The sequence below is a fragment of the Bufo bufo genome, chromosome 9, assembly GCF_905171765.1.
Source record: "Bufo bufo chromosome 9, aBufBuf1.1, whole genome shotgun sequence".
In the NCBI taxonomy this organism is placed as follows: Eukaryota; Metazoa; Chordata; class Amphibia; order Anura; family Bufonidae; genus Bufo; species Bufo bufo.
The window spans coordinates 63228617-63350407 of NC_053397.1; the positions used below are offsets into that span (position 1 = coordinate 63228617).

The following is a 121791-nucleotide window of genomic DNA, read 5'->3' on the forward strand; positions in this document are numbered from 1 at the left end:
ACAATACGGCCCCCAGACCATGTAGGCTTCCATCAGTATACAGCACGAATGGGGTATCAAACTAGGATCGGGGCATTGGTCAGCGCCTCTTTCACCGCTTCAAAGGCCTCTTGTTGCCGGGGCCCCCAGTTGACGGGGAGTTTCTTCAGGCCCCCAGCAGTGCTTCTTAGCAACTCGTTTACCGAGCCCACCAGATGAGCGAATTTGGGTATAAACCTCCTGTAGTAGCCGGCCAGTCCCACGAACGCCCGTACCTCCCGTAGCGTACTTGGCCGGGGCCACTTCTGAACGGCCTCCACCTTGCTGGGGGGCGGTTTTACCCCCTCCTGGGTGACCACATGTCCTAAGTTCTCTATCTGCTGTCGGAACAGCTGGCATTTTTTTGGCTTGATCTTGAGCCCATGGTCTCGTAGGCGTCCCAAGACTTGTTGCAGCTTTTGGAGGTGATCTTCAAATAAAGCCCCGAACACTACTATGTCATCCAGGTTTATCAATACTGATTCGAAGTTGAGGTCCCCCAGACAGTGTTCCATCAATCGCTGGAATGTCCCCGGAGCATTGGAGAGGCCGAAGGGCATCCGGTTGAACTCGTAGAGTCCTATAGGTAGAATGAAGGCCGTCTCGGCTTTGTCCTTCTTGGCCACCAGCACCTGCCAATACCCACTAGCCAGGTCAAGAGTTGAGAAGAACTTTGCTTGGCTTAGGGCTGATAATGACTCCTCAATCCGTGGAAGGGGGTAGGCATCCCGGACGGTCTGAGCATTCAGCTTCCGATAATCCACGCAGAACCGGTGACTCCCGTCTTTCTTCCGCACCAAGACTACCGGAGCAGCCCACGGACTTTGACTCTCCTGGATCACCCGGTTCTCCAACATACTGGCCACCATATCTTTCACCTCCTGATACATCTTAGGTGGGATCTGCCGGTAGCGTTCCCTGATCGGCGCAGCATCGCCGGTTGGGATTTCATGTTCGATGGCAGTAGCACACCCAAAGTCCTCATCATGTCTTGAGAAGGCCTCCTGAAATTCCCAGAGGGTGTCTTCCAGCAGCTTTTGTTGCCCCGGGGTCAGGGTTCTGCAGTCCACTCCCATACGGGCCATGATCACTCGACCATTCCACTCCGCTGTCGGGGTTTCCCTTGAATGGATCGCCACAGCATAGGTCCAGGCTGATCTCCTATTCGGCTGCAGCATGAAGCCCCTTCGTCGAGCGATACCCCCTTCGGACACATAAACTTTGGCCAGCAGGGTGTTTGCGGGGACGGTTAACTCGCAATCCTCAACATTACAGCAGCGTATAGGCACACATACATCCTTCAGAAGGGCGAGGGCCCGGGCAACCAGTGGGCGAACCTGCGTTTCTTCTTGATAAGCAGGTTCAATTAGGACCTCCAGTCCATTCAATCGTCGTCCAGACCCCACTGGCAGCATCAATATTCGCTCTTGTCGAGGTGGGATCTTCAGCGGGGTCCTCCGGAGCACCCTCACATCTCCAATGGCCCGACCGGACAGGTTACTCTTTTGCAGGCTACAGCTCCTCACCATCTGTTGTAAGACCTTCTGGGTAGGCCGGTGTGCGGTGGCCCGTTGCCAGTACTTCGGCCCTTCCTTGGCATAGAGTTGATGGTCTAGGTCTCTCAGTATATTCATGCCCAGGGTCACGTCCATTCCTTTCCGGGACGAATGGTCCACCAGCACGACCCCTTTCTTGCCGATGTCTTGCCCAAACAATTGGACCTGCATCCAGACTATCCCTCGGACATCCACCTCTCTATTATCGTCAGCCGTCAGCCTGATGACGCTCCCGTCCCCGGGTTCCATCATATGCTCGAAGTGCCTCTTGAAGAACTCCAGAGGCATTAGGGTACACTCTGACCCTGTATCAACTAGGCAACAGACCTTTCGGCCTTCCAACTCAGCTTCTAATACGTGGCTGCTGGCATACAAGTCACGTTCTTCACACAGAGGACTTAACTTCTGGTGCACCGCCGCAGGACCCCCGGCTACTGCAGCGGTCGGAAGTTTAACGTCGGCTCAGACGCTACCTGTTCTGGGCACTCTCTGGCCATATGGCCGTACTTTCGGCAAACCCAACAGAGGGGCCCCCTTCTGCCCGGCCCCCTCACCGCGGTTGTTCTGGGTGGAGTGGCACGAGGTGCGGGGACAGGTTCCGCCGGGACGGTTCTGCCTTCATCTGGGACACTTCCAGCCGAAGCTCTTTCAATTCCGCCCGCAGGGCCTGGACCACATCCTTTAAAGGGAACCTGCCACCAGTTTTATGGTGCCCTAACTAAGGGCAACATAAATAAGTGATTGATTCTCTTAGCACAATGCTGCGTCACTTTCTTTAATTGACCCAGTCAATCTGCCAACATCTTGTGTTGAAAAGCTCCAGCTGATAATGATGAGTCATAAATATTCATGAGCTCCTGACTCTCCCCGCCCACCTGCTGCTGAATGACAGTTTGTTTCCATATGAACCAGCAGCAGGTGGGCAGGGGAGTGGCTATAGCTCTGAATTAAATATACGCAGGACTCAATGACATCACGCTGGACTCCAATCAGCTCATTAGCATGCGGCATCTTTGTGTGTATATTATGAGATAACCATCTGTCACACCAGTAAGTGAATACATCTAAGGTACTTTTTAGTAGTTAATGATTGTATATAATTAGTTAGATTATAATCAAATATCCACATGACAGGTTCCCTTTAAGGACTCTGATTCTTCAGATCCCGACCGGTCCCTTGTCACATGCGTGCTATTCACCAGTCTCGCTGCCGTAGGTATGGGCTCTTCCTCTCTCTCTACGGCGGCTAAGTAAACGCTGTAGAATGTCATATCGGCCATTGTTCGGGTCATCTCTTGTAATTTATCTTGTAGGAATTTATTGGAGAGCCCCACTATGAACTGATCTCGTAGAAGCCGGTCCACCTCCCGGAAGGCGCCCATAGCCTCAGGGTCTCGTCGTTGTATCTCATTCAGTGTCTCCTGTGGAGCATTGGAATATTGCATCAGGGTCTCGCCCTCTCGCTGGGGTCGGTTAAAGAAGTGACTCCGTAACTGTACCACTTTGGCCCGCCCCCCTTGGGCTCTCTCTAGCAGGGAGAATATCTTCTCTAGGGTATCTCTCTCAGAGTCAGGTCTTACCATCACTGTCCGCCTGACGTCACCCTCTAGGGCTCCCAATGCAACTTCGGCCCGCAGTTCAGGGGTCAGGTTACACATTTTAACCGCACTTCGCACCCTTTCAGTCCAGTCCTGCAATGTCATGTTGTTGCCGTCATACTTTGGCAGATGACGCAGCAGTGCTGTGCTGGGATGTATCCTACTGGGGTAGCCATATTGTTGAGGGGAAACATGCCTAGAAAAACGCTATATCCCGGACCCACAGTCAATGTCCCTGCCCACTGGACAGGCCTAGCCGATGGCGGACACAGCAGAGCCTGCAAGTCGTGCTGTGCCGCTACAGAGGACTGACCTAGCCGATGGCGGACACAGCAGAGCCTGCAACGTCAATACTGCGCCGCAGAACAGTCCCGAACAACCTGGCAATAACACAACCCTAACTAGCTATCTATTTTCAGGCCTAGGCTTAGTCTCTGTTTTTCAGGCGCCACTTGTGTAAAGCATGGAGTAAACGGGTGTACTGACTTTCGTCCGTTCTGGGCCCTAGGATGCCGCTTACCAGGGATGGCCACCAAGCTCTCAGCAACCGTGCGGCCTTGCTTGATGATGAGGCTTTTTGTACACACACTGAAACTGGTCTTCCTGGGACAACCTCTCTTTTAAAGAGCTGGATTCAGTAAGGAGACGACAGCTACTCTCCTTCCTTTGAGTGTCCATTCACTGCCGGACATCTGCAAGCCAGGATGGAATCGGATTCAGTCCCTCACAGCACAATCCTTCCACCAAGTCAGATCAACACTTCCTGGTTCACTCACAAGCAGCATGAGTCATCACCTACTTTACATATGCAAATCCCAGAGCGTGCTGGTTGTAGCTGCAAAGCAGTGGCCTCTAGTGCCCGGAATGCCAAATGACAGTTTAAGTACACTTTAAACTTAAACATTATACAGGCAGAGCTTAGGCCTCTTTCACACTTGCGTTGTCCGGATCCGGCGTGTACTCCACTTGCCGGAATTACACTCCGGATCCGGAAAAACGCAAGTGTACTGAAAGCATTTGAAGACGGAACCGTCTTCCAAATGCTTTCAGTGTTACTATGGCACCCAGGACGCTATTAAAGTCCTGGTTGCCATAGTAGGAGCGGGGAGCGGGGGAGCGGTATACTTACAGTCCGTGCGGCTCCCGGGGCGCTCCAGAATGACGTCAGAGCGCCCCATGCGCATGGATGACGTGATCCATGCGATCACGTGATCCATGCGCTTGGGGCGCCCTGACGTCACTCTGGAGCGCCCGGGGAGCCGCACGGACGGTAAGTACACTGCTCCCCCGCTCCCCGCTACACTTACCATGGCTGTCAGGACTTTAGCGTCCCGGCAGCCATGGTAACCACTCTGAAAAAGCTAAATGTCGGCTCCGGCAATGCGCCGAAACGACGTTTAGCTTAAGGCCGGATCCGGATCAATGCCTTCCAATGGGCATTAATTCCGGATCCGGCCTTGCGGCAAGTGTTCCGGATTTTTGGCCGGAGCAAAAAGCGCAGCATGCTGCGGTATTTTCTCCGGCCAACAAACGTTCCGTACCGGAACTGAAGACATCCTGATGCATCCTGAACGGATTACTCTCCATTCAGAATGCATTAGGATAATCCTGATCAGGATTCTTCCGGCATAGAGCCCCGACGACGGAACTCTATGCCGGAAGACAATAACGCAGGTGTGAAAGAGCCCTAATTCACAATCTCACATATGTGTATTAGACAGAAGGTAAGGATATGTATCTTGTGTAGTTTGGGTATTAGGGAGAGTAAGGGGTATATATCTAGTGCTGATACACGTGTAGGTGAAGAGCGGCTCTGTATCAGCACTAGATATATACCCCTACTCTCCCTAATACCCAAACTACACAAGATACATATCCCTACCTTCTGTCTAATACACATACACACCCCACAATATGTACTTTCACCTTCTTGTGTTACAGACCCCTGTACAATTTAACAATCTTCTGTAATACACAGACATTTAGATTCATACATTGGCACAAATGCGCTGCCAGTGACCAACTGTCTGTGCTCAGTCCTACGCGTAACCGTCGCAAGTGCATGAGGAGCTGCTGATGTGGCGGCGAGGTCCGAGAGGTATGTGGGGGTGGGAGATCCGGGGGGGTCACATAATTATTTTTTGCTATGGGGCCCAGTCATTTCTAGCTACGCCCCTGGCTCATATATTAGTAATGTGTCAATATCAACCAGTGGGAGGGGTGCCTCTACATCATGAACCCCACTATAGACTATCTAGATAATTTGTTTCACTATTCAAGGACTATTACCCACCCAAAGACAGGAAGAGGAGCATGGATCCAAGGAAACAAGAGAACACTTCATAGCGGGTTTCGCTGTGATCAGCTGCGTCGGGTCAGTTTTAAGTTAATGACATCCATCAGGGATTTACCAACAGAAGCCATGACACTAATCTGAACAGAACCTCCCATGTAAAGTGATGATTAACATCAATATGCATGTCCAGACTTCATAAATTAGTCGTAGTTACAGTTTTATTCAACTTATTTATACAGAGGGGCATAGAATATAAATCTAACTTTTTGTGTTCTGGTTACTACCTTAACCACTTCATTACTAAATGTTTCCCCCCTTTCTTAGGCCCCGTTCACATTTCCATTTTTCGCTGAAGTGTACTGTCCACATTTTCCGCGGACAGCACGCTACCCATTGATTTAAATGTGTCTGTTCACACTTCAGTATCTTTTTACTGACATTGGGTCAGTAAAAAAAATCACAGGGAAATGCACTACTTTGATCCGTGATGCGGACCAAGCACACCCATTGAAGTCTATGGGTCTGCAAAAAATCACTGACACAACACGATGGCATCCGTGTTGTGTCTATGTTCCGTCCGTTTTTCAGTGAAGACTAATAGGTGATTCTTTGGAAATTAATTTTCAGCTGAGCAACTTCAGTGAATTACAGATGGTAAAAATGAGCACGGACCAACCACGGATCCTTCATAGACATCTTCACGGATTAAACACTTTTTTTCCAGGACGTGACACTGACACGGAAATGTGAACAAGGCCTTACCAAGCTAACTTTTCAAATGCAAATAACTATTTAATTTCTGAGCCAACCTACATATTATTTTTCACAGGACACAGACCTTTATTTTGTGCCATTAGATGACAGATATAATATTAAAAAAAAATTTAAGGAAAAACTGTGAAAATTATGATAAAATGTATATCTTAGCATTTTATTTTTAATAATATGGACTCTTTTTTTAAATGCCCAACAAAAACAAACAATCTAACTCAAACAATACTAAACCTGCACTTAACAAAACCAAAATGGAGAATTCTGATTTACGTGAGCTATTTGGACACCACCACCAATCACAAATTGGATCATCGTTAGTACAATGAGTGGATGATTGAGTAGTAGTAGACGTGTATCCCGCTGTTGTGGCAGTTGGTATTTCAGGTATGATAAAGGATGCCTGCGCTATGTTGGATGTATCTGATGCCTGAGAGGCTTCATCTATTGCTATTATGGCAAAGTACAGGATTGTGCCATTCTCTATCACAATATTTTCTGGAATGAAGGTAAATGTTTCTGTGGATCCGAATGGCTGAGGTGTCATGCTGGAAATATTCACTGAAGTAGAGGTGTTAAAGCTGTCCAGGAGAGCTCTGGGATCTTTACTCATTCTCAGGTCATATCTTGAGGCTGCAAACCAAATAAGAAAGCACATAATAAAAATCCTGTCCAGGTAAATGAAATCTACTGAGCTATTGTAAGGCCCCTTTCACATGAGTGAGTTTTCCGCATGGGTGCGATGCGTGAAGTGAACTCATAGCACCCGCACTGAATCTTGACCCATTCATTTCAATAGGTCTGTGTACATGAGTGTTTTTTTCCATGCATCGGTTCTTCTTTGCTTGTGTTCTATATTCTGCGTTTTTCACGCAGCCCTAGCCCCATAGAAATGAAAAACACAACTCATCCGGGTGTATTCAGGGTGCAATGCGTTTTTCACTGATGGTTGATAGGAGATGTTGTTTGTAAACCTTCCGTTTTTCTTCACACGCTTGAAAAACGCATCAAAGCTGATTGCACCAGCGTGGAAACACTGAAAACAAATGTAGACAAAACTGACTGAACTTGCTTGCGAAATGGCGCGAGTTTCACTGAACGCACCCTGAACGCACCCTGACACAATCTGTATCGTTCGTCTGAAATGTCTCATCAGTACAGAGCAGTCCATACTCATCTGTAGGCATTACTGTTTCGGGGCCATTGTCCTTCATCAGTACAGAGCAAGCTACTGGTTAGCTGTATGAGATGCTTTAGATGCAGATGAGGGAGATGCTACTATTTCTCACTAAGCAGTCAAATAAATGTATGGAGACATTTTTCAGGTAATGGTCCATGGGGAAATGGTCCATGGGGAAAAAGTATGTGAATTAAATCATACCAGCCTGTGATGGTGGCTTTTTTCACCCAAAGACTACTAAAAATAGTAGTATGCCACACAAAAGATTGCACCAGGATGAGATCTATTGCAGGCCCTACTCAAAAGGAGAAGGGTGTCCACAAACCTTCCCGATCCCTCCGACCAAGAATGCCCTGCAAGCTATAGCGATCTATGGCCTCTCTTAGCAGAACCTGTTTTGCTCATGGTTTCCATCTGGGCTACAACCAGGACCCAAAGTCTATGTCTGTCTCTAGTGCCTCACCAGCATAAGGCAAGGTACTTGTTGGCTGGTTGGTTGGTTTGTTAGATAAGATGCCTGAGATCCATCTCAGGGCGGGTACTGTTCCTCATTGAAAAAATGCAGATATACTGTATAAAAGATTTTAGAAAAAGTGATATGAATCTAGTTGTACAAAACATTGTATAACACTGGTGTCTTCATAGGGTATAGTCACATGGTCAGGTTTCCTGATGCCGTTTTGGAAGCCAAAATGAGGAATGGATCATAAATGGTGATAAAGCATTAAAAACAAATATGACATCTCTTCTTTTTGAAATTCAGTCATGGTTCTGACTTCCAAAACTGCATCAGGAAACCTGACAATGTGGCTGTACCGTTATGTGACAATGGAGTCTTTAGGCCTCCTCAGGCACCAGGGTCAGGTGAAATTGCCCTAGTTCAGTACCTCTGCACACCCCCCCAAAATAGCAACCCTTGATAGTAGAAAATATCTTACCATTTCCCTGGTCCATATCGTCTCCAGTAGCTGTCCAGGATATTATCACGGTATCATTATTTATGCTAGCTTCCAAGTCAGTTATCTTTGCAGGTTTAAAGACATCTTGGTTGATAACTGCAGGGATGTCAGATACCACAAAAGAACCACCTGAAGATACCCTGCTAAAGTCTCCTACATTAACCTGAATAGTAATATTCTCCATTGGATTGGGAGGATTCATGATAATTGTATCTATAATAAAAAAAAAATATATCACACAAAATAAGAAGTAAATACAAAAATAGTGTAATCAGTATTATTTGCTATAGGATTCTTGGAGCCTATCTTGTAAGTCTAGATATGTCGTTTTATCATTTATGTAGATGCTGCTAGTCATAGGTTTAATTTTGTTTTTCTACACAAATCTGGATCAGTTTCTAGAACCTATGCAGACAGGCAAAGAAAGGTGCCCAATATAAACATTCATAAAGAAATAATTTGTGATTATTGCAAGAATTCCATCACTGCTCAACCCTACCCAGATAAGGGACATTAGAGATCAACATATTAATCCATGTTACCAGCATATGTGACAATCTACACAAGTCTTCAAGTTTGGTGAACCTATGCTTTTTCATTAGAAATATGAATTGACCTTCATTCCTTCATATTGGATATTTCTATTCTCAGAACCTCTCCCTGTAGGAGTAGAATGACACCTGATAATAGACTATAATCCATTCTGTCATGCATTGAGCATATCATTTATTATTAGCAATGCCTGCACTCACCATTCTCCACATAACCAGGAACATATAGTGCGCGATTTAAACGGAGAGTCGAGAGACTGCTGTCTTTCCCGGCTACACGCACACTTAAGCTGTATCTTCCATTTTGAGTGTAAGCAGTGAAAAACCTTGAGTAGACGCCATCATTTTTAACAACATCAGCGCCTAATAGTAAAAGATATTAACACTTAAAAGACTGGAAATTTTAGCAGGTCAGCTTAACAATAAACATAAACAATAGTATGACTATTGGTATCAAATGAATGGTATAGAGACACATCTGTGAATGTCTTTGAGTGGCCAAGCAAGAGCCTTGTCTTGACCCTAATCGAACATCACTGGAGAGACCTGAAAATGGCTGTACACCGATGGTGCAGAGCTTGAGAGGATCTGCAGTGAAGAATGATCCCCAAATCTGTGCAAACCTTGTGGCAACATACCCATGAAGACGGGAATCTGTAATCACTGCTAAAGGTGTGTCAAGAAAGTAAAAGGTCTGAATCCTTATGTCAGCGCAAGATATTAGTTTTTACCTTTCTAAAATTGGAAAAGATGTCATTATGCAGTATTTGAGTGCAGAATGGTAGGGAATTTTTTTTATTTTTTTTATTTTAGGCCACAGCATAGCAAAGTGTGAAAAAATGTAAAGGGTCTGAAAACTTTCTGAATGCATGATATATTAAAATGATATATTAATATATTTTACTTGCCCCCTTCGAACCCGTTTAAGCTCTGCTATAGCTTTCCTGTGCTCTGCTGCCCAAAACTCTGCACATGAAAAACAAAAATGGTTTTCATAAAAGCACACCCCACAGAAAGCTACTGCTGTCAAAAAAGAAAAACACTGCAGCCTGTCTCAATTTTGTCAGAGACCTCCTAGGTGTTCCATTTTGCTTCTGGGAAAATGTTCTATGGACAGGTCAGACAAACGTGGAATCTTTTAGCACAAATGCAAAATGCTATGCTTGGAGGAAAAAGAAAACAACACACAAACACCAAGACCCCATCCCAACTGGAACGTGGAAGATAGAGCATCACGGTTTGGTGCTGCTTTGCTGCCTCGGGGTCTGGACATCTTGTGATCATTGAGGGAACAATGAATTCTACGCTGTATAAAAACATTTTACAGGAGAATGGGAGGACAGGAGAAGATGATGTCAGGTGACAATGACCCAAGGAACAAAAATAAAATCAACAAAAAAACCTGGGCCCTATCGAGATTATGTGCCATGACATGAAGAGAATTGTGCACACAAGACATCCCAGAAATAATAATGAACTGAAACACATTTACAGGAAGGAATCATCCAACATTCCCCCACAACACTGTACAGATTTTATTTGCAGCTTCAGGAAATGTTTGGTGGAGGGGATTGCTACTAAAGGGAGATCTGCGTGTTATTAAATTCAAGGGTTCACTTATGTTTTCCCCCTGCATTGTGGATGTTTCGTAAATGTGCTCTATAAAAAGACACAGATGGTATAACTGTTTGTATGTTAATAGTTTAGTTATATTGTGTTTGTCTACAATTGTCACTGAGACAACAATCACACCACATGTTATTGGTAATTCATGCAGAACTCCTGGTAATTCAAGTGTTAGATATAGGATGAGGAACCATGGTGTTAGCAGGTAGAGGAAGATGCATAAAGAAAGTAAGCACAACAACCTGCCTCTCTAGCTCTAGAAGGGAGAGTTGTGGCTTGCTGTTGAGTCAACCTGAGCTCAGAGCAGCCATTACAACCATTTATTATACAGAGGGAGCAGGTGGCAATAAGAAATGAAATTCAATGATCAGAGAGAGACCTTTATCAGTGTTCTGCCTGATCATTAAAGAATCAGTCCAGAAGGTCTACAGCTACCAGGCGCTACTAACTTTGGACTATTAAACACGACAACTATTTAGCAAGATATTTTTGTTGTGAAAATTTTCATCTTCTAACATTAAAATTACTGTAATTACTCGTTTGTGAACAGAGCCTTACAAAGTTTGGCAAAAACAGTCATACAGCCTTCAGTAGATGCTGATATGTCATCTTCTTCCCCCACATGACATGTAAATCTACACTTTCTATAGATTTCAAAGACAATATTTCGTAGAAGTGAATCTGATAACTTTTAGAATAATAGATTACAAATGTTGTCCAAGGAATCGTCCTATGGTGTACACAAATCTCAAAGGGCCTCATAGCAAAATGTAGTATGGGCCCTCTTCCCTCTGCCCCCTCCCCCAGTTTCCCAGTACGTGTGCGTCAAACATTCCCATGCACTGCAGAATGCAAAGCGCAATGTCTCTGATTTCTGACTAATTTACTTTTTGTTCTTTATTGAGCAGATGAAATTCTAATTTAAAAAATGTGAAATAAAAGGAAGTTAACATTAGTTTCATCCACTTTATCTGACTTCTATGTTGGAAAAAAGAGTGGAACAGGTGCTTCAAAAATATGGTGTTCATTCCAAACAGCATGTTTATCAATGTATTTAAAACAGACAACTGTCACACATACAGTACAGACCAAAAGTTTGGACACACCTTCTCATTCAAAGAGTTTTCTTTATTTTCATGACGATGAAGGCATCAATACTATGAATTAACACGTGTGGAATTATATACATAACAAACAAGTGTGAAACAACTGAAAATATGTCATATTCTAGGTTCTTCAAAGTAGCTACCTTTTGCTTTGATTACTGCTTTGCACACTCTTGGCATTCTCTTGATGAGCTTCAAGAGGTAGTCCCCTGAAATGGTTTTCACTTCACAAGTGTGCCCTGTCAGGTTTAATAAGTAGGATTTCTTGCCTTATAAATGGGGTTGGGACCATCAGTTGCGTTGAGGAGAAGTCAGGTGGATACACAGCTGATAGTCCTACTGAATAGACTGTTAGAATTTGTATTATGGCAAGAAAAAAGCAGCTAAGTAAAGAAAAACGAGTGGCCATCATTACTTTAAGAAATGAAGGTCAGTCAGTCAGCCGAAAAATTGGGAAAACTTTGAAAGTAAGGGCTATTTGACCATGAAGGAGAGTGATGGGGTGCTGCACCAGATGACCTGGCCTCCACAGTCACTGGACCTGAACCCAATCGAGATGGTTTGGGGTGAGCTGGACCGCAGAGTGAAGGCAAAAGGGCCAACAAGTGCTAAGCATCTCTGGGAACTCCTTCAGGACTGTTGGAAGACCATTTCAGGGGACTACCTCTTGAAGCTCATCAAGAGAATGCCAAGAGTGTGCAAAGCAGTAATCAAAGCAAAAGGTGGCTACTTTGAAGAACCTAGAATATGACATATTTTCAGTTGTTTCACTTGTTACACTTGTTATGTATATAATTTTACATGTGTTAATACATAGTTTTGATGCCTTCATAGTCATGAAAATAAAGAAAACTCTTTGAATGAGAAGGTGTGTCCAAACTTTTGGTCTGTACTGTACATTGATAAATCTCCACCATACAGTTCTAAATTACTGCTTCTGTTTTCATATTATAATATTACAAAGCTGTCTGCTTGTAGCCCCCACTAGAGGGAGCTCAGTGCATATAAATGTATACAGTTACTGTAATAATGTCTTTTCACTAGTGGCAGCTGCATAAGAATGCTATGCTTTCATGTTGGGAAGAGAAGAAGTTCAGCACATGACCCCTTTCCCCCCTGGGTCCTGTAGTAGTTGCGCGGTCTGCCTCCATTGAAGGCCCTGGTTGTTAGTCATTTTAACTCTCTATGACATGGGTAGCATTTAAGGATGCAGTTTAACAACCGGTAGACAATGTTTAGCGATTGATAATGTGGACCCTGATCAGGGTCAAAATCGCTGGCCCACCACTTGACCAATCTTACACAGTTTAGCTTTTTCGTGGATACGATAGATAATCTGCCGATTGTGTAAAATAAAGTGCATATATATCTAAAAGTCAAGATCTGATGCTATAAACCTTAAAGCCTCGCTATTCTTTACTGCCATCCCATACGCTCATCGCGTTGAAATTATGACATTAAACCAATTTCATAAAAAAATATGTAACTTAAGTACCTGAACCATTGTCCAAAAGCTCTAAAGCCGTTGTCTGTCCATTCTTATCTTCAATAATAGCTGTAACACTGGCCCCCGTCACAGGTAATAGCCCTTGACTAACCGATGCATATATGACCATTGGACTGGGGTATTTGCCTTGTCCACTATTCATATGAGCCTCAACAGTAACTGGCGGTATACTATTTTCTGCTGCCTTAGAGTTTACGACAATTGCTATTGCTTGAGCTGCTATATTCAAATTACAAATCCTGTACTGCCAAGGTCCATTCTGAAAATAAACATCCAGAAACATTAATATACACATCATCAAAAAGAGATACAAAACATGCAATATTAGCCCTCATACAGTAATTCTTTGTTAAAATGTTATTCCCAGTGCAGACATTTATAGCACATCTACAGGACATGCCATAAATGTATGATAGATGCAGTATGTTTTCATGGTGAAAACCACAACCACGTCATTCCATGACTGGATGCAGCAATGAGCGGCAGTGGCGGGACTAAGTCGTCTGTTCCCCATGTAGGTGTGAGATCCACAGGGGGTATCCAAACCTATTATACATTTATGGCACATCCTATCAGTATAAAATAAATGGGGTTGTCTGACTTATTTCCCCGGTGTTACCAGTACTGCGGCTTTGGTCTGTGCTTACACTTCTGCCGTGGAGATGTAGCTATACACCCCATGTCACTACTACAGCAAATCACTGGCCTCAGCAGTCTTGTGCAGTATACTGCTGAGGCCAGTGAATGGCTGCAGGATTGGTTACATCTTTTTCATATAAAGTATACTACAGTGTATATACAGCAGGGGTTCACAACCTTTTCTGGTTGGGCGCCACATTGTCAGACTGAAGGAATCCCAAGGGCCAAAAATAAAAGTATAAGGGATATTACCAATACTGTATTTATGGCGTATTGTACATACAGTATTTACTATAAATGTCTGGTTACACCTCCAGGATTCCCATCTAATGGGAGAATACATGAAAAATGCATGATAGCAGCCACAAGACATAGACATACATGTCTGTCACCAGATGGTTTGGGGCTGCACAGAATGATATCGAGGGCCGCATGTGGCCCCTGGTATGCATGTTGTGCACCCCTGATATACAATATTATACTGATACTGGTATCTTATAACCTTAACTGGTTACCTGGCAGGATGTTAATATTTGTTGGGCTACTCCATTATCGTCCTCATATTCCATGACCAGGAATAATGTGGCAAAAGCACAAAAGGTAAGACACACAAACCAAATGCCAATTTCAGTAACTGGTAATCAGTTCCAATTATCTTAATTCCATACCTGACATCTGCCGTAATAGTACGGTGGATGTCAGGTCTCTAAAGATGACACCCACTACGGTGCAGAGTGAACGCCACAGCAACTGGGTGCCTGCTGTTTCTCACAGCTGACACCCGTGGCTAATGTCCGCAATTGGCAGTAATGCCAATCGCAGACATTTAACCCCTCTGACCACAGCATCTGAGAGGCTTAAAACCCAGAACCACACGTTTGCCTGGCAGGTATCAATAAGAACTACAGATGGTCCCACAAAAAATTAAACACAAATATGGTATTGCAGTAATCGTACTGACCTGGAGAAAAAAGAACACAAGTCAATTTTAATGCATAGTGAACACTTTAAAAACAAAACCCCTAAAACTGTGGCAGAATTGGATTTTTTTTCCAATTCAACCACATTTGGATTTTCTTTCCAGCTTTCCATTACATCCTATGCAATATTAAATGGTGCCATTAGAAAGTACAATTTGTTCCACAAAAAAGAAGCCCTCATACGGCTATGTGAGTGGAAAAATATTAATGTTATGGCTTCGGGAAGGCAGGCAGTGGAAAAAGAAAACACAAAAATGAAAAATCGCTCCATCAGGGAGAGGTTAAAGGGGTTGTCTGGTTTCAAGAGATAAACCTGGAACAAGGAACTGATAACTACTTACCTGACAGCGTCCACACCACCACTCTGATTCTCCTGGCTGGGCTCTACCTATCCGGCTGCAGTGTTGATATCAACACTTGCTGAAGTCAATCTGTGGCCTCAGTAGTGCACCCAGACAACCCCTTAATGAGTTTGTTTTAGATGCAAGCAGGCCCCATTCAGGCAAATAGTGCAGAAATCTCTGTAACAAATCTACATGTGTGAATTTACTGCAGCAGTCAAGAGAAGACCATACCCACCCTATGGGCTCTTTACCAGTTGGAAGTGTGGCATCAGTCAGTATGATCAGTAAGTCATTTGCATGAGACCAAGGGAGTAACGTCTCTCTCTAATGCACTAAAAGTGAGGATGGACACGTAAGGGACAGTCTCACACCCTTCTTATTTTTAGTAGTACCCCTTTAAAATTATAATAATGAAGGTTACTTTTTATAATAAAGTAACTACTATAATGCCTAGTTTTAAATACAGACATGAAATCAGTTATACAGGGAAGATTTAGCAAGTAAAATGACTCTATGACAAGAAAAAGGAGGAAACATCTCAGCGCCATCCTCTCCCCCTGGCCCAAAAGCAGTTGCGCGGTCTTTCTCCATGGTGGGTACACCACTGGTTTCACCGATGCAGCCATACATATTTTAGTCCACATTGGCTATTATAGTCAGGCAAACTGGCCATACATGCTTAATAACTCCTGGCTAAGGACCAAAGCGTGTAAAAAAAAGATATTTCATCTGACTAGAGGATTGAAATGTAGCTGCCCTTTTTCTAGACAATGATGGTTTGTCATCAGCTAAAACAGTTGTTCATCTTTACATTCTACCTGACAAATGTTCATTATGGTTGAAATCATCTATTTTCATCAGTTGTCTAATATGTATGGGTATTCACAATACACAAATATACAAAGAACTCAAATATTTACTAAACACAATTAAAATCATATTCTTTGTACAAGAATACAAGGAGGAAAGCCATAACAAGCAGTGATGAGCGGCAGGGGCAATATTCGAATTCGCAATATTTCGCGAATATTTGGGCGAATATTCGTCATATATTCGCGAATTCGAGAATTCGTGATCTCCAGTCATTATTTTTTTGATTGCGAAAATCGCCAATTGGAAAACTTGCGATCAACACTACTCCTAAAGTCAAAGATATTGCAGCCTTCTCATTGGCCCACAAGCAAGAAGCAGTGAGGGATCATGGGTACTGATGAAAAAAAATCTAGAATATTCGCTATTACGAAGATATAGCACTATATTCTAGATATTCGCGAATTCTCAAAGTGCCAATATTCGTGATAAAAATTAGCGATTAGAATATTCGAGATCTACACTAATAATAAGTCTCAGCCTCCAAACTTCTTATGAAAAGGCAGTTAGTTGAATGCAAAGATACTGTATGAGAAAGACAAGCCAATGCCAAAGAAAGATATGCTATTGATAATGTAAAATACCCAACTATGATATCACCTAGGAGGAAGGGGAGAAAAAAAAACCACACTTATTGCCAACTATCATTGATGAACCCCCGATGAAGCCAAGATACTAGGCAATACATGTGTGTGTGTGTGGGGGGGGGGGGGTTCTCATCCCCTCCTACTACCTGAGGCTTCTGTTATTTGGTGACAGGGGCGTAGCTATACGGGGCGCAGAGGTAGCAGTCGCTACTGGCCCTGGAGCCTGAGCGAGCCCAAAGACCATTGTGCCACATAAGAAGACACTGGTATTATAGAAAGTGCATTCTGGTCAAGTTACACCTCTTGCTGGAAGGAAGGGGTTAGGTCAAGAATTTGGCATGGGGAGGGGCTTTAAAATTTTTGCCTCAGGCAGCATGGAGGCCCCTGGCTGCAAAGCACTGAGAGAAGGGGGCCCAAGCTGAACTCTTGAACCACCAGGGCCCATGAGCCTTTAGCTACGCCCCTGTTTGGTGGTATATTTTTTGGGGTTACTTTCCATTATAACTTGCGTACCTTTGTTTGGTGGCTGTAACTGACATTGTCTTGATTTTTTCATATCATGCATTCATCAGATATATATATATATTATTTTTTATAAAATTTTGTGCCTATAGCTACTTATTTTTCACACCCTGAGGTTCAGTATTCGCAGGGAGTTTGGGGGGTTTTGATGTTGAGGCTTACTAAGGTCTTCCTTCTTTTATACATGAGCTAATTGAATACATGAACTAATGTGATTTTAATTGTTTTAGTCTGTCCACTCTTTATGTTCTTTGTATAATTTTATATATTTTTTAAAGTAAAGAGCATTTATTATTTCTTTCTTTTTTTTTGCTCACTGCTTGTTTCCATACTGTTTATTTCTTTTCTGCTGCCATGTGTGCTCATTGTCTTTGTGTGGTGGTTTGGTAACTTACTATATAGGCAACAGTGACTGCCCCTATGATTGTGTTTCATCTGTAAAAATGACTAAATACTGTAAGTAATAGAAACTTACCTCAGCTTTTCCTGGGATCTCAAAGCTTGATAACTTGGAAACGGTGTTATTCGAGAAGTTTGTAGCACTGTACACAATCCCATTAGGTCCTTGTATATTAATTCTTGGTACTACATTTTGCCATGTTACAGTAAAGACTGTTTGAAAACCCACAGTGCTGTCAATAACAATGGTGCCATTCATACAGGTATATGGTGCAAGGGAAGATGCAGAACTCTCCAGCTGATAAAGAAAAATGAATCATATAGTAATCCTGAAAGATGCTGTATTTTTTTTTACCGTACATTCATAAACTGTGCATCCTATACTTAACATCATTCATTTTATAAATAAGACTATAATTTGCAGTATGCGTGATGGCATGAGGAGATGTTCAGTAGATCATCAGTATTATCAGTATGTATGATGAGGGGACTTGTAGATCATTTAGTATTTGTAGTATGTATGAAGATGCTGGCAGGATGTATGATGTGGGGGGTAGACAGTATAGGTAGTATATATAATAAAAAATGAATAATAGAGAGGGCTCACCTACTAATAAAGAACGGTATGGGTGTACCTACAAGGAAGATTCACCCAATCTTCTAAAAATTGCTAGTCAAGAATAAAAAGATAGTAGGGCACACCTTCACTCAGTTGCACATGGAGAGTTGGAAATATAATATGTTTATTCAAGTAATACACTGCTTATTTAAAATATATACTCTATAATGCACATAATTTTTTTTCTTATAGACAATAAAAAACATAAAAACATAATACGGTTTAATACTGAGGTTTCCCTATAATTAATCAAATCTATATAAATAATATTATCCCTCCGGTGGGTTATCCAACCCAGCTGATGTCCCGGTCAGCAGTATTTAAATAGTATAGAACAGTCTGGTACTCAGAAAAAATCCTCGGTACAGTCATTTGTGTTAACTGAGTAATAAATGCTTTATGCATTGAATATAATGCCATTAAATATCGCTGCCTGCTAATATAGTAGGTCGGTGCTTCTTTACTCACTGTTTTAGTTGAGTTGCACCGGTTTTAATTGCATCACTCGTGGCGTCATCTACAAAATATTGTTTACTGCCTTTGTCTATCAAACTTGTAGATGACAATGGTCACCCTTCATGATATCTACTATACAGTGCATCTAGTTTATATAGACCTATTCAAGCTTTATAAGTAATATGGAAACATATGTTTTTAATCAAAGACGGCATAAAGCAATCATATAAGCAAATTATAGTACATAGATAATCGTTCTAATACCTGGATAAGAGCAATTACATGAAAAACGCAGTGAGACCCAAAAACCGCAGGATTACCGCAAAGCGGAATGTGCGTTTTTGCTCCAAACAATTGGGATTGGTATTATCAAATATAAACATCCACATAATGAAATATAATAGTCTGCATTATATTCATAATGATAATGTTGAATTATGCCGTCTTTTGCAGTTTTATTTCATTTTATTGTATTGTATTTTAATCTATCCTATTTATTGCAAAATTGATGCATTTTAGAAAAAGATTATTAATAAATATATATCTATACGATGATTTAATATACTGTTTTAGATTTGAGAACATCATTTTACGGTTGAAATACTTTGGTTTATAAATTCTAAATACAGTATGTCCCTCTATATCACGGTGAAATTCCAAGGAATCCATGTCACTTTTTCAAGACAATCGAATCCAATTAACTCAGACCACACCTGGTCAGGTGTATAAAAACCGACCATTTTCATGGGAAAAATCAGCCACTGAGGAAGGAGTCTTAGTTCACTCCGAAACGCGTATGGTGATCAGCAGCCCCATAAAACAAAGTACGGGACCGGAGGACTGAAGGGCTTCAAGCCAAGCAAGAGGAGAGGGATCGGTAAATAAATTCGTAAAGGAAAAGCCGAAAAACTTACATTTTCTAGTGAGACCCGGCCTTGCGTGAAATCAACTATCTGCGCAGGAATCACATCGAAGTAACCACTAGTACGGCACACCTATAGACGATTACCGAGGATCCCAAATCTCATATACAAGCCTCCGACAAGTCGTTTGGAAAACAGATTGGAACCAGATCACTGCCTGCAACAACTCCATTGCACGTGGGACGCCACGAGTGATGCAATTAAAACCGGTGCAACTCAACTAAAACAGTGATTAAAGAAGCACTGACTTAACTATGTTAGCAGGCAGCGATATTTAATGGCATTATATTGAATGCATAAAGCGATTATTACTCAGTTAACACAAGTGACTATATTGAGGATTTTATCTGAGTACCAGACTGATCTATACTACTCAAATACCGCTGACCGGGACACCAGCTGGGTTGGTTAACCCACCGGTGAGCAAAGCAGCACCGACATACTATATTAGCAGGCAGCGATATTTAATGGCATATATTGAATGCATAAAGCGATTATTACTCAGTTAACACAAGTGACTATACCGAGGATTTTTTCTGAGTACCAGACTGTTCTATACTATTTAAATACTGCTGACCGGGACATCAGCTGGGTTGGATAACCCACCGGAGGGATAATATTATTTATATAGACTCAAAGCTTTTATTTATTATAGGGAAACCTCAGTATTAAACCGTATTATGTTTTTTATGTTTTTTATTGTCTATAAGAAATAATTTTATGTGCATTATATGTATGTATTTTAAATAAGCAGTGTATTACTTGAATAAATATATTATATTTCCAACTCTCCATGTGCAACTGAGTGAAGGTGTGCCCTACTATCTTTTTATTCTTGACTAGTATATATAATAAAACAGCTGTAGGCCATTTAGTATAAGCAGCAGGTATGATGTGAGGACTTGCAGATAATTTATTCTTGGAAGTACACATATATAGTAAATTCTATTACATAGTGTATCAGAATATTTAGAGTAAGTTTTACAGTGGTGTTTTAAAGTTTGTAAATCCTTCAGAATAGTTTATATTTCTGCATAAATTTGACCTAAAACTAAATTAGTCTAAAAGTACGGTAGATAAAGATAACTAAATCAAACAAATAAGTCAAAAATATTAGACGTGGTCAGTTATTTATTTCAGAAAATAATGCAATATCACATGTCTGTGAGTGGCGAATGTATGTGAACCTTTAGAATCAGCAGATAATTTAAAGGTGAAATTAGAGTCAAAATACAAAAAACTTAAGTTTAAATAATCACATATGTCAGTCATGCAAAAATCTAAGTTTTTTTTACAGAAAGCAAAAACCAATTAAAACATAACTTTTAATATATATAATATAAAAAAAAGCCTAATTAGGGCTATCAATGTATATCTCAACGTAGCACTGCTATACCAATAATCAGTGAATCTTGGCATCAGGAGCAAATAAGGGCTACATAGCGGGAAATCTGACCCTGTCAAAACGCTAGATAGTGGCTCTGCCCAGAGGCACACACTGATGGTGGATGCCCTCTGTCCTCGTGCCTAAGCCTAATATGCCCCTAGAGGCTATATGTCACTGTGTATTCCTTTCCCAATAGATATACGTATATACCGTATTTATCGGCGTATAACACGCACTTTTTCCCCCTGAAAATAGGGGGCAAATCATGTATGCGTGTTATACGCCGATATTCACTGCGCTGTATGAGCCGGGAGAGAGGAGGGGCTGGAGTCCGTAACTAGGGGCGGGGCCCGGTGCAGTCACTGTACTCTTACACCGGGCCCCGCCGCTCACCAAAGTATTTATAAACGTGAATCCTTATCCTGTTATTAAGCTGCCCTCTCCCATGTTCCCATGTCCCCCCTGTATCCCCACAGCACTTACTTAAGCTTCAATAGCAGGCAGAGCAGAGGGCAGCAGTAACGTCACTCACTGACGTCGAGCGCCTGCTCCGCCCCCTTTATGAATGAAGCAGGCGGAGCAGACGCGCGACGTCAGTGAGTGACGTTACTGGTGCCGTCCGCTCTGCCTGCTATGGAAGCGTGTGAATCGTAAGTGCTGTGGGGATACAGGGGGGACATGGGAGAGGGCAGCCTAATAACAGGATAAGGATTCACGTTTATAAATACTTCGGTGAGCGGCGGGGCCCGGTGTATTGGGGGACACTGTTATGAGGGGGATCTGTGGATGACATATAGCAGTGTCATCCACAGATCCCCCCCATAACAGTTCCATCCACAGATCCCCCCACCCCATAGCAGTACAATTTGAAATGGACACTGTTATGAGGGGGATCTGTGGATGACATATAGCAGTGTCATCCACAGATCCCCCCCATAACAGTTCCATCCACAGATCCCCCCACCCCATAGCAGTACAATTTGAAATGGACACTGTTATGAGGGGGATCTGTGGATGACATATAGCAGTGTCATCCACAGATCCCCCCCATAACAGTTCCATCCACAGATCCCCCCACCCCATAGCAGTACAATTTGAAATTTTTTTTTTTTTCCTGAAATTTCCCTTAAAATGAAGGGTGCGTGTTATACGCCAGTGCGTGTTATACGCCGATAAATACGGTATATATATATATATATATATATATATATATTTATATAAATATATAAAGGTAAACAGCAACAATGATGATGACAGGAGTAGTCTCTGAGCTCCTTCTAAAAAATCTGCAAGAGGATCAAAGGCATGCAAGACTCTCAAAAATATGTTAGTTGTCCCAGACTACAAACCATACACACACACACACATAACAAGAAAGTGTGGTAGGCACCAGAGACTACAAACTATCCATATGCATAAAGTCTCACAATCAGCTGTGCAACTCTTGGGCTGAGGGGCGCAGATCGTCAAACGGTCGGCCAATCTATTTAATAAGTGTGAAAGGTGCCATAAACTGTTGATCCTTCCATAAGTAGAAAAGTCTATAGCCATAAACAAGCAAATACCTTGACAACCAGCATGGCCTTGTGATACTTGAAGTCTCTAAATATATTTTCTCTTTTCTTCTAGGATGCAGAAATTATGTTTGCCTGAAGATATTGTCTCACAAGCAGAGCTCAGCCAGAACTAGCATCTGCCCTAAGTGGCAGGCAGAGTTAGACTAAAGTGGCTGATGCAATCTAATTAACTAGCTTCTCCCTCAGAGTGAGAGACCTAGTTTTCTTCTGATGAGTCATGGCTTATTAATTGAACAGGGACACCTGCAGACAGCTTTTGGGAACACTTACAAAGCAGAATACAAAGCATGAATCATTTTAGTTATGTACCAATTTAACACTTTGCAAGACCCCTGTTCTGGGGTCAATTTTATAGTAGTTGAAGAAACACAGTGTTAGCAGTCTTTAGGTGTATGTAGGCTAAGTGCGTGTGTTGATCGCTGACATCAGCCCTAAAACCTAAAATGAGAGGCTCAGGATGTTCGGTGCTCATCACAATAGAAGTAGCTACAGGGACAGACTAAAGGCAGGAGCCAAACTTAGAATGAGGAAAGGCAAATAAAAACTTGTGATCAAATCAAGGGAATCTGGTGCACTTGGGAAACAACACCATTGGAGCAGGTTTATTACATATTCTAGACAACTACCTTATAATGTTACCATGATAACTTACCTGAATGACTTTCTGAGTGACATTTCCACTTCCAGACTGTAGTCCACTGAAGGCATTAATCAAACCATTGGCATCTACCGTGTCTGTTGCTGTATAAACTATTCCACCTGTAAAATTATCTCTATTAATTACTTAAACAACTTTTATTTTATTATAACCTTGCTCATTTAGAGATGATTACATTTGTTACCCTCTTTGCACGTTCAGAGGTTTTATGATACAGAGCTCATTTTACTTGAAAAAGGGATACATTGGAAACAAGGTAAGTACATATTAAAGCAGATATATATCAGGAGTGATGAAAGGGCCTCGAAAAATGTCAATAAAAATTAGATAATTAAAAGAAAGAAAAAACTTGCTATTTGACTTGCAAGGTAAATGCTGTTAAATTTTTTTTTTTAAGTCAGAGTAGCTCTTTATTTGTTCATTCCATCTCTCAAAAACAGGAATTAAAAGAGTAATCAACAAGCCCCGCTACCCCATAATCGTACCAACAAGGCCTCACATAGCTCTGCTGATGGAAAAACTGAAAGTTATGGGTCTTGAAATACAGAAACAGAAAAAAAATACTGTATAAAGTACTAAAACATAACAAAATTTAAATTTACTATTTCATAATTACGAAGACCCACAGATAGCTTATAGTTTGAGCTGCATGGTGAACCATAAAAATAAATCCCGAAAAAATATAGCATCGTTGCCCTTTTTTCCACCCCCCCCCATTCATAGTAACGTTTAATCGATGCATTAAATGTATCCTACAATAATGCAATTTAAAATTACAATGCAGTCTGCAATTAAAAAATAAAATAGTAAGCACTACATCAAGCCCCAAATGAGGCAAAGTAATTAAAGGTTATGGACGCCATTGTAGGCATCTTTTTTTATTATTGTATTCAACTTATCTTGGTCTAAAATAATGAGTGGCATATGTATGAAGCACCTGTTCTACTTCCATTCATGTCTGAGACCAGTTGTACGTGGCAGCCAGTGGTAGCAGCTAGAGTTGAGCGGACACCTGGATGTTCGGGTTCGGCAGGTTCGACCGAACTTGAAAAAAAAGTTTGGGTTCGGGACCCGAACTTGACCCTGAACCCAAACCCCATTGAAGTCAATGGGGACCCGAACTTTTGGCCACTAAAATGGCTCTAAAATACTCCTTGAAAGGGCTAGAGGGCTGCAAAAGGCATCAAAATATGCTTAAGGGCATGGCAATTGTTCTGCAAACAAATGTGGATAGGGAAATGACTTAAAATAACATAAAATACAGAAAAATTAAAAATAAAGATCTGGATCTAGGAGAAAAAGTTGAGGAGGCGGTGGATGGGTGGATGTGGCGGTGCAGGTTGACGTGGCGGTGTAGGTGGAAGCGGCGGTGAAGGAGAAATAGGTAGCCAACACTGATTTGTGTTATTTTTTATTTTTAAATTGGGACATATAACAAAATAAAACAAAGAATAAGTGCACTTGAGTACAAGAATGGATGGTTGAGGCTGGTATAAATGTCTATTCTGCACAAGGTACGGACAAGTTCTGTGGGATCCATGCCTGGTTCATTTTAATAAACGTAAGCTTGTTCACAGCAAAAAGGGGTTCATGTCACCCAGCAATAGAACAGAGGATTTTGAGAGAACGAGGCCCCTGTCACCCAGGCACAGCAGAGGTTTATTCACGGCAAAAGGGGGTTTATGTCACCCAGCAATAGAACAGACAATTTTGAGAGATTTAGGCCCCTGTCACCCAGGCATAGCAGGGGTTCATTCACGGCAAAAGGGGGTTCATGTCACCCAGCAATAGAACAGACGATTTTGAGAGATTTAGGCCCCTGTCAACCAGGCACAGCAGGGGTTCATTCATGGGAATAGGGGGTTCATGTCACCCAGCAATAGAACAGGTGATTTTGATAGATTTAGGCCCATGTCAACCAGGCACAGCAGGGGTTCATTCATGGCAAAAGGGGGTTCATGTCACCCAGCAATAGAACAGACGATTTTGAGAGATTTAGGCCCCTGTCAACCAGGCACAGCAGGGGTTCATTCACGGGAAAAGGGGGTTCATGTCACCCAGCAATAGAACAGACAATTTTGATAGATTTAGGCCCATGTCAACCAGGCACAGAAGGGTTTCATTCACGGCAAAAGGGGGTTCATGTTACCGAGCAGTGGCTCCACCAACACCACCACCGCGACCATGACCGCGTCCCTTATTAGATGTTTGCCTAAAAGTTAGCGTTCACAAAGCAAAGTAAAAATTGGTTAAGTATGTTAAAAATGATTAACCGCCAATATAAACCTTGATGTAGGGTATTGCACTCAAATTTTTTTTTAACTCTATATGACAGCGGTATTCGTGGCCTAAATGTGACAGTCACCGGTGCACGTGTAATTAAAGATGACCAGTATATGAACAAGTTTTTTTTTTAACCGCAGTAACCTAATGGCCGTATTTATGGCCTAAATGTGACTGTAATCAATGTACGTTTAATCAAAGATGACCAGGATATTAACAAACTTTTTTTTAAACCGCAGTAACCAAATGGCCGTATTTGTGGCCTAAATGTGACTGTAATCAATGCACGTTTAATCAAAAATGACCAGTATATGAACAAACGTTTTTTTTAAACCGCATTAACCAAATGGCCGTATTTGTGGCCTAAATGTGACTGTAATCAATGCACGTTTAATAAAAGATGACCAGTATATTAACAGACGGTTTTTTAAAACCGCAGTAACCAAACGGCCGTACTTGTTGCCTAAATGTGACTGTCACCTATGCACGTGTAATCAAAGATGACCAGTATATGAACAAACGTTTTTTTTAAACCGCAGTAACCAAATAGCCGTATTTGTGGCCTAAATGTGACTGTAATCAATGCACTTTTAATCAAAAATGACCAGTATATTAACAAAGTTTTTTTTAAACCACAGTAACCAAATGGCCGTATTTGTGGCCTAAATGTGACTGTAATCAATGCACGTTAAATAAAAAATGACCAGTATATGAACAAACGTTTTTTTTTAACCGCAGTAACCAAATGTCCGTATTTGTGGCCTAAATGTGACTGTGATCAATGCACGTTTAATCAAAAATGACCAGTATATGAACAAACTTTTTTTTAAACCGCAGTAACCAAATTGCTGTATTTGTGGCCTAAATGTGACTGTAATCAATGCACGTTTAATCAAAAATGACCAGTATATGTACAAACGTTTTTTTTAAACCGCAGTAATCAAATGGCCGTATTTGTGGCCTAAATGTGACTGTAATCAATGTACGTTTAATCAAAAGCGACCAGTATATGATCAAACAGTTTTTTTAAACCGCAGTAACCTAATGGCCATATTTGTGGCCTAAATGTGACTGTCACCTATGCACGTGTAATCAAAGATGACCAGTATATGAAAAAAAGGTGTTTTTTTAACCGCAGTAACCTAATGGCCGTATTTGTGGCCTAAATGTGACTGTCACCTATGCACGTGTAATCAAAGATGACCAGTATATGAACAAACTTTTTTTAAACCGCAGTAACCAAATGGCCGTATTTGTAGCCTAAATGTGACTGTAATCAATGCACGTTTAATCAAAAATGACCAGTATATGAACAAACGTTTTTTTTAAACTGCAGTAACCAAATGGCGATTTTGTGGCCTAAATGTGACTGTAATCAATGCACGTTTAATCAAAAATGACCAGTATATGAACAAACTTTTTTTTAACCGCAGTAACCTAATGGCCGTATTTGTGGCCAAAATGTGACTGTAATCAATGCACGTTTAACCACCTCCCGACCGCCTAACGCACGGATGTGTCCGGAAGGTGGTTGATTCATTCCTCCTGGACGCATCCCTGCGTCATCTCGCGAGACGCGAGATTTCGGTCAGAGCCGGCCCGCGCATGCGCATCGCGGGCCGGCAAAAGTTAAAGAACAAGTTCGTCACCAGCCTGCCAGCAACGATCATTGGCTGGCAGGCTGGCGATTTTCAAAAAATCCAATCACAAGCCATATAACAGATCATATTAGTAAATATGATCTGTTATATGGCTTGTCTGCTCCTCTGCTGGTCCTTTTCGTCGGTTGGATCCAGCAGAGGAGCAGACTGAACTGTGAGTAGCACCAAACACTTCACTGTAGCCCCAGATCACCCCCCTACACCCCAATTAACCCTTTGATCACCCCTTTGATCGCCCCTGTCAATCACTAGTGAAAGGAAAAAAAGTGATCAGTGTAAACTGTCACTTTTTTTTTTTCACTGGTATTGACTGTTAGGTTTTAGGGATAGTTTAGGCCCCTTGGTTAGGTAGTTTAGCGTGAGTTAGCGCCCAGCCCACCGCACCGCAGTCACTTATTCGCTATTTAGCGTATCGCTAATCAGCATTTGTACTTTTATAGTATCTGTAAGTGATCAAAACTGATCACGGTCAGATCTATAATAGTATTAGTGTCACCTTAGCTCGCCCTCCACCCAAAACGCAGTGTTTGCCCGATCAGGCCTGATCGGTCGCCCACACGTGCGTTCACCCACGCCCGCCCCGCCGCGCCGCAGTGACAAAAAATATATATTTTTTGATCACTGCACATTCACTTTACAAGCACTGCGGCGATAAAAAAAATCAGTTTTGATATTTTTTATCTATCGCAGCGGCCTCCGGTACTTCGCTAGCCTCCCCTTTGTAAGACAGGTTTGCTTTTTTTCTTGGGTAGTCTCAGGGAATACCCCTAAATTTAGTAGTCCAAAATGTCAAACAGGGGGTATTCTTCTGAAGAGGCCTACAGGATTCTGACCCAGTCGGATGAGGAGTGGGAACCCTCATCTGATGAATCTAGCGGGTCAGAATATGAACCTGTAGAAAGCAGTGGCTCTCTGACCCAAAGTTCGGACGAGGAGGTTGAGGTCCCTGACAGCACCAGGCGTACCCGGCCCCGTGTCGCTAGACCACAGGTTACGCAGGATCCGCTTCAAGAGCAGCAGAGTGGGGCTGTCGCTGCCGGATCACGTGGTGAGGCATACACCAGCAGCGCAGCCCTTCCTGGACCTAGTACCAGCACTGCCGTACAACATGGTGAAGTAGCGAGCACCAGAAGGGCAGTTGAAGCTGGTACGGTGGCACGTGCAGTAGTTACCCCGTCGCAGCCACCGCACAGACAGGCCCGTAGAGCCCTAGAATCCCTGAGGTGCTGGCAAACCCTGACTGGCAGTCACCAACTTCAGCCGCACCATTAGTTCCCCCTTTCACCGCCCAGTCTGGAGTTCGGGTTGAGACGGCTCATATCAGTTCGGCCCTGGGATTTTTTGAGCTGTTCTTGACTGCGGAGCTCTTAGACTTAGTTGTGGCAGAAACAAACCGGTATGCCACACAATTTATAACCGCAAACCCGGGAAGCTTTTATGCCCAGCCTTTCCGGTGGAAACCAGTCCAAGTTTCCGAAATTAAAATTTTTCTGGGCCTTCTCCTCAACATGGGTCTAACTAAAAAGCATGAATTGCGGTCATATTGGTCCACAAACCCAATTCATCACATGCCCATGTTCTCTGCTGCTATGTCCAGGACACGATTTGAGACCATCCTGCGTTTCCTGCATTTTAGCGACAACACCACCTCCCGTCCCAGAGGCCACCCAGCTTTTGACCGGCTCCACAAAATTCGGCCCCTCATAGACCATTTCAACCAGAAATTTGCAGATTTGTATACCCCCGAGCAAAACATCTGCATAGACGAGTCCCTTATACATTTTACCGGGCGCCTTGGCTTCAAACAATACATCCCAAGCAAGCATGCCCGGTATGGGGTCAAATTGTATAAGCTCTGTGAAAGGGCCACAGGCTATACCCACAAATTTCATGTCTATGAGGGAAAAGATCAGACCCTGGAGCCGGTCGGTTGCCCTGACTACCTGGGGAGCAGTGGGAAGACAGTCTGGGACTTGGTGTGACCCTTATTCGGCAAGGGGTACCATCTTTATGTAGACAATTTCTACACAAGTGTGGCCCTCTTTAGGCATTTGTTTCTAGAACGGATTGGCGCCTGTGGCACCGTGCGACCTAGTCGCCGGGGCTTCCCCCATCGGCTCGTTACCACCCGTCTTGCAAGGGGGGAGAGGGCTGCCTTGTGTAACGAAAAACTGCTCGCGGTGAAGTGGAGAGACAAGCGTGACGTTTACATGCTCTCCTCCATTCACGCAGACACGACAATCCAAATTGAGCGAGCAACCCGTGTCATTGAAAAGCCCCTCTCAGTCCACGACTATAATTTGCTCATGGGAGGGGTGGACTTCAATGACCAGATGTTGTCTCCGTATTTATTTTCCCGCAGAACAAGACGCTGGTATAAGAAGGTGTCTGTATATTTGATTCAATTGGCGCTGTATAATAGTTTTGTTCTCTACAGTAAGGCTGGGAGAACACGATCTTTCCTCAAATTCCAGGAAGAGATCATCGAGAACCTCCTATATCCAGAAGGTTCCGTGGCCCCATCCACCAGTGTAGTTAGCCGTCTACACGAGCGACATTTCCCCAATGTCGTTGCTGGTACCTCAACCCAACCGTCACCCCGAAAAAGATGTCGTGTCTGTAGCAGGAGTGGAATAAGGCGTGACACCCGGTATTTCTGTCCTGACTGTCCTGACCACCCTGCCCTATGCTTAAGAGAGTGTTTCCGGAAGTACCACACACAGGTACACCTAGCATAGGGATCACATCTCACCAGGACAGGCACACAGGGCTATTAGGGCCCATTCACTCACAGCTGCTGCAAACGTCTCCTTTCACATGGGACAAAGTGCATAACGTACTTTGCCACATCTTTGGGCGATTTGCGCTTTGCACATTGACCCATGGGGAAGGAGAGGTTTGTTCTATAAAGGTAAAAAAAAAAAAAAAAAACACCAGTAAGCAAAAAGGTTAATGTTCAGTTCAAAAAGTTAAAGTTTATATGTTCTCTTCCAAAGTTAATAAAATTATTGTGTTGCGGCCTGGTTTTTTCTTTTTTTACCTTCCAGGTGGACCAACCGATCGACTAGCTGCAGCACTGATGTGCATTCTGACAGAAGCATTGCGCTGCTGTCAGATTACACGCAAGTCGGTGTATGCGGCGCTGCAAGACGAGATTTCTCCTCTGCAGTAAAAGATACGTTTGCCGAGGCATATGAGCTGAGGAGGTGGCGGTGTTCCTATGCTTTGGCAAACACTTTGTATATAAAAAAAAATAAAAAAATCCCGGCAATGATTTATTCATCCACATCGATTGATGTGAATGGAGAAATCTGGTTTGCCAGGGCATACGAGCTAAGTGGGTATGGATGTTGGGCGGAGCTCCTATGTCCTGGCAGACGCCTTTCCCCTCCTTTTTTTTTTGGCAGAGATTTTTTCATCCACATTGATCGATGCGAATGAAGAAATCTGTGCCGTTCATTTTTTTCTTTCAGCCCAGAGGCTGAACGGAAAAAAAAAATCTCATTACCCGTATGCTCAATATAAGGAGAATAGCAGAAACTCCTAATGCTGGCCATACATGTAATGATTGCGGAGACCCTCAAATGCCAGGGCAGTACAAACACCCCACAAATAACACCATTTTGGAAAGAAGACACCCCAAGGTATTCGCTGAGGGGCATATTGAGTCCATGAAAGATTAAAATTTTTGTCCCAAGTTAGCGGAAAGGGAGACTTTGTGAGAAAAAAATCAAAAAAATCTATTTCCGCTAACTTGTGCCAAAATCTTTTTTTTTCTATGAACTCGCCATGCCCCTCATTAAATACCTTGGGGTGTCTTCTTTCCAAAATGGGGTCACATGTGGGGTATTTATACTGCCCTGGCATTTTAGGGGCCCCAAAGCGTGAGAAGAAGTCTGGTATCCAAATGTCTAAAAATGCCCTCCTAAAAGGAATTTGGGCCCCTTTGCCCACCTAGGCTGCAAAAAAGTGTCACACATGTGGTATCTCCGTATTCAGGAGAAGTTGGGGAATGTGTTTTGGGGTGTCATTTTACATATACCCATGCTGGGTGACATAAATATCTTGGTCAAATGCCAACTTTGTATAAAAAAATGGGAAAAGTTGTCTTTTGCCAAGATATTTCTCTCACCCAGCATGGGTATATGTAAAATGACACCCCAAAACACATTCCCCAACTTCTCCTGAATACGGAGATACCACATGTGTGACACTTTTTTGCAGCCTAGGTGGGCAAAGGGGCCCACATTCCAAAGAGCACCTTTCGGATTTCACAGGTCATTTACCTACTTACCACACATTTGGGCCCCTAGAATGCCAGGGCAGTATAACTACCCCACAAGTGACCCCATTTTGGAAAGAAGACACCCCAAGGTATTCCGTGAGGGGCATGGCGAGTTCCTAGAATTTTTTATTTTTTGTCACAAGTTAGTGGAAAATGATGATTTTTATTTATTTATTTATTTATTTTTTCTTACAAAGTCTCATATTCCACTAACTTGTGACAAAAAATAAAAACTTCCATGAACTCACTATGCCCATCAGCGAATACCTTGGGGTGTCTTCTTTCCAAAATGGGGTCACTTGTGGGGTAGTTATACTGCCCTGGCATTCTAGGGGCCCAAATGTGTGGTAAGGAGTTTGAAATCAAATTCTGTAAAAAATGACCAGTGAAATCCGAAAGGTGCTCTTTGGAATATGGGCCCCTTTGCCCACCTAGGCTGCAAAAAAGTGTCACACATGTGGTATCTCCGTATTCAGGAGAAGTTGGGGAATGTGTTTTGGGGTGTCATTTTACATATACCCATGCTGGGTGAGAGAAATATCTTGGCAAAAGTCAACTTTTCCCATTTTTTTATACAAAGTTGGCATTTGACCAAGATATTTATCTCACCCAGCATGGGTATATGTAAAATGACACCCCAAAACACATTCCCCAACTTCTCCTGAATACGGAGATACCACATGTGTGACACTTTTTTGCAGCCTAGGTGGGCAAAGGGGCCCACATTCCAACGAGCACCTTTCGGATTTCACTGGCCATTTTTTACAGAATTTGATTTCAAACTCCTTACCACACATTTGGGCCCCTAGAATGCCAGGGCAGTATAACTACCCCACAAGTGACCCCATTTTGGAAAGAAGACACCCCAAGGTATTCCGTGAGGGGCATGGCGAGTTCCTAGAATTTTTTATTTTTTGTCACAAGTTAGTGGAAACTGAGACTTTGTAAGAAAAAAATAAATAAAAAATCATCATTTTCCGCTAACTTGTGACAAAAAATAAAAAGTTCTATGAACTCACTATGCCCATCAGCGAATACCTTAGGGTGTCTACTTTCCGAAATGGGGTCATTTGTGGGGTGTTTGTACTGTCTGGCCATTGTAGAACCTCAGGAAACATGACAGGTGCTCAGAAAGTCAGAGCTGCTTCAAAAAGCGGAAATTCACATTTTTGTACCATAGTTTGTAAACGCTATAACTTTTACCCAAACCATTTTTTTTTTACCCAAACATTTTTTTTTTTCAAAGGCATGTAGAACAATAAATTTAGAGCAAAATTTATATATGGATCTCGTTTTTTTTGCAAAATTTTACAACTGAAAGTGGAAAATGTCCTTTTTTTGCAAAAAAATCGTTAAATTTCGATTAATAACAAAAAAAGTAAAAATGTCAGCAGCAATGAAATACCACCAAATGAAAGCTATATTAGTGAGAAGAAAAGGAGGTAAAATTCATTTGGCTGGTAAGTTGCATGAGCGAGCAATAAACGGTGAAAGTAGGGTAGGTCAGAAGTGTAAAAAGTGGCCTGGTCTTTCAGGGTGTTTAAGCCATAGGGCCTGAGGTGGTTAATCAAAAATGACCAGTATATGAACAAAGTTTTTTTTTTAACCGCAGTAACCTAATGGCCCTTTTTTTGGCCTAAATGTGACTGTCACCTATGCACATGTAATCAAAGATGACCAGTATATGAACAAACGGTTTTTTTAAACCACAGTAACCAAATGGCCGTATTTGTGGCCTAAATGTGACTGTAATTAATGCACATTTAATCAAAAATGACAAGTATATGAACAAACAGTTTTTTTAAACCGCAGTAACCTAATGGCCATATTTGTGGCCTAAATGTGACTGTCACCTATGCACGTGTAATCAAAGATGACCAGTATATGAACAAACAGTCTTTTTTAACCGCAGTAACCTAATGGCCGTATTTGTGGCCGAAATGTGACTGTAATCAATGCACGTTTAATCAAAAATGACCAGTATATGAACAAACGTTTTTTTTTTAACCGCAGTAACCTAATGGCCGTTTTTGTGGCCTAAATGTGACTGTCACCTATGCACGTGTAATCAAAGATGACCAGTATATGAACAAAAAGTTTTTTGAAGCACAGTCAGCAAAAAAGCTGTATTTCTGGACTAGCAGACATGCAGATACATAGTGCTGGTGCACTATTGTTGCATAAAATTGCTGCCGATTAGGTATTGATAGTGACAAACTGAGGTAAAAAAAAGTTTGTTTTCAGCAGAAGTTGGCTCAGTGCAGGCTTAAAAAAATTGTGCACTGCTCCCACAAAACACATTGGATTTAGATCGCTGAGCAAAAAGGCAGTTCTTCTTAATATTTCTCCCTGATCTCTCCCTGACAGCAGCTGCAGCCTCTCCCTTCACTAATCAGAGCAGAATGACGGGCGGCACTACGTGACTCCAGCTTAAATAGAAGCTGGGTCACATGCTGCAGTTTGCCAATCACAGCCATGCCAATAGTAGGCATGGCTGTGATGGCTTCTAAGGGCACACAGTTAAACGCTTGTTGATTGGCTGCTGTGCACAGCCTTTCAAAAAGCGCTAAGAAAGCGCCGAACACCGAACCCAAACTTTTACGTAAATGTTCGGGTTCGAGTCCGGGTCCCGAAAAAGCTAAAGTTCGGTACGAACCCGAACTTTACAGTTCGGGTTCGCTCAACTCTAGTAGCAGCACATTGTTCTTTCCAAAAATACCATAGTGAATTGGAGCTACATACAGTAACAGCATAAGTACAACTCTCTTGCTAGTTTCCATTACCCCAGACACCTCTGGCCACTGCATACGAGGGGTATGATCTCAGCCATGAGCGGGTATAATTCTATTGGTGACATCAATGGGAGCTATGGAAACCTACGCAGTGGTGGCTGCAGGTACTATAGCTAAAATGTTGTCATTAAACTCTGGTAATCTCTATAACTATAAAGGGAAACAGGGGATTTGGATCCCAGTTATAGAAAAATGGAGATCTTCATTAACATCAGTGATGGCCAGTTCACCATGTTCGCCTGCGAACACACGTGGGCTGCCATCTTAACTCACAAGTCCGGCGAGGCACAGGTAAGCACTTATCTGTGCCTGTACCGCGAGCCGGTCTGAAACAAATAAGGTTAGCGGGAGCAGGCAGTTCCGAGAACAGCCGCCGGGGGCCTTCATCGGGCTGTTCTCGGAACTGCCTGCTCCTGCTGACCGCATTTGTTTCAGACCGGCTCGCGGCACAGGCAAAGGTAAGGGCTTACCTGTGCCTCGCCGGACTTGTGAGTTAAGATGGCAGCCCGCATGTGTTCACGGGTGAACACGGTGAACTGGCCATCACTGATTAACATATGTTGCAATAAATCAGTATAAATTAATACATATGGGTTGAGTAGTTTTATAGGTCCTAGAAACATAATATCTTATAATTTGCGGGTTTTGACTTTAATGTTTATACTAACCTGTAATATTAGAAATATCTTCAAGAGCTTTTGATGCAGAGGGTCCTAGAGCTATGGAATGGACAATAACTCCACTGTTTATAATACTCTGAAAGCAAATCTTAGTATCAAATGATGAATCTTCTCCATCTGTGAGTAACAAAATTTCTGTTCCATAAGACGATCTATCACCTTTTTTGTTTACCTAAACATAAATAATTGGGTTATATGTGAAGGTATTATTCCTATTATGACTAAGATGCCTAAATCTTTATATCAAAATTTTCTAATACCCCAGAATGGTATTACCATTCTTACATCCTGCTACTGTCTCTAATGGGCTAACCATAATGTCATCTGTGTATTTATTCCAGGTCCTCCTACACTGTGCATTAATTGTTCTGCTATGTAACTGTTATTTGTTGTATTACATGTTATATGCCTGGTTCACCAGCAGGTGGCAACATATATGGCAGTGAGATTGTCAGATAGAATGGAACTTACAATTCCATTCTCCCCCTTTTGTGCAGAAGTGGGCCAGTCCCGTTTGCTACCAAGGGAGGGGCTGCAGGAAGATTTCAGTCAGTCTTAGTCTAGTCTAGAGTTGGAAGGAGATGAGAATCCCCCTGACTCCTTACATATTAACCCAGTGTCCCGAGGAGGTAAACACTCCATAGGTACCAGAACAGCCCTAAAGTCCAGCGACCAGACTAAAGCTGAGTTTAGCACAGCAGAGAGATAAAGCAGAATATTTAAGTTTGCCTGCCAGTTTATGCCAACCCCTTTAAGGTACATTTACGTGGCGGTTTCTGCAGCGGTTGTTTACTTCAGATGCTGTGGACCCGATGACTCCAATGAACTGGACAGCCACCGCAGCTACAAGCAGCGTCTGTCTGCCCACTGCGCCAAGAAGGAACACGTCCCTTTTTGTTGAGGTCCCAGCTTTTAACTGCCAGGCCACCATTGAAAACAATGGGAGGCAGAAAACACGTGGCCTGCGGCGGAATTTTGGCCAACTATTTCTGCCGTGTGAACAGCCCCTTAGCCTTATACATCAGATATAATGAATTTTACTTCATTATTTCTTTCCACTGCTTAAAACAATGAATCCATAATAAATATACTTAAATGACTCCAGATATAGGATTTTTAGGGGGTCATTTATCAAACTGGTATAAAGTAGAACTCTCTTAGTTGCAACCAATCAGTTTCCACCTTTCATTTTGGACAGCTCCTTTGGGAAATGAAAGGAGGAATCTGATTGGTTGCTATGGGCAACTAAACCAGTTCTACTTTACACCAGTTTAATAAATGACCCCCTTATAGTTCCTATGATAGGAGTTTATCAGATGTTTTTTCCTTCACATATATGCTGTACTGCTGATGCCTGTAGTTCCACAGGGGCAGTTCACTGAAGCTCCCAACTTCCGCAGATCGCTCCCTCTTGGTCTCTATAATTCCACAGAAGACAATTCACTAAAGCTCCCTCCCTCCTGCATACTATAAATATTAAAAACAGCTGCACATAGTGTAATATCTCAGAGAGCAGCAAGGAATCCACTTTATTGCACTTACAAAAGCAAAAACAAAGCAGAATCGGGGAACGCCGATCGCGTCACACCCGCCATCATTGAACCCATTAGATGCCACGTTAATCTCTGATTGCGGCATCTGACAATAATAGTGAGGGCTTTCAGATGTTAATCCGGAAAAAAAGAAAAAAATATAATAATGCCTTATCCATTGATCGCCAAAGAGGCCACCACGGCCATCTTGATTGAAGACACCGCTCGAAATCTCACGTGGTACGTGATGACGTTATTAAGCTGGCCACGTCGTGACGTCACACGTCACCACGCATGAGATTTCGCACAGGATCTTCAATCAAGATGGCCGCGGCGACTTCTTCACGCTCAAATGGATCAGTTGAGTATGTTTTGGGTTCTTTCACCGCCATTTCAGGGAAAACTGATTTGTTACCATGAAGCACAAGGAAATTTGACTTCACAGCGTATCAAATTTTTCTTGAAGGTTTGGAGCTTCGATGAATTTTTCCCTGTGGAACTACAGGCATCAGCAGAACGGCCCATATGGGATGGAATAAACATCAAATAAGCATCTATCGCAGGACCTATAAACATCTGGATAAGGTCGCACAAAGCTTTTCATTCTAAAGTCACTGGAGAGATTTATCAAAATGGGTGTTCAGGCAAACTGGCTTAGTTGCCCCCCATAGCAACCAATCAGATGCCATCTTATATTTTCCAAAGGAGCTCTGAAAAATGAAAGGTGGAATATGATTGGTTGCTATGTGTAATAACTAAGCCAGTTTTCCTGTATACCAGTTTTGATAAATCTCTCCCATTGTTTTGAGCAGTGGAAAAGATTAGTGTATTATAACAGAAAAAGTAACTCCTTTTTTCTCGTTTCCACTGGCTCTGGATATTATTGTTATATTTTTTATTATTATATTTATTATTATAATTTTTTTATTATTATTATTTCTAATGATGTTGCTTCACCTCAATCCCTGTCAGTGTTCCTTTGCAAATGTCAGTTCCTCCAATAGTTGTGGTTGGAAGAAGGGATTGTAGACTCTTGCGTTGTGTATTATTTTCTATTTTGACCAACTCTGAAAGGATGTATGCATCTGTCGAGAAGGAAACAATTCCAACAGAAGATCCTGTTTCAACGATCTGCAGTAAGAATATGGAAGCCGCTTGATTAAGTCGTCCAATGCGGTTATACTGTAAGGAAAAAGAACAGCATCTTATAAATTGTTCTTAGTCGGGGGTAACACACTTAGACCTCATGCACATGACCATATGTATTTTGCGATCCGCAAAAACGGATCCGCAAAAATACTGATGACGTCCGTGTGCATTCCGTATTTTGCAGAAAGGAACAGCTGTCCCCTAATATAACAGTCCTATTCTTGTCTGTAATTCAGAAAATAATAGGACATATTCTATTTTTTTGCGGAACAGAAATACGGACATACGGAAATGGAATGCACACGGAGTAACTTCAGTTTTTTTTGCGGACCCATTGAAATGAATGGTTCCACATACAGTCTGCAAAAAAAAACGGAACTAACACGAAAAGAAAATATGTTCGTGTGCATGAGCCCTTAATATGAGTACACTGGCCTATTGACTCACTGTTGACTTGGCGCAAAATGTCACATCTCGTGCTTAAGGCTACTTTCACATCTGCGTTGAGCTGTGCGATTTTGAGATCCAGCACCAGATCTCGAAACCGCAGTACAAAGCACCAGTTTTGTCCCCATTCATTGTCAATGGGGACAAAACGGAACAAACCGGAATGTATTAGTTTCCGGTTTGTTGCGTTCCCATGCCGGACACAAAACCACAGCAAGTTGCGTTCTTGTGTGCGGCATGGGAAGTCAATGGGCGCCGGATACAGTTTTTCTGTGTCTGAAAAATAAACGGATCCAGCACCATTGACTTGGTTTTTGGTGCAGGATCCGTTTTTTTTTAGATACGAAAAAAACAGATCCGATGCCCATTGTTTTCTTTATTTTCAATATAATACAACCAGATCCATTCAGAACAGATGCAGGCGGTTGTATTATAATAACGGAAGCGGTTTTGAGATCCCATGCCTGATCTCAACACCAGGCAGCAAAAGCGCAGATGTGAAAATAACCTTAGAAAGTTTTTTTGCACCACATTTGAAAAAAGGTAGTGTGGCTTAGCAGGGAAGTGTGAAGTAGCCGGAAATTCTTTTTGCACAAAAATGATGAAAAAGTTCCATAATAAGAATCTGGCACAAATGTAAGAAAACTAAAAGCTGCCTTAAAGGGAAGGCTCCATCATAAAATAATCTATTGTTTAAATCTAGTTAGGGTCCATTCACACGTCCGTTGTTTCTTTCCTGATCTGTTCCGTTTTTTGCGGAACAGATCTGGACCAGATCTGGACCCATTCATTTTCAGTGGGTCCTGAAAAAAATCGGAAAGCTCAATGTCTGATTTTTTTTCAGGACCCATTGAAAATTAATGGGTCCAGATCTGTTCCGCAAAAAATGGAACAGATCAGGAAAGAAACAACGGACGTGTGAATGGACCCTTAATGTGATGTAGAATTTTGGGTGATTTTATTTAAAATTTTAACATGTCTAATCCTGAAAACATGACATTTTCACACTGGTCACTAGGCTTAAAATATGTCAAGACTTCATGTTCTTCAACAGCAGCTACATGGGCCATAGACACAATGAACAGGAGGGGACCCAATTGACCTCTATGGGAGAGTTTCCTAGGCATGCTCTGTGACCTGTGCAGAGGTGAGGAGGGACGAGATCAGCTGTGATATCACCTATTGTGAATCATGAATCCTGTATCATCTATACAGGTGATATGTGTCATTATAACTCTACTTTTAATGATAATGTGATAGCTATTGAAAAGTTACCTGTACAGAACAGGAAGTCTTAAAATATAATTAGGCCTAGTAGCCCCTAGCCAGATATTTTTTAAACATACTATACTGTAGCTAGTGACATGGAAATTTAAAACAAAAATCACCAAAAATTCTAAAAAAAAAAAAGTTTAACATAAAAAAACATGATTTAATCAGGCAGGGGTAGACCGGCCATAGACCCTACATGGAAATTTCCTAGTGGTTAGGGGGTCGCCTAAGACCTCTTTTCTGCCATTGGTCGGGTACATAATGAGCTCTTGGCAGTAATTAACGCTGTGAGAATCAGGTATGTACTCATGTACCTGTCACGGCCATGGCTATGACCGTGACTCCTGAACCGCATGCGGTTGTCAGCGGTTCTCTTTGGTGTTCAATCACAGGTGAGGGCTGTGGTATTTGCCTCACCTGTGGTTGCCGCTGGCAACAGTGTGTATGGGCAGTGTAGCAGTCGGAGCTGTGCCATTGCAGCTTGCTACGTTGTGCATGCGGTTTTGTGTGATGTGTGTATGTGTGCACTTGCTTTTTATGTTATTGTGTGCACGTCTCCTTTAAGTTGATGTCTTCCCTTCCCTGGTGCTGGAAGGGTTAACTCCCTTCCCAGTGTGTGTGATGTCACTGGGTGTGTCTGACTGTTGGGTGGGGCCTCTTAGGCCTATATAGCCTTGGTGTTTGGCAGGGCTCAGTAGGTTGCTCCAGCATGCTTGCTGATAGCAACCTCCTGTGTTCACCAACTGCCTGTGAGAGCCACCCTTGTGGTTCATAAACCATATGTCACATTTTAGTTTTGTTAAGTTTATGTGTGATGTCTATTTGATGTTTTCCTGTTCTATCTTGTGTTAGTGCAGCTTATGGATCTGGATTCCTGTCTGCTCAGGGATCCAGTCAGCAGGGCTGTGGCAGGTAGGTGGAACTCGGATAGTTCACCTGCCATATCCGTAAGTTTGTTTGTGTTCCCCTTTTTCCTGCAGCTTGGCCAGTGAGACCCCTGTTCCTCCGTGTTCAGTAGGAACAGGCCGTCTTACCTTGACTCCTAGTCCAGGGACCGGTCGGAGGGTGAGTTAGGGATCCGAGGTTCCGGAGCATGGGTCCTCCTACCTTCAAGGTCGGCCCATGCAGCTAGGAGTTAGGGTCAGGTTAGGGACGCTTTAGGAGGTGACCTGCTCCCTAATCCTGTTGTCCTGGCCGAGCAGCCAAAACATCAACTGGCATCGCACGGCTGAGGATTTCCCCCATCCTCAGCCGTGACAGTACCTGGCCAGCATCTGCACATGCTCTCCTGAATTCAAGTGTTGTGGCCCGCATCTCACCTCCTAAGCCCCTGCTTCATATCTTAATCAGAGACAACTGGAGGAGGAGGACAGAAGATGGTAGCTATTGATGGCCACCACAAAGGGACTGCTTTTGGGGCAATATATTGTGCTGCACTGTAGTATATGGTTCTGAGATGGCATTTTTGCACTATGGTATTGCTGACCTCGCCTATTTTTGTTGCCCCGCCTTCTGTCAGATTGGACCGGCCTACAACATGGGTCCACTTTTAGTTTTTCTATTTTGCCAGGGCCTTTTTAGGTTCCCATTAAGGCCCTGATAATAGTTCATTTTCTGATAACACATGCCCTTTAAAGGAGTATTCTGGTTGTTACAAGTTATCTCCTATCTACAGGATAGGGAATATAGTCATTTTAGATCAGTGGAGTTCCTACTGTTGGGGAACACATACCCCTTGGAGCCCTTCAAAATGAATGGAGTGGCAGGATGGGCATGCAATCTGCCGCTCCATTCATCTCTATGAGCGTTCCCGAAATAGCCTAGTGCTGTGATGGCTAACCTCCAGCACTTCAGCTGTGGTAAAACTACAACTCCCAAAATGCACACTTGCTTGGCTGTTCTCAGAACTTCCATAGAAATTAATGGAGCATGCTGGGAATCGTAGTTTCACCACAGCTGGAGTGCCGGAGGTTAGCCATCACTGGCCTAGTGCTATACTAGACTCCCGTAGAGATGAAGGGAGCAGCAGTGTGCATGCTTGACATACCATCCATTCATTTTGAAGGGTTTCAAGGGGTTTGGGCTCTCCATTTTTGTGATCAGTGGGAGTCCCATCAGTAAGGCCTCCACTGATATAATAGTTATCCCTTATCCTGTCGATAGTGGATAATTTACTATATAACAACCAGAATACCCTTTTAAACTTTTAGACAGGCAGTCTATAGATGAAGCAGATTTATCATAAAACATGAGACACTGTGATAATTCTGGTACCTTTAAAGGCCACCTTTCTAGATATCTACCTTGTGTGAAGGCCCCCACACATATTAGTGTATTGTCACACAAACCTGCAGAGAACAATGGGTTCGGCAACAGTCTTATGTATGTACGGATCTCCCAACTCTCCCATGACAGAAGATACTGGGGGAGAGAAGGATCGGAGGAAACTAATATTTTTGCCTGATTCTTTTGTTCTCCTGGGAGATAGGCTGCCTCCAGAAGTGTCTGGCAGCAGCTTTCTCCTCTCCCCACTGAATACACATATATTTTTGGCTGATCTGAACATGCATCTGAATTGTGTTTGTAATCCTATGTAGTTTGCATGTTATTGGTAGCACATGTTCTGTAGGGCAATATGCTATTCAGAAATTACAATTTTAGATGCTGCATCAAAGATTTGCTCATTTATCGGGTGATTGGGGACACCTGTCAATGGGCAAATTATCAGGAACCAGCTTTGGTAGGAAGTAAACGTTCATGCCCAATAATTGGCCCGATCCTCAGTCTGTGTAAAAGGGCCTTAAAGGTCGGGGCTGACTATGCATGATTGCCTTGTATCTGTACAGTGAACACTATTATCTGGTATATGATTTAGGGGTATCTGAGCTTTCAAAAAAAGTTTGCATAATGGCTGTGCTTTTTTGTACAATCATAAATGTGAAGGAACAGTTAGGTTTGGGCTTCCCTACGGAAAGTTCCCTTTCAGCCATACTATTCCCTCTTTCACCTGCACAGCTAGATGCATTTCTCTCAGAAACAGGAGGTGTCTCCCTTCTACCAGCACTGTATGCAGTGAGCTCATTTCTCTTACTTCCCACAATGTTATCTTCTAGGGAGCTCAGAAAGCTGATAAGGAGGGATAAATCACACTTACAGAAAAGCAGGAAGCTCCTGTGATGTTGGAAAGCAGTGTAGAAGCTCAAGGCTCAAGATCTCAGCTAGTTCGGACACACCCCCACATCCTCTCAGCCATCTTCTGAGTCTCTGTTACCAGGGATGGATCTTGCCTTACAACCGACAGCGGACTGCAACTTAGCTGCAAGTGAGACCCCTAGTGGTCTTTATAGCTTTTTTTTTTTTTTTTACAGGTCTTTTAGAAATATTCTAGTTGCACTATTATCTATTAAATGAAATGAAATTGACTAATCGCAGTCAATCATAAGGTGTATGTTTGTGCAGGTACAGTATGTACTGTATGTATTATGCATGTGTGTATGAAGTGAGTATGCATATACTGTATGTGCTTCTATGTACACAGCTTATGTGTGCATATATCTCCATGCCTGCATGTAATTAGAGTGTGTATGTGTGCATACCTACAGGAAGTGATTATGTATATGTGTACGTACATGCATGTTGTGACATGGCTGTATTGGGGTGCATCCACACAATGCAGATTATGCATGGTTTTTCTGTGCAGATTTCCGTGCGGAAAAACCACAGTGTTATACAGTAGCAGTAAAATGTATGAAAATAGACAAATCTCATGTACACTTTGCTGATTTTTTTCTGCTCAGAAATTGATCTGCCATGAGGATTTCAGCATATCAATTATGTTTGCCATTTTAACTGCAGATTTCACCCTTTTCAAATGATGAGATCAGGCAAAACCACATCAAATCTGCACCAAAACCTCTGTTAGAAATTGGGGGGTTTTATGTGGTTTGGGTGCAGAAACGCCCAGAAATCTGCATGTAAATGTAGATCTCCTGCACCCTCACCCAACATGTGTGCAGGTACCCTTAGGGTACGACCACACAGTCATGCATGCAGTTTTGGAAGCCAAAATCAGTGGATCATATAAGGGGAGAAAGTTTGTAGGATAGATACGACTTCTCCTATTTTTTTTTTATTCATTTTGGTTTTGGCTCCCAAAACTGCATCAGGAAACCTGACCATGTCACCATACCCTTACTGAGCACTGCGTGATAGAATTACTTGGGCTTTGTTAGGAGTAGAGATGGCCTTGCGGGTCGCCCGGCGGTCGTTTCGCGGCGAACATATGGCGATGTCCGCCGGTGCCATATTCTTTTACATTGTGAAGAACTTTGACCCATGACACATCCATCAGGTGTTACAGGACAGCCAATTGAGACGTTTCAGCACATGGACATACCCCCTACCCTATAAATAAACCTTATCTGGCCGCCATTTTTACATTAAGTCTTTTGCCAGTGTGGGGAGAGGTTGCTGTGTGGAGCAGGGACAGACTGATAGGGACACTAAACGCTAGCTAATAGGGACACAAAAGTTATTTTAAGGACTGGTATAGGTGTACTATCGATAGGTGTGACATACTGAGGAGGGGTGTTATACACCAATAATATACGCTCTATATAGTGCATTTAGGTAGTGCAGCATTTGTTTGCGGTTTTGCTGTGTTACCGCAGCTACACAGAGTGACAAACACTATTGGAACAAATAATTTCAACTGGTGTGATATACCAGTTGACCCCAAAAGAAAAAGATTGAGGTAGGGGTGTGATATACTAATAATATACTTTCTATATAGTGCATTTGGGTAGTAAAATTGATATCCATTGACCGTGTAATATACCTCCAACCACATAATCACTTGATCTTTTCTGTCCTGTGAATGCCTAATGTTTGGGGCCTGTAGTCCAGTGGCCTGCAGTAAAATCTATATCTATTGACTGCATAATGTACCTCGAGCCACATAATCAGAATTTACTCCTATGGCCTAAAATAAAAAATTTCTAGGCTCCAACAGGGCACATTTTAGAGAATTTTCCTTTAAGATGCATAAAAATGGCCCCTGATTAAGATACATATTTTTTGTTGGAATTTTTGTCATTGATCCCCCTCTAGTATGTCACTGTCCATGTTGTGGGACTATTTGTACACTTCTACTAAGTATTTGGTGGCTGCAAATATGAGCTGAAGGTTTGTTAGGTTCGCCTGCCATTAAAGTGAATGCGGTTCGCGAACATTTGATCACGTTCGCGTTCGCGAACCGTCCCGGCCGATGTTCGTCCATCACTAGTTGGGAAGTACTGTATTATTTAAGAACATTTTGGGATGGTTATTCAGCTATTTATTATGAACATATAGTGGTACATTTTGTGTGGGCCATATGGCAGCTTTTATTAATTGTTCATTATGGTACCTTTGTTTATATGTGCAGTCTGGTGGCATTGCGTTGAACACTATAGCCGCGCTCTTCATTTGCACTGTAAGGCAGCATTGCTTACAATAATTTTTAATATAACAGCATTGTTTAGGAGTATAGTATAGTGGTATTGTCCATGTGTTAGTTTACTAAAGGGCCTTTTACACCAGCTGAGAATCCACCAGATAATCACTAACGAGCGTTCCATGGAACATCAAGTGGATTTCAAGTTAATGGAAACTTACGTTATCCATACTTCCTGAAACATCAAGTACAAGAGTCACAGTCCTTTGTTTAGGTTGAAGCAACGTGAAGCTGGTGTCAGGAATACTGGTGTTAGACCTTGGTGGCGTAGAGCTTATGTCAGTGGATTTCTGGATGACATCCCATGTACTTCTGGAGTTACACATTTTGTTTTGCAGGTTTGAAGCTTCAATGTTATGATTAGTGGAATCACAAAAATCTGTTATCTAAAAGAAAAAAAAAGAAAAATATAAGCATATCTGGAGATACATAGATCTTGATTATGCCATTATGTCACTTAAAGAGGTTGTCCCATGATCTATGTTCAAACACTAAGGGGGTCATTTACCAAAAGATATACACCACTTCTGTTTCCTGGAAACATTTGTTCCCGATAATTGCACCAATTTTTGGCCCTGCAAATGAACCATAACTAAATGATATCCTTGTACCCTTCAATGAGGCAGAAAGGGTGAATTTTTATTCATACATGTGACCCTCGCTATCACTGTTTCCTTTTGAAAACCAGGTGGCGCTATTACAAACAGGTAAAAAACATATTTCTGAAAGGAATAAACCTTTTTTAATCACCATGATTTACAAGGTTGCTGTAAATTGTATTTTAGGTATATGTATTACCATTTTCTGGTATTCACTTTACAGGTAATAGTAATTTAAAATGTATTTTAACAAATGCCAGAAGTCTAGCTAGCAAAATGGGGGAGCCGGAGGCTATGGTACTAGAATAACACATAAATGTAGCTGGTGTGGCTGAGACATGGTTGGATTCTTCACATGACTGGACTGTTAATATTGAGGGTTTTACACTATTTAGGAAAGACAGGGAGAGCAGATAGAAACACAACTATATAACCAAATAGAGCAGGCGGCACAGGCAGGTACAGTGGTCATAATGGGAGATTTTCACTTCCCAGACATTGACTGGGGTCATGGTTCTGCCTCAACTGCAAAGGGGAGAAAATTCCTCAACTTGCTGCAGGACGACTTTATGGGCCAGTTTGTAGAAGCTCCCACTAGGGACAATGCTCTGTTGGATCTGGCAATCTCTAATGATGCAGAGCTTGTTGGAAATGTAACTGTTCGAGAAACACTAGGTATTAGTGACCACAATATAATTATATTCCCCCTAAACTATAAGAAGCAAACTCTGTCAGGCAGAACAAAGACACTGAATTTTAAAAAGGCTAATTTCCCTGAGTTTAGGGCAGCATTTCAGGGCGTAGACTGGGAGCAGCTACTGTCACATATTAATACTGAGGATAAATGGGAGAGCTTTAACCCCTTAAGGACTCAGCCCTATTTCACTTTAAGGACTTGGCCATTTTTTGCAAATCTGACCAGTGTCACTTTAAGTGCTGATAACTTTAAAACGCTTTGACTTATCCAGGCCGTTCTGAGATTGTTTTTTTCGTCACATATTGTACTTCATGACACTGGTAAAATGAAGTAAAAAAAAAATCATTTTTATTTATAAAAAAATACCAAATTTACCCAAAATGAAGTAAAAAATTGCAAATTTCCAAGTTTCAATTTCTCTACTTCTATAATACATAGTAATACCTCCAAATATAGTTATTACTTTACATTCCACATATGTCTAATTCATGTTTGGATCATTTTAAGAATGATATTTTATTTTTTTGGGGATGTTACAAGGCTTAGAAGTTTGAAAGCAAATCTTGAAATTTTTCAGAAATTTTCAAAAAGCCAATTTTTAGGGACCAGTTCAGGTCTGAAGTCACTTTGCGAGGCTTACATAATAGAAACCACCCAAAAATGACCCTATTCTATAAACTACACCCCTTAAGGTATTCAAAACTGATTTTACAAACTTTGTTAAACCTTTAGGTGTTCCACAAGAATTTATGGAAAATAGAGATACAATTTCAAAATTTCATATTTATGGCAGATTTTCCATTTTAATAATTTCTTTCCAGTTACAAAGCAAGGGTTAACAGCCAAACCAAACTCAAAATTTATGACCCTGATTCTGTAGTTTACAGAAACACCCCATATGTGGTCGTAAACCGCTGTACGGGCACATATTTTTATAGACCAGGTTGTCACGGATGCGGCGATACCTAATATGTATACTTTTTTTTATTTGCGTAAGTTTTACACAATGATTTCTTTTTTGAAACAAAGTGTTTCCATAGTCTGAGAGCCATAATTTTTTCAGTTTTTGGGCGATTACCTTGGGTAGGGTATGATTTTTGCGGGATGAGATGACGGTTTTATTGGCACTATTTTGGGGTGCGTGTGACTTTTTGATCGCTTGCCATTACACTTTTTGTGATGTAAGGTGCCAATTTTTTTTAATTTAGCACAGTTTTTAATTTTTTATTTTTTACGGTGTTCATCTCAGGGGTTAGGTCATGTGATATTTTTATAGAGCCGGTCGATACGAATGCGGCGAAACCAAATATGTATACTTTTTTTTTTATTTATGGAAGTTTTACACAATAACAGCTTTTTTAAAACAAAAAAAATGATGTTTTACTGTCTCCATATTCTGAGCCATAGTTTTTAAATTTTTTGGGCGATTGTCTCATTGGCTCATTTTTTGCGGGATAAGGTGACGGTTAGATTGGCACTATTTTGGTGGGCAAACGCCTTTTTGATCGCTAGCTGTTGCACTTTTTGTGTTGTAAGGTGACAAAAAAATGGTTTATTTAGCACAGTTTTTATTTTTTACGGTGTTCGGTCATGTGATATGTTTATAGAGCCGGTCGATAAGGACGCGGCGATATCTAATATGTATACTTTTTTTCCCCCCTATTTTTTACCAATTTTTTTTAACTTTATTTGGGGAAAATGACGTTTTTGTTTATTTTTACTTGAAACTTTTAAATTTTTTGGGGGAAAACTTTATTTTTTCAACTTTTTTTTCACTTTATTTTTTGTCCCACTTTGGGACTTGAACTTTTGGGGGTCTAATCCTTTACAATGCATTCCAATACTTCTGTATTGGAATGCATTGGCTGTATGAGTAATACTGTGTGTATTACTCATACAGCTTCCGGCCTGTGAGATCCAGGGGGCTGGATCTCACAGGCTCTTCACCGGAAGGCAGCGTGATGCCTTCCTTATCCATCGCGCTGCCTTCCATGCCATCGGGTCCCCCCCACAGCCCCATGGGGACCCGATAGCACCACCGCCGCCGCAACTTAGAAAAGCCGCAAACCGCAGGTCTGAATTGACCTGAGGTTATCGGCGATCGCTGACACTCAATGATTTGAGCAGGCACCTTGTTCCGATCACCGCCCGCCGGGCGGCGGTGATCGGAACAACACATAACGTACCGGTACATCATGGGTCTATGGGGTTACCTATGGGGTTAAATCCACATTGAGTAATTGCACTAAAAAAATTATTCCTTTAGGTAACAAGTATAAATGGCTAAAATTAAACCCCCCATGGCTTACAGCTACTGTAAAAAGCAATAAAAGAAAAAAAAAGGGCAATTAAAAAATACAAATCTGAGGGGTCAGCTGTAGCGTTTGAAGATTACAAAGGGCTTAATAAAATCTGTAAAAAGGAGATAAAATTAGCAAAAATACAAAACGAACAGCAGGTGGCAAAAGAGAGCAAAAGAAATCCCCAAAAATTATTTAAATATATAAATGCAAAAAAACCAAGGTCCGAGCAGGTAGGTCCCCTAAATAATGGTAAAGGGGGTGTAGTCACTGAAGATAAGGAAAAGGCAGAGTTACTAAATGTTTTTTTTAGCTCTGTATATACAAAAGAAGAGAAAGGAGCTGATATCTGTAGTGCTGGGGTTGTTAGTACATCCAGTAATATACTCAATTGGCTAACTGTAGATATGGTCCAAGACAAGTTAAATAAAGTAAATGTGAACAAGGCTCCGGGTCCAGATGGATTACACCCAAGAGTGCTTAAAGTGCTCAGTTCAGTCATTGCTGTGCACCATGTTAATAATTTTTAAAGATTCTCTGGGTACTGGTACAGTGCCAAGTGATTGGCGCAAGGCAAATGTGGTGCCCATATTCAAAAAAGGATCTAGGTCCTTTACAGATAATTATAGATCAGTTAGTTTAACTTCTGTTGTGGGCAAAATGTTTGAAGCACTCTTAAGGGACTATATACAGGAGTATGTGACTGTAAAAATATTATAAGTGATAACCAACATGGGTTTAAAGGGATTCTGTCACCTCATTTTAGCCTATAGAGCTGCGGACATGCACAGCTAGATCGCCGCTAGCATGTCCGCAATATACCTGTCCCATAGGGCTGTGTGCTTTTATTGTGTTTAAAAAATTATTTTATAGATATGTAAATGAGCCTGGTAAGGAGCCCAAGTGCCTGTACTAACCTTCTTGGAGCCCAGCCACGCCCCCCTGTGAAGGAGCCCAGCACCGCCTGCGTCCTCCGAATCTCCTCCTTGCTCACAAAGTTAGATCGCCATAATCTCGCGATGTGCGAGCTCGCACATGCGCAGTTCCTTCCCTGAGGCTGATGCCAGCACAGGGAAGGAACACTATGCCGGCACTGCGCATGCGCAAGCTCGTGCATCGCGAGATTACAGTGATCTAACTGTCAGCAAGGAAGAGATTCGGAGGACGCAGGCGGTGCTGGGCTCCTTCACAGGGGGCGTGACTGGTCTCCAAGAAGGTTAGTACAGCCCCTTGGGCTCCTTACCAGACTCATTTACATATCTATAAAATCTTTTTTTAAACACAATAAAAGCACACAGCCCTATGGGACAGGTATATTGCGGACATGCTAGCGGCGATCTAGCCATGCATGTCCGCAGCTCTATAGGCTAAAACGAGGTTACAGAATTCCTTTAACAAGGACAGAAGTTGTCAGTTTAACCTATTTAGATTGATCCAGGATTATAACCGGTGTACCCCAAGGTTCAGTGCTGGGCCCTCTATTATTTAATTTATTTATTAATGATATCGAGGACAGGATTAATAGCACCATTTCTATTTTTGCAGATGACACTAAGATATGTAGTACTGTTCAGTCTATGAAAGATGTCCACAAACTAACTACAAGCTGACTACACTCAGTGATTGGGTATCAACGTGGATAAATGTAAAGTTATGCATCTTGGTAGTAATAATCTCCATGCTTCACATGTAACACTGGGGGAGTCACTTATAGAGAAGGATTTGGGTGTCCTTGTAGATGTAGGTAGATTAAATAACAGCATACAATGTCAATCAGCTGCTTCTAAGGCCACCAGGATATTGTCATGCATTAAACAAGACATTGACTTGGGATGTAATATTACCACTTTACACAGCGTTGGTGCGGCCTTATCTGGAATATGCAGTTCAGTTCTGGGCACCAGTCCATAGAAAAGATGCACTGCAGCTGGAAAAAGTACAGAGGAGAGCGACTAAACTGATAAGTGGCATGGAGGGTCTTAGTTATGAAGAGAGATTAAAATAATTGAATTTATTTAGTCTTGAGAAGAGACGTCTAAGGGGGGACATGATTAACCTATACAAATATATAAATGGGCCATAAAAAAAAAATACAGTGAAAAACTGTTCCATGTAAAATGACCTCAAAAGACAAGGGGGCACTGCCTCCGACTGGAGAAGAAAAAGTTCAGTCTCCAGAAGCGTTGAAGCTTTTTTACTGTAAGAACTGTGAATCTGTGGAATAGACTTCCTCAGGACGTGGTCACAGCAGGAACAGTGGGCAGTTTTAAAAAGGGTTTAGATGAATTCTTAAAAGTAAACATTAATGCTTATGAACGTGTAGAAATCTGAGTCTCACTTCCTTCTGGGAATCGCGTCCCCACCTATCCCTTGGTTGAACTTGATGGACTTATGTATTTTTTCAACCATATAAACTATGTAACTATGGTAATTGTGGGACAACCCCTTTAAGGGTGCCTTCACAAGTTGAGGAATTTTCCCCAAAAAAATCTGCAGGTGCGTTTTTTGTTGCGGATTATATTGCAGATTTTATGTGTGAATAATAGGGCACATTTATTAAGACCGGCATTTTAGACGTCGGGCTGAATAAAGGCTCTGCTCTGGCAGTGGATCCGCCAAAGTTAAGAAGAGACGCAGGCCGAGCTGTCTTACATTTAGACTATTTTCTATGACTGAAACAGGTGTAGAAAATGATGACTGAGACGGGCCTGCCGGCCCACAATTTTAGATCTGGCGTAAGCAGGGCGAAGTCAGAAATAGTGGCGCAACTGTTTTCTGCTCCTGAAAAACGCCAAATTTAGGAATATTTCTTCTTAGTAAATGACCCCCAATGTTGCTGATTCCTGAGCATATTACATCTCCATTTAAATGATTGGAGATATTTAGCTACAGGAGATCAGCAACAAAACTTTACTTCCATTCTGTTACGCTGTGGAATATTATTTCTGCAGCGTAACAGAACACAGGTATTGACGTTTTTCATCCCCATAGGTGAACATGGGGAATGTCTTTATGGTGCAGATTTTGTTGCGGAAAATTCCACAACATGTGAAGGCACCCTGCAACACAAATAATCAAACTGAAAGTAGAGGAGAACATTTAGTAAAACTGTTGCAATTGTGAGACAGGAGATTTAGACAACTCCCATTGATGTCTATAATAAATCAATATGCACTGAGGTCCCCTCCAGAAATGCTCTAGTCGTGAGGTATTCTCATTACAATGGCACCCCCTGGTGTTAAATCTGTATAGTAATGGGGACATCCAGCTACTGAGGTGGTCACACAAGCTCAGTTCCATACTTTAACTGCCACCAGCCATATCTACTCATAGAACCTGTGGTGGTACAGGGAGAAAACTGCAGCAGAGAGGACAGGCCCCTGAGAATGGACACACCCTCCAAGGTGCCAGCCTGAAGAGAATCTAACAGGGCAATTGGAGCAATAAATGGGAAGAGATCTGGCACCATGTGAGGTACAGGACTGGTTCTAGCTTTCTTTGCAAGAGATTCTCATGCCTCACTAATTACATTAATTATTAGATAGATAGATAGATAGATAGATATATAATAAGATAGATAACGGATATATAATAAGATAGATAACAGATATATAATAAGATAAAAAAATATTCTACAAAGATCGACTATGTTAAGAGAGAATTAAAAGATATCATAAAAAGTATAATAATGGCATTATAAAGTGTACATATTTGATACTTACACTATCCAGGCTTTGTATATACATAATGGAACTCTTAACATTTGGAAATTGGCGTGTATTTGGCAGAAATTGACATTCAGCATTATGGCGTGTTATATCATTACTTGTGCAGATTGCCGGTCCCTTAGATGTCATTGTTTTGTTCACAGAGATACCAGTTATTTGACTTGAACACCTACAGTAAAATAAATGCAATTGCACAATTAATGTACGTTCCCATAAAATGCCTTCCACAAAAACACTAAAGGTAAATGTGGGATTCCTCTGCAGCTCCATCGAAGGGGAAAGCATTACACGGTTTCTGTTTTGTGAGCTGTCTGTGTAATGAATGGATGTGCCTGGTCCTCCAGAGTGTGAGACGCTCTTTATTAATTACGTTTTTTTGTAAATCTCAGAGCCTTTAGACTCTGTGAAGGAAAGATTTGTCTCCTCTGTACTTCCCCCATGCCTCCAATGTCACAGAACATGCAGCTGAACAGGAAGACTCCAGAACACATCTGGTCAGAATTCGGGAAGAAGAGCCCATCATCGGTCAAACCACAGCAGAAAGGGGGGGGGGGGGCGGCAGTGGAGGCCCACACGGAGGGGTAAGTACAGTGGATCTTTCCTCCACAGGGATTTTCAGAAAAGCAGGAGAACACCTTTAAGGATGTCCATGGCCAGGATCTGCATGCGGATTAATGGTAATTTCTGGGCTCCACCTGACTTGTCATATAAAATAATACTTAAAACGTGTCAGTATGAAACAATACTGTAGAATGTTGCGGTTTCGCCACAGGCAACTGCACATTTGCAAATTCCGCAGAATTCAGCTCACGTGGGGACATACCCTGAGGCTGCATTCAGATGACATAATATGTAATAGATCCTCATGATGGTGGTAATTTTGGTCGTAAGACATGGGGTCGCGGTGGGATTTGCAGCTGTAAGGCCTCTTTCACACGAGTGTGTTTTCCGTCTGGGTGTGATGCGGATGCGTGAAGCAAACGCATAGCATCCGGACTGAATCCTGACCCATTCATTCAATGGGTCTGTGTGCATGCTTTTCACTCATCATTTCTGCGTTCATGAAAAATCGCAGCATGTTCTATATTCTACGTTTTTCACACAGTTCTGGTTCCATAGATGTGAATGGGGCTTGTGTAAAAAACAAAAGGCATCTGGACGCAATTCTCTTTTCACTGATGGTTGCTGGAAGATGTAGTTTGTAATTCTTCAGAATTTTTAATGCACGTGAAAAATGCATCAAAAACTTGTACGGAAAAAACTGAAACACTAAACGCAATTGCAGACAAAACTGACTGAACTTGCGTGCAAAACAATCCGTTTTTTCCTGAACAGATCCTGACACAATCCATATCGTTCGTGTGAAAGAGGACTAATAAGGACCATATTGTGAATTATACTGAATGCAGGCTAAGGCCCCTTTCACACGAGCGGGTTTTTCATCCAGGTTTGAATTGAATGCATTGAACCTGCACTGAATCCTGACCCTTTAATTTCTATGGGTCTGTGTACATGAGCGTTGTTTTCCACGCATCATCTCTGTGTTACGTGAAAATTGCAGCATGTGTTTAAGGCCTCCCTGAAAAACGCATTTCAGTCCGGATGCAAAACATTTTTCACTGATGGTTGCTAGGAGATGTAGATTGTTATTCTCCAGTTTTTTCTCACACTTGCGAAAAACACATCAAAGCGGATTGAACCACTGAATGCAGAACTAGCGTTCAAAACCAACAGTTTTTTCCTGAACAGATCCGGCCACAATCCGTATCGTTCATGTGAACGTAATCAAAGGCAAGGCTGGATAGTGTCCTTTGCTGATTTTGTGAATCCATGGCAATCACCCTGAAGCAACAGCACAAATTGCATTTGTTACAGACTTTCCATTGCTATAAGAATCCATCGTGAAAATCTGCAAAGTTTCTGTATCAAAATGCACATTTTGGATTAAAAATCCACAGCATGCTCTTAGTTTTGCTATTTATGCTAGTTTTCTGCTATGTGTGGATTGATTTTGGAAAAACCATAATGCTGCCAGTGTTATCCAATACATTCCAGAACTGTAAGGGTTACATAGCACCATAAATCAATATAATGCTATGTGACCCCGTCAGTGCTGGAAGGTCAGGCCGGGAGCTGCGCTGTGGACTCACAGCGTGACACACGCTCGTCTGCAAGGGGCCTTACACTTCTCCATAACTTGATGCCTGGCCTGTCTGGTATGTTACTTGGTTTTAATGATGCTGTTTGATCACTAATAGAGTTGAGCGGACACCTGGATGTTCGGGTTCGGCCGATTTTCGGAAAAAAGTTCGAGTTCGGGACCCGAACTTGACCCCGAACCCGAACCCCTTTGAAGTCAATCGGGACTGGAACTTTTGATCACTAAAATGGCTGTAAAAATGTCATGGAAAGGGCTAGAGGGCTGCAAATGGCGTCAAAATGTGATTAAGAGCATGGCAAGTGCTCTGTAAACAAATGTGGATAGGGAAATGACTTTAAATAACATAAAATACGTAAAAATAAAAAATTATAATCTTGATCTAGGAGGACGAGGTCCATATGGAGTAGGAGGTTGAGGAGGCGGTGGATGTGGCGGTGTCGGTGAAAGCGGCGGTGGAGGAGGAGGTAGCCTACACTGGTTTTTGGTTTTAAATTTTATTTTAAAAATTAGGGTACACCCCAAAACATTGGGAAATATAACCTGTGATAACCCCCTCCAGTCATGCTAAACACACGTTTAGACAATACACTGGCTGCAGGGCAGGCCAGCACCTCCAAGGGGTAAAGGGCAAGCTCAGGCCATGTGCCCAATTTGGAGACCCAGAAGTTGCAGGGGCTGACCCCTGTCAGTCAGTTCGTGTAGGCGTGTGCACACTTACTGCCCCACCATGTTGCACGTCCCCGTGATGTTCACGATCCAATTTGATATCTGCTCTATCAACTTTTGATCCCACCTCCTATCAATAAGCAAGGACAGCATCCATCTTCGATTCATGTGGAAGGTGCAGTGTTAGTCAGAGCAGGGACAGTGAAGCTGCTGCTGATTTAATAGGGAAATCATTAGCTAGGCCAGTGTTCTGTGTCCACTCCAGTCCTCAAAGACTCATCTGATCTGCTGTAAGGACAGCGTCCTGACAGCACCCCAAAAAAGCCCTTTTTAGGGCTAGTACATCAGTCTGCTTTTTTTTTTTCTTTGGAATATAATTGCAGTTGCCTGCCAGCGTGTGTGTCAGGCCCACAGCGTGTACTGTGCCAACTACTGCCAGTGCCCAGTGCCACCACTCATATCTGGTGTCACAGTAGCTTGCACGCATAGTACCACTAATCGAAAAAGAAATGACAGGTAGAGGCAGGCCACCCCGCAGGGGTCGTCGTGGTGCTGTGATTTCCTTTGGCCCTAGAATAATGCCCAGTGTTCAGAGGCCACGTACCCTGAACTCGAAAAGTTCTAAGGACATAGTTGACTGGCTTACACAGGACGCCCAATCTTCTACAGCTTCCGCTCGGAACCTTGACGCACCATTCTCCTCCAGCTCAGCTTCGGGCACCTCTCAAGTTACCACTCGCCCGCCTGCAGCCACCACCAACACTAGCACCACAGCCGCATCACTTGATCTGTCAGAGGAGTTATTTACACATCAGTTGGAAGAAATGAGTGATGTGCAACCATTATTGCCAGAGGATGTAGATAACAGGGATATGTCTCAGTCAGGCAGCATTACACACATGGATGTACGGTGTGATGATGATGATGTTGTACCCGCTGCTGCTTCCTTTGCTGAGTTTTCAGATACAAGTGAAGCGGTTGATTATGACGATGTGTCCGTGGATGTCACGTGGGCGCCCGCTCGAAGAGAAGAAGAACAGGGGGAAAGTTCAGATGGGGAGACAGAGAGGAGGAGGAGACGAGTTGCAAGCATGGGGAGGTCGTCGCAAGATGCTAGTGGCACAGTCAGACAGCATCTATCGGCACCCGGGGTCATCCAAACAGTACGCCAATCAACACATGCTGTTGCCACCACCAGAATGCCGTCATTGCAAAGCTCAGCAGTGTGGCATTTTTTTTTGTGTGTCTGCCTCTGATAACAGCTATGCCATTTGCAACCTGTGCCAAAAGAAACTGAGTCGTGGGAAGTCCAACACCCACCTAGGTACAACTGCTTTGCGAAGGCACATGATCTCACATCACAAACGCCTATGGGATCAACACATGATGAGTACAAGCAGCACACAAACTCAAAGCCACCATCCTCCTCCTGGTCCAGCATCTTCAGCCACGTCAACCACTGCTGTCCTCCTTGCCCCCTCTCAACCATCCGCCACTCCGCCTCTCACATTCAGCAGTTCCTGCTCATCTGCCCACAGTCAGGTGTCTGTCAAGTAAATGTTTGAGCGTAAGAAGCCAATGTCACAGAGTCACCCACTTGCCCGGCGTCTGACAGCTGGCTTATCGGAACTCTTAGCCCACCAGCTTTTACCATACAAGCTGGTGGAGTCTGAGGCCTTAAAAAATTTGTAGCTATTGGGACACCGCAGTGGAAGGTACCCGGCCCAAATTTTTTTTCACAAAAGGCAATCCCCAACCTGTACTCTATTGTGGAAAAGGAAGTCATGGCATGTCTGGCACACAGTGTTGGGGCAAGGGTCCATCTGACCACTGATACCTGGTCTGCAAAGCACGGTCAGGGCAGGTATATCACCTACACTGCGCATTAGGTAAACCTGCTGACGGCTGCCAAGCATGGAATGCGTGGCTCTGCAGAGGAGTTGGTGACACTGCCACGACTTGCAGGCAGGCCTGCTGCCACCTCCTCTACTCCTCCTACTCCATCCTCTTCGCTAACCTCCTCGGCTGAGTCCTCTTCTGCTGCTGCGTCTTGCTCCACATCAACTGCACGCCCCCAGCTCCCCAGGGGCTATTCCACATCCCGGATACGACAGTGTCACGCTGTCTTGGGGTTGACTTGCCTGAAAGCAGAGTCACACCAGACCAGAACTCCTGTCCGCCCTGAACGCACAGGTGGATCAGTGGCTGACTCCGCACCAACTGGAGAAAGGCAAAGTGGTGTGTGACAACGGAAGAAATTTGTTGGCGGCATTGAATTTGGGCAAGTTGACACATGTGCCGTGCATGGCACATGTGTTGAATCTGATCGTACGACGCTTTGTGCATAAGTACCCAGGCTTACCGGACGTCCTCAAGCAGGCCAGGAAGGTGTGTGGCCATTTCAGGCGTTCCTACACGGCCATGGCGCACTTTTACGATATTCAGCGGCGAAACAACATACCAGTGAGGCGCTTGATTTGCGACAGCCCGACACGTTGGAATTCAACACTCCTAATGTTCGACCGACTGTTCCAACAAGAAAAAGCCGTCAACGAGTATTTGTATGACCGGGGTGCTAGGACAGCCTCTGCAGAGCTGGGTATTTTTTTGCCACGTTACTGGACGCTCATGCGCAATGCCTGTAGGCTTATGAGTCCTTTTGAGGAGGTGACAAACCTAGTCAGTCGCACCGAAGGCAACATCAGCGACATCATCCCATTTGTTTTTTTCCTGGAGCGTGCCCTGCGAAGAGTGCTGGATCAGCCCGTAGATGAGCGTGAAGAGGAAGAGGAAGAGTTGTGGTCACCATCACCACCAGAAACAGCCTTATCAGCATCGCTTGCTGGACCTGCGGCAATGCTGGAAGAGGAGTCTGAGGAAGAGGAGTCAGAGGAGGAATGTGGCTTTGAGGAGGAGGAAGACCAACCACAGCAGGCATCCCAGGGTGCTCGTTGTCACCTATATGGTACCCGTGGTGTTGTACGTGGCTGGGGGGGGGAGAACAGACCTTCAATGAGATCAGTGAGGACGAGGAACGGGACATGAGTAGCTCGGCATCCAACCTTGTGCAAATGGGGTATTTCATGCTGTCATGCTTGTTGAGGGACCCTCGTATAAAAAGGCTGAAGGAGAACGACCTGTACTGGGTGGCCACGCTACTAGACCCCCGGTATAAGCAGAAAGTGGCTGAAATGTTACCGAATTACCGGAAGTCGGAAAGGATGCAGCAGTTCCAAAACAAGTTAAAAAGTATGCTTTACACAGCGTATAAGGGTGATGTCACAGCACAATGGGAATCTAACAGGGGAAGAGGTGAAAGTAATCCTCCTCCTACCACGAGGACATGTGGAACTTTTTAAGTCCTACGCATCGCCACAGCCCTTCGGGGTCCACCCTCAGAGAACGACTCGACCGACAGGTAGCAGACTACCTCACCTTAACTGCAGATATCGACACTCTGAGGAGCGATGAACCCCTTGACTACTGGGTGTGCAGGCTTGACCTGTGGCCTGAGCTATCCCTATTTGCGATAGAACTTCTGGCCTGCCCCGCTTCAAGTGTCCTGTCAGAAAGGACCTTCAGCGCAGCAGGAGGTATTGTCACTGAGAAGAGAAGTCGCCTAGGTCAAAAAAGTCTAGATTACCTCACCTTTATAAAGATGAATGAGGCATGGATCCCGAAGGGACTGACAGTGGGGGATGCATTTGACTAAAAAAGGCCTGATGACATGCCTTGGGCTAAAAATGGTCCACACGCTGCTGTATTTAATCTCTGCATGCCGGATGACTTACGTCACTTCTCCGCCACCAACTAGGGTTCAAGCCGCAATGTTTTAGTGCACTTTCTGCCTGGAAAACATAAATTTTTCCGGCCGCTGCGGCTGCAACAATGCCTAATTTTTCAGGCATGTGTACATGCATAATTTTTCTGGCCTCTGGTGCTGCACTGTGGCTGCAAAAACAAAACAAAAAAAAGCACATACATGTGTCAATTCCCCTTCGTGATTGTTACCTTGTTGTGGTGAAGGGGCTTGCGTATCACAATGAAGCGATCACCTCTATGAGTGTGTTGGCAATGGCAATGTTGGCACACCCCAGATGATAAGGTCGTTGCTTCATTGTGAACAGACCAAAAGCGATCGGCTGGATAATTTTGCATAGAAAAAACATTAATTTTCTTTGCGATCATCTAAGGTGATCATTAAAGCCTACTAGGCCAACAATGGGCCCACACTGCAGAATCATTGTTTTCTGGGTCACTTAACTGTCACTGAACTACCTCAGCACGACCATAGGCTTTGAAAAACCGCCATCGCCTGCAATCTCCCAAACGTGTGCACGAGCACAGTCATCACTACACCAAGATTGACGCATAGAGGAATAAAATTTATATCATGAGTGTGTCAACTATTGACAACTCTTTGCGGTTGTCTAAACTCTATTCGATACACATCCCCTGATAGGGGACGTAACAGGGATTAAAATGATAGGAATAGTACTACTTAACATACCACTCATATAGGGTGGCACAGTACATTGCACGGCGCACGCGCAGTGCCCCAAATTGGAAGTAAGAGGACCAACCAAGCATCTTTTTCCATCTCCCGGTTCCTAAAATCTATTCCATACACCGACCCCTGATAGGGACGTAACAGGGATTAAACTGATAGGAATAGTACTACTTAACATACCACTCATATCGGGTAGCACAGTACATTGCACGGCGCACGCGCAGTGCCCCAAATTGGAAGTAAGAGGACCGACCAAGCATCTTTTTCCATCTCCCGGTTCCTAAAATCTATTCTATACACCACACCGGTCCCTGATAGGGGACAAAACAGAGATTAAACTGGTAAAAACAGATTTTTTTAATTAAAAAAAAAGAGGATAGCCTCTGCGAAGCTGGGTATTTTTTTGCCGCGTTACTGAACGCTCATGCACAATGGCTGTAGGCTCATGCGTCCTTTTGCGGAGGTGACAAACCTGGTCAGTCAAAACCAAGGCAACATCATCGACCTCATCCCATATGCATTTTTTCTGGAGCGTGCCCTGCGAAGAGTGCTGGATCAGGCCGTAGATGAGCATGAAGAGGAAGAGTTGTGGTCACCATCACCACCAGAAGCAGCCTTGTCGTCGTCCATTGCTGGACCTGCGGCAACGCAGAGAGAGGAGTCTGAAGAAGAGGAGTCGGAGGAGGAAGGTGGCTTTGAGGAGGTGGAAGACCAACCACAGCAGGAGTCCCAGGGGGCTTGTTGTCACCTTTTGGGGACCCTTGGTGTTGTACGTGGCTGAATGGAGGAAGAGACCTTCAATGACATCAGTAAGGACAAGAAAAGGGACATGGCTAGCTTGGTATCCAACCTTGTGCAAATGGGAAGTTTGCGGTTGTGCAAATGGACTGTTTGCAGTTGTTTGCGGTGCTTTAAACGGGGAGTTTGGTCTGTCATAGTTTGGTCTGTCACTGTGAAGCGGGCGTAAACCTTACACTACCTGATCGATACAACATCATACCTGATGTTTTAAAGCACGTTATTCCAAACAATTTAGGAATGTTAGGTGCTTTATGCCCTTTATGGATTAAAACCCGACTCTGCGTCAACTATGTAATTTTCCATGGGAGTTTTGCCATGGATCCCCCTCCGGCATGCCACAGTCCAGGTTTTAGTCCCCTTGAAACAACTTTTCCATCACTATTGTGGCCAGAAAGAGTCCCTGTGGGTTTTAAAATTCGCCTGCCTATTGAAGTCTATGGCGTTCGCCCATTCGCGAACTTTTGCGGAAATTCGCGTTCGCCGCTCGCGAATGGAAAATTTTATGTTCGCGACATCTCTACATGCTAACCCTGCCTTCTGAGGTGCTGGCGGTGCTCCAGCTGCGTTGGCGACCTATTCCTCGTCCTCTGCCTTCGCCTTGTGCTTCCACTGTGCCCCCGCTGTAAGGTGGGAATGCCACCAGCAGCGCATCTACCAGAGTGTGCTTGTACTCGCGCATCTTACGATCACGCTCCAGTGACGGAATTAATGACGGTACGTTGTCCTTGTAATGGGGATCCAGCAGCGTGGCAACCCAGTAATCAGCACAAGTTAGAATGTGGGCAACTCGGCGGTCGTTGCGGAACACTGCAGCATATAATCGCTCATGTGTGCCAGGCTGCCCAGAGGCAACGAAAAGCTGTCCTCTGTGGGAGGTGTATCGTCTGTGTCCTCTGTATCCCCCCATCCACACACCAGTGATGGCCATGAGCTGGTCTGGGTGCCACCCTGCTGTGAACATGGTTCCTCCTCCTCCATCTCCTCATCCTCCCCCTCCTCATCCTCCAGAACTGTGCCCTGCCTGGTCAATTGTGTACCTTGGGTTTGTGGGTGCAGGAACCCACCCTAGGAGCCACTTGGGAATGACTGGCCGGAAATCCTACAAAATGATCCCTCTTCCTCCTCCTGTGCCACATCCTCTTCCATTATCGCCAGGAGCCTTTTTTCAAGGAGGCATAGAAGTGGGATAGTAACGCTGAGAACAGCGTTATCGGCACTGGCCATGTTGGTGGAGTACTCGAAACAGCGCAACAAGGAACACAGGTCTCGCATGGAGGCCCAGTCATTGGTGGTGAACTGGTGCTGTTCCGCCGAGCGACTCACCCATGAGTGCTGCAGCTGAAACTCCACTATCGCCTGCTGCTGCTCGCACAGTCTGGCCAGCATGTGCAAGGTGAAGTTCCACCTTGTGGGCACGTCGCATATGAGGCGGTGAGCGGGAAGGCTGAAGTTACACTGCAGCGCTGACAGGCAAACAGCAGCAGGGTGAGAACGCCGAACGCGCGCACAGACGACCCGCACTTTATGCAGCAGCTCTGACATGTCGGGGTAATTTTTAAGAAATCTCTGCACCACCAAATTCAGCACATGCACCAGGCAAGGGATGTGCGTCAAACCAGCTAGTCCCAGAGCTGCTACGAGATTTCGCCCATTATCGCACACCACCAGGCCGGGCTTGAGGCTGACTGGCACAAACCACTCATCGGTCTGTTGTTCAAGGCCCGTCCACAGCTCCTGCTCAGTGTGGGGTTTGTCCCCCAAACAGATAAGTTTTAAAACTGCCTGCTGTCGTTTACCCCTGGCTGTGCTGAAGTTAGTGGTGAAGGTGTTACGCTGACCGGATGAGGAGCTGGTAGAGGATGAGGAAGCAGAGTAGGAGGAAGCAACAGGAGGCAAACTGAAGTGTCCTGCAATCTTCGGTGGTGGAAGGACATGCGCCAAACTGCTATCCGCCTCAGGCCCAGCCACCACTGCATTTACCCAGTGTGCTGTTATGAAGATATAACGGCCCTGACCGTGCTTACTGGTCCATGTATCCGTAGTCAGGTGAACCTTGCCACAGATGGCGTTGCGCAGTGCACACCTGATTTTGTCCCCTACTTGGTTGTGAAAGGAAGGGATGGCTCGCCATGAAAAGTAGTGACGGCTGGGCACGACATACTATGGGACAGCCACCGCCATAAGGCCTTTAAAACTATCCGTCTCCACCAGACGGAATGACAGCATTTCAAAGGCAAGTGATTTAGAAATGCTGTCATTCAGGGCTAGCGATCGCGGGTGGGTAGGGGGGTACTTCCTCTTCCTCTCCAGCGTTTGGGAAGCTGAACGCTTCAGTGGGACATTGTGGAGATGCTTGGTGACCCAGGTGTTGGTGTTGCTGGCAGATACTCTGTTTGTGGGGTGCCAGGTGGCACTGTCACTCCAGAGGTGGATAAAGAGGCTGCGACTGCAGCAGAAGAGGAAGCAGGAGGATCCAGAGAACTTTCTTGGTTTTTGAGGTGTCTACTCCACTGCAGCTCGTGCTTTGCACTTAAATGCCTAGTTATGCAGGTTGTGCTCAGTTTGCGGACGTTTATGCCTCGCTTCAGGCTCTGATTGCACAGCGTGCAAACCACTCGTGTCTTGTCGTCAGGACATTGTCTGAAGAAGTGCCACGCCAGGAAACTCCTTGGAGCTGGCTTTGGTGTGCTCGGTCCCTTGCTGCGGTGGGCAGTAGGAGGCGTACTGTCTAGAGAATGGCCGCTCCGCTTTTGCACCCAGCTCCCTCTTCTGCTGTGCTGGTGGCTCTGTGCGACCACCGCCTCTTCCTCCAAACTACATCGGTCACTCGCATGACCTTGATTCCATGTGGGGTCGAGGACCTCATTGTCCTCGACATCATCTTCCACCCAGTCTTCACCCTTGACTTCCTTGTCGGTCTGCACACTTTCGAAAGCTGCGATGGTCCTCCCATGTACTCATCTTGAAAAATAAGTGGTTGGGCATCGGTGCAATCAATCTCTTCCACTTCTGGGGCAGGGCTAGGTGGATGGCCCTGGGAAAGCCTGCTAACAGAGTCATCAAAAAGCAGAAGAGACTGCTGCATGACTTGGGGCTCAGACTGCTTGGCTGATTTGCAAGGGGGTGAGGTGAAAGACTGATGGACATCGGCTGCAGGTGCCAATTGTGGTCTTTCAGCAGGAGACTAGGTGGGAGACAATGTGAAGGAACTGGATCCACTGTCAGCAACCCAATCTACTATCACCTGTACTTGTTCAGGCCTCCCCATTCGTAGAGCCGCATTAGGCCCGACCAAATACCGCTGCAGGTTTTGTCGCCTACTCGCACCTGAGGAAGGGGTTTCACTTGTGCGTGTAGCTGGCACAGATCGACCACGTCCTCTCCCTGCAACAGGAGCTCCACCAGCAGCACCACGACCTGGGCCACGTCCCTTATTTGACGCTCTCCTCATATTTTTAGAATTTAGGATCTTGCCCTAAATGGGTGATTAATTAATAGTAGAAAAGAACGACAGTATGTAAAGGGTGTATCTCACACGCCCTGAATCAGTGTAGGCCTGAATTAAAGATTTATTTGCACAAAATGGCTGTATTTCAAATGGCTGTAATTCAAATGGCTGAATCAAACCCCTGTATGTATAGGGGGGATCACACACGCCCTGAATCAGTGTAGGCCTGAATTAAAGATTTATTTGCACAAAATGGCTGTATTTTAAATGGCTGTATTTTAAATGGCTGTATTTTAAATGGCTGAATCAAACCCCTGTATGTATAGGGAAGATCACACACGCCCTTAATCAGTGTAGGCCTGAATTAAAAATTTCTTTGCACAAAATGGCTGTATTTCAAATGACTGTATTTCAAATGGCTGAATCAAACCCCTGTATGTATAGGGGGGATCACACACGCCCTGAATCAGTGTAGGCCTGAATTAAAGATTTACTTGCACAAAATGGCTGTATTTCAAATGGCTGAATCAAACCCCTGTATGTATAGGGGGGATCTCACACGCCCTGAATCAGTGTAGGCCTGAATTAAAGATTTCTTTGCACAAAATGGCTGTATTTCAAATGCCTGTATTTCAAATGCCTATTCAAACCCCTGTATGTAGAGGGGGTATCTCACAGGGCCTGAACCACTGTAGGCCTGAAGTAAATATATCTTTGCACAAAATGGCTGTATTTCAAATGGCTGTATTTCTAATGCCTGATTCAAACCCCTGTATGTAGGGGGGTATCTCACACGGTCTGAACCACTGTAGGCCTGAAGTAAATATATCTTTGCACAAAATGGCTGTATTTCAAATGGCTGTATTTCAAATGGCTAAATCAAACCCCTGTATGTATAGGGGAGATGTCATACGCCCTGAATCAGTGTAGGCCTGAATTAAAGATTTCTTTGCACAAAATGGCTGTATTTCAAATGGCTGAATCAAACCCCTGTATGTAAGGGGGTATCTCACACGGTCTGAACCACTGTAGGCCTGAAGTAAATATATCTTTGCACAAAATGGCTGTATTTCAAATGGCTGTATTTCAAATGGCTAAATCAAACCCCTGTATGTATAGGGGGGATCTCACACGCCCTGAATCAGTGTAGGCCTGAATTAAAGATTTCTTTGCACAAAATAACTGTATTTCAAATGGCTGTATTTCAAATGGCTGAATCAAACCCCTGTATGTATAGGGGGGATCTCACACGCCCTGAATCAGTGTAGGCCTGAATTAAAGATTTCTTTGCACAAAATGGCTGTATTTCAAATGCCTGTATTTCAAATGCCTGATTCAAACCCCTGTATGTAGAGGGGGTATCTCACACGGTTTGAACCAGTGTAGGCCTGAAGTAAATATATCTTTGCACAAAATGGCTGTATTTCAAATAGCTGTATTTCAAATGCCTGATTCAAACCCCTGTATGTAGAGGGGGTATCTCACAGGGCCTGAACCAGTGTAGGCCTGAAGTAAATATATCTTTGCACAAAATGGCTGTATTTAAAATAGCTGTATTTCAAATGCCTGATTCAAACCCCTTTATGTAGAGGGGGTATCTCACAGGGCCTGAACCACTGTAGGCCTGAAGTAAATATATCTTTGCCCAAAATGGCTGTATTTCAAATGGCTGTATTTCAAATGCCTGATTCAAACCCCTGTATGTAGAGGGGGCATCTCACAGGGCCTGAACCACTGTAGGCCTGAAGTAAATATATTTTTGCACAAAATGGCTGTATTTCTAATGCCTGATTCAAACCCCTGTATGTAGGGGGGTATCTCACACGGTCTGAACCACTGTAGGCCTGAAGTAAATATATCTTTGCACAAAATGGCTGTATTTCAAATGGCTGTATTTCTAATGCCTGATTCAAACCCCTGTATGTAGGGGGGTATCTCACACGGTCTGAACCACTGTAGGCCTGAAGTAAATATATCTTTGCACAAAATGGCTGTATTTCAAATGGCTGTATTTCAAATGGCTAAATCAAACCCCTGTATGTATAGGGGGGATCTCACACGCCCTGAATCAGTGTAGGCCTGAATTAAAGATTTCTTTGCACAAAATGACTGTATTTAAAATGGCTGTATTTCAAATGGCTGAATCAAACCCCTGTATGTATAGGGGGGATCTCACACGCCCTGAATCAGTGTAGGCCTGAATTAAAGATTTCTTTGCACAAAATGGCTGTATTTCAAATGCCTGTATTTCAAATGCCTGATTCAAACCCCTGTATGTAGAGGGGGTATCTCACAGGGCCTGAACCACTGTAGGCCTGAAGTAAATATATCTTTGCACAAAATGGCTGTATTTCTAATGCCTGATTCAAACCCCTGTATGTAGGGGGGTATCTCACACGGTCTAAACCACTGTAGGCCTGAAGTAAATATATCTTTGCACAAAATGGCTGTATTTCAAATGGCTGTATTTCAAATGGCTAAATCAAACCCCTGTATGTATAGGGGAGATCTCACACGCCCTGAATCAGTGTAGGCCTGAATTAAAGATTTCTTTGCACAAAATGGCTGTATTTCAAATGGCTGTATTTGAAATGCCTGATTTAAACCCCTGTATGTAGAGGGGGTATCTCACACGGTCTGAACCACTGTAGGCCTGAAGTAAATATATCTTTGCACAAAATGGCTGTATTTCAAATGGCTGTATTTCAAATGGCTAAATCAAACCCCTGTATGTATAGGGGGGATCGCACACGCCCTGAATCAGTGTAGGCCTGAATTAAAGATTTCTTTGCACAAAATGGCTGTATTTCAAATGGCCGAATCAAACCCCTGTATGTAGGGGGGTATCTCACACGGTCTGAACCACTGTAGGCCTGAAGTAAATATATCTTTGCACAAAATGGCTGTATTTCAAATGGCTGTATTTCAAATGGTTAAATCAAACCCCTGTATGTATAGGGGGGATCTCACACGCCCTGAATCAGTGTAGGCCTGAATTAAAGATTTCTTTGCACAAAATGACTGTATTTCAAATGGCTGTATTTCAAATGGCTGAATCAAACCCCTGTATGTATAGGGGGGATCTTACACGCCCTGAATCAGTGTAGGCCTGAATTAAAGATTTCTTTGCACAAAATGGCTGTATTTCAAATGCCTGTATTTCAAATGCCTGATTCAAACCCCTGTATGTAGAGGGGGTATCTCACAGTGCCTGAACCACTGTAGGCCTGAAGTAAATATATCTTTGCACAAAATGGCTGTATTTCTAATGCCTGATTCAAACCCCTGTATGTAGGGGGGTATCTCACACGGTCTGAACCACTGTAGGCCTGAAGTAAATATATCTTTGCACAAAATGGCTGTATTTCAAATGGCTGTATTTCAAATGGCTAAATCAAACCCCTGTATGTATAGGGGAGATCTCACACGCCCTGAATCAGTGTAGGCCTGAATTAAAGATTTCTTTGCACAAAATGGCTGTATTTCAAATGGCTGTATTTGAAATGCCTGATTTAAACCCCTGTATGTAGAGGGGGTATCTCACACGGTCTGAACCACTGTAGGCCTGAAGTAAATATATCTTTGCACAAAATGGCTGTATTTCAAATGGCTGTATTTCAAATGGCTAAATCAAACCCCTGTATGTATAGGGGGGATCTCACACGCCCTGAATCAGTGTAGGCCTGAATTAAAGATTTCTTTGCACAAAATGGCTGTATTTCAAATGGCTGTATTTCAAATGGCTGAATCAAACCCCTGTATGTATAGGGGGGATCACACACGCCCTGAATCAGTGTAGGCCTGAATTAAAGATTTACTTGCACAAAATGGCTGTATTTCAAATGGCTGAATCAAACCCCTGTATGTATAGGGGGGATCTCACACGCCCTGAATCAGTGTAGGCCTGAATTAAAGATTTACTTGCACAAAATGACTGTATTTCAAATGGCTGAATCAAACCCCTGTATGTATAGGGGGGATCTCACACGCCCTGAATCAGTGTAGGCCTGAATTAAAGATTTCTTTGCACAAAATGGCTGTATTTCAAATGCCTGTATTTCAAATGCCTGATTCAAACCCCTGTATGTAGAGGGGGTATCTCACAGGGCCTGAACCACTGTAGGCCTGAAGTAAATATATCTTTGCACAAAATGGCTGTATTTCAAATGGCTGTATTTCTAATGCCTGATTCAAACCCCTGTATGTAGGGGGGTATCTCACACGGTCTGAACCACTGTAGGCCTGAAGTAAATATATCTTTGCACAAAATGGCTGTATTTCAAATGGCTGTATTTCAAATGGCTAAATCAAACCCCTGTATGTATAGGGGGGATCTCACACGCCCTGAATCAGTGTAGGCCTGAATTAAAGATTTCTTTGCACAAAATGACTGTATTTCAAATGGCTGTATTTCAAATGGCTGAATCAAACCCCTGTATGTATATGGGGGGATCTTACACGCCCTGAATCAGTGTAGGCCTGAATTAAAGATTTCTTTGCACAAAATGGCTGTATTTCAAATGCCTGTATTTCAAATGCCTGATTCAAACCCCTGTATGTAGAGGGGGTATCTCACAGGGCCTGAACCACTGTAGGCCTGAAGTAAATATATCTTTGCACAAAATGGCTGTATTTCAAATGGCTGTATTTCAAATTGCTAAATCAAACCCCTGTATGTATAGGGGAGATCTCACACGCCCTGAATCAGTGTAGGCCTGAATTAAAGATTTCTTTGCACAAAATGGCTGTATTTCAAATGCCTGTATTTCAAATGCCTGATTCAAACCCCTGTATGTAGAGGGGGTATCTCACATGGTCTGAACCACTGTAGGCCTGAAGTAAATATATCTTTGCACAAAATGGCTGTATTTCAAATAGCTGTATTTCAAATGGCTAAATCAAAACCCCTGTATGTATAGGGGGGATCTCACACGCCCTGAATCAGTGTAGGCCTGAATTAAAGATTTCTTTGCACAAAATGGCTGTATTTCAAATGGCTGTATTTCAAATGGCTGAATCAAACCCCTGTATGTATAGGGGGGATCACACACGCCCTGAATCAGTGTAGGCCTGAATTAAAGATGTTTTTGCACAAAATGGCTGTATTTCAAATGGCTGTATTTTAAATGCCTGATTCAAACCCCTGTATGTAGAGGGGGTATCTCACAGGGCCTGAACCACTGTAGGCCTGAAGTAAATATTTCTCTGCCCAAAATGGCTGTATTTCAAATGGCTGTATTTCAAATGACTGAATCAAACCCCTGTATGTATAGGGGGGATCTCACACGCCCTGAATCAGTGTAGGCCTGAATTAAAGATTTCTTTGCACAAAATGGCTGTATTTCAAATCCCTGAATCAAACCCCTGTATGTAGAGGGAGTATCTCACACGGTCTGAACCACTGTAGGCCTGAAGTAAATATTACTTTGCACAAAATGGCTGTATTTCAAATCCCTGATTCAAACTCCTGTATGTAGAGGGGGTATCTCACAGGGCCTGAACCAGTGTAGGCCTGAATTCAATATTGGTGCACCAAATGGCGGTATTTAAAATCTCTGAATGTAACCCAAATGTATTAAGGGTGTATCTCACAATGACATATGCATCAAAGGCTGCTAACTAAATTTTTTTGTGCCCAAACGAGTGTTTGTTTAACAACTGAATTTGACAGCAGTATATAAGCCTGTAATTTCACACGTGCTGATGCTGCAAGGCCTGAAAATAGTGTTTTTTGTCAAAAAAGTGTGTTTTTTCAAACCCCAGAAAATGATGGGTGTATTTCTAGCTTAAATTGCACACTGACTAATCAAGATGTTGTAGATTGCCAAAATTGTGTTTTATTGGTAACAGAAATATGAAAGATGTCAATATTACACTTGAATTTAACACTTGCAGATCTGGAAAATACTGTTTTTTGAAAAAAAAATGTGTTTTTCAAACCCCCCAGAAAATGATGGGTGTATTTCTACCTTAAATTGCACACTGACTAATACAGATGTTGTAGATTGCCAAAAAAAAGTATAGATACCCCCCTATATACAGGGGTTTGAATCAGGCATTAGAAATACAGCCATTTGAAATACAGCCATTTTGTGCAAAGATATATTTACTTCAGGCCTACAGTGGTTCAGGCCCTATGAGATACCCCCTCTACATACAGGGGTTTGAATCAGGCATTTGAAATACAGGCATTTGAAATACAGCCATTTTGTGCAAAGAAATCTTTAATTCAGGCCTACACTGATTCAGGGCGTGTGAGATCCCCCCTATTTTTTGGTAACAGAATATGAAAGCTGTATATATTAAACTTGAATTTAACACTTGCAGATCTGGAAAATACAGTTTTTTTTTAAAAGTGTGTTTTTCAAACCACAGAAAATTATGGGTGTATTTCTACCTTAACCACCTCCGGACCGCCGAACGCAGCGACGCGTCCTGGAGGTGGTTGATTCATTCCTCCTGGACGCATATACGCGTCCTCTCGCGAGACGCGAGATTTCCTAAGAACGCGCGCACACAGGCGCGCGCGTTCACAGGATCGGAAGGTAAGCGAGTGGATCTCCAGCCTGCCAGCGGCGATCGTTCGCTGGCAGGCTGGAGATGCGATTTTTTTTAACCCCTAACAGGTATATTAGACGCTGTTTTGATAACAGCGTCTAATATACCTGCTACCTGGTCCTCTGGTGGTCCCTTTTGCTTGGATCGACCACCAGAGGACACAGGTAGCTCAGTAATATGTAGCACCAAACACCACATTACACTACACCCCCCTGTCACTTATTAACCCCTTATTAACCCCTGATCACCCCATATAGACTCCCTGATCACCCCCGTCATTGATCACCCCCCTGTCATTGATCACCCCCCTGTAAGGCTCCATTCAGACGTCCGTATGATTTTTACGGATCCACTGATACATGGATCGGATCCGCAAAACACATACGGACGTCTGAATGGAGCCTTACAGGGGAGTGATCAATGACGGGGGTGATCACCCCATATAGACTCCCTTATCACCCCCCTGTCATTGATCACCCCCCTGTAAGGCTGCATTCAGATGTCCGTATGTTTTTTACGGATCCACGGATACATGGATCGGATCCGCAAAACACATACAGGCGTCTGAATGGAGCCTTACAGGGGGGTGATCACCCCATATAGACTCCCTGATCAACCCCCTGTCATTGATCACCCCCTTGTAAGGCTCCATTCAGACGTCCGTATGATTTTTACGGATCCACTGATACATGGATCGGATCCGCAAAACACATACGGACGTCTGAATGGAGCCTTACAGGGGGGTGATCAATGACGGGGGTGATCACCCCATATAGACTCCCTGATCACCCCCCTGTCATTGATCACCCCCCTGTAAGGCTGCATTAAGATGTCCGTATGTTTTTTACGGATCCACGGATACATGGATCGGATCCGCAAAACACATACAGGCGTCTGAATGGAGCCTTACAGGGGGGTGATCACCCCATATAGACTCCCTGATCACCCCCCTGTCATTGATCACCCCCTTGTAAGGCTCCATTCAGACGTCCGTATGATTTTTACGGATCCACTGATACATGGATCGGATCCGCAAAACACATACGGACGTCTGAATGGAGCCTTACAGGGGGGTGATCAATGACGGGGTGATCACCCCATATAGACTCCCTGATCACCCCCCTGTCATTGATCACCCCCCTGTCATTGATCACCCCCCTGTAAGGCTGTATTCAGATGTCCGTATGTTTTTTACGGATCCACGGATACATGGATCGGATCCGCAAAACACATACAGGGGTCTGAATGGATCCTTACAGGGGGGTGATCACCCCATATAGACTCCCTGATCACCCCCCTGTCATTGATCACCCCCCTGTCATTGATCACCCCCCTGTAAGGCTGCATTCAGATGTCCGTATGATTTTTACGGATCCACTGATACATGGATCGGATCCGCAAAACACATACGGACATCTGAATGGAGCCTTATAGGGGGGTGATCAATGACAGGGGGGTGATCACCCCATATAGACTCCCTGATCACCCCCCTGTCATTGATCACCCCCCTGTCATTGATCACCCCCCTGTAAGGCTGCATTCAGATGTCCGTATGATTTTTACGGATCCACTGCTACATGTTTCGGATCCGCAAAACACATACAGACATCTGAATGGAGCCTTATAGGGGGGTGATCAATGACAGGGGGGTGATCACCCCATATAGACTCCCTGATCACCCCCCTGTCATTGATCACCCCTTTGTAAGGCTCCATTCAGACGTCCGTATGATTTTTACGGATCCACTGATACATGGATCGGATCCGCAAAACACATACGGACGTCTGAATGGAGCCTTACAGGGGGGTGATCAATGACAGGGGGGTGATCACCCCATATAGACTCCCTGATCACCCCCCTGTCATTGATCACCCCCTGTCATTGATCACCCCCCTGTAAGGCTCCATTCAGACATTTTTTTGGCCCAAGTTAGCGGAAATTATTTTTTTTTTTCTTACAAAGTCTCATATTCCACTAACTTGTGTCAAAAAATTCAATCTCACATGAACTCACCATACCCCTCACAGAATCCAAATGCGTAAAATTTTTTAGACATTTATATTCCAGACTTCTTCTCACGCTTTAGGGCCCCTAGAATGCCAGGGCAGGATAAATACCCCACATGTGACCCCATTTCGGAAAGAAGACACCCCAAGGTATTCCGTGAGGGGCATATTGAGTCCATGAAAGATTGAAATTTTTGTCCCAAGTTAGCGGAAAGGGAGACTTTGTGAGAAAAAAAATATATATATCAATTTCCGCTAACTTGTGCCAAAAAAAAAAAAACTATGAACTCGCCATGCCCCTCATTGAATACCTTGGGGTGTCTTCTTTCCAAAATGGGGTCACATGTGGGGTATTTATACTGCCCTGGCATTCTAGGGGCCCTAAAGCATGAGAAGAAGTCTGGGATCCAAATGTCTAAAAATGCCCTCATAAAAGGAATGTGGGCCCCTTTGCGCATCTAGGCTGCAAAAAAGTGTCACACATCTGGTATCGCCGTACTCAGGAGAAGTTGGGCAATGTGTTTTGGGGTGTCATTTTACATATACCCATGCTGGGTGAAATAAATATCTTGGTCAAATGCCAACTTTGTCTAAAAAATGGGAAAAGTTGTCTTTTGCCGAGATATTTCTCTCACCCAGCATGAGTATATGTAAAAAGACACCCCAAAACACATTGCCCAACTTCTCCTGAATACGGCGATACCACATGTGTGACACTTTTTTGCAGCCCCTATAGGTGGGCAAAGGGGCCCACATTCCAAAGAGCACCTTTCGGATTTCACAGGTCATTTACCTACATACCACACATTAGGACCCCTAGAATGCCAGGGCAGTATAACTACCCCACAAGTGACCACATTTTGGAAAGAAGACACCCCAAGGTATTCCGTGAGGGGCATGGCGAGTTCCTAGAATTTTTTATTTTTTGTCACAAGTTAGCGGAAATTTTATTTTTTATTTTTCTTACAAAGTCTCATATTCCACTAACTTGTGACAAAAAATAAAAACTTCCATGAACTCACTATGCCCATCACGAAATACCTTGGGGTGTATTCTTTCCAAAATGGGGTCACTTGTGGGGTAGTTATACTTCCCTGGCATTTTAGGGGCCGAATGCGTGAGAAGTGGTTTGAAATCAAAATCTGTAAAAAATGGCCGGTGAAATCCGAAAGGTGCTCTTTGGAATGTGGGCCCCTTTGCCCACCTAGGCTGCAAAAAAGTATCACACATCTGGTATCCCCGTACTCAGGAGAAGTTGGGAAATGTGTTTTGGGGTGTCTTTTTACATATACCCATGCTGGGTGAGAGAAATATCTTGGCAAAAGACAACTTTTCCCGTTTTTTTATACAAAGTTGGCATTTGACCGAGATATTTATCTCACCCAGCATGGGTATATGTAAAATGACACCCCAAAACACATTGCCCAACTTCTCCTGAGTACGGGGATACCAGATGTGTGACACTTTTTTGCAGCCTAGGTGGGCAAAGGGGCCCACATTCCAAAGAGCACCTTTCGGATTTCACCGGCCATTTTTTACAGATTTTGATTTCAAACTACTTACCACACATTTGGGCCCCTAGAATCCCAGGGCAGTATAACTACCCCACAAGTGACCCCATTTTGGAAAGAAGACACCCCAAGGTATTTCGTGATGGGCATAGTGAGTTCATGGAAGTTTTAATTTTTTGTCACAAGTTAGTGGAATATGAGACTTTTTAAGAAAAAAAAATAACATTTTCCGCTAACTTGTGACAAAAAATAAAAAATTCTAGGAACTCGCCATGCCCCTCACGGAATACCTTGGGGTGTCTTCTTTCCAAAATGGGGTCACTTGTGGGGTATACTGCCCTGGCATTCTAGGGGCCCAAATGTGTGGTAAGTAGTTTGAAATCAAAATCTGTAAAAAATGGCCGGTGAAATCCGAAAGGTGCTCTTTGGATTGTGGGCCCCTTTGCCCACCTAGGCTGCAAAAAAGTGTCACACATGTGGTATCTCCGTACTCAGGAGAAGTTGGGCAATGTGTTTTGGGGTGTCATTTTACATATACCCATGCTGGGTGAGATAAATATCTTGGTCAAATGCCAACTTTGTATAAAAAAAATGGGAAAAGTTGTCTTTTGCCAAGATATTTCTCTCACCCAGCATGGGTATATGTAAAATGACACCCCAAAACACATTGCCCAACTTCTCCTGAGTACGGAGATACCACATGTGTGACACTTTTTTGCAGCCTAGGTGGGCAAAGGGGCCCACATTCCAAAGAGCACCTTTCGGATTTCACCGGCCATTTTTTACAGATTTTGATTTCAAACTTCTTACCACACATTAGGGCCCCTAGAATGCCAGGGCAGTAAAACTACCCCACAAGTGACCCCATTTTGGAAAGAAGACACCCCAAGGTATTCGCTGATGGGCATAGTGAGTTCATAGAAGTTTTTATTTTTTGTCACAAGTTAGTGGAATATGAGACTTTGTAAGAAAAAAAAAAATCATCATTTTCCGCTAACTTGTGACAAAAAATAAAAACTTCCATGAACTCACTATGCCCATCAGCGAATACCTTAGGGTGTCTACTTTCCGAAATGGGGTCATTTGTGGGGTGTTTGTACTGTCTGGCCATTGTAGAACCTCAGGAAACATGACAGGTGCTCAGAAAGTCAGAGATGCTTCAAAAAGCGGAAATTCACATTTTTGTACCATAGTTTGTAAACGCTATAACTTTTACCCAAACCATTTTTTTTTTACCCAAACATTTTTTTTTTATCAAAGACATGTAGAACATTAAATTTTGAGAAAAATGTATATATGGATGTCGTTTTTTTTGCAAAATTTAATAACAAAAAAAGTAAAAATGTCAGCAGCAATGAAATACCACCAAATGAAAGCTCTATTAGTGAGAAGAAAAGGAGGTAAAATTCATTTGGGTGGTAAGTTGCATGACCGAGCAATAAACGGTTAAAGTAGTGTAGGTCAGAAGTGTAAAAAGTGGCCTGGTCATTAAGGGTGTTTAAGCTAGGGGGGCTGAGGTGGTTAAATTGCACACTGACTAATACAGATGTTGTAGATTGCCCAAAAAGTTTTTTTTTGCTAACAGAGTATGAAAGCTGTATATATTAAACTTGAATTTAAGACTTGCAGATCTAGAAAATACTGTTTTATGAAAAAAAAACGGTGTTTTTCAAACCCCAGAAAATGATGGGTGTATTTCTACCTTAAATTGCACACTGACTAATCCAGATGTTGTAGTTTGCCTCAAAAAAATGGTGATTTGCAATGTCCCAAAAGCTCAGATGCAGTGCTGGTGCACTGAGCATGCATAAAATGGCCGCCGCCGCCACCCACCTAACTAATAGAATTATAAAAATATTATTTTTTTTTTGGTCAATGGGCTCAGGGCAGGGTAAAACGATAGTGCCCTGCACCCACACAACTATTTCTAGGTAGATCGCTGAGTTAGATTCTCTCCTATTCTCTCCCTGAAATCACCAGTCCAGCAGCATCCTCTCTCTACACTTGTAACAGCAGAGTGACGTGCAGCGCTACGTGACTCAAGCTTATATAGAGCCTGGGTCACATGCTGCTCTGGCCAATCACAGCCATGCCATTAGTAGGCATGGCTGTGGTGGCTTCTAAGGTCAGACAGTTAACCGCTTGTTGATTGGCTGCTCTGCAGCCTTTCAAAAAGTGCCAAGAAAGCGCCGAACACCGAACCTGAACTTTTACTGAAATGTTCGGGTTCAGGTCCGGGATCCAAAAATCCTAAAGTTCGGTACGAACCCGAACTTTACTGTTCGGGTTCGCTCAACCCTAATCACTAATGTTCACTAACAAACTTCTGAGTCCTTCAACAGCTGTAGTTAAATAATTACACACAGGTGGACTCTATTTACAAATTATGTGACTTCTGAAGGCAATTGGACACACTGGATTTTATTTAGGGGTATCAGAGTACAGGGGGTTGAATCCAAATGCACGCCACACTGCACAGGTTTTTAATTATTACAAATTTTGAAAACCATGTAGCAGTCTCTCTTTACTTCAGACATACTTGCTAGTTTGTGTTGCTCTATCAAATAAAATCCCAATAAAATAAATTTAATGCCTCATGCACATGGCCGTTGTGTGACCGTTCCGTGCATTGGGGACCAAAACTTGAATGGGTCCGTGATCCGTCCGCACCGCAGGGAGCACACAGCCGGTGCCCGCATATTGCAGACCCGCTGTTTGAGGACCGCAATACGGCCACAGCCGGGCAATGGCCGTGTGCATGAGGCCTCAGTTTGTGGCTGTGACATGAAAAAATGTGGAAAAGTTCAAGAGGTATGAATGCTTTTTCAAGGCACTGTAGATCAGTCCAGTAGGTATGAATAACAGCAGAACCTTCTTGCGGTGGGATATCCAGCAGGTCCCATATCACAGTAGGTTTTGGGGCAAACAAAAGCAGATCGAGGGGCACTAGAATCAAGGGTTTTATTAAATTAAAACTTGTTTCATCAGTGTACTGCTGACTTCCTCAGGTACAATAGCATTCTGATGTTCTCATAACAGTTAAATAACAATATACAAGTAGGAATACCAGGGTAAGTATCCCATGCAATATTTAAGACACTGGTGTGTATTTAATATAAAGGGGAGAGATGTGAATTAGGTTAATGATGTGTAATTAAGATGAGTAGTGCCATAAAGAATGGTTAAAAGTTGAAAACAGTGGCTCACCAGCGAGCACAAACCATAGGTATGGACCACACCCTCAGCCCAAATAAGCAAATGCAATCAAAGGAGAAAAATGGAGGGCACACAAAATATCTAGATAACACAGGGAATATTCAGATGGCGATATAAAACCTTTAACTCAAAAACAACTGGTATATAAAAAAATATATAAAAAAAAGTGTTAGGTCATGATTGCTTCCTAGTACTAAATTATAATGGGATATGGTGCATTGGTTAACACAAGTGGTAGCGTCAGTTAACGAGGTGCTGAGAACTCAGTTCAAATATGTGTCGATTCATGTTCCATAAGGCTACTTTCACACTAGCGTTGTTTGAATCCGGCGTTCAATTCTGTCAACAGAACTGCCCGCCGGATCCGGAAAAACGTGTGAAAACTGATTACATTTGATCACAATGAAAAAATGCATTGGAAAAAACGGATCCGCCATTTATGGACTTTAACTTTTTTTTCACATTTTTCGGCTTTAACATGCAAAAGCCGGATCCGTTTTGACGGAACACACGGAGCCGGATCCGGCGTTAATGCAAGTCAATGGGAAAAAGGCCGATTCCGGCGTTCAGCCAAAGTGTTCCGGATTTCTGGCCGGAGGTAAAAATACAACATGCTACGGTTTTCTGAAAAGCCTGATCAGTCAAAAAGACTGAACTGAAGACATCCTGATGCATCCTGAACGGATTTCTCTCCATTCAGAATGCATTAGGATAAAACTGATCAGTTCTTTTCCGGATTTGAGCCCCTAGGATGGAACTCAGCGCCGGAAAAGAAAAACGCTAGTGTGAAAGTAGCCTAACCTAAGCCTATTATGTACATAAGGCAAATATAGCCTAAATCGCCTACAAATATAGAGAGTATAATAAAACATTAAAAGTAGAATAAAAGTAATAGAATAAATGCCGTGAAGGATTTCTTCAATTTTGCATTGATATGCAACACACTCCTTGTATGTTCACAAATATGTTCAAAAATATATAAATGCTGGACACACTGTGACCGCAAATTCTTGTTCAATATTAGTCTGCAGATAAGTTCCTATTCACAATTCTTCTCCAATTGTGTTAATAAATAAATGTATTGGTGGCTACATTACCCATCGGTTGACCCGGAGTTATATAGATGTATCGCGGCAGTCCTTGTACACTGCTCAAAAAAATAAAGGGAACACAAAAATAACACACCCTAGATCTGAGTTAATTAAATATTCTTCTGAAATACTTTGTTCTTTACATAGTTGAATGTGCTGACAACAAAATCACACAAAAATAAAAAAAATGGAAATCAAATTTTTCAACCCATGGAGGTCTGGATTTGGAGTCACACTCAAAATTAAAGTGGAAAAACACACTACAGGCTGATCCAACTTTGATGTAATGTCCTTAAAACAAGTCAAAATTAGGCTCAGTAGTGTGTGTGGCCTCCACGTGCCTGTATGACCTCCCTACAACGCCTGTGCATACTCCTGATGAGGTGGCGGACGGTCTCCTGAGGGATCTCCTCCCAGACCTGGACTAAAGCATCTGCCAACTCCTGGACAGTCTGTGGTGCAACGTGACGTTGGTGGATAGAGCGAGACATGATGTCCCAAATGTGCTCTCAATTGGATTCAGGTCTGGGGAACGGGCGGGCCAGTCCATAGCATCAATGCCTTCGTCTTGCAGGAGCTGCTGACACACTCCAGCCACATGAGGTCTAGCATTGTCTTGCATTAGGAGGAACCCAGGGCCAACCGCACCAGCATATGGTCTCACAAGGGGTCTTAGGATCTCATCTCGGTACCTAATGGCAGTCAGGCTACCTCTGGCGAGCACATGGAGGGCTGTGCGGCCCTCCAAAGAAATGCCACCCCACACCATTACTGACCCAATGCCAAACCGGTCATGCTGGAGGATGTTGCAGGCAGCAGAACGTTCTCCACGGCGTCTCCAGACTCTGTCACGTCTGTCACATGTGCTCAGTGTGAACCTGCATTCATCTGTGAAGAGCACAGGGCGCCAGTGGCGAATTTGACAATCTTGGCGTTCTCTGGCAAATGCCAAACGTCCTGCACGGTGTTGGGCTGTAAGCACAACCCCCACCTGTGGACGTCGGGCCCTCATATCACCCTCATGGAGTCTGTTTCTGACCGTTTGAGCGGACACATGCACATTTGTGGCCTGCTGGAGGTCATTTTGCAGGGCTCTGGCAGTGCTCCTCCTGTTCCTCCTTCCACAAAGGCGGAGGAAGCGGTCCTGCTGCTGGGTTGTTGCCCTCCTACGGCCTCCTCCACATCTCCTGATGTACTGGCATGTCTCCTGGTAGCGCCTCCATGCTCTGGACACTACGCTGACAGACACAGCAAACCTTCTTGCCACAGCCCGCATTGATGTGCCATCCTGGATAAGCTGCACTACCTGAGCCACTTGTGTGGGTTGTAGACTCCGTCTCATGCTACCACTAGAGTGAAAGCACCGCCAGCATTCAAAAGTGACCAAAACATCAGCCAGGAAGCATAGGAACTGAGAAGTGATCTGTGGTCACCACCTGCAGAACCACTCCTTTATTGGGGGTGTCTTGCTAATTGCCTATAATTTCCACCTGTTTATCCCATTTGCACAACAGCATGTGAAATTGATTGTCACTCAGTGTTGCTTCCTAAGTGGACAGTTTGATTTCACAGAAGTGTGATTGACTTGGAGTTACATTGTGTTGTTTAAGTGTTCCCTTTATTTTTTTGAGCAGTGTATATATGTGCTATACCAGCACGTTATGTGGCCGCAGAGTACAGGTGAATGTATCGTAGCAGTCCTTAGATGCGCTGTATCAGCGTTGTTGGTAGCCGTAATAGCTGATGAAGGAGCAGTAAGCCCCGAAACGTGTTTGGTGACAAGACATAGAGACTGTATATTGGGGTTAATGTACCCATAAAACATCGATGCCTGGTTCCAATCAAACTGTTGTATTGAGCAACAGGAGCGCTCCGAGACCATAAACAGCAGACCATTTCCAAGCGCAGGATATATCAGCGAATTCTCAAAAACGTGGGACGCCACATGGGACGCTGACTTAGCGCAGCCACCGAAAGACCGCTGCAATATACCAGCCTATTACGGCTACCAACAACGCTGATACAGCGCATCTAACGTCTGCTATGATACATTCACCCGTACTCTGCGGCCACATAACGTGCTGGCATAGCACAAATATGCAAGGATTGCCGCGATACATCTATATAACTCCGGGTCAACGGACAGGTAATGTAGCCACTAATTAGTGATGATCTAGCACCGAAGTATTCGGGTGTTCGGCCCGAACACATTGCTATATTCGTGTGCTCAGCCGAGCATCCGAGTATAATGGAAGTCAATGGGAGACAACCAGACACCCCCTGCTCTGAAGAAGGGAGGGTGCCTGGTCCATTGGAAAAGGTCAGAAAGTGACAGAAACCGAAATGGATCGGGAACACCATGGGGATGATGTCTGGATGCATCTTTGACTCCCATGTCGCTGCTGGTAACCATGTTGTCCGAGTTGTACGCCACTTTTACAGACTGACAAAAATACACACAAAACCCCCCCAAAAATCTATTTTACAGGAAAAATTGATAGGAAACATTCTTTCCTGTATATTCAATTGTATATAAAGTGCAAGTGCTGCAAAAAATTATAAGCAAGAGGCACTCCGAAACAGCCTGTATATCACATAAAGGAGGGCCTCATTCCCATTGTTGTACAATTGTTCAGGTAGTGGGACTCCTACACTCATAAAGCCTGTGCACTAAGTAAAAGGGCTGCCAAAAATTACAAGGAACCGACACTCCAAAACACCCTTTGTTACACATAAAGGAGGGCATCATACACACCCTTGAAAAATTATGATTGATGGCCTGCTGGTGACCCTCAAAAACATTTGGAGAAAGCGCCTATTGATCTGACCATCTAAAACCTTAGGGGCGAGGGCCTGCTGCCACATTGGTGACTCTAGATAACCTCTGGGCGATTGCACGTCCCCGTGACGGCGAAGATCCATTCAATGTTCTTTTCTGCGCCTACCATGGTGATCACAGGTAACGGGGAATCAAGGTTCGATGCCGGAGAGGGAGCCTGAGAAAGGGATACCACATCCAAGGGAGGTCAATGGTTGAAATCTGATTGCCTGTTGTTGCCTTGCCCCTTTTTTATACTAATTGTGAACCACAAGAAACACACAGAATATGGACATTATAGTAGGCCCAGATTAATGGAATTTGCCCTAAAGAAAGAGTTTTCGGATGCAGGACAGTATATGTCTCAGAAACACAAAGAATAGTTGGAATTTTACTTACGTAATTATACTTTCTTCGAGTCCGAAGGCAGCACAGAAGGGATATTTCCCGTCCCAGTCACTCTATCATAGGACCGCCCACCTAGAAAAATCTAACAATTAAACAATTAACAATTAACAGAATTGACAATACCCTAGGTACCCTATATAAGACGCCAAGACACTGCATCCATTGTGTAATAACGTAGACCAACTCATGCAAGTAAAATTTATTGGGAGGGTTAGTGTGCTGCCTTCGGACTCGAAGAAAGTATAATTACGTAAGTAAAATTCCAACTTTCTTCTTCGTCCTACAGCAGCACAGAAGGGATATAGCATAGAAATTAAAGGGGGAAAAGCTTTCTTTTACTGCTGACAAAACTGCTGTGCTGAAGGCTGAGTTCTCGGGTCCATTGCTGAGCCTGTAGTGATGAACAAACGTAGAGGATGAAGTCCAGGAAGCTGCATTGCAGATGTCTAGGAGATCCACTTGCTGTCTCTCGGCCCAAGATGTAGAAGTTGCTCTCGTGGAGTGGGCTCTTAATGGCCGAGGCGGTTCTTTACCATCTAAGATGTAGGCCTCCGAGATGGTTGTTTTAATCCAACAACCCAGAGTGTCTTTTGAGGCTTTCATACCCTTCCTCGGAACAGAGAATAAAATGAACAAATTTTCTTCTTTCCGGAAATCTCTCAGCCTTTCAAGATAGCAAATTAATGTTCTACGAATGTCCAGAGTATGGAGTGTTCTTTCCTCATCTGACTTAGGGTCAGGGTCAGTGCTTTAAGTGGGCCAAAAGAGGTGCCGGTACTCTATTAGGCGCCGGTGCTCCCCCCCCCTGCACATCAGACCCCCCCATCACACACATATATATTAGTTCCTCTATGTACCAGTACAGTACCCCCCCCACCACCGCACATTCGTTCCTCTCTGTACCAGTACCCCCCTGCACATCAGACCCCCCCCCCACTCATCACACACACACACATTAATTCCTCTCTGTACCAGTACCTCCCTGCCAGGGGGGTACTGGTACAGAGAGGAATTAATGTGTGTGTGTGTGTGATGAGGGGGGGGTCTGATGTGCAGGGGGGTACTGGTTCAGAGAGGAACGAATGTGCGGTGGTGGGGGGGGGGTACTGGTACATAGAGGAACTAATATATATGTGTGTGATGGGGGGTCTGATGTGCAGAGGGGTACTGGTACAGAGAGGCACTAATGTGTGGTGGTGGTGGGGGGGGGGGGGGTACTGGTAAAGAGAGGAACTAATGTGTGTGATGAGGGGGGGGGGTCTGATGTGCAGGGGGGTACTGGTACAGAGAGGAACGAATGTGCGGTGGTGGGGGGGGGTCCTGGTACATAGAGGAACTAATATATATGTGTGTGATGGGGGGGTCTGATGTGCAGGGGCCCCCTACACATCAGACCCACCCATCAGACACATATATATTAGTTCCTCTATGTACCAGTACCCCCCCCCACCACCGCACATTCGTTCCTCTCTGTACCAGTACCCCCCTGCACATCAGACCCCCCCCCCCCCTCATCACACACATTAATTCCTCTCTGTACCAGTACCCCCCTGCCAGGGGGGGGGGGGGTACTGGTACAGAGAGGAACTAATGTGTGTGGGGGGAGGGGGGGTGCCTGTCACTCACCAGTACTCTTCAGAAGTTGGATTCCAAAGCAAAGTCGATGTTCTTTGCTGCACCGTCCGACTCCTGACTCCAAGGAGGACCAGTCACTGGTCGCCGCACTGATCGCTCCTCAGTCACAGGCGCGCGGGAAGGAGTTGACGTCACCTAACGTGAGGTCAACTCCCTGCCTGCGCCAGCCTGAGCCGTACTCTGCAACGACCCGCCCCCCTCCACTAGCTGCCCAGCCAACGACATTAGGGAGGAGATACTGCCAGCTCTCCGCTGCGCTCCGGTACCGGAAACCCACGTACTGGGCGCACGGAGAGGTGCTGGTACTCTCCAGGGCAATTTTTGGAAGTGGCGGTACTGAGTACCGCCGCGTTCCGGCCCACTTCAAGCACTGGTCAGGGTAGAATACTGGAAGAACAGATTCTCTATTGATGTTAGTTGAAGACGCAACTTTTGGCCTAAATGAAGGCATGGTTCTTAGTCTGACACCATTCGGCAAGATTTTTAAATATGGCTCTCTGGAGGACAAAGCCTGCAACTCCCCTAGCCTCTTTGCACATGTGATGGCAATGAGAAAAAGGATCTTGTAGGACAACCAGCTAAGATCCACTTCGGCAATAGGTTCAAAGGGAGGACCTGTAAGTCTATTTAGAACTAGTGATAATTCCCAGATGGGCATAGGTGGTCACACAGAAGGCCTCAACTTCTTCAATGCTCTGAAAAATCTGGCTATTAAAGCGTCACATATTGGCCATCTGTCCAGGCATTAATGGCTGTCATGTGAACTCTTAATGTATTAGGCTTTAGGCCTTTTTCGTGCCCCTCTTGTAGGAATTGCAAAATGGAGTTGGTAGAGACTAGTAACTCTTTTTCTTGCAACCAGGAAGAAAACTTTTTCCATAATCTGTTGTAAACTGCAATAGTAGACTGCTTTCTGGAGGACAGTAAAGTAGAAATGACCTCATCTGCAAGGCCTTTCTCTTTTAATCTTTCCCTTTCAGGTGCCAAACAATTAAATGCAACTTGTTCAGTTGAGGATGGTAAAGGTTTTCCTGTAGAAGAAGATCCGGGTACAGAGGCAAAGTCCAGTGATCGTTTTTCGAAAGTTGAGATACGACAGAAAACCAAGCCCTGCAGGGCCAATATGGAGCTATTAGTATTGCTTCCGGTGCTTCTGAGAGGAGTTTCGGTATGATCTGAGGTAATATTGGTATGGGAGGAAACAGGTAGACAAACTTGTGGATCCAATTCAGAGAGAAGGCATCCAGACAGTTGGGTCTGTCCGTTCTCCTGAGAGAACAAAACTTCAGGGCTTTCTTGTTCTTCCTCGTTGCAAACAGATCCCATTCTGGACGACCCCACTTCTCCACTATTCGGGCGAAATATTTCGGGTTCAATTCCCATTCTCCTGGGCACACCTTCTGTCGACTGAGTTGATCTGCTCTGATATTCTCGGAGCCCTTGATGTGAACTGCCATTAGGCTGTGTAGGACTGGCTCTGCCCAAGACATTATTCCGTCGCAAATGGACTGTAGAGAGAGACAACGCGTTCCCCCTTGTTTGTTTACATAATATGCTGCTGTTGCGTTGTCTGTCTGCAGGAGAACTGCTCTGTGGTAGAGATAAGGTTCGAAATGCTGCAGGGCTAGTTGAATGGCTTTCAATTCCCTGAAGTTTGAGGATCTTCTCATCGTGGTTGAGGGCCATTCCCCTTGAATCCATCGATCTCCCATGTGCGCACCCCAACCTTTGCGGGAAGCATCTGTGGTTATCACTACGCTTTGAACGACTCGGAATTCTCTTCCTTTTTCCAGATTTTCTTCTCTTGTCCACCAAAGAAGCCCTCTGCGTGTTGCATATGATATCTTCATCATAGTGGTTAGAGATTTTGGACTCTTGTCCCAACAGTGGAGAATTTCCCTTTGCAGGTCTCTCATATGAGCCTTCGCCCATGGAACCGCCTCTATAGCGGCTGTCAATAACCCAAGGGTACTCATTGCCGAACGGATGGATATCTTCATTGTAGAGATCAGCAACTGAATTCTGTGAACAATCTGAGCCACTTTGAGAGGAGGAAGAAATACCTTCATTACGTCTGTGTCTATCAAAAGACCCAGGAACTGGATTCTCGAAGTGGGGACAAGCTGCGACTTCTTTCGGTTGACAATGAACCCGACTTGCTGAAGTAGATTCAGGGCAGTGTGAAGATCCGACCTCAGAATCTCCTCGGAAGCTGCAATAAGCAACCAGTCGTCCAGATATGGCACTATCCTTAGACCTTGAACCCTCAGAGCTGCAATTAGGACAACCACAACCTTCGTGAAGATACGAGGTGCAGGAGATAGCCCGAAGGGCAGAGCCCTGAATTGATAGTGCCAAGTCTGACCTAGAGTCTTGACCGCTACCCTGAGAAATCTCCTCGATTCTATGTGGATAGGTATGTGAAGGTATGCATCTTTTAGATCTATGGATGCCATTACCTCTCCAGGTTGCAGGATGCTCAGGACAGATCTTATGTTGTCCATCTTGAATTTTACCTTCTTTAAATGGTTGTTTAAAAACCTTAAATCTATGATGAGGCGCCACCTGCCGTCTGGTTTCGGAACGGGAAACACTCTCGAATAGACCCCTGAAAATACTTCCTCTTCTGGAACTCTCTCCAGAGCATTCATCTGTAGGAACTCCTGAAGAAGAGGCATGATTCTTGGATCCTCCGTGTTGTTTAACAGGAACCTTTCCCTTGGAAGATGAATGAATTCGAGTGAATACCCGTTCCTGATGATATTCCGAACCCAGTTGTCTGAAGTGACACTCTTCCATTCCATATAAAAGCTTTTTAACCTTGCGCCTACAGTGAGGGCAGGCTTGACGTCAGAATTTTGAACTGGAGGCAGGGGCTTCAGAGGGTTTCTTCTTTCCCTTGTCCTGGTAGCGGGAGCGAAACTTTTGCCCTTGCTCTTGTCTATTACGACCCCGAAAAAAGGATCTTCCCCTTTGCGTACGATATCTGGTCGATCTGGGCCTGAAAGTTTGCGGAAAAGTTAAAGCCTTCTCTTTTTTATTTTCTTCCAGGATTTTATCCAACTGGGATCCTATTAATTTTCCCGGTTCAAATGGGAGAGCGCAAAAGTTGGATTTAGAGGAAGCATCTCCCGTCCAAGGTTTTAACCAAATGGATCTTCTTGTGGAATTCGCTAAAGCCATGTTCTTGGCTGAGATCTTTATAACATCAAGCGGAAAATCACAGAGGAATTCCGCAGCCTTCTTAAGGGTCGATACTTGATCCAGCAGTTCAGGCCTTGATACTCCCGTTTGGATGTCTCTGGTTAGTTCCCTGAGCCAGACTCTTAAAGCTCTTGCCACAGGCACTGAGGACATAGCTGCCTTCTGCAGGGAAGCCAGGTTGCAATGAGCTCTTTTAAGGAAGGTGTCAGCTTTCCGATCCATCAGATCTTTCAATAGAGAAGAATCATCTGATGGAAAAAATGATCTTTTGGACAGACGTGCAATGGCTGGATCAACTTTCGACGGTAATTCCCACTCCTCTGATGCTGCTGGATCTAATTTGTATAGGGACTTGAAACGAGGTCCTAAGTCCAGGCGTTTATCGGGTCTCTTCCATTCCCTTTCCATAATGGTCTTTAAAACCGGATGAGCGGGAAGGACTCTAGATTTCTTCTTCAGGAAGTAATACAGGTTACCTTTATCTTGCACTATATCTTCTTCCTCATTAGTTTCCAGACAACGTTTTACGCGTCTAATGAGCTTTTCTGCTGAATCCTTTTTCAAAAGAAAAAATTCCTCGCTGCCTGCATCCGAATCCGAAAATAGGTCAGATTGAGAAACAATCGCTGACGACTGAGACACGTCATCTGAATGATGATGATGGTGACTTTTTTCCCCTTTGCTACCAGAAGAAGAAAGAACATTCTGTATATTTTCCTTGAACCAGGAAAAAAAACTTTTTCGCTTCTTCTGCTAACGAATCCTGTGGGCTACAATCCATACAGATATTGGATACTGCTTCTGGTGATAAGGGTTGTAGACAAGTGATGTGCGTAACTTCTCTGCACAGAGATCACAGATGTCGTCTTGTAAATCATCTGGAAGCGGCAACTTACAACCTGCACAAGCACGGTGCTTTATCTTTTTATGGCTCTTCCGGCTCGACATCTATAAGAGATAAAACTTTAATTAGATGCATTGAAGTGACACTCTCATAAGGGAGGCTAAACAGGCAGCAATACCTTTAGAGACTCAGAACTCGGCTGCCTGGCACAGCAGACATGTGCAAACAGCCTCTGAGTCTCTAAATAGGTTCCAGGATTTGAATTTGCCGCTCAAAACACGCCTTCAACGTGATGACGTCACCAGGACTAGACGCAGCCCAGGAAAAGGCAGTGCGCATGCGCCAGCAAGGAACGAGGCGTCCGGCCCGACATCTGCATAACTGGCACGTGTGCGCGCGCGCGCCTATACAAGTCCTGGGGCAGAATCAGAAGAAGAGGTAAGTTTTAACCCTTCCTGAAAACTTACCGGAAAATGAACAGAAAGGAGCCAGGCAAGCGCCGGCAGACAGCCCAATACTCACCCGGCTGTCACCCTCTGTAAACCCGGAAGTAGGTCAGCCAGGCAGACGCACTGGACACCGACCGGCGACCTGCTACAGGCATTACCAGGCAAACGCACTGGTAGGCAAAGCCACAATACACTATAGCAGGTCTGGGGTAGGAAACCACTAGCCAAACCGAAGGAGCCTGAACAACGCAAGGCTCAACTCCTATCCAGGTGGGCAGCAAGGTGAGACAATCACCTGCTAGAGTAAGGACTAGAAAAAACACAATGGATGCAGTGTCTTGGCGTCTTATATAGGGTACCTAGGGTATTGTAAATTCTGTTAATTGTTAATTGTTTAATTGTTAGATTTTTCTAGGTGGGCGGTCCTATGATAGAGTGACTGGGACGGGAAATATCCCTTCTGTGCTGCTGTAGGACGAAGAAGAAATGGACACTATATTAGGCCCAGATTAAAATTATTTGCCCTAAAGAAACAGTTTTTCGGATGCAGGACAGTATATGTCACAGAAACACACAGAATATGGACACTATATTAGGCCCAGATTAATGGAATTTGCCCTAAAGAAAGAGTTTTCGGATGCAAGATAGCATATGTCACAGAATATGGACACTATATTAGGCCCAAATTAATGGAATTTGCCCTAAAGAAACTGTTTTTGGATGCAGGACAGTATATGTGTAACGGTGCGCTCTGTGCGGGGACGGCCGGGGCCCGCTCGCGTCATCAGCGCGCCTGGCGTCGCCCATTCCCTTGGCAACCACCAGTTTTTGAGCCACTTGTTAACCTCCCTAATCTCCCGCTGCCTTTCTTGTGTGGTTCATGGTACATGCAGTATTTCGGAAAACACTACCTTTGAGGTCCTTGCCCTAAGCTTTTGACCTAAATCCCTAAAATCATTTTTAAGGACTCTCCACCTTCCTCTAACTTTGTCATTGGTTACGATATGGACCATAGACGGATAACACAGATACATTTTAGAAGCGCACACGTTACACATCATCAGATGTGGCCCTGGTAATGTCACTGTCAGAAGCAGACACCGTCTAGAGAAAAATTAAATTGTATGTCCCAGAATTTTTTTTTAAGCGCACGCGTTACACTGCAGATGTGGCCCTGGTAATGTCACTGTCAGAAGCGGACACCGTCTACGAATTTTTTTTATTATATGTCACAGATAAATTTTTGAAGCGCACACGTTACACAGCAGATGTGGCCCTGGTAAGGTCACTCAGAAGCAGACACTGTCTATGGAAAAATTTAATTGCATGTCACATATAAATTTTTGAAGCACACGCATTACACTGCAGATGTGGCCCTAGTAAGGTCACTCAGAAGCGGACACCTTCTAGGTAAAAATTAAATTGTATGTCACAGATAAATTTTAGAAGCGCACACGTTACACAGCAGATGTGGCCCTGGTAAGGTCACTGTCAAAAGAGGGCACCGTCTAGGAAAAAATTTAATTCTATGTCTCAGAATTTTTTTTTAAGCGCACACGTTACACTGCAGATGTGGCCCTGGTAAGGTCACTTAGAACCGAGTCCCCGTGTCCTACTTATGAGATACCAAGGGCGCACATTTTCAGTCATATGCCTAGTCCCTAATCTATAGGCTGCACCCTAAAACAGATCTTTAATAAAAAAAAATAATACCACTTTGTGTGCACTGTACCTATGCATACATGTACCCCTGTATCTTCATAGTTACATACTGTTACAAAGTCTATGTAGCATCTGACCCTGCACGTGTTGTTCTTGTCCCTCAGCCTCCTCTTCTAGTGTCTGTAGGGTGCAGGGTAGGACTGGCCCACCATAGTGCCAGAGGATCCGCAGGTGGGCCCAAGCTCTGACAATAATAGACCCCTAATAAAACAGTGCCCTTAGGGTCCTATAGACTCAGAGGGTGGGCCCTCAGAATCATTTCCTCTGGTAGGCCCAAGGGACTTCCGTCCGATGCTGGTAGGATGGTATGAAGAATATACAGAGGGAGTGGATGTACACATGGCTTATACTTCACCCAAGTGCTGATTACACATAGTATAGAATATCCATCATGTCTTACTATTCACCCCTTTCACACGAGTGAGAATTTCACGCAAACGCATTGCACCCGTACGGAATCTGGACCTATTCATTGAAATGGGTCTGTGCACATGAGCGGTGGTTTTCACGCATCACTTTTGCGTTGCGTGAAAAATCGCAGCATCTTCTACATGCTGAGATTTTCACGCAATGCTGGCCCCATAGAAGTAAATGGAGCTGCGTGAAAATTGCATCCCATCCGCAAGCAAGTGCGGATGGGATGCAATTTTCCCGGATGGTTGCTAAGAGATGTTGTTTGTAAACATTCAGTTTTTTATCATGCACGTTCAATTCGAAGTAAATCGCATTGCACCCGCGCGATAAAAACTGAACAACTGAACGCAATCGCAAACAAAACTGAATGCCAATGTTTGCGAAATCGTGCAGTTTTCACTGAACGCATCTGGACATAATCCGGACACGCAAGGGACCTTAGGAGGAAAGTAAAATTACCTTGTCGCTTGTAAGGACTTACTGCCTGAAGATGAGAAGTAGAAAGGTGTCTGTAGATTGTACTCATCATAAACACCCCATCGAAGGTGAGCCCATTCATGAAGAAGCACTTTCCCTGCGATTATAACAATAATTGTGTTACCATCACTGTGATCAGATGAAACTAAATAGAAACAATTGTATCACTTCTAATGCAAAAATTAAATACATGTTGCAAATATTGTAACAGGGCAGCTACAGGAGAAAGAAGCATTTTTCACGTAGATGTTACATTTTACCCTGCCAGAGGTCTGACTGTTATGAAAGTGTTCCTACTCCTAAAATGAGTTTTAAGTTAGGGCTGCATGGTAAAATCACATAGTACAATGCAACCTTGTTTCCCCATAGAAAATAAGGTCATAGGCAGCCCTGCATCAGGCATAAAAAGTTGTGGCTGCACCAGTGACGCCATGTTTACTGTGGCTCGTGGATGACCAACTGTTCCCTGGCACCCCATACCCAGTTCTGCATGATCTTTGTTACCAAACATTGGTCTGCTGACTACTCAGCCATTCTCAATGGTTCATTTTTCTACTCTCATGGTTACCTTCTCAAATTGATTGTCTGTTGCTATTGCCCATCACCGCCATTTATTGTATCTCAAATCCATCTCCATTGTGGGGTACTAGAGATAACTAGTATGTCTGGTTGATTTATTGTCTGGGTGTGGATTTGCAGGGAGCTGACCATTATAAAGGCTATGTTCAGACAGTGCAGAATCGGCATGCCTTAACCCAGTTATTTGGATCTTCCAAGTAGAATCCAAACTAAAATATTGTCCACATCTGAACATGGCCTTACAGTGCAATTGCGGCAGGCCTCAGTGATAGCATCACATCTCCACAGCTTCCCAAGAACTCTGAAGGAAAACTAATAAGGGCTCATGCACACCCCGCACCACGGATCGCGGACCCATTCACTTGAATGGGTCTGCAATCACGGAGATTCGGAACGGAGGCACGGATTGGAAGCCCACGGAAGCACTACGGAGTGCTTCCATGGGTTTTCTGTCCGTGCCTCCGCACCGCAAAAAAGTAGTGCATGCACTACTTTTTGCGGTACGGACCGTCAGATGCGGATCGCGGCCCCATTTAAGTGAATGGGTCCGCAATCCGCATGCCGCTGCCCCACGGTCGATGCCCGTGCATTGCGGACTGCAATTTGCGGACCGCAGCACAGGCCCGGACAGCACGCGGTGGTGTGCATAAGCCCTAACTGTAAAAAGAAGAAATGGATCTTGTTGCACATTTGGCATCTGTTTGGGTCCTTTCCCTCTGAGATCCGTTTTTTTTAGATAGAAAAAACAGTACTGCATACAGGTCTTTTATTTCAGTCTAAAAAAACTGATCTCAGATGAAAATGGCTCAAACAGGGGTCAAATGTGCAACAGGATCTGTTTTAGTTATACTTTTTTTTTTACAGGATCCTGTTTTGTTTTATTTTTTATTTTTTTCATAAAACAGATCAGAAAAACTGAAGATTAAATGGAGATGTAAACTTTCCCTAATTTACCCATAGCAAGCAATCAGATTCCACCTTTCATTTTTCAGAGCTTCTTTGGAAAATAAAAGGAACAATCTGATTGGTTGCTTTGGGTAACTAAGCCAGTTTTCCTTTCCACTACTTTTAATAAATGACCCATGTCACCGACCTACAAGCTGATAACTCGGCAGGTGCTTGGCACCACTACCATAGGCTGCTGTCAGTACCTTCTGTAGCATTACTGGGGTAAAATAAAGGGGTTTTCCAGTTTTAGGTAAAACAAATGATTAATCATTGCATATTGAAATGGTCTAATATACAGGGTGGGCCATTTATATGGATACACCTTAATAAAATGGGAATGGTTGGTGATATCAACTTCCTATTTGTGGCACATTAGTATATGTGAGGGGGGAAACTTTTCAAGATGGGTGGTGACCATGACGGCCATTTTGAAGTCGGCCATTTTGAATCCAGGAAGAGGGTCATGTGACACATCAAACTTATTGGGAATTTCACACGAAAAACAATGGTGTGCTTGGTTTTAACGTAACTTTATTCTTTCATGAGTTATTTATAAGTTTCTCTTTGTTTACAGCCATTGACATGTCGCCGAGGTTAACACGTGAGGAGCGGATAGAAATTGTGTTGATGTCTGGTGAACGCAGTAACTGGGTCATTGCAGCAGATTTCAATGCAAGACACCCTACGAGACCACCCATCTCCCATGCTACAGTTAGCAAACTGCTTGCTAAGTTTCGTGAAACTGGTTCAGTGTTGGATTTGCCAAAATGTGGACGCATGAAATCTGTCTCTAATGAAGAAACATCAGTGGCTGTCCTAGCTTCATTCAGCAAGAGCCCACAGCGTAGCACTCGCCGCATGTCACTGGAGAGTGGCATTAGTCGAACATCCCTTCGGCGGATATTAGCTACTCACAAATGGCACCCTTACAAACTCCAGCTACTGCAGCATCTCAACGAGGATGACCCAGATCTGCGCACTGAATTTGCAGAATGGGCAAAACAAAAATTGGAACAGGACCCTCAGTTTACGCAGAAGATTTTGTTCAGTGATGAGGCAAACTTTTATGTGAATGGTAAAGTTAACAAACAAAACCACCGCTATTGGTCTGACACTAACCCACATTGGATAGATCCCTCCAAGACTGTTGGAACAAAAAAATTGATGGTATGGTGTGGTATATGGGGTACAAAGATAGGCGTGTGTGATGTGTTTCCTTCTTTATGCACTGAAGCTGGCACGTTCCCTGAGTTTTTCCAGCAAGATGGTGCACCACCACATTATGGGTGTCAGGTCCGAGCATTCCTAGATGAACAGTTTCCTGGAAAGTGGATTGGTCATCGAGGGCCAGTTGAATGGCCCCCAAGGTCTCCCGATCTGACCTCCTTAGACTTTTATCTTTGGGGTCATCTGAAGGCAATTGTCTATGCTGTGAAGATACGAGATGTGCAGCACCTGAAACTACGGATACTGGAAGCCTATGCTAGCATTTCTCCTGTGGTGTTGCTATCAGTGTGTGAAGAGTGGGAGAAGAGGGTTGCATTGACAATCCAACACAATGGGCAGCACATTGAACACATTTTATAAGTGGTCAGAAACTTGTAAATAACTCATGAAAGAATAAAGTTACGTTAAAACCAAGCACACCATTGTTTTTCTTGTGAAATTCCCAATAAGTTTGATGTGTCACATGACCCTCTTCCTATTGAAAAAACTAAAGTTGGATTCAAAATGGCCAACTTCAAAATGGCCGCCATGGTCACCACCCATCTTGAAAAGTTTCCCCCCTCACATATACTAATGTGCCACAAACAGGAAGTTAATATCACCAACCATTCCCATTTTATTAAGGTGTATCCATATAAATGGCCCACCTTGTACTGTGTGCTCCTATTCCTTATCGTTTTAAGATCAGTCAATGTTAACATTCTTGTTCTCATGTAAACCTGTACTGTCTGGGTGTAACTAGCAGGGTAGCCACCATCACAGGAGAGACCAGGAAGTTACTGAGAGGTGAAGCTGATCAAAGGTGAGGGTAGTAAAATCCATGCAGATCACTAGAGGTCTCATGGTTGCTGGTTACACCTACTTGTATGCCTTTGCAGTTTTAATACTTTTTTCTGATAGGATAATTTTTATTTTTATATTTATTTAAAGGGCAAAATGGGATGATAATGATAAACATTATATATCTTGCTGGTATCACATTCTAATGCTTAATGGGCCCCTAATGGTCTTTGGTTCCTGATTGTAGCTCGGCCTCCAGGAATGTCTGGAGATGCTTGCTCAGCCAATGAGTCAATGGCTAACCAAATATTTCCAGTCAATCTTCAAATCATAGACCAGCAAGGACCCAGTAAGCGTCACTGCAGCGTCATGTCCCCTATATTCTCATCAAGAGAATGCCAAGAGTGTGCAAAGCAGTAATCAAAGCAAAAGGTGGCTACTTTGAAGAACCTAGAATATGACATATTTTCAGTTGTTTCACACTTGTTTGTTATGTATATAATTCCACATGTGTTAATTCATAGTTTTGATGCCTTCATAGTCATGAAAATAAAGAAAACTCTTTGAATGAGAAGGTGTGTCGAAACTTTTGGTCTGTACTGTATATATATATATATCAAAAGGAATTTCTGTCTGTATGTTGTCTGTCTGTTCTTTATTAGAGATTGTTCGCGTTCGCCGCGGCGGGCGAACATATGCGATGTTCGGTCCGCCCCCTACAAGTCATCATTGAGCAAACTTTGACCCTGTACCTCACAGTCAGCAGACACATTCCAGCCAATCAGCAGCATACCCTCCCTCCCAGACCCTCCCACCTCCTATCAAAAAGCAAGGACAGCATCCATCTTAGATTCATTTGGAAGCTGCAGTGTAAGTGAGAGCAGGGACAGTGCAGCTGTTGCTGATTTAATAGGGAAATCGTTAGCTAGGCCAGTGTTCTGTGTCCACTCCAGTCCTCAAAGACTCATCTGATCTGCTGTAAGGACAGCGTCCTGACAGCACCCCAAAAAGCCCTTTTTAGGGCTAGTACATCAGTACATTTTTTTTTGCAGTTGCCTGCCAGTGTGTGTGACAGGCCCACAGCGTGTACTGTGCCCACTGCCAGTGCCCACCACTCATATCTGGTGTCACAGTAGCTTGCATTTAAAACAGTAAAACAATTTTTTCACTGTAATATAATTGCAGTTGCCTGCCAGCGTGTGTGTAAGGCCCACAGCGTGTACTGTGCCCACTACTGCCAGTGCCCACCACTCATATCTGGTGTCACAGTAGCTTGCATTTAAAACAGTAAAAAAAAAAATCACTGTAATATGATTGCACTTGCCTGCCAGCGTGTGTGTCAGGCCCACAGCGTGTACTGTGCCCACCACTCATATCTGGTGTCACAGTAGCTTGCATTTAAAACAGTAAAACAATTTTTTCTCTGCAATATAATTGCAGTTGCCTGCCAGCGTGTGTGTCAGGCCCACAGCGTGTACTGTGCCCACTACTCATATCTGGTGTCACAGTAGATTGCATTTAAAACAGTAAAACAATTTTTTCTCTGTAATATAATTGCAGTTGCCTGCCAGCGTGTGTGTCAGGCCCACAGCGTGTACTGTGCCCACTACTCATATCTGGTGTCACAGTAGCTTGCATTTAAAACAGTAAAAAAAAATGCACTGTAATATAATTGCAGATGCCTGCCAGCGTGTGTGTCAGGCCCACAGCGTGTACTGTGCCCACTACTACCAGTGCCCACCACTCATATCTGGTATCACAGTAGCTTGCATTTAAAACAGTAAAACAATTTTTTCTCTGTAATATAATTGCAGTTGCCTGCCAGCATGTGTATCAGGCCCACAGCGTGTACTGTGCCCACTACTGCCAATGCCCACCACTCATATCTGGTGTCACAGTAGCTTGCATTTAAAATAGTAAAACAATTTTTTCACTGTAATATAATTGCAGTTGCCTGCCAGCGTGTGTGTCAGGCCCACAGCGTGTACTGTGCCCACCACTCATATCTGGTGTCACAGTAGCTTGCATTTAAAACAGTAAAACAATTTTTTCTCTGCAATATAATTGCAGTTGCCTGCCAGCGTGTGTGTCAGGCCCACAGCGTGTACTGTGCCCACTACTCATATCTGGTGTCACAGTAGCTTGCATTTAAAACAGTAAAAAAAAAATGCACTGTAATATAATTGCGTCGTGGTCATGGTGCCCAGTGTTCAGAGGCCACGTACCCTGAACTCGAAAAGTTCTGAGGACATAGTTGACTGGCTAACACAGGACACCCAATCTTCTACAGCTTCCGCTCGGAACCTTGACGCACCATCCTCCTCCAGCTCAGCTTCGGGCACCTCTCAAGTTACCACTCGCCCGCCTGCCGCCACCACCAACACTAGCACCACAGCTGCTTCACTTGATCTGTCAGAGGAGTTATTTACACAGCAGTTGGAAGAAATGAGTGATGCGCAACCATTATTGCCAGGGGATGTAGATAACAGGGATATGTCTCAGTCAGGCAGCATTACACACATGGACGTACGGTGTGATGATGATGATGTTGTACCCGCTGCTGCTTCCTTTGCTGAGTTGTCAGATACAAGTGAAGCGGTTGATGATGACGATGTGTCCGTGGATGTCACGTGGGTGCCCGCTCGAAGAGAAGAAGAACAGGGGGAAAGTTCAGATGGGGAGACAGAGAGGAGGAGGAGACGAGTTGGAAGCAGGGGAAGGTCGTCGCAAGGAGCTAGTGGCACAGTCAGACAGCATGTATCGGCACCCGGGGTCAGCCAGACAGCACGCCAATCAACGCATGCTGTTGCCACCACCAGAATGCCGTCATTGCAAAGCTCAGCAGTGTGGCATTTTTTTTGTGTGTCTGCCTCTGATAACAGCGATGCCATTTGCAACCTGTGCCAAAAGAAACTGTGTCGTGGGAAGTCCAACACCAACCTAGGTACAACTGCTTTGCGAAGGCACATGATCTCACATCACAAACGCCTATGGGATCAACACATGATGAGTACAAGCAGCACACAAACTCAAAGCCACCATCCTCCTCCTGGTCCAGCATCTTCAGCCACGTCAACCACTGCTGTCCTCCTTGCCCCCTCTCAACCATTCGCCACTCCGCCTCTCACCTTCAGCAGTTCCTGCTCATCTGCCCACGGTTAGGTGTCTGTCAAGGAAATGTTTGAGTGTAAGAAGCCAATGTCACAGAGTCACCCCCTTGCCCGGCGTCTGACAGCTGGCTTGTCGGAATTCTTAGCCCGCCAGCTTTTACCATACAAGCTGGTGGAGTCTGAGGCCTTCAAAAAAATTTTAGCTATTGGGACACCGCAGTGAAAGGAGTGGAAGGTACCCAGCCGAATTTTTTTTTTCACAAAAGGCAATCCCCAACCTGTACTCTATTGTGGAAAAGGAAGTCATGGCATGTCTGGCACACAGTGTTGGGGCAAGGGTCCATCTGACCACTGATACCTGGTCTGCAAAGCACGGTCAGGGCAGGTATATCACGTACACTGCGCATTGGGTAAACCTGCTGACGGCTGCCAAGCATGGAATGTGTGGCTCTGCAGAGGAGTTGGTGACACCGCCACGACTTGCAGGCAGGCCTGATGCCACCTCCTCTACTCCTCCTACTCCATCCTCTTCGCTAACCTCCTCGGCTGAGTCCTCTTCTGCTGCTGCGTCTTGCTCCACATCAACTGCACCCCCCAGCTCCCCAGGGGCTATTCCACATCCCGGATACGACAGTGTCATGCCGTCTTGGGGTTGACTTGCCTGAAAGCAGAGAGTCACACCGGACCAGCACTCCTGTCCACCCTGAACGCACAGGTGGATCAGTGGCTGACTCCGCACCAACTGGAGATCGGCAAAGTAGTGTGTGACAACGGAAGCAATTTGTTGGCGGCATTGAATTTGGGCAAGTTGCATGGCACATGTGTTGAATCTGATTGTACAACGCTTTGTGCATAAGTACCCAGGCTTACAGGACGTCCTCAAGCAGGCCAGGAAGGTGTGTGGCCATTTCAGGCGTTCCTACACGGCCATGGCGCACTTTTCCGATATTCAGCGGCGAAACAACATGCCAGTGAGGCGCTTGATTTGCGACAGCCCGACACGTTGGAATTCAACACTCCTAATGTTCGACCGCCTGCTTCAACAAGAAAAAGCCGTCAACGAGTATTTGTATGACCGGGGTGCTAGGACAACCTCTGCAAAGCTGGGTATTTTTTTGCCACGTTACTGGACGCTCATGCGCAATGCCTGTAGGCTCATGAGTCCTTTTGAGGAGGTGACAAACCTAGTCAGTCGCACCGAAGGCACCATCAGCGACATCATCCCATTTGTTTTCTTCCTGGGGCGTGCCCTGCGAAGAGTGCTGGATCAGGCTGTAGATGAGCGTGAAGAGGAAGAGTTGTGGTCACCATCACCACCAGAAACAGCCTTATCAGCATCGCTTGCTGGACCTGCGGCAACGCTGGAAGAGGAGTCTGAGGAAGAGGAGTCAGAGGAGGAATGTGGCTTTGAGGAGGAGGAAGACCAACCACAGCAGGCAGCCCAGGGTGCTCGTTGTCACCTATCTGGTACCCGTGGTGTTGTACGTGGCTGGGGGGAAGAACAGACCTTCAATGAGATCAGTGAGGACGAGGAACGGGACATGAGTAGCTCGGCATCCAACCTTGTGCAAATGGAGTCTTTCATGCTGTCATGCCTGTTGAGGGACCCTCGTATTAAAAGGCTGAAGGAGAATGATCTGTACTGGGTGGCCACGCTACTAGACCCCCGGTATAAGCAGAAAGTGGCTGAAATGTTACCGAATTACCGGAAGTCGGAAAGGATGCAGCAGTTCCAAAACAAGTTAAAAAGTATGCTTTACACAGTGTATAAGGGTGATGTCACAGCACAACAGGAATCTAACAGGGGAAGAGGTGAAAGTAATCCTCCTCCTACCACGACCACGCCGGCAAGGACAGGACGCTTTACAGACGTGTTGTTGATGGAGGACATGCAGAGCTTTTTAAGTCCTACGCATCGCCACAGCCCTTCGGGGTCCACCATCAGAGAACGACTCGACCGACAGGTAGCAGACTACCTCGCCTTAACTGCAGATATCGACACTCTGAGGAGCGATGAACCCCTTGACTACTAGGTGTGCAGGCTTGACATGTGGCCTGAGCTATCCCAATTTGCGATAGAACTTCTGGCCTGCCCCGCTTCAAGTGTCCTGTCAGAAAGGACCTTCAGTGCAGCAGGAGGTATTGTCACTGAGATGAGAAGTCGCCTAGGTCAAAAAAGTCTAGATTACCTCACCTTTATTAAGATGAATGAGGCATGGATCCCGAAGGGACTGGCAGTGGGGGATGCATTTGACTAAAAAAGGCCTGATGAGATGCCTTGGGCTAAAAATGGTCCACACGCTGCTGTATTTAATCTCTGCATGCCGGATGACTTGCGTGACTTCTCCGCCACCAACTAGGGTTCAAGTCGCAATGTTTTAGTGCACTTTCTGCCCGGAAAACATAAATTTTTGCAACGGCTGCAACAATACCTAGTTTTTCAGGCATGTGTACATGCCTAATTTTTCTGGCCTCTGGTGCTGCACTGTGACTACAAAAACAAAACAAAAAAAAAGGCACATACATGTGTCAATTCCCCTTCGTGATCGTTACCTTGTTGTGGTGAAGGGGCTTGCGTATCACAATGAAGCGATCACCTCTATGAGTGTGTTGGCAATGGCAATGTTGGCACAACCCAGATGATAAGGTCGTTGCTTTATTGTGAACAGACCAAAAGCGATCGGCTGGATAATTTTGCATAGAAAAAACATAAATTTTCTTTGTGATCATCTAAGGTGATCATTAAAGCCTACTAGGCCAACAATGGGCCCACACTGCAGAATCATTGTTTTCTAGGTCACTTAACTGTCACTGTACTACCTCAGCACGACCATAGGCTTTGAAAAAACGCTATCGCCTGTAATCTCCCAAACGTGCGCACGAGCACAGTCATCACTACACCAAGATTGACACATAGAGGAATAAAATTTATGTCATGAGTGTGTCAACTTGTCATGGCTGAGGATGGGAAAAACCCTCAGCCGTACGATGACAGAAGATGGTGGTCGCTGCTAGGCCAGGACAGGAATCAGGTCACCTCCTAATACGTCCCTAATTCTGACCCTGTCTCCTAGCCGTATGAGCCAACCCTGATGGTGGGAGGGCTCATACTCTGGAACCTTTAATCCCTACTAGCCCTCAGGGTGGCCCTGGACTAGGAGCAGGGTAAGACGACCTGTTCCTCCAAGACACGGACGAACAGGAGTCTCACTGGTCAGACTGCAAAGGAAGGGGAACATAAACAGCATATGGCAATGGCAGGTAAATAAAACAAGTACAACACCTAGCTGCCACAGACACACAACCTGGAACCCATGTACAAGTGCTGCTGTCCACAACAACACAAACGGACACAGCACACACCAACATCACACAGGAACCCAGGAAACCATAGCTGCAATAAACAAAGAGACCACAGAAACATCTTCAAAACATCATACATAAACTTATGACCACTAGGGTGGCCCTTACTGGCAGATGGTATATAACCAGGAGGATGACTCCAGCTAACCATGGCTGAAGTACCCCTCAGACTTCTGGCTTCCAGCAGGAGTTAAATAGCCCCAAGTGGCCACACCCACACACAGACACACCCAGTGTTCACGCACAAGGAAGAGAGTTAAAGGGCTTTTGTCACCCCACTAAACAGTTTTTTTTTTGGTTACTTATAATGCCTATAATGCGATTTATGCATACATACTGTAATTAATAATTTTCGTTCAGCAGATTCTGTTAAAAACTTACTTTTAAAATATGCAAATTACATTGCTACCAGCAAGTAGGACGGCTACTTGCTGGTAGCAGCCGCATCCTCCTATCCTAAAGACGCCCCCTCCGCATGTTGATTGACAGGGCCAGCGGACGGGATCTCTCTTTGCTGGCCCTGTCTGCTATCACGATCTCGCGCCTGCGCCGTACCTGTCTTCAGTCGGCGCAGGCGCACTGAGAGGAGGACGCTCGCTCGGTCGCTCCTTCCTCAATGCGCCTGCGCCGGGTGTAGATGTGACATCATCGGCGCAGGCGCATTGAGGATGGAGCGACCGAGCGAGCGTCCGCCTCTCAGTGCGCCTGCGCCGACTGAAGACAGGTACGGCGCAGGCGCCAGATTTTGTATGCAAACAGAGCCAGCAGAGAAAGATCCCGTCCGCTGGCCCTGTCAATCAGCATGCGGAGGGGGCGTCTTTAGGATAGGAGGATGTGGCTGCTACCAGCAAGTAGCCGTCCTACTTGCTGGTAGCAAGGTAATTTGCATATTTTAAAAGTAAGTTTTTAACAGAATCTGCTGAACGAAAATTAATAATTACAGTATGTATGCATAAATCGCATTATAGGCATTATAAGTAACAAAAAAAAAAAAAAACTGTTTAGTGGGGTGACAGAAGCCCTTTAACCCTTCCTACACCAGGCAAGGGAAGACTGCCACTTAAAGGGGAAGTGTACAAACAACAATCAAAGTGTGGCTGTTACCGCCAGCAACGACATGCGTGGCAACTATGTCCAGGGAAACAGCCAGAAGGCCGAGACAGGTATGATGTTGTATCGATCAGGTAGTGTAAGGGTTAACGCACCGCAAACAACCGCAAATGGACTGTTTGCGGTTGTTTGCGGTGCGTTAACCCTTACACTACCTGATCGATACAACATCATACCTGATGTTTTAAAGCACGTTATTCCAAACAATTTAGGATTGTTAGGTGATTTATGCCCTTTATGGATTAAAACCCGACTCTGCATCAACTACGTAATTTTCCATGGGAGTTTTGTCATGGATCCCCCTCCGGCATGCCACAGTCCAGGTGTTAGTCCCCTTGAAACAACTTTTCCATCACTATTGTGGCCAGAAAGAGTCCCTGTGGGTTTTAAAATTCGCCTGCCTATTGAAGTCTATGGCGGTTCGCCCGTTCGCGAACATTTGCGGAAATTCGCGTTCGCCGTTCACGAACTGAAAATTTTATGTTCGCGACATCTCTATTCTTTATGCACAGCTTATGATTGGACCAATCTGCACCAAATTTGGCACATAGGTGTATCAGGTGTCCTGGAAGGTTTTCATAAAAATTCTCTAGGATGCACAATTTTTTAGATATTCCCAAAAAATGTATTAGCCATTAGGAGCTTGTAGCTTCACTGATATCCTAACTGCCATACATATGGTCACATGACCCTTATTAGCTAATAGATGCTCGCAGGTCATTCAGTCATGATATTTACACAATTTTACACCAGGTTTCCATACTAAGTGAGCCATTTTTCTGTGTTATAGATTATTGTTAAGGGCGTGGGGCGCTGTGGAGGTCACTGTTAAAGGGGCGGTTGCTGTGGAGGTCACATTTTAAGGAGGAACACTGCCGTGGGGGGGTCACTGTTAAGGTGGTGTACTGCTGTGTAAGTCAGTTTTAAGAGGATGGGTCCCTGTGGAGGTCACTGTTAAGGGGGCAGGATGCTGTGGAGGTCACTGTTAAGGGGGTAGGGTGGGGGGAGGGGTAACTTTTAGGGAGTGGTGCGGTGTGGAGATCACTTTTAAGGGGGTGGGACACTGTGGAGGTCACTGTAATGGGGGACACTGTGGACATCTTTTAACCACACACACAAACATTAAAATATACCCCTGCTAGGATAGATAGATAGATAGATAGATAGATAGATAGATAGATAGATAGATAGATAGATAGATAGATAGATAGATAGTATGAAAGATTGAATAACTGCTAATTTGTATGTAGTCGCTGAGTGGCATCATGTGGGCATGGTTATGCACAGTTATCTTTCTTTTACCTTAGTTTGGCACGGCATATCAGCATTATTTGGGGCTGGAGGCATACAGATGTCATGGAGGGGCACATCTGAATGGGCATCATGCAATAACACATTTTTCTTAAAGCAACAGCCTTCAACTTCCAATAGCAAAAACATCCAACTGCCAGGGGTAACATCAGTCTAAGAAGAGTAGTGTAACTAGCTCAACCTCCTATAAAGCCCTATGTTATTAATAGAACTTTTACATGGCGTCAATTTTCTATAAATGTAGAACTGAACTAGTCTTAATAAATATTAGAAAATCCTTGTTCTTACCTCTGGGCCCATAGATACTGGTCATATCCGTTAACATGAAGTTGGGAGTCAAGTGTATATATCTTCCTGGTTCTCCGCATTGTCCGTATTGCAGGGTATATGGACCATTATCAGTGGGAATGTAAGGACTGGCAATGACAACATCTGCCTAATTCAAACACATGCAATCAATAATCGATACACAGTGACGTAACAGGCCACAAATGTGTAGGATTGTGTGATTCCAAGAATAAGCAAGTAATGCACATGGGTAAGGCATAGGAGTCAAACTATGGTCAGCGATTTTACACACGTGCTGATTAAGTTGGCCATAACTTGGGAAAATGTAAAAAAAAAAAGTATAAATAAGTCTATTTTTCACGGTTTCTCCTTTTTTTTATAGAACAAAGTGCAACTAAAATATTTTATAAATTATTCCCTTTCCATTATCCCTGTCTTTTTCATATATGAGATATACTGTATAAGTTAGTTTATGATCACCAGGAGTAGGGCTAGAAGTTGAAGTATGAGCTAGTGGTGGCATTTTTTGGTTTGCTAATGTATTTTTATTTTGTCTTAATTTCTGTTACACGTTGTGCCTACAATAAGGTCGTGCAAGACTTTTGAGGGACATTTTAACATTACATTTTTGCCTCTTATTGCTAATTTCTTCCCAAGCCCCAGTTACAGGGGGAATACAGCCCTAGAGGTTTTACAGGGATATATACATCTCAGATATTGATGGGATATCGCTAGGATATGCCATCAATGTCAGATTGGTGGGGGTCCCACCTCTGGGACCCATTCCTGTCTCGAGAACGGGGCCCCCAAAGTGAAGGAGAGCGCACTGAACATACTTTCCATTCACTTCTATGGGAGTGAGCTTGGCTATTTTCGGAAGTCCTATAACAATCAATAGAGAGAGCACCGTACATGCATGAACACCTATCCATTCATCGCTATGGGACTGCCGGAAATAGCCGAGCCAGCACTCAGCTATTTTCTGAGCTCCTATAGCAGTGAATGAAGGGTGGCCAGGATTGCCGGGAGCAATTATTGATTTTAAGAGCTAAGAGAATGTGAGCATTTAATTATTTCTTTTATTACTCTTTTGTTTGTGATGTGTCTCTCAGGTCAAAAAAGAATGAGGAAGGCTTTTTAAGGCTAGTGGCTGTTCCGGCAGAGAAAGCCCTCTGGATCAGGATAGTGCTGCCTGCCCGCCAGACCCCATTGACTATAATGGGATCTCCCAGAGATCCGCTGCACGCAACGTTGTTTGGCTGGCCGATTCCCAGCATTCTCTGCCGGAACAGCCTGCCGGACAGTTGTGCTACAGATGTGAAACTATCCTAACTAAAAACAAAAACTTCTTCAACGTGTTTAGAATAAGGGCCCTCAATAACTATGTGCAATGGCTCTCATTGGTCATTGAGGAGTGATTAAAGGTTTTTGACATTGCAATCAGATGGTCTTTTTAATATTGCTTTCTATACATTGAGGGAATTTATCACGAGTGGAACATTTGAAATCAGTTTTGCTTGAATCTGTGTTGTATTTTATGCCACATTTATCAAATGTCATATGTTGTTTGATAAATTTGTCTTATCCTTAGACCTAACAACACTTTTGTCTAGAAAAGCTGCTCCAGTTTGCCTACTCCACTCTCCTACTGGAGTGAGATTGCGACTATGTTAAAGTCTCAGTGGTAAATCTGGAGTAAAACTCAATAAAATAACTAACCACATCCACTTTCCAAACTGGAGTAAGTGGTGTAAAAAGTTGCAAAATTTGTGCGCATGTGAGTCCAAAAAGTTGCAGACCCAACCCCCACCCCTCCCGATTTGCGACTTTTTGGAACCAGAATTCTGGGGTGAAGACATAATAAATCAAGGCCATTATGCCCACAATGACATGAATAATTCCAAAATCTCCCTTAGTAGCTGATGCAAAATAAGGTTTACTATGGAGATAGGACAGACCCCTTCACCACGAGTAGTGTATACCTGTGCAGGGCTCCTGATATGCAATCCTTGCAAAGTTGTCAAACAAGGAGGGAGGAAAGTAACCTGCAGGTCACAATGCCTTCTTCTAAGGGACTCAGTAAGACAATGAAGAAGTGACTTACCTGGTCATATGTCTCTGTTTTAGATCTGGTATAATTCTGGTTTGACCAAGTTGAAGGAATTAATATCTTTACCTTCTGAAAGTAAAGCCTGTATTTGGTAGCAGAAAACAGATAGCGACTGGCTTGTCTGACCATATCCTAAAAAAAGGACAAGACACATATCTATTATCTATATGGGTACTATATGTGGCAATCATCAGCATAGCACAATAACAAATACCGTATGTATCAGACTTAACCTTGTGAAACTTGTCTATTATATTTACCTGGATATTTGTAATTATTTGCAGGTTTTCTGGTACATTTGGATTAATTGCAATTACAATGCCCTCATATCCACCATTGTTAACAGTCACAGTGGAACCCTTGGCTTGTAAGAACACTTTGCATGCCAGTGCCGTAAAGGACAAGATAAGAAATTTCATTTTGTGCATCGCATGGGAACAGCTTCAGTAAATGATTTTTCGGCACTATTTATACCTGTGTAGTCACGGATGGTGACTTTTTATGCAAATATCTGAGCTTAAAGTTACAAAACCCAAACATCTTCTGGAATCTGATGAATGCAGATAAAAGAAACTAACCCTTAAGAATGCCAGCCCTATGAAAACCACTGGTAGATCATATCTCGGATTTTGAAAGCTACTTTTGAGTCTAATAACACTTACCAGATGACATGTTTGTCCCATGTCTCACATTACATTCCAGGGGTAAATGTCACTTTATTATTAGGTGAATGCATTAATTTCAGCTTCACAGCAGTGGCGCATTTACCATGGAGGCAGACCATGCCAATGCTATGGGACACCAGTGAAGAGGGAAGGGCCCAGCACTATATTCTTTCTTCTGCTCCCAAAAGGGCATTTTCCTGCAGCCATCACTCAGTGAAAATAGATTTTACAGTTTCCATTGATTTCAATGATAGCTGTGTAAATTCCTATGCAAATGAACCCCCAAGCCCCCAATGATGGTTGCAGGCAGACAGATTTATTCTTTGATACTCTGGAATTTATAGGAGTGAGGTGGTTGGAACAGTTGTATTGGACATGGTTGTTTTGGGGGGAATGAGATGAGAGTATGAGGTTGTACGATTGGTATAGCATCATATGTATTTGTCACCAATTTTAATACTATGATATACACAGTAACACATGGTTCGTATATAGGTTATTTAGTTTGACACACAACAGGTAATTGTTTGTATGGTCATATTAGTTGACCTAAAATTATATTTGGTTTGACACTTGCTCATGGTCACTTTGTCACTTAAAGTCTTTTTCAGTCATGACATTATTATTTTTTAGTCACATTTTTTCAGTCACATTTTATTCTATTTCTATAGTAAAAAAAAAAAAAGCAGTAATATTCCATTATTTCATATTTAATTGCATTATATTATTTATCATTTAATTTTTGCATCAAAATTTTTTCACATTTTTGCACTATTTATTATGCATTTTTGATTTTTTATAATTTTTTATAATTGTTTTTATTTTTATCATGTGTTATATATTATATGTTCAATTATGTATCGACAATTCATCATGTTTAGAATCATGTTTTTTATTTGGTGATATAGTACCTATGATTATATAGAGCAAATCTTTTGTATACTAGCAGAAGGACCCGGCTGATGTACCTGTGTGCCAAATTTGGTAAAGATCGGTCCAGTCGTTTGGTCGCGCATAAAGAACGTCCAGACAGACGTCTAGACAGACAGAAACTAATTTTTATATACAGTACAGACCAAAAGTTTGGACACACCTTCTCATTCAAAGAGTTATCTTTATTTTTATGACTATGAAAATTGTAGATTCACACTGAAGGCATCAAAACGATGAATTAACACATGTGGAATTATATACATAACAAACAAGTGTGAAACAACTGAAAATATGTCATATTCTAGGTTCTTCAAAGTAGCCACCCTTTGCTTTGATTACTGCTTTGCACACTCTTGGCATTCTCTTGATGAGCTTCAAGAGGTAGACCCCTGAAATGATTTTCACTTCACAGGTGTGCCCTGTCAGGTTTAATAAGTGGGATTTCTTGCCTTATAAATGGGGTTGGGACCATCAGTTGCGTTGAGGAGAAGTCAGGTGGATACACAGCTGATAGTCCTACTGAATAGACTGTTAGAATTTGTATTATGGCAAGAAAAAAGCAGCTAAGTAAAGAAAAACGAGTGGCCATCATTACTTTAAGAAATGAAGGTCAGTCAGTCAGCCGAAAAATTGGGAATACTTTGAAAGTAAGGGCTATTTGACCATGAAGGAGAGTGATGGGGTGCTGCGCCAGATGACCTGGCCTCCACAGTCACCGGACCTGAACCCAATCGAGATGGTTTGGGGTGAGCTGGACCGCAGAGTGAAGGCAAAAGGGCCAACAAGTGCTAAGCATCTCTGGGAACTCCTTCAAGACTGTTGGAAGACCATTTCAAGGGACTACCTCTTGAAGCTCATCAAGAGAATGCCAAGAGTGTGCAAACTACTCTCTACTACTTTGAAGAACCTAGAATACGACATATTTTCAGTTGTTTCACACTTATTTGTTATGTATATAATTCCACATGTGTTAATTCATAGTTTTGATGCCTTCATAGTCATGAAAATAAAGAAAACTCTTTGAATGAGAAGGTGTGTCCAAACTTTTGGTCTGTACTGTATATATAAGAGATATATTTTATATATCTTTTATATAATCATGTTTCTAATTTACTAATTTTTGCACATTTTTGTCTATATAATTATGTTTTCTATTTATTCAGGAATTTAATTTTGGGCGGCCGCCCTTCTCCTTTTTTTTTTTTTAATTTAATTTCATTCTTTCATTTTCTCTATTTCCCCTATAATTCTATCTCCTGTCCCATCCATGTAGAATATGCGGTGAATCCGATGACTATCAGGTCTGACATGCGCAATGTCACAATTGATGCTGGAAGCATGGTCTTGCGATATTATGTGACGCGATTCTGTGCTGACATCATCATCACGTGCTCGCGGAGGTGATCACGTGTTCTAATCTTGATCACATGACTCCTTAGCATTGTTTGGCGCGGCCGCATATTGTTTTTCAGAGACTCACAGGTTTTATAGAGTAAGACAATTATTGTATTCATGTTGATTGGTTGGTGTATTTAATCTGTGTCCCCCAGTGCTGACGCCACCCCAAGACAAAGGTTCGCCTAAATGCGCGTCGGGGTTGGCGCCATCCTGGAGTGAGCATAGCATGGGTAATCGTTTATCGTCCATTTGATTATTATGGAATATGTTTTTTGCACTTGCACTTTATTGTTAATCATGTTGATATAGATGGACAGATTTATGAACGTAGTATCCGCTGTGTTCATCCTCCAGATGATGTCGCCTTTCCCTGCACCTATGTTCTTTTAGTCATGTTTGTGAGATAGCTTTTTGTAATTATGCAATAAAATGACATTAATTCATAAGCAGTCTGGTAGTTGTTTGTAGACAGATTTATTAGGCTACATTCTCATGACCGTATGTGTTTTGCGGTACGCAAATTGAAAATCTGCAAAACCGGCCTTGTGCATTCCTCATTTTGCGGACTGCACATGGCCAGCGCTATATCGAAAATGCCGTGGTGCTCACAGGAGCGCCAATGCCTTCTCAAACAGCTGAACAGCGGGGGTCCCAGGTGTCGATCCCCCACGATCAGTAAAAAAAATCTCGGGAAAACCCCTTTAAGGCCCCTATTACACTGCACTGTTATGGGGCCAATTACTGGGAACAAGTCAAAGAATAATAAATAATAAATATTACCGGATCCGCGCTGCTCATCTCATTCTTTTTCACAGGAATGGAGCTCAAACAGTGAGAACAAATTCCCTACTTTTATCAGTTCAATCAATCACTGGTACACATTTGCTGGAGCGGCAATCCACCTCTTCTCTTTTTTTTATAATAGGCCGATGCAAATGAGGGCCAATCGACATTTTTTGTTTTTGGCCCAGTGAAATAAAACAATGTGACAATGCAGCACCCAGACCAAAAAAAACATTGTGCACCCCTGCTCGACATGCAGCACCTCAACTTTACCGGGGGAACAGTAGATAATCAAACATCTCTCCTCCAGAAAGAGACACGGTTTTTGGGATTCTGTACAGTCCAGATTCAGACTACACTGGTCACTGGTCAACACAGTGACTAAGCATGCACACAGACTCCCACCATGCCTGAGCTGTACTGGCAGGAATAGGATTGGCCTATAAGCATTTCCTGGACTCCTCTCAGGTGCGTCACAGAGCCAACATATGTAATATCCCAGAGTGGTGTTACCACTTCTGCACCTTGCTACTGTCTTTATTGGTCTAACCTGAACGTCATCTTATGTATTCATTCCAGGTCCTTCACAATGTGCATTCCTAATCTGTTTGCAACTGTCACGTTCATGAAATATACCTGGTTCACCAGCAGGTGGCAGCAAACACGGCAGAGCTGTACTTAGATAGAATGGAACCTTCCATTCCATTCTAACCCCCCTCTGGAGAGAAGTGGGCGAGTCCTACTTCCTGCAGGAAGGGTGGGGACCAGTTAGTTCCAGTCTAGTTTACCCCCAACTAGGGGAAGTGTGTGCAGGGGCACGTCTCTGCTGGATGTGCCCACGCCAGCCAGAGCACCTTAAGCTCTGCTGGCCATGGAGGCCAAAGCTTGAAGCCACAGGAGCCAGGAGGAAAGTTCCCTGGCATAACCTAGAGTCAGACTACAAAGTAAAGTGCAGCATACAGAAGAAGCTGAGTTACACAGCCAGCCTGTCAGTACAGCAGATTCAGAGAGAAAAAGATGTAGCAGAGTGGAGTTTGCCTGCCTGTTTCATGCTAAACTTGCTGGAACCAAGACAAAGCCTGTAAACCATTTTGGAGAACGTTTATTGAAAGTAAAGCTGCCATTGAACTCCATCTCAAGGTCTGGACTCAAGTTATTATTTTATCCCTCAATTATTCCCCCTATTTATTGCTTCGGAGACAAAGCCTGGGGTCCAGCCGTATCCAGGTAGGAGCACTGTGACATAAATAAAGAGACATTTGGGCCGCACCATTACACTACTCGGCATTTCCTACACCTGGGATGCGTTACATAGAGGGCCCTGGGGGGAGGCCGCCCATTGCACATACACATCCACATGTTGGCGAGTCAGAGTAGTGCCCTCCTTTCATTACCACTAGGACTGGTCAAGGACCTCCCAATATCTTGATGGCCAGATATACCTACTGTCCAAAGAACAAAACCGCTTAATCACGTAAAATAATACAAGTTGGTGATCAAATAGAACATTATATTGCACAAACAGGTAATGTGGGATGGCTCCTCCACCTCCAGACACTAGTGTTGTATGTATTGACATGACAGTTAATGACATTTCTGAGCTACAGTACAATACAGAAAGGTATTACGGTATATAACAAATGTTGCTCGGTGGCATTACAAGATGAGTTTTTAAAAATATAATGTATAACGTGTCAAATGAGTATATTTTGTTTGTTTTGCATGGACAGACTTAGGTGAAGCGATAACACTTACCTTCCATACTTACTGGAAATTCTGGAATGTGTGTTTATTCTAAAGATGCTCAGTAACCTCTACCTCAATACGTGTTTTAACAGTTGTATATCAATATTTTATGGCACATGCTCCATCTTCACATATCTTGACATGCCATTTCTATGGTAAAAATATGAGAAAATGTTAACCATTCTTTTTTTCCTGTGCAAAACTTACAGAAATGCAACACTGATTATCAATATGCTAAAGCCTCATGCCAACTACTGTTTCAAGGTATGTTCACTCGCAGCAGATTTGTTGTATTCCATTCATCTGAATTGCAGGTGTATGGGTTTCTGTAAACTTTATTCAGATTTAGAGACAGTCACAGAAATTTTGGCAACAAATCAGCCACCTATAAACTTACCCTTTCAGCTCTGTGCATGTCCAAAGGTGTATGAAGTAATACTGGAGTAACCATAGAAGTCTTCAGGACCCTAATGTTCCCCTGTACACCTCCAGTTTTATTTGTTTAACGTACAGACTTTTGTCACATTCAAGCAGAATAAGGCGGGGAAAAAATTATGACACGTTCCATTAGATTTGGAGGTGTAAGTTGGCATTCCTGGACCCCAATGCAAAATCTGCACAGACCAACCATGTACCATTTGTAATGGTGGTGTCCTCTTAACAGGGTTGTCCAAGTCTACTCTTTAACACTCATAACCTATCCTCAGAATAGGTCATCAGTATGTGATCGGTGAGGGTCTGACACCTGGCACACCCTCCGATTAGCTTTTGAAGAGGCTGCAGCTCTGCATTGACCGCCGCAGCCTCTTTGCAGCTTACTAAGCACAGAGCCGTTCAGTGGATAGCGGCTGTGCCTAGTGTTGCAGTTCAACCCCATTCACTTGAATGGCACTGAGCTTCTCCTAAGCTATGTGACCATAGAGCATGACCTTACTGGCTTAGGAAAAGTCACTTTAAACATTTGATCAGCAGAGCTCGGACCCCCACTGATTTAATATGACCTAAACACTTGGACAACGCCTTTATGTGGAGCTGTTGAGTCCCTCACACACAGGGCCCGGGTGCAACTGCTACCTCTGCAACTCTTACCTGTGTTGAGCCTGTATTTGTTCCTGAGTGTGTTCCAGCAGTTTTGGTTCTTTCTGTGTTTAGATTAACCCTGTACATCTGCCTCGTCTGTGTTCCTGCCAAGTGTCCAGCCTGCCTGCTTCATCTGTGTTTTCACTAGCACCCTGCACAAGAAAAGAAAAGATAATGGAGGCAGCGTCTCATGTGTGGTGTTGCTTGCTCAGTATAATTATTACAATTACTGTAGTTCGCTTACCAGAGGTTGTTGTGAGAAAATCACAACTATGAAGACTTCGGTGGTATAGGTCCCGACCAGCACACAGGGATACTTGGCTGCAGCCTGGGTTCCTACCTGCACCTCTGGAACAGGTGCTGGAGTTGAATCAAGCAAGAAGAAAAATAGATGAAAGAACCTCTATGTTGGCGCTGCCAATGAGGACATCGAGCTTGGTAAGTATTTTCACAGGGCAATCAGACATTCCTTATGTATATTATAGGAATGCCTAATTGTCCTGAGGAAGAAGACGCTTCGCCCCTTGAAACGCGTTGATGAATAAACCACCCTGTGAAAATACTTACCACGCTCGATGTCCTCAAAATGAAGGCTTTCTCCATTCATCTGCTACTGATTTAGTTGGAAAAATGAACTGTCATTCACAGGCAGGTGGGTGGGGAGAGCCGTGAGCTCATGAATATGGGGACACAGCGGTGCTTGAAAGTTTGTGAACCCTTCAGAAGTTTATTTATCTGTATATTTCTCCATAAATTTGATCTAAAAACGGCAGATTTTCACACAAGTCCTAAAAGTAGATAATGATAACCAAATCAAACAGATGAGAAAATATATTAACTGTCGTCATTTAATTATTGAGGAAAATTATCTAATATCTCATGTTCGTGAGCCGTTAAATTATTTGAAACTTTGCTTTCAGTATCTGGTGTGACCCCTTTATGCAGCAATAACTGCAAATAAATGTTTCCAGTAATTGTTAATTAGTTCTGTACATAGCCCTTGGAGGAATTCCTTATGTTGGTGGAATTCCTCCCATGAACTGTTTGCTTCAGGTCCTTACACAACATTTCTATTTGATTGACCACTTCACATCCGGGCCATTCCCCCTTCCTGACAGCCTAATTTTGCAAATCTGACATGTGTCCCGTTATGTGGTAATAACTTTGGAACGCTTTTATTTATTCAAGCCATTCTGAGACTGTTTTCTCGAGACACATTGTACTTCATGACAGTGGTAAAACAGAAAGTGATACCTCATCAAATATTTATTGCTTAACATTCCCCATATGTCTACTCTATGTTGGCATCATTTTGGAAATGTGATTTTATTTTTTCAGGATGTTAGAAGGCTTAGAATTTTTGAAGCAATTCTTCAAATATTTAAGAAAATTTCCAAAACCCACTTTTTAAGGACCAGTTCAGTTCTGAAGTCACTTTGCGGGGCTTACATAGTGGAAACCCCCCATAAATGACCACATTGTAGAAACTACACCCCTCAAGTTACTCAAAACTGATACAAACTTTGTTAATCCTTTAGGTGTTCCACAAGAATTAAAAGAAAATGGAGATTACATTTTTAAATTTCACTTTTTAGGCAGATTTTCCATGGTTTTTGGAAGGAAGATTTACCTGAACTGGTTTTTAGATGCCATGTCCCATTTGAAGCCCCCCTGATTCACCCTTACAGTAGAAACTCCCAAAAATTGACCCCACATTGGAAACTAGGGGATAAGGTGCTAGTTTGATTGGTACTATTTTGGGGTACATATAATTTTTTAATTGCTCTATATTACATTTTTTGTGAGGCAAGGTAACCAAAAAATGGCTGTTTTGGCACTGTTTTTATATTTTATAACATTTATCTGACGCGGTAAATCATGTGCTATTTTTATATGCCAATGATATCAAATATGTCTACTTTCTTTGTTTGTTTCAGTTTTACATAATAAAAAATGTTTTTGTGTCTCCATTTTCTGAACGCCATATTTATTTTTATTTTTCTGCCGATCGATGCAGGGTCTAGTTTTTTGCAGGAAGAGTTATTATTATTTCACTTTATGGGGCAAGGTGACCAGAAATTGGTTGTTTTGGCACAGTTTATATTTATTTATTTTTACAGCAATCACGTGAGGGGATAGGTCATGTGACATTTTTCTAGAGCAGATCATTACGGACGTGGCAATACCTAATATGTATACTTTTTCTTATTTAAGTTTTACACAATAATATCATTTTTGAAACCAAAAAAATTATGTTTTAGTGTCTCCATAGTCTGAGAGCCATAACTTTTTAATATTTTTGACTAATTGTCTTAGTTAGGGTCTAATTTTTTGCAGGATGAAGTGACGGTTTGATTGCTACTATTTTGGGGGGCAAACGCCTTTTTGATCGCTTGGTGTTGCACTTTATGTGAAGTTAGGTGCAAAAAAATGTTGTTGTTTTTTGCACTGTTTTTATTTTTTTATTTTTACGGTCTTCACCTGATGGGTTAGGTAATGTGATATTTTTATAGAGCTGTTTTTTACGGATGCGGTAATACCTTAAACAAAAAATTATGTTTTAATGTCTCCATGTTCTGAGAGCTATAGTTTTTTTTTTTTTTTTTGAGCCATTTCTTATGTAGGGGCTCATTTTTTGCGCGATGATGTGACTGTTTTATTGGTACCATTTTGTGGGACATACACCTTTTCGATCACTTGGAATTGCACTTTTTGTGATGTAAGGTGACAAAAATGACTTTTTTTGACACAGTTTTAATTTTATTTTATGTTGCTTATCGGACGGGGTGGATCATGTGATATATTTATAGAGCCAGTCATTACAAACGCGGCAATACCAAATATGTCTATTTTATTTATTTTTTCTATTTTTAACATTTTTTTTTATTACTTGTGACAGGGTGTCACAATGTTTGGCAGAGAAAGTGCTGGATGGTGTGTACATTGCACCAAGTTTCCGGCACTTCATGTGTTAAAAGGCTCCAGGAAGGTTTGGTTTTCTATGTTTCTAGAAGCTTCCTGGGAAAAAGAAGGCCAGTATAGGGTCCTGGAGCCGGTCAGGGAAGAGTTGGGTGGGTTCCCTGACCACCTGGAGCCAGTCCGGGTTTTACCTGCCTGGGGGGACTGCTCACACAGATGTACTAATTAGGTCAGCAGCCCTGACCCAGGAGCTCTCTCTCTCTCTGGGAGTGTGGGCAGTCTGTTTGAGAAGCTACAAGCCTAGGAGCTCTGAGAGCGGTCGCTTTTCTATCTAACTACTGAACTGTAAGTTGCTCTGTTTTCCCCTTTAAAATGCTCTTTGTGTTTTGTGTTATGAGTTTAGCTAGTGCTGCCGAGTGAGATAGGCAGGAGCCAGACGGCTATTGTTTGTTTTGGTTTTGTTTGTTATTTTGAGCAACTTACAAAATAAACTAGCAACAGTCTGACGCACAAGCTATTCCTGTTTCTGTCCAAAACAACCCCGCAGGAGGGTGTAACAGTTCACATACTTAATTGGGGAATATATATTTTTTTACATTTGAAATTTTATTTTATTTTTTTAAACACTTTATTGTTTTATTTTTTTATGTTAAACTTTGCGTCCCCCATAAGGTCATACAAGACCTCTGGAGGACATTTACCTTCACTTTTTTTTTTTTTTACTCGAACATGAGGCCCCCACGAACACAGGATAGGAGATAAGATGACTGATTGGGGGGGGCTAGGCTTTAGAGCGGCACGCCCCCTCCATTAATCTCTATGGGAGAGACAGAGATACAGTGTTCTTGTTTCTCCGACTCTCCCAAAGAGATACATGGAGGGGGCTTGTTGTCAACACAGTAAAGGGCTTATATTCACAGTGCATATTAACCCTTTGCATTAATCTTGGCTATACTGAGATGTCACAGTGCATATTAAACCTGGGCTGGCTGTACTGTATGTGAAATCACTGTGCATATTAACTCTGTACTGTGACTAACAGTACAAGGTTAACATGCACAGTGAGTGACATGACAGTACAGGGTATACTGGAGTGGGCACTGGGCAGGGCGGCAGCAGTGAGACACACACACACCTTGGGGTTATATTCACTGGTCGGGCACCACTGCCTGTCTGTGGGCGGCAGCCAGACACGGACTGAGGTGAGGGCCCTGGCTCCTTCTTCTTCTCCCCTGTGTGGCTGTGCAGCGCTCTGGGGGCGGCGCTGGCAACGTTCAGAAGAGGTGCCTGTGCACAGGGGCGGACTAAGAACCCCCAGGGCCCCCCGGCAAAATATATCAAGGGCCCCCTTCCAGGCCCCACCCATGTTCCGCCTCCACCCCGCGGTCGCACCCCGATCTTTACACCCCTGGTCCCATCACTACAGAAATACAGCGCCCCATACCTCTTACATCCAGTGACGTCTCCTTTGATGTAGATGTTCTCTGTCCTCGCCTTCTCCTTTCAGACCAGACCACCATTTTGTCACCATTTTCCGTCTCTGCAGTTTGACAACAACAAAAAAATCTTAGTTTACTACTTTTCCATCATCCTCCCATCTTCTGGACAAATCATCCTACTACCCCCAATACTGTGCCGCTGTGCTGCCCAATACTATACTGCAGAAACAGATAATACCCCTGATAATACTAGTACCACACAGAGCCCCCCATATAAAATACCCCTCCTTTGTGGCCTCAGTAGAAGCCCCCATAGTGCCCCATAATAATGTGCCAGTAACAAGTGCCCCGCATAGATATACCCCAATCAAATGCCAGTAACAGGTGCCTCTCTCCCCCCCATGTGCCAGTAACAAGAGCCTCTCCTCCCCCATGTGCCAGTAACAAGTGCCTCTCCCCCCTATGTGCCAGTAACAAGTGCCTCTCCACCCTATGTGCCAGTAACAAGTGCCTCTCCCCCCTATGTGCCAGTAACAAGTGCCTCCCCCCCATGTGCCAGTATCAAGTGCCCCCATGTGCCTCTCTCTTTCAACCCCCCCCCCCCATCTGTGCCAGTAACAGATAGTCCGGGGGAAAAAAACTTTTACTTACCTCCGCTGCGATGCAGGCCTCTTCCGACCCGCGCTGTGTAAGCCGTGTACCGGGGTGGGCTCCCCAGGATACAGCGAAGTCACAGACAAGGAAAGCGACACTGACACCAGCTTTATATGCAAGAACAGAAACTTTACTTTGGAAACAGTAATACCACAAGTACAAACAGAATCAATAATACCCCAGGCCCACAGTCACCCCAGGCCTAGCCCGTTGGCGCACACAGCAGAGCCTACAAGTCATGCTGTGCCACTATAGAGGACACACCAAACCGGTGGCAGACACAGCAGAGCCTGCAAGTCAATTACTGCACTGCAGTCCAGTACAGTAAGGCTTAACAAAGCTATAACCCTAACTAACTATCTAACACAAGGCCTAGGCTAGTCTCTGTCACTTTAGGCGCCAAACAGTATAGTACAATTGGTAATCAGGTGTACTGACCTGTGTCCGTTCTGGGCCCTAGGATGCCGCTTACCCGGGATGGCCACCAAGCTCTCAGCAACCGTGCGGCCTTGCTTGGTGATAAGGCTTTCTGTGCACACACTGGAACTGGTCTTCCTGGGACAACCTCTCTTTCAAAGAGCTGGATCCAGAGAGGAGACAACAGATACTCTCCTTCCCTTGAGTGTCCATTCACTGCCAAACATCCGCAAGCCAGGATGGAATCGGATTCAGTCCCTCACAGCACAATCCTTCCACCATGTCAGATCAGCTGAGACTTCCTGGTTTTCAGAAGCAGCTTGCATGAGTCATCATCTGCTTTGCATATGCAGATCCCAGAGTGTGCTGACTGTGCTGCAAAACAGTGGCCTCTAGTACCCGGAATGCCAAATGACAGCTCCAATACAATTTAAACATAAACATTATACAGGCAGATAGTTGTGCACACCTGATCTGGAATAATACAACTTACACATAAAGAAATATATTAATTAAAATTTAATCCAATGATTGTATGGCAATATACGGAGTCTTAAAGACACTCAGGGGCGAACCAGGGTCAGGTATGGTTGTATACCTCTAACTGTTCAGAGAGAATAATATAGGGGGTATTATTGTAGATGTAAGGAGTCAAGGAGACACTCACGGGCAGACCAAGATTAGGCGGGCCAATGGGTGCCTCAGATAGTCCCCATATAATTATAAACCTCTGACCATTCAGAGAAAGTAATATTGTATATAATAAATTGATATGTAAAATATAACAATTCTCTTCATGCAGGTAAGATCATTAATCATTATTCATCAATGTGGTAATCAAAATTCAACCAAGAAAAACACTATCCACAATGGGTCCACAAACATTTTTTTGCAAACGTGAAAAATATATAGTGTGATCAATTCATATAGTGAGTCCACTTTTAAAGAATTCATATAGTGAGTCCACTTTTAAAAAATTATATTTCTATACCGTGAGTGCATCTTTAAAAATTGAACCGTGAGTCCACCTTTAAAAATTTAATTAATAAAGTGAGTCCACCTGTAAGAATCATATATATAAAGATCATTTGAATATAGGATGTTTCCACCTATGTATGAAAAGTTCCACCTATAAGGTAAAAGGAAAAGGCGAGGGAGGGTTCCACCTCTATATGCTAGAAAGTTGTGTGTACAAATCCTTCATCCACAACGGAGTCACACTGGTAAAAATATATAATAAAAAGTTCATCCACTATACAGGGCAGCAATAGCTATTGCAATAAATGGCTTCAAATGGTTCCAATTGCATAACAAAGTATCACCACAGTATTGGAATAAGGTATCAAATCTGGGATACATCAGTAGTTGCAACTTTCAGCGGTTCCTGTAATTGTAAGTAATCAAGCTAGGAGGCAATGTCCTTACTTACAGTTTGGTGATTCAACTGGAACACAGCCGGGCAGTATCGTAGTGCAGCCGAGACTAGCCGCTATACTACGTGTCTGCCGGGGGTGATATTTGTGATCCCACTATTTGGAGCAGTAGGTTAATGTTGCTTATACCTGTGGCCGTGGCGTCCCACGTGCCTACAGCGCTGACGATATTCTGACTTTCCGCCGTCTCCTTCTGGTCAGAAATAGTTACCGGAGTTGCAGGGTCCTAATGCTCATGGTATTGGATACTGCTTCGATAATAAAGTTAGAGCGCTCTAACAGGAAACTTCAAAATGATGGATAACGTCTGGGGGTCCTCACCATACGCGTTTCAGAGATCTCTGTCTCCTTCCTGAATGGTTAGGAGACCCCCAAATGTAACGGACCTTATATAGTCATTGTTCAATTGGTGTCTTCAGTTTGATGGAAAAACTGGCATGGAATCGGTATTCCATCGATCTTCATTAGTATTAGTATAATGAAATCATTTTGCGTTTTTCATGCGTCTTTTCCAAATGATGTATAGTACTTCAGATCTTTTAAAATGATTAGCAGTCTTCCCAATCACTCAAATGGTATTTTTCAAATACTAAGCAACATTACATGCATAATCACAATATACAATGATATTGTTAGTGTAAATCTGTAAGATTAATATAGGGATACATATATGTCCATATATATATTGTAGTCATACCAGATTAATTGCTGTATGAATTCTTACAGTGTAACTTGACCATTGCTTTTTTTATGCGATTTATTTAAATTGTACAAAGACATCTTTTGCAGATATGTGTGTAAAGGGATAATTCTATACATGATGATATATGTATTATTCAGAAATATTCCCACAATGTGATAATAATATAGTTGTAAGACCAGCAGACAAAGGAGGTGCAAAAGTCATTTTGGAGTACGAGAAATATAATCAGGAGTGTCTAAGACAGTTATCCGATGTAGACACATATAGAAAATTATTGACTGACCCCACTCAAGAATATCACAAAAAGCTCATAAAATTGTGTGAAAAGGGTATACAAGGGAACATTCTATCAGAACAGGAGGGTAAATACATTCAAACTACGCAACAACGTATCCCAGTCTTTTACTGTTTACCTAAACTGCACAAAGACGCCATAAACCCGCCAGGACGACCAATTGTCTCCGGGATAGGGTCTATTACAGCCAACCTATCAGAGTACATCGATAAAATTCTTCAACCAACAGTTAAGAAAATTCCATCGTACATTAAAGACACCACCCAAGTGATTCCGATTTTAGAAAACATCAGTTATGATCCCGATTGGATTATCGGAACACTAGATGTTCAGTCACTATATACTGTGATAGAACATCAATCCGGTATCCAATGTATCGGAAAAGAACTGCAGAAAGAAGGTCATCTGCCCATCCAACAAATTGATTTTTTGATGGAATGTGTGTCCTTCATACTTAATAACAATTACTTTTATTATGAGTCAAACTTTTTTCTGCAGACACGTGAGACCACCATGGGTACCAGGTTCGCCCCCAGCTATGCCAATTTATTTATGGCCCAGTGGGAGGACGAAGTTATAACACCTAGGCTGGGAACGGACCTGGTACTCTGGCGTAGATACATCGACAATGTGATTTTTGTGTGGAAAAAGGACGTAACTACCCTTAAGACTTTTTTGGAAGAAATTAATAACAATACTTACAATTTACAATTTTCAGCTACCACTAGTCCAACATCAGTAGTATTTTTAGATATAGAAACTTTCGAAAAACGATCACTGGACTTTGCCTCTGTACCCGGATCTTCTTCTACAGGAAGACCTTTACCATCCTCAACTGAACAAGTTGCATTTAACCGTTTGGCACCTGAAAGGGAAAGATTAAAAGAGAAAGGCCTTTCAGATGAGGTCATTTCTACTTTACTGTCCTCCAGAAAGCAGTCTACTATTGCAGTTTACAACCGATTATGGAGAAAGTTTTCTTCCTGGTTGCAGGAAAAAGAGTTACTAGTCTCTACCAACTCCATTTTGCAATTCCTACAAGAGGGGCACGAAAAAGGCCTAAAGCCTAATACATTAAGAGTTCACATGACAGCCATTAATGCCTGGACAGATGGCCAATATGCAGGTGACGCTTTAATAGCTAGATTTTTCAGAGCATTGAAGAAGTTGAGGCCTTCTGTGAGACCACCTATGCCCATCTGGGAATTATCACTGGTTCTAAATAGACTTACAGGTCCTCCCTTTGAACCTATTGCCGAAGTGGATCTTAGCTGGTTATCCTACAAGATCCTTTTTCTCATTTCCATCACATGTGCAAAGAGGCTAGGGGAGTTGCAGGCTTTGTCCTCCAGAGAGCCATATTTGAAAATTTTGCCGAATGGTGTCAGACTAAGAACCATGCCTTCATTTAGGCCAAAAGTTGCGTCTTCAACTAACATCAATAGAGAATCTGTTCTTCCAGTATTCTACCCTGACCCTAAGTCAGATGAGGAAAGAACACTCCATACTCTGGACATTCGTAGAGCATTAATTTGCTATCTTGAAAGGCTGAGAGATTTCCGGAAAGATGAAAATTTGTTCATTTTATTCTCTGGTCCGAGGAAGGGTATGAAAGCCTCAAAAGACACTCTGGGTCGTTGGATTAAAACAACCATCTCGGAGGCCTACATCTTAGATGGTAAAGAACCGCCTCGGCCATTAAGAGCCCACTCCACGAGAGCAACTTCTACATCTTGGGCCGAGAGACAGTAAGTTGATCTCTTAGACATCTGCAATGCAGCTTCCTGGACCTCGTCTTCTACGTTTGTTCATCACTACAGGCTCCGCCTTCAGCACAGCAGTTTTGTCAGCAGTAAAAGAAAGCTTTCCCCCCCTTTAATTTCTATGTTATATCCCTTCTGTGCTGCTGTAGGACGAAGAAGAAAGTTGGAATTTTACTTAATTATACTTCGAGTCCGAAGGCAGCACACTAACCCTCCCAATAAATTTTACTTGCATGAGTTGGTCCACGTTATTACACAATGGATGCAGTGCCTTGGCGTCTTATATAGGGTACCTAGGGTATTGTCAATTCTGTTAATTGTTAATTGTTTAATTGTTAGATTTTTCTAGGTGGGCGCTCCTATGATAGAGTGACTGGGACGGGAAATATTCCCTTCTGTGCTGCCTTCGGACTCGAAGAAAGTATAATTACGTAAGTAAAATTCCAACTATTCACGTAGGAGTCTATACTATTATTATTTATTGTGGGACAGAATTTATATTATAATTGGTATCAATTATGTTATTTTGTGTACTAATAAATTATATAGCTACTTTTAATTCTTGCAACACCAGATATTAGTGTGCCATCCATCTTTTCTATTGTTCATACATAATATATTGGCGACGGGTACACCTAGGATTGAGCACCTATATTCAACGGTCTGAATTAGGTGAGCCGCTGACATTTTATCTAATTTACTATGCTTTGACAATTGCCTACTGTGAATGGCGGATCCTGTCTTATCTAT

At 43.5% G+C, this 121791-nt stretch overlaps 1 protein-coding gene across 1 annotated transcript; it reads right to left on the minus strand.

Moving 5' to 3' along the window:
* Positions 1 to 6426: 6426 nt before the first annotated feature.
* On the minus strand, positions 6427 to 111780 carry LOC120979790 (calcium-activated chloride channel regulator 3A-1-like). The gene is made up of 15 exons (XM_040408747.1): positions 111663 to 111780; positions 111428 to 111570; positions 104808 to 104945; positions 102704 to 102851; positions 89970 to 90084; positions 52043 to 52217; positions 44886 to 45110; positions 37320 to 37544; positions 34819 to 35002; positions 23124 to 23230; positions 17586 to 17807; positions 13157 to 13427; positions 9131 to 9292; positions 8358 to 8591; positions 6427 to 6872 (listed from the first exon to the last, which is right to left on the minus strand). Exons 2-15 carry the CDS (start codon positions 111503 to 111505, stop codon positions 6427 to 6429), a joined length of 2730 nt encoding a protein of 909 aa, XP_040264681.1. The 5' UTR covers positions 111506 to 111570; positions 111663 to 111780.
* Between the last annotated feature and the right edge of the window lie 10011 nt (positions 111781 to 121791).

Excerpts from the sequence above, each read along its gene's own strand:
- LOC120979790 (XM_040408747.1), bottom strand. The coding sequence starts at position 111,505 with ATGTACAGGGTTAATCTAAACACAGAAAGAACCAAAACTGCTGGAACA. Across the intron at positions 37,545-44,885 it reads TTTCAGGAAGTATGGATAAC|TATAACCGCATTGGACGACT; the intron begins GTAAGTTTCCAT and ends TTTTCCTTACAG. Across the intron at positions 17,808-23,123 it reads TCACTCAGAAAGTCATTCAG|CTGGAGAGTTCTGCATCTTC; the intron begins GTAAGTTATCAT and ends TTTCTTTATCAG.